The sequence below is a fragment of the Falco cherrug genome, chromosome 6 (genome assembly GCF_023634085.1).
Source record: "Falco cherrug isolate bFalChe1 chromosome 6, bFalChe1.pri, whole genome shotgun sequence".
NCBI lineage: Eukaryota > Metazoa > Chordata > Aves > Falconiformes > Falconidae > Falco > Falco cherrug.
In genome coordinates this window covers 80,063,397-80,206,712 of record NC_073702.1, presented here as the reverse complement: position 1 = coordinate 80,206,712, position 143,316 = coordinate 80,063,397, and the positions used below count along the sequence as shown (strand labels likewise).

General features: G+C 42.6%; 5 protein-coding genes across 6 annotated transcripts; 1 reads left to right on the top strand and 4 right to left on the bottom strand.

The window, feature by feature from the left end:
* Positions 1-788: 788 nt before the first annotated feature.
* On the top strand, positions 789-18,165 carry RAB4A (RAB4A, member RAS oncogene family). The gene is made up of 8 exons (XM_055713886.1): positions 789-938; positions 9,016-9,096; positions 10,254-10,368; positions 11,871-11,933; positions 13,143-13,297; positions 14,226-14,321; positions 16,295-16,455; positions 17,782-18,165. Exons 1-7 carry the CDS (start codon positions 908-910, stop codon positions 16,408-16,410), a joined length of 657 nt encoding a protein of 218 aa, XP_055569861.1. The 5' UTR covers positions 789-907; the 3' UTR covers positions 16,411-16,455; positions 17,782-18,165.
* A 4,027-nt stretch (positions 18,166-22,192) lies between these two features.
* On the bottom strand, positions 22,193-37,249 carry CCSAP (centriole, cilia and spindle associated protein). Its single transcript, XM_055713885.1, has 3 exons — positions 36,831-37,249; positions 28,101-28,384; positions 22,193-26,225 (listed from the first exon to the last, which is right to left on the bottom strand). Exons 1-3 carry the CDS (start codon positions 37,129-37,131, stop codon positions 26,052-26,054), a joined length of 759 nt encoding a protein of 252 aa, XP_055569860.1. The 5' UTR covers positions 37,132-37,249; the 3' UTR covers positions 22,193-26,051.
* Positions 37,250-58,453: 21,204 nt separating this feature from the next.
* On the bottom strand, positions 58,454-60,879 carry ACTA1 (actin alpha 1, skeletal muscle). Its single transcript, XM_055714984.1, has 7 exons — positions 60,735-60,879; positions 60,518-60,658; positions 60,044-60,368; positions 59,740-59,901; positions 59,324-59,515; positions 59,019-59,200; positions 58,454-58,869 (listed from the first exon to the last, which is right to left on the bottom strand). Exons 2-7 carry the CDS (start codon positions 60,644-60,646, stop codon positions 58,726-58,728), a joined length of 1,134 nt encoding a protein of 377 aa, XP_055570959.1. The 5' UTR covers positions 60,647-60,658; positions 60,735-60,879; the 3' UTR covers positions 58,454-58,725.
* A 3,904-nt stretch (positions 60,880-64,783) lies between these two features.
* Positions 64,784-102,500, bottom strand: NUP133 (nucleoporin 133). 2 transcript variants are annotated; one of them, XM_055714982.1, is made up of 27 exons: positions 102,257-102,383; positions 101,233-101,296; positions 99,395-99,513; positions 98,503-98,606; positions 97,081-97,188; positions 95,202-95,333; positions 92,752-92,922; positions 91,996-92,151; positions 91,833-91,903; positions 91,116-91,263; positions 90,102-90,249; positions 89,226-89,383; positions 87,987-88,078; positions 85,493-85,656; positions 82,512-82,606; positions 82,153-82,377; positions 81,078-81,200; positions 80,549-80,648; positions 79,331-79,573; positions 77,978-78,111; positions 76,219-76,377; positions 74,145-74,280; positions 72,200-72,318; positions 70,613-70,693; positions 68,637-68,701; positions 66,171-66,259; positions 64,784-65,141 (listed from the first exon to the last, which is right to left on the bottom strand). In XM_055714982.1, exons 2-27 carry the CDS (start codon positions 101,268-101,270, stop codon positions 65,005-65,007), a joined length of 3,315 nt encoding a protein of 1,104 aa, XP_055570957.1. In that variant the 5' UTR covers positions 101,271-101,296; positions 102,257-102,383; the 3' UTR covers positions 64,784-65,004. The 2 variants fall into 2 exon arrangements, with proteins under 2 accessions (XP_055570957.1, XP_055570956.1); XM_055714981.1 differs by lacking the exon at positions 101,233-101,296 and having other exon boundaries at positions 102,257-102,500.
* A 5,085-nt stretch (positions 102,501-107,585) lies between these two features.
* On the bottom strand, positions 107,586-135,392 carry ABCB10 (ATP binding cassette subfamily B member 10). The gene is made up of 13 exons (XM_055714983.1): positions 134,826-135,392; positions 124,312-124,512; positions 123,764-123,966; positions 122,101-122,235; positions 120,337-120,483; positions 119,457-119,592; positions 117,785-117,880; positions 112,594-112,803; positions 112,236-112,315; positions 110,734-110,914; positions 110,407-110,450; positions 108,823-108,857; positions 107,586-108,213 (listed from the first exon to the last, which is right to left on the bottom strand). Exons 1-13 carry the CDS (start codon positions 135,181-135,183, stop codon positions 107,922-107,924), a joined length of 2,118 nt encoding a protein of 705 aa, XP_055570958.1. The 5' UTR covers positions 135,184-135,392; the 3' UTR covers positions 107,586-107,921.
* Between the last annotated feature and the right edge of the window lie 7,924 nt (positions 135,393-143,316).

Here is a 143,316-nt window from a genome sequence, read left to right as displayed (position 1 = left end):
AAGAAAAGCAACGGTGAAGTCAGGAGCACTGCAAACAGACCCAGATCCCTGTCAGGTTATGTACACCATGTCCCTTAGAGATTGCAGCCTTTGGCTGAAATGCTGGCCCATCGGTGGGGCAGGGGGACAGGTGCTATTTCAAAGAACCTGGGGTAGACATTTTAGAACTAAAGCTGGACAGTGGGATGCAGATTTCAGGAGGAACTGCCCCAGGGACGTTCTACACCAAGGAAAGAATGTGCTCACTAGCAGTAAAGTCAACTGGAATGAGCTCAGATCCAAGACAATTATAACGTGCCAGACCCGAGGGCCCACTCCTCCCGAGGGCAGTCGGGCAGGAGGGCCCTGCTCCCCGCAGCGGCCCCCCAGCGGCTACGCTCCTCAGGCAGAGCTGAGGGGAACTTCTTAACCGCACACACACCATCAGCTGCCGAACGGCGCGGGGTGTTCGGTGAGGGAGGGCTTTGCCAACACCGACACGGCGGGCGCTGCCGCCTCACCTCACGGCCCGGGGTGAGGGGCGGGCGGTCACGTGGGCCGTGCCCGCGCCCCAACGGCTCTGCCCGCCCGCACGTGCGCCGTGCTGTGCCGACGGGCGCCAGCGGGAGGCAGGGGCCGGCCGCGCGCCCGCCGCGCCTGCGCGGAGAGGCGGGGCTCCCCCCGCGACACCCCCTCCCCCCCCCGTGACATCCCCCTCCCCGCGGCGGCGGGGGGCGCGGCGGCGGGGGGCGCGGCGGGCTGGGCGCGCGTGCGCAGCGGGGGCCGCTCTGGCGGGGCTGAGGCGGGCCGGGCCCGGCGGGCCGGTTGCTCGTCCGCTTCCCTGCCGGCCCGCCCGCTCGGCTCTGCCGGTCAGCGCCGTCCCCGGGCGGGGCGGGGCGGGGCAGGGGGGCGGGCTTACCGCTCCGGTATGTCGCAGACTGCCATGTCCGAGACCTACGGTAGGAACCGCGGGCGGGGCGGGCTGGGGGAATCCTCCTCTTCCTCCTCCCCGCCGGGGGAGCGGGTCTGGGCAGTCACCCCCTGAGGAGCGGGGGGGGGGAGGGGGGTGCGGGGGGGCCGGTGTGGCGGGAGGGGGGTGCGGCGGGGCCGGTGTGGCGAGAGGAGCGTGCTGGCAGGCGGCGGCTGCCGGGGGTTTCTCTGCCCCGGGGGGTGTGCTTGTCCTTTTCTTATATATATATATATTTATTGTTATTATTCTTTTGCCTGTGAGTTGCCTGTACTGCAGTGCCCTCCCCCGTGCCCGGAGCGAACGCTTAGTGAGCGTTCAGGATTATCTTCCGCGGTGCGGAGGTGCTGGCTCGAAATTTAAGTGAAATCTGGCCGAGGGAACTTGGGCGGTACTTGTTACAGTCGGGTGGATCCCGAAGGGAAGGCGCAGTGCGTGTCCTCCGGGAGAAGCCGCACGTTTCTTTCGTTGGAGGTGGCATTCCTTTGACGGTCAAGTTAGGATTTCGGGCCTCTTGCCTTAGGTCATCAAAAAAAACTGGTTGTGAGTTAGGCAGAAAGATCAGTGAGTATGTTCGTACGTCCCTGTGCTGGCCTGGATGTTTAACTACTGGTAGTAAAACACCCGAAGGAGTAAGTGGGTGCAGGCACACCCTGGCAGTGATTACACTGGAGCATCAAAGAGCAGTGAGCAGTCTGGAAAAGGTATTGCCGGCTAGGTGGAGGAGATGGGAAGTGACTGAATAGTATTAATTTCTCCTGTTGGTAACTTTGCTTGAAACAGCTCTGCTTGATTCAGTTTGGTTTTTCTCCCCTTTCCTGAACTTACAGTTCTGTAATATTTTGCAGTATAAAGATGTCATCATACGTGTAAATGTAGTCATAGTCCATGTGATAGGTTGTTGGAGAGTAAGATCAGAGCTGAATACTGTGACAAACCCCCGCTGTCATTTTCTAGCTTTGTCTGTTGCAGCATCTTCAGTAGCTATTCAGACTTTAGAGCTGGACTTGCATCCTGTTGCTTTTAGTTAGTCTTGAAAATGAGGAATAGTTTGGATAATTAAAGCAAAATAGGACACAACAACTCAGCTAATGGTGAGGGAGGCTGGGGCGCCCATCAGAAGCTCTTACTAGTAGGCTAACTGACCTGATTGTTTCTGCTGTGTAAGTCAGTTTATTTTCAATGCTCTTGTCATCCGTGCTTAAAGCACTGAACTAAGAGGCAAAATGAGGCAAGAGTGTGGTGCAGCCCTGGAAGTGCAAACGTTAGGGTATTAAGATCCAGCTTCTTTTTTCCGTACTTTCTTGAAACATATAACATTTATATGTAGAAACCAGAGGTGCACTTTGTAGATCTAGATTTGAGTTTAAAGTAATTCTTCATGCTCTGAACTCTTGTGAACAAGAACGGGGATCGGTTTGGCTGTGTTTATAGTAGGATTGGTGGTCTCTCTTAAGCAGAGGGGTTGGTAGACAACCAGAGATGATAGAATTTTCAGTGGTGTTCCTCTTTTGATGCTGTAACAGTAAGCAAGCTAAATAGATTATTATATCTTGAACAAGTACACTTCAACAATTTTTGCATCATTCCAGTGATGCAAAATAGTGATTGTAAGCCCACTGTAGCTGTTGATACTTTCTGATTGTTTTGGTATCCTAAGATAATTAAAATTGGAGAGTTTGCAGTTGTGGGTTGTTCCTTTTGTTTGTTTCATTCTGGTTTGGTGTATTTCTCTTTCGAGTTTCAATGTTTCTTCTGTTCTTACACAAGCTACAAAAATTCTGAGCTAGAATACTTGAGAGTTCCAAGTTTTAGAGTAGATAGAAGAATAAAAACTAAGTTATAATGTTTAACAATGGCTATACCATCACTGACTAACAGTAATCAATATCTAATTTTGCAGTGTCCTGTCCATATATGTAGCAGCCCAATTGACATTCAAAGTAAACAGTATGATGTGATAAAATCATGGATCTTCCGTGCTTGATGAACTCTCTGGGATTTAGAGTGCTCGCTGTCCTAACGGTGTTTCTGACCAGCTGTTACAGGGATCATCAAGGACGGTAGAAGTATTAGGGGAGTTTCCCACTGGTGGCTGAGGTCAGTTGTTGCTGTATCGCCTCAGTGCTGGAATCCCTGTATCTTCTGCCCTTGTAGATGCTTATTCATGAGTTGGATTTTTCATCTTATCACCTGGATTATGAGCCGTTCTGATTACGTAACCTCAAGCTTTTCATCCTGTATGGATAGGCTCAGGAAAGCGGTTGGTGGTTTGTCTGACTTTTATATGACTTTAATTTTGCTGTGATGTTTCACCTTCTTTTCCCTTTGAAAGGAGGGGATTTTTTTCTGATATTTTTCTCAATCCAAGAGAACCTTTCCTCTGGTCTGCCCTTTCTGCCTATCCACTTAATTATCCACCTCAGTTAATTTACATGTCTCTTCCTGTTGGGTCTTTTTTTCCTGCCTGAGTTCTTTTCTCTGTGTCAGATTGTCTGCTTTGATTGTCTGTTTTTCCCAAGTCTTTTTGTCCCTTACTGTGATTCTTGTCTCTTCCTGCTTCAAATCAGCTTCTGTAGCCTCTCACTAAATTCTTTGTTCGCAATCCATATTTTCTCTCCTGTGGATCTGTTTCATCAGTTGTATATCTTCTGCTCTTAACTTTCCGATCTGTTTATCGCTTTCCTATGTGATCAATTCATTTCACTTATAAAGTGCCAAAACAAACCGATCATGAATTAAAAAAAAAATCCGTGAATTAGAGACTGAGTTTAGAAAGACTGTTTTACTGCTGCTTTTGGGAGAGGAAGGTCATTCTTTAAAAAGTTACCTGGTAACATTGGAAACAAATCTCTTATTCATAGGAAAATCATTTTAACTCAAATTTTCTGATATGCAGTGGCCTCTCTATGGACAGGTGCTGTATAACAACACATGGATGCTTTCTGCTTCCAGTTGCAAAATGCTATCAGTTTTATGTTATGGGAAATACAGACTGACATAAAAGTAGCTTACCCTTATAGGTAAATGCAAAGCAACCTTTGGATTTTAAATGGTAGAAGGATAGAAGAAAGGTGGTAGTACCTTTAGGTAAACATGATAAGTAAGATTCCAGTCAAATCTCTTCAGTCCTTACTTCCCTCTATTTTTTCCACCAGTATCTACTACTCACAGTCTGGTCACATTGGTTTATTAATCTCTGTTGTTGTCAGAGAATGTGTAGTCTTTCTGTCCATTTAAAAGTACTCCTTTTTGGTCTGGACAACTTGATTCATCCTTTTCTCCCCGTCTCACCCCCCTTAACTGATGGTCTCTGCATTTATCACCCTGGCCTTTGGTTTATTTCAAATCTGATTTTATTGCTTAGAGGGCATAGCTCTTTTGCTTGTCAGATGTTCCCTCTTTCAAGCATTCATTATGCAAATTGGAATAGAGCCAGGCTTATCTGTTCTACCTGTTTATCTTGCTAACTCTTATTGCTAGAGAAAGGAGTAAGCTGGGGGAACAGGTCCTCTTGTCTCTTATTTAGAGGCAGCGTATGCCAGTAGGAATGTTTCAGAGCACTTTTCCCTTTTGCAGACTTGTGCAAAATAGAAAATGTGAAACTATTAGAAGACTTCTTCATGGCGTGAATTAGTTTCCAAAGGGTCAGCATTAATGAATGTAAGTTCTACTCATCAAGGAGTTAGAAGACAAAACAAACTGAGATTGAGGATATAATTCGGGGGTTTTTCCCCTTCTGTATTAGCAAGCATATAAGAAAAAATACAGTACAGAGTACATTTTAAAGACTAAGCTGTAGTAGCTCAGAAGCTGTTCTGTTATTCCTTCTGCTGGAATAAACTTCGGTCAAAGGAGGAGGTTGCATGTCCGGGGGTGGTTTCCACATCAGCCATCTGTTTTTGCTGGTACTTGAGTCAAAGCCCACGATTGTCTCCTCCTTTCCCCTCGGCTCCCCACCCCATCCCACCCACGTGTGGTTTAGCAGCTGATGCATCTTTGGGATGGAGCCACAGTTTTACTCCTTTTCACCTATGCTAGAAAACGAGTTTTGTTCCCTGTACCCCCTACCCAGTTTGGGATCAGGTGATGCATGTAGCTCACAGAGGGGAGTAAGTTGATTATTTACATTGTCTTATTTGCTTAAACAGCCATGCTATCCTATTTTTCATCTCTCTATGCTTTCTCTAGGACATGTCTTGTAACCCTTTTTCCTTTTGGCACAGAGTTCAGTTTTCATCCCAGGTCTTTCCTGTATAATGACGATCATCTTTACAGGCAAAGTACTTGAGCTTTTCTAGACCTTTTCAGTAGCCAGTGTGGTAGCAAGCATTTGTAACATCTGAATGATGTTGCTTTTCAGCTTTTCCGTGAAGAAGGATCAACAGGATTCAAAAGAAAAACTTCTCTAGGGTGACAGCCTTGGCAGCTAACTGGAATGTTGGAGCTCAGAGCTGCTTTGTCAATCACACAAAAAAAGGCCAAAGAAAAAAAAAAAAAACTATGAAATTAAGTGACTTGACTTCTATGGGAAGAGGAGAAGAGGACACCAAAAAGAAAAACTACAGCAATTAAGCAGTAGTGAAGCACTAGAATATGAGTTGCATTTGGTGAAATTGCAAAGAATGAATATATAAAAGTTTTTCCCAAGTGTGAGTGCACAGTGATGTTACAGCTGGGCTAAAAGAAGCTGCCCAATCTCAGCAGGTTTCTGCATTACCTAACTGTGCTAAACTTTTAGATACATCTGCAGAGTTCAAAGAGAAGATATTTCATGTCCTAAATAAAAAGTTATAAAAATGTAATTGATGTGCTTCCCTTTATCATACAGTATGACATTATAAGAAAGAAATTTCAGAATAACAAAATGAAGAATGTTCTCCCTGTTCTTACCTGGTATTACCTTACTTATTAATATGCTAGGCTGTGAACTTCAAAATTTGTTAAATATGGATATTTGTGACTTTTGGTATTGGCAAATCCCTTTGGTTTTTTGTCCTTCCTTGCAGTTGATTAAATGTGCAAGGTATTCCATATTTCCTGAAATGTGTTATCCAGTCCTTGTGGATAAACCGTTAACTTAAGTCCAGAAGCCTTTTGCTGTTTTGAACTATTAATATAAAATTGGAGTGTAAACTGATGGAAGCACTGTTACATTTGTGAATGTGACTTTTAAAGTGTCATTTAGTCTACCTGTGTTTGGAAACATTGCTGCCGCCTTTGGTGCAGAAAGATTTTTATTTTTGAATGATAAGATTTTGATATGAAAGTAAGAGAAATGTGTTTTAGTCTACCATACAGTAAACAAGTGAATTGTAACTGCAGCTTCAGGTTTCACCTTAGAACACCCGTTTGCTATTTTGCCAGAGGGAAATAATGGGGTTTTGTCTACTAAGTGTATTGAATGGGCATTTAAGTGATTTATTTGTAAGAAAGATTCCCTTTTAAAGTTGTCTGGCAAATAGAATCTTGATAGGAATTGAGAGTCTATTATAAAGTGCTGCTAGAATGTGCTCTCAGTTTAAAGACACGAATATAAAATCCCTAAATAGCACTCTTGCTTTCAGAGCGAAATATAAAGCAACTCCACTTAAAACACCTCAGGAAAACTACGTTGCTGTTGTGAAGCTGTTCTGGATCTGTCCCTGACAGTGACACCGTTGTCTCAGTTTCTCGCTGGCCTCCAGCCTGTCTGCACAGAACAGAGCAGTGTGTTAGATTTGCTGTTCATCATGGGTTTGGGGTTGCACAAGTACAGCGTCATGAACTGTGTTTAACAACCAGCACTCACAGTTACAGAGCACATTAGCACAGGAATACAGTTTTGGTTTTCTTCTTTTCCTGGTTTAGTTTGGAAGTAGCTGTTACACTACGGTCAATAACCTTCCTTTGAAAAAAGGAAGGTAGATGTCATTTTTGTAGTTGTTTTTAACAAGAAAGTCTAACAAACAGCATTCACTGGCTACAGAGGAGAACCAGTTTTAACTGGATTTTAGATTTACTTTTTGAAAAACTGCAGAGACCAAAACCAGATTATTTCCATTGTGACTATGTCTCAGAACATCTTGCTTTTTGAGGAACTCTCTGAAAGTGGTAAAAACAGTGAGATTACACCCACCCACAGAAGTTTAAATATGCAAAAAGGTACACAAGACAGCTAACTAGTGATACTGGGTCCATTAAAAGAGAAACTTGGCTTGCTTTCAGAGATGAATTCTTTCTTAACCTAACATTTTGGGGCTATTGGTGATATCTGCATTTCATACTAACAGTGAAGGTTTGGTAAACGAAGCATTCTCAGCTTCAGCACCTTTTGCAGTTGAGATGACATGAAGGGCCCTTCTTCACAGAAGATAACATACAAAATTTTCACAACCTGAAGCAAAATCCTTTTTGTAACTTATTTTTTCCGTCCAGAAAGCATGAGCAGCTGAGTGGGGGTGTGAAGAATGTGTTTGGAACAGAATGTCTTGAGCATCTAAATGGTCATATTTGTGAGCACGAAACAGCAGTCTCTTTCTGAGAAGGGTAGAATACAGAATCTATACCAAACCTGTTAAAACACTTGAGACAAGAAAAATCATGCAAAGGTAAAATGTAAAAAAGCAAAAATCCTTAGTAAAAACTACCTCACTTTAAATATGAATGAAATTTGGAAGACAGGTGAAGACAAAAAAGGATGGTGGACATTCCCAGGGCTCATAGGCCTCTGTTTTCCTCGTTGATTTCGTCAGTGGGAGTTTTGTTACCATATGAGAAACTTGCTTATTGATTTTACCATTGCTAGAGGGTGTTTATGAAGTACCGTAACAAATAACAATTCCTGCATGAAATGATATGAGCAGGTAGATTTGTGTGCATGTTAATTCAATTTGCAAAACTAGACTCAAACAAGCTTCCAATAGCGATGTATCAGTGCTTTGACTTGCTTAGCATAGTCTATTTTATATTTTTTTTCTGCCATCCCTGGGACAATATCTATGTAACCCATCTGACAGCTCTGAACACTGGTAATGAAATTCATGTTAAGTTTTTATTTTTGTTGATATTGCAAACCTAATCCTTTTCATCGCATGCTTACCTGATGTCTTCTGGAGACCTGCTATGTTTATAAGAAAAACTGTGCAATAAAGTTGTAAAGGTGACTGTAAAGAAAACTGCTGGTGGTAGAAAAATACATAGTGGATCCTGGGTGAACTGTAAAGGTTGCCTAGTTTGCTATATGTTAGGGGAAGGAATTGTAAACCTTCTAATCACAGTTTATCAGTGTATATGTTTGAGAGGGGTAAGACAAGGAAGCTTTCTTCAGTCTTTAGCCAAACTGAAAGCAGATCTGAGAAGGTAGTATTAAAGCATTATATGTAGCGGTTGAAATAATACAAATGGACCATAAATCTTGAATACATGTATTACTAATGCACGCTGATGTAAATGGCTCATAAATGGGTAAAGTACCAGAAGTATCTGTATCTTCATTTACCCTGCGGAGGAAATGTGAAAGCAGGCATTCCAGAATAAAAATTACTTCTTGCCTGTAAATTCTGTAGAAAAATATTGTAGGTGTTCTAGCTTTACAAGTATTAAACCAGAGTTTTAAGCAGTTAATATAGAGAAGTTCAAATCAATGTGAATAAAAATTTTTAAAAATATTTAGAAGTACCAAAACATACAGATTTAAAGAAACAACATCGTTATATAGGATGTTTGTACTGACTGTAGTTAATGCCTTACATACCTTTAAAACAGGTTACTGGAATACAAGTCAGCTATTACCTGTAATTCAGCGTATTTTAACTTAATTCAGATTCAGCCATTTCCATCTCTTCTTGTCATTCTTGTATCTCCATAAAGAGATAGCATTCTTAGCTCTTACTTTGTAACATCGCTATTGAATGCACTGGTTTATTCTTCAGTTTTATTGTTATTTTGTTGATTTTGTCATCTGTTCCCTTCTCTTTGAAATAACAGCTACTAGAGAATAGCTAGCTTGTGTACTTGGTCTTGTGGAAAAAAAATGTGAGTGCATACTAAAATTCAGCAGTTTCTTTTTTTTGTCTTTCAATCTTCAGATTTCCTGTTTAAGTTCTTGGTCATAGGAAATGCTGGCACTGGAAAATCCTGTTTACTGCACCAATTTATTGAAAAGAAATGTAAGTATATGTGAGCACAGTAGGAGTCTCCATTGCTTTGTACCACAGATGAAGGCTCTCCTTCATGGGTGTTTATTCTTTGTATGGAAGTTCCCCTAATTCTCTTACTTGTTTAGATGGGGATTTTGACTGAGAAATGTGTCCAGAACCATACTGTAAATCTTTGTTGCTCACTGTTTGCCCTCCAATCAAAAGCCTGATATTGAGCACTATTCTTTATTATTCTTAAATAAATATAACAGGATGTTGATGAAAATACAGACTTACTTTTAGTGAGAGTTGTGTCTTGCAACTGTAAGCTTTCCTAGGTATAGAGACTTGAATCTTTTAGAAAAAATACCGAACAGATGAAAGAGAAGTTGAATTGTTTGGTTCTGTTTAGAACCTGTAGTCTCTTTCTAAATAGACATTCAGTGTTCTTTGATAAGGACTGTGCTCTATGATAAGTACTGGCAGAGACTCAATTGTAAATTTAGAGATAAACAGATGATATAAAAGAAAATTTCATGCTGGGTAGTGCACTTAGCATCATGATTAAACAAAAATAATACGCGTTTAGAAGCCTTCTTACCTTGCTCAACCAAATGTTAATTCACCTTATCTCTCAAGGAATAATTTTATGTGTAAACACTAAGGAACATGGCATGTTTCTAGGATTGAGCTTGAACTGTGTCCTTGCTTCTAGTAAGGGCAGTTGTCTGTTGCTGATAATCTGTGATATCAACAGTGTACATAGAGCAAGTATCTTAACTTTGCGCTTTAAAGAAGTAGCTCTTGCTTATTCGTGTCTTTTTGTGCTCTGCTTTTCCATGAATTTAAATTTTAAATTGCACACAATTGGTAAAAAAGTGTACAAATGTTGTCTTGCTATTTATTAATGTGAACGGGGAATGAGTTGATTAAGGCAAGTGTTTCTAGTAGTAATTTTGAATTGAATAAGCTGTTCAAAAACTGTAAGTTTTCAAAATAAATAATTCAAAAATTTATTTCTGCATGGTGGCAGCAGACATGAGTGGCACTGAATATGATGATTCAGGAAACAGTTTGTAAGTTGAACACTGGGGAGTTTCAATTGCACTTAAATTGGACTATGTGAAAACTAGTTATTCACTCTATATAGTCTCCAAATAAGTCTTGTTTTTATTTCTTTTTTGTAGTCAAAGATGACTCAAATCATACTATAGGAGTGGAATTTGGTTCAAAGATCATAAATGTTGGTGGCAAGTATGTAAAATTGCAGATATGGGATACAGCCGGACAAGAGAGATTCAGGTACACTTTTCAGTCCTTGTATTAAGTGTTGTTAAATTGTTCCTGTGGGTGTTGGGTATTATCCCTGCGTTTAAGTAGGCATAGTTTCTTGGTCAGTGGAATTGTTAGTCTGCTTTCATATTACTAACTAGGTCAGGTCTTACAACTTGGACATAGTGACAGAGATCCACTGATTCCAGTAAAGCAGCGCTGCCTTGCAGGATTGCAGATTCTGCTCTTTCTTTCATTGGGTATTTTCTGTGATAGTTAAGGTGTACGCGTAGAATATATGGCTAAAAGTTTGTTCCCTAGCCAGACTCAGAATAGTTTTTTAACTAAATGTGTGTGCTTAACGCTGTTTAGAAGACCTTCTGTTGGTTGGAATAAATAAATGCGAGGAGGTTGTATGTAAACTGTTCAAAATCTGCATGAGAGCAATTTTGTAGTATAATACTATTTTATTAAAGGGGGGAAACAATCAGTTGTCAAGTTCACTTGGCTAAATACACTTCTAGAAAGACCAAGATCTCTTGATTTTCTTAAAGAAAAAGCAATGTATTTGTCAGCTTAGAACCACCTATGTATTTTTAGTGCTGTATTTTAACTGTGTCATACATCTGAGGCATAGATCAAACTCAGTAAATATCTAATGTATTCCTGAGTATATTCACCATCAAATAGCACATAATTTTTAAAATATTTTTAGGGGGTGGGGTGTGGAGGGGAGGTTTCTTTGGTTTGGGGTGGGGAGGCAGCGGTTAACAAAGGTGAGTATGGTGGTAGAAGTCTGAGTAATAGGCAGCAAGCCAAGTAAATCTTCTATTAGGCAAGCGCTTTGGAGAATCCATGACCACGTAAAGCTGGGCGGTAGTCTCCGTTAATGAGACCTCTTCAGTGTGTTGGCCAGATACCCTGAGGTTCTGAGGAGCTTGGAGGCTGTGTACTTTCAGAGGCTTGTGCAAATTCTGCTCATTCAAGTTCAAATTGTTCACAGATGTGCAAGTCTTTTTTTCTGTTGCTTTTTATAATTTGCCTAATTCTTTTCTTTTCAAGGCTGATCACACCTCTATGTACTTAGCAGGTGGTTTTTTTTCTGCGTCCTCTGCCTTTTGAAGGATGCTTTGCTTTGGTTTGCTTGCCTCCTTTTCAACTTAAGGAGTCTTAAATTGTTCCATTACAGCTAATTTGCTCATTCTTTTCTCACTGTTGAGATTTCAAACATAAATTACTTATGTGGGTTTCATGCCACAGAAACCACCATCAGCTCCCAGTTCTGTATCAGGCCATACAGTATGATACGAACTTTGAGAATCCCTGTACAGCTGTATTTAGTGAAAGTGCTTTGTCAGAAGTCTAGTTGTAAATAATCTGCTGCTGCACAGCTGATAATGTTGTCTTAAAAACACATTTTATTTTAATTATGTAAATGATAATTCTGGTTCATAATATAGATTGCATTATATTAATACAGATTTGAAACAATGAAAATGTTATAGAAATGTATATTTGTAATTCCATTTCAGGTCTGTAACAAGGAGTTACTATAGAGGAGCTGCAGGTGCTTTGCTTGTCTACGATATAACCAGGTGAGAAAGCTAGCAACTCTTTTGCTTATAGACTACCAGATACAGTTAATGCATAGTGATTCCTCCCCAAGTACATAATTCTCTAAAGGAGAATGGGCAGGAAGAAAAGAAAATAAGTACAAAAAGTACTTCTGGTTTAGTGCATATTTAAATTGTAGAACTTGCTTATATGAGATATTGTGAATGTCGTAAACGTAAATGGTCTCAAAGGGTTAGACAAATGCATGGGAGTTGGCCCACCAGCAGCTGGTCTAATCGTGGTGGACTCCATACAACCACTTGCAACAGAAACTAAGAGCAGACTTTAGCCACTTCTAACGAAGGTGGTACACCCCTATTTGTGGAAACAGCTTATTAGTATGCTGATATAACAGGTCATCCTCTGGAAAAGCTAGCCCTACCTATGCATTCCTTAACCGTAGCCCAAAATTCTGTTCATCTCTGCATCTTTTTAGTATTTTAATATTATAGGCAGCCAATAGACTACCTTACCATTACACATTTCTGCTTTTTTTCCTGGCCACCATTGACTGATACTTGCCAATCAGTTTTGTGTTGGTCAATGGTGATTTGCTAGTTCTGTTGCTTTTTGTCTCATGAGCGGACTGTTCTCCTCTGAGCAGTCTCTGAAATCTGTGTTTTGTGCTTAAGGTCAGTTGGACTCACCTGGCAGTCTTGCTGCTTGCAGGCTTTATCTGTGACCACCAGTGCAATGGCTAATGGTGTGTGCTGGGTATCTGCCTGTGATATTACTGGTCTTGACACAAATGTGAACATTCAGAAATACAATTCTACACAAGCATAGTAAATTCTTACAATCCCACCTGAAACTTAAGTATCAGTTGCATTTCACATTAAACAATAACTCATTCTGTTATCCCAAAATTTCCTGCACAAAAGGCTGAAGCTAGATTAGTGCTTAAAATTTTAGTTTTTTACATTAACAGGTTATGTTATAATTGTGTGTATTTATTTATCGTTGTTGATTTAATTTTGCTTTTTAAAAACTTTAAGTTTTTAAATAGTTTCATGAAGGAACTTGATACTCTTCCCAGTTCATAGCTGGCATAATGAGATCGTAGGTGACTTGCCTGACTAGCAGCAGTTTGTTGTTTGCCACAAATACAAATTTGCCTTTTGAGTTTTAGTACAGTGATCTGTTCACAAGAAACAAATGTGTTCTAATAAAGGATGTAATTTTCTACATAGCCGGGAAACCTACAATGCGCTTACAAATTGGTTGACGGATGCAAGAATGTTAGCAAGTCAAAATATTGTGATAATACTGTGTGGAAACAAAAAGGATCTTGATGCAGATCGTGAAGTTACCTTTTTAGAAGCATCCCGGTTTGCACAAGAAAATGGTAAGTAGTACAAAATCCTCATGTAGCATTCAAAGGTGCTTAATACTTAAAATAATTTAAATTTTTGTGCAGTTTGGGAGTACTTTGCCCACAGTACTTTGTCAAGTATCTATAGAAAGGAGAATTCTGTCAGTATGTGAGGCACAGAGAGAGGATAGTGCCTGCAGTGAAAACTACATGTACTGTTTTAAGTCTCATTGTTAGTGATTCTTACAGTCGCAGCTGCTACTGAAAGAATACCTTCTGTGTGGAGATCTGTTCCCTAGGAAATGTTAATACAACTTCAGGTGTTGCCTTGCCTCCAAAGGGCTGAGCACAATTTCCTAGTTTTCAGCATCTTACAGATTCTATGGATCATAGACAAGGTTGGATGGGCTGTGCTGCAGTTGGAACCAATGAGTTTTACTTATGGGGAACTGAGTTCAGTGCATGGCGTGAGTCCAGAGGACCATTACCTGTTCTATTTATTAATAGTATTCAGAATTTTCAGTCTGAGGACACATTTCTGTGGGAGCTAAAACCAATCTCAGTCTGAGCTTCTGTGCTGCAGTCCTGCCGTCAGTAAAACCTGATTTTTACTTTTATAAATCAACTACAGATAAAATTTTCTACCAACTGTGGCTACTGGCTGTCCTTTTGCATATAACTTTCTATTAGTGGGAAACTATGATGTTCTTTGTCTTCATGTGCTATTTTGCAGTGCAGCCCTGGTTATTATCTTTGGATTCCAACCTTCTAGGATTAATATATAAATTTCAGAGGAAGTTTTTTGTGGTTTTGCTATCAAAAGCAGATTTTTCTGGACCATACTATTTGACAATAGTTCTCCTTAAGAAAATTTTGACTGTTCCTAGCTTTCTTGCTTTGAATTACTATGTCAGATACTCCAGACTTGTTTTGAGATTGTTTTTTCTGGTGTCAAATGCAGAGCTGATGTTCTTGGAAACAAGTGCATTAACAGGGGAAAATGTTGAAGAGGCCTTTGTACAGTGTGCAAGAAAAATACTCAATAAAATTGAATCAGGTAAATTGAGATTTATATTCTTTTTTTTTTTTTCCCTGAAAACTAAAAGTACATGTGGAAAGATCGCCATTCAAAGTTCTCGAATAGAATTAACCCTAAGAACCAAAATGTCATTGCAGTAAAATAACCCATCTGCTTTATAGCTGCTTCCTGTATGTTTTAATAGGAATGGATGTCTAAGTCAGATCTGTATACCTAAAAAGGGGAGAGAGTGAATTACAGATATTTTTACAGTGTTTACCTTAACAGTCAGTTCTGAGTGTAGGCTGTGCATTTTGTGGGTTGCTATGTCCCTACAAATATCAAGCCTGACGTGAGACAGTTTTAGCAATGCGGAATAAAAACCTCTTATCAGGGCAGACTTTTAATTCTGCTTCTCATATATAGCAGGAAATAGACTGAAGGGAACTTCAACAGTAATACTGAAAATTTCAGGGATGTTTCCTAGCAACTGTGTTTCTCTGAAGTGACCTTCCTACCTCTGAGTTGAAACCATTTTGACTTTTGCAGATCAAGAAATATACGAAACCTTCTCAGCACAAGTGGGCAGGTTTCTACTGGAGACAGGCTCCTAAGCGTTAGGTGTCATTACAGCTAATTTGCATTCCAGTTTTCCTCTCTTAGCTTCTAGCTGTTTGATATCTTCAAAGTTTTAAGTATTGGCCATGTTGGAAAGTCTGTCTCAGAGTAATTGTTTATTTTGAATGCCAAACACAAATTTTTCGATTATAAGAATATGGTATTTTCGTATGAATTTCCTGATCAATGCACCAAATCAATGCCAAACAGCAGCTTTCATTTTAAACAAACAAACAAAAAAAACCAAACCAAAAAGCAAAGTATAGCTCGTTTTTCATGATACTGATGTAAAGAGGCATTACCGCAACAGAAGTAAGTCCTGTTTTCTGTGAGCTGCTCCTGTTGTCTTTGTGCCAGCACACATACATTGACTCATGGAAAAAGTGGGACTGGAAAGAACCTATGGAGGTCTCTGGTGTAGCCTCCTCTTTAAAGCATGTTCAGGTTCAAAGTGAGAGCAAGTTGCCAGGGTCTTATCAGGGCACATTTTGAGATGTTGGAGGAACAGAGATTCCACAGCCCATCTGAGCAACATGTTCCGGCACTAAGCGGTTGCTGCTATCTACCTAGTCAGTCCCCAGCCTGTACCAGTGCTTGGGCTTGTTCCATCACAGTTGCAGAGCTCTGCATTTGTAGCTGCTGAATTTCATGATATTCCTGCTGGCCTCTGGCTCAGCCAAGGCCTTTTCTTAATGGCAGCCCAACCCTTGACCTATCAGCTGGTCCCCTTAACATGGTGTCATTTGCTAACTTACAGAGGGCTCACATGTGCACAGTGAACCTGAGTAAGTGATCTGAATTATTCAGAGGGATTCTTTGTTTTGGTTGTTTGGGTTTTTTTTGTGGGGGCTTTTTTTCCAGCCTAAATGTTTCTAATCTTGGCCAGTAAAACCTACAGCCGTAAGAACACTTCTGAAGACACGGGGTATGGCAGAAATGGGTACCAGAAGCAGGGAATCATTTCCTCTGGGGGAGTGCTTTATGGAATCCTGCTGTCAGATTGATCCATTTTTGTTTGGCTCAGTATCTACAATATTACTATCTTTGCATATTAGTCTCTGAAAGCAGGTGTATTTTAACAGCATTCACAGAAAACATTTTGGACATTTCCTTTGTTAGAAGTAGTTAGTGCAAATACATTTCTTGTTGCAGCCTAACTCAGAGACAAATTGCTTTGTCATTATGACTAAGGGCACACGGTTGAAATTACAGAATAAAATGGTACAGGTTTGGAATTGCCTGAAAGTAAACAGAATTGTGGTAGATCTCTCCATAACTAGAGCAGAATATTTACTCCATTTAAAACTGCATTTTTTATCTAATGTTGTCAGTTACATCAAAATGTATTGTTTGCACATGATCCATCCTCTTGTGACCATTTTGTTTCTCATCAGGAGAACTGGATCCAGAAAGAATGGGCTCAGGTATTCAGTATGGAGATGCTGCCTTGAGACAGCTGAGGTCACCACGTAGAGCACAAGCACAAAGTGCTCAAGAATGTGGGTGTTAAAGAAACAAAACACAAAAGCCCAAATACTTCCTTTAGATATGGAAGGTAAGGTTACAAAAATCTCAGGGTGTTGGATAAATTACTGTATTTCATAAATGTGCTGTATTGAGAGCTTGGCTTTTTCACAGTTAGCCTGTAAAGGAACATAGAATCTAGTGAAATAATGCACAGTAGAATGGATGGGGTTTTTTATACTTTTTTTTCTTCTACCGTCTGCCCACTAAAGCAAGACTACTGCTCTTAATGAAGTATTTCTAGATCTTTGCTTCCTCTGAGTAATGCTGTGGAAAACATCTTAAAATTCTGCATTCCTGAAATGCGTTATAGCCCTAATAGTTCCCTAATGCACTGTAGGGAAGGTGAATCATTTGTGTTGTATCGTGGACAAATATTACTAGAAATGAGAATTCACAAAATGTATGGTGCAGTGTCTTGTCCAAAGCTATTATATAGTCTTTTCTGAAAATACGAAGTTTAAAAGCTAAGACTTGAGAACTACAAATAATACTGGATTTAAAACCTCTACTGACTTTTTTTTCCTACCTAAAAGAAGTCTGAGGTAGTTTTGATTCCTTTCTGCTATGAGCAGAATTGTGAACAAGAGAATAGTAGTATTTGCTGCTTAGGCAGTGTTGTCATCTTAACAAAGCTCTTCTAGGGCTGTTGCATCCTGTGGAAAGGGTGTGCAGTCTTCTAAAAGTCTTCCAAAGACATTCTTCAGAGAAAGTGAGGAACAGATTTTTCCCTTTAGCAGTGGTAGGGGAAGAGATGTAAGTCATGTAACCTACTTCTAAATACAGCTTGGTGGTTAGTCTTTCTTATAAACAGTTGTCCTTAAGACACTTCTCTGTTCATGGATTTTACTACTTGCAGTATGTAAGTGGCTCCTGGGGCAGTCCTTTCTCCCTGTGTAGTTAATTATTCTGATATAATTAATCCTTATTCCTCTAATACAAGAACTGTGATACCAAATTAAACAAGTACCACAGACACAGTTATTGCATCATTTTTACTGTATTAAATTTTCTTATCAGTTTGAGCAGTGCACACCAGCAGAAGCTTTACAGAATGTTAAATAAGGCGGCATACAATTCTACATTCTCATATTTTGTTCTGTATTTCAGGAGCTTGGCTCCCAATTAAAGCTCAGAATTTTAAATAATGGATAGGAATCCTTAAACTGCTTTCCTCCTTTATTTTCCTCTTATAAAATATCATCCTTCAACTAAGAGACTGCTGGAAAAGCACATTAATTTAGTTCAGCTTTGGTCTGGCTCCACAGGAGTGAATATTTACTGATCTTACTTCAGGAGCTGAGTTTCCAGATTGATCTGATGTAGATAATTGATGGTGGTCTTGTGTGTTTTACAGCTGTCCTTGCAAATGGTGTTTGAAGAAACAGAAAAGCTTGAAGGCTATGCAGTTCTTAAAAACACTTTTCCGCTATCTACAAACAGAACAGACCACTGCTGACAGAAAGGTGTTCCATGTGGTGTGGGGCAGGAATGTTCACATGACACAAAAGTCTGCAAAGTGAACTTGATAATTTGGTGGACAATATTAAGACATACCTGTATGTAAACATTTTCCATTACCTATTTTTGTTCTTTCACCTCTAGTTTAAAGCATTGCTATATACTGTAAATAATGTAACAGTAAATTTACAAAGCATGGTATACTTACGTATGCTGATAGTGTTGCACTACAAGCAGTTTAATATTTTATTTTTTTATCATATAAACAAATTTAACTGAGGTAGGCTTTGCCATGTTTGTTTGCCGCACAATAGTTTATATTTATGACCTGAATTATAAAACCACTGGCACTGTTGGTGAGGGGTGGTGGTTATATTTTTTTCTTATTTAGCTTGCCACATTATAACAAGATGTTGGCATGACTGATTTTCAACATGTGGTTAGGACCCACAGTTACATTTACTAATATGACAACTTGGAAAAGTAATTTTTGTTGACATTCACATATCCTGTTTTATCACAGTTCTTAAATAATTTCTGAAGCTCTTTTATCAAAGTTCAAAAGTTTTGAAAAAATACGTTTGAAGTCTCTCAAATGGCTGTTGACTGACTTGGATTTTTTTTCTCGGTCCTGATGTTTTGTATAGCACTGGCATCATGAAGGTGGAATGTGTATGTGAACAGAAAATGTGCATCATCTGTGTGTGTTGTAATTCTAGGGCAGGGCCATGGGCTTGTGGAGAGTTACCACAGCAGGAGTTCTCCTAATCTTTCATCACGGAACGATCAGCTGTGAATATATATGATCTCTGTTGAAGCACACCTGGTGAAGTAGTGCTGCACCCCGGTGGGTGGTTCTAAAATAGCCTGAGAGTATGAAATCTAAAATACTAATTTCTTAAAAATTCATTAAGTTCAAAAACTTTAATTTTAGAATTAGGCTTTAAAATTAGGAATTTGCAGTCTGTCTTGCTGGAGCTTTGCCTTTGAACTTCATGTGAGTCCATTATACATATTGCCCCCAGGAGACTTGTGGAAAGGGAAAGGGAAAACCCAGGCATACTACTTAAGGAGTTCTTTCTTCCTGTGAAACTCAACGGGAATTTCAGCCTTGGTACTGATTCCTGCCCCCCGCCCCTCCCCATGCTAAAACACAATTCAGACTTTCTTTCCTGCCCTCTCTTTATTGTGGGGAACAGGCATGGGGCAAGAGACTAGGAATCTTGTCTTCATTCCTCAGCTGGAGACAGAAGAGACTTGCAACGTGTCTAAATATTGTGTATTGTTTTCACAGTGCTGTGACAACTGATCAGGTAAGAAACCCGGGGCTATTGCTTTGCCAGACAAGCAGCTGCAGAACTAAGCTCGTGTTTCTGGAGGTAGCTGAATTCTCCCAGTTCAGAGGGACAATTTCACTTGTACTGATGAGAATCACTAGTGACATCTTTACTTAGTTATACACCTAATTGAATGTCTCCTTGGAAAACACAAAATAATTCATTTGGTCAGAACTCAGTACTAAAATTACAAGGTCAAACATGCTTTATTATTTTCTATATATGAGTATTTTCTATTTAAGGGTTACTTGTCAAGTGCATGTTTAAAAACTAAACCAGAAAACTGAACTTAACAGTGTAATTCAGAGGGCAGTTAAAGCACGAGAGCAAAACAAGAATGCTACCCAGAGGTATGCCATCATTTATGCAATTAGAGTTGTGTTTAAAACTATTCCCTTTCTCCTGGTATTTTTGGTTCAAATGAATGCTTATATGAAAACTATATACCTTAGGTCATCTCTGAATTAAAAGGAGATGAGTTTGGTCTGTACTTGAAAAGCCTATGGACCCAACAGCCTAAGTTGTTTGTATCTCTCCAAGGTTATATTTAAGATTTGATTTGCTGCCTAACTAACAGCAGTTATTTCCAAGGAGTATCTTCTGCCTGGTGAGAGTGTAAAGTATTTTTGAAGCAGCTTAACTGCATTTACAAGAGCATCAAAGAACTACAAAGAAACTTACCTGTCTTAATCCTCACTGAGTTTATTTTGGCTTCCAGTACACAGAACTGGAAGTAACTACCCAAAGCAAGTCTCTTGAAGGAGATGGTGTTGGTTCCAAATCCCCAAACCAGTTCTGGAAAAAGACAAAGTACTGGGGAGTCTGTTCCCCTCTTTACCACTATCTAATCAGGTTTCTTGGTACACTGACAAAGGTGAAAGCAGAGTACTTGCTTATCAGCTGGGACATGGCACCAGTAAAGCTAAAGGTCTCCTGTCACTCTTACAGTGGTTGAAGGGGTAGTCTTGGCTGTGGATCAAAGTTCCTTTCCATCATTACAGTAGCAGTTGAAAGGAGCAGGGGAGTGCTGTTAATTAACTCTACTGCTTTTCAGTAGAAATTTTAGGGAGTTGGCACAGATTTTCTTAGACTACTTCCTGTCCTTTTCCCTTTGCATACAGGACTGGGCTCTTTTGTATACTTAGTTCTTATGATCATTTTGGTCAAGTGTCTGTAGTTAATAAGCAGTAAGCACAGTTTTAACCTTTCTGTAACCAACAGTCTCAAGCTGTCCCCTTCCTACCTGGAAGGAAAGAATGGTGTCATTATAATGAGGTTTGCCAGTTTTATTATTCTTTTAATGTATATTCTTTCTGTACACACATTAACCAGGTTAATGTGCATGTTTTGTAGTATTGCAACCTTTTATGCTGCATATCTTGCTAACATTTTAAAAAAAACACTTTCTAAACTGGCAACTCCGGAGGGAAATACTGTTGGAAGCAATAGCTCTTACCCATACAAGCTATAGTTCACTATTTCTTCTCTGAGGGTTTTTATTTCTAGGAATAAACCTCATGCCAATAATAGCCCTGGAACAGATTTTAGCCTTTAGCATTACAGTTGACACAGCAAACCAAACCTAGCTCACCTCATCGGTAAGTTATAGGTAGGTTACATTATGTATTATTTTAGTGTAAAATTCTTACTTTACCAAAGCAAGATGGCTTGGGAGTTTTACATGAACCAGTACTGGGTACCTATATCCTAGGATTTATTGGATGTGGAGCTTTAGCTGTTCAGACCGTTGAAAGATTTAAATGTCTTATTAAAGCCTGTCTTGCCTTTTAATGAGTCTGTTGGCCTACACTATTTAATGCTTGTATCCAGCACCAAATAAAAAAAAATCTTTCTTGATTTTCTAGGTACTTTCTATTTACTTCAGCAAGCAGAACTTGTAAAGTGAAGTCTAAAACGTAAGAAACCTAGATGGTCTTGAAAACAACACTTTTTCTAAATTCATTGTGTAGTCAGTACATGGCAGGGAAAGCAGCAGCTAAAGGAGGTGGAGGGCTTCAGGGTATTTCCCAGGAGCAGGGCCCAGGGCCCTCATTGCCCTCTGTGGGGGCAGCTTTGCCCGTGACATGGGCCAGCCCCAGCCCTGCTGTGACCCCCTGTTCAAGAGGAGTGGTAGGGAGCTTTCCCTCTGTGTCTCCTATGGCTGCAGAGCTGCACCTGCTTCCTTGTGTCTTTCTGTGCTGCTGACTAGGGATGAGATGGATCCGTCTAGGTGTCTTGGAGAATGTGGCCTCAGAAGTCTGTGCTTTAAAAAAGCTAAAGCAAAAAAGGTGATTTTCCTGACTATTAGGCAATACAGATTGAATTTACAGTTGACCCATTTCATCTGGTCTTTGTATTCAGTTAGGCACCTTATGGCTCAAAAATACATAGCTCCCATAAATCCTTAAAAACACACACTATAAAAACTGATTACTTGCTGAACAATTAATGCTATAAAATTCTCAAGAAATACATTGTAAATCCACAGGAGTAAAAACACAGGTCTCATTTACTGTAGCACTTCAGTTTAACCATCCTTTAGTAGAACAAGTACAATGGTACAAATAGCTTAACCTTTGCTAAGTGATGCAGCTTCCTTTCCCCTCCTCCCCATGTTACCTTTTTTTTTTTCCAAAGCTCTGAATTTAGATTCCCAAAGGCTTCACCATGCATAGCAGTTCAGGCAGCTATTTTAGATTCAGTTTTTTTCCCCACCCTCAGTGACAGAAAAAGCCAGTCAGACTAGGAAAGGGTATTGAGAATCTGTGGCAGAGTTACAGGAGGAACATAGACAAGCTCAGCTCTCAGATAGACCTGTAACTGTAATCTAAGCCTTTAGCCAACACCCATCATTACAGAAGCCTGTCACTTACTTTCCAGGAGAGAATACATGGGACAAGCAGAAGCCACAGTTGGCATGCAGAGACTAAAGCATCTGGTAATGGAAAAAACCCAGTACAAGCAGTCAAGGCACTTTGTGTCACTTATTTTATTCACATATACAAGTTGACACTACACTAGTAAATATAGACAATATAGAAGCATTAAAAACAAATGCTGTTTAAAAACTTTAAAAAACACATATTGCTTCAAGCTTAGATGATATTTCCCTATTGTTTTTAAAGTGAATTCAGTGCTAACAGTAGCCGAGGCAGCTTTCCATTCACCTGTACCCCTGATTTTACAGGGGCTACTGCCAAGGTGTTGAGTCAGGTTCCACATATGGCTTTGCTGCTGAGTGCACTAAGTGAGCTGGAAAATAAACTGGAACATCCAGGTTACCACACACAAGGCCCTTGTTGCTAGCTTTTGGTCCCTATCACAGTAAAAAAAAAAAACAATAATAAGAGAGGCCTTTATAGTTCAGTGGCACTGCATTAAGCCATTAAAAAAAAAGATCAGATATACTTCCCTAGAAGTTAAAAAAATTTATTAAAACGTGCATTTGCTACCTGGATAAAATTCTTACCAAAAATTCAGGTCTGCCCCTCAGTTTTGTTAAGTTTGGCTTTTAAGTTTAGCTATCGCTTTGACTATCTCAGCTTCCAGTGGAAAATTCTGTAATTTATAGTTGCAGAGATTTGACAGCAGTGACTGAACAGGCATGCTACTGTATTTTACAGAAACATTCTTACGCATTTCTACATTGTAAACACTAGTCTTCACAACACTATAAATTGCAGCATTACACATTGTAGAAGTCTTGTTTCACTTACCTAAGTACTTTGAGAAACAAAAAGGAATAAACAACTATTTTAATGAAGACTTTGGACAACTGAGTATTTACTGTGTTCTTACAAAGTTTTACTTCTAAAACAGGAGTGAGAAGTGTTCATCACTTAGCTGAATTCAAGAGTCCATGCAAGACAAATTTCAGAACTTCCTTAATTGATAGGGTGACATTCACTACGTTTTCTGGTTTTTAGTGAGTCCAGTTTGATGCAAAACAGCCACCTCCTGTAAGAATCTATGAAATATAGTTAAAGCTTTTACACTTGAAAAGTTCTGCTTTCCAAGTAATTTGGCTTTTTGTTTGTTAACATCAAAACACTAAAATAACATTTTTCCAGACTTCAGCCTGCAGATGCCAAATATTTTGCATATACAACTTGCAGTGACCAGAACTATACTGTTTCACAGTCTAAGCAAACCTACTAGCCTTTTATTTTTCGTCATTGCCCAAATGCAGGAAGGCTACCTGATTCACAGAATAATTTACCCCTCACTTCAGGCATTATATTACTTAAAGCAAGATGGTACCAACATAGCACCCAGCATTATTTTTAGCTACAGACTCTTTGAAAAAGCATGACAGTGACTCACATGACCCGATTGGTGTCACTGCTGTCTTGGTGGGGAACAGCTCTTGACCAGACACGGATAAGAACTGGATCATTTCCTCAGTACACAGCAGCCCTGATGCTGTCAAAGATTCTCCTGCTCAGCAGAACACCTGAACAAGCCTGTTTGAGACATTTTAAGTTTGGTACCCTGTATCCAAGGCAGGAGACATTTAAGCCTTCTATAATTATTGGAAAGTCCAACATCTAACAGGAGATCCATCTTACCCAAAAATGGGTGCTTAAGGCAGGCATATAGTCATCTTGGCTTTTCCCTTCTCAGTGGGAAGAGAACTGTAGGAGCTGTCTTTGAAAGCATGGCAAGATGAGCCCTGCCCTATACAATCAAGGAAACTGACAAAAATGTACTGAGAGCACCGTCCATCTGCTGTATTTACATGAAGCCTACGAAGCTTGTGGGCAACAGGGACAGGCAGAATTCTTGGTGGATAAGGCTGTTAAACGCTACTGAATTAGTGCTTTGATAGTGTTGCTCAAAGCTAGTTTAGATTTCTGAATCGAGACAGCATCAGATGCAACTTAAGCATATTTACAGCAGCTATTTAAAGAGGAAAACACAAAAGGAAATTAAGAGAATCTCATACGGAATTAAAGGCATCCTTTGGAATAGTTTGCCTCAGTTTTGGGCACTGTTCTGAAGTTTTAGGAAGTTCTAGCCTGTGGGTTGTCTTAAGTTGGACTACATTAATTTTGCTGTGCATAAAACAAATGCTATTTTGCATTCCCAGACTTAAGAGCTCTAAGATCCCTAGTAGGTAGCCTCAGCAGGAGTTGCCTGTATTTTTATAGCCTTATGCTTAAGACAACAGGTAAAAAACATTATAATTTCACAGATTCCAGGAGATCTTAGCAAGACTAGAACTGAGAGTAATGAAACCTTTACCGATGTAATGAACACTAGGAGGCAGCAGGGCTTGGTCCCTATGCACAATTACTTTCCTTCAATAACACAAACCAAACTTTCCACTAAGCACATAGCTGTGTTGCTGTAGTAATTCTAGAGTCCTGCTAACACACTGGAATTGTGGAATGAAGCTAAGACTGGTGCAGGTTTCTGCTGCAGAAGTGCAAGTGTGCTTCCTGTGAGAAGGTGTCCAGTCTGTAAAACACAAGCTTCGAAACAATTAAAATGAGATAACCAACATATGTCACTAACACACAACATCTGAACAAAACTTTGAAGCTCACAACTACAGCAATAATCTGCCTAAAGCTTAGTTATCAAACTGAAAAAAAAAAATTTACAGCAGCTTAAGGGAAAAAGACAACCAAACACTGAGGGTATCACAATGCCTTACTATATAGAAGTAGGACCTACAAAGCAAGAGTGCTCAAACTCCATTATATGTTCTTATTTACTAAAAGGTACAACTCTCCTTCCCCTAGCCCTCACCCCTCTATAGTGAGGGGTTCTGCATGAATTTTGAGAGGCAGAAAGCTTCTCAGAACTTCTCTACAAGTTTCATCAACGCGATTTAAGTTTAAAACCTTTTAACAGTATACTTGTACAGTACCACCAAATGGAATGCTTATTGCACTCTGACCCCCACTGAGCAGAGCAGATAATTCTTGTGTTAAAAATAGGCTTCACTAGATAGGAGCCAGCCCTCTCCTTCAATAAATGCGTCTACGTGATTAAGTGTGGAGTAAGTGTGACCACAAGCTTAATACAGTGGTACAACTTGATACTGGTAGAACAAGCAACTGCTTATTGAGCAGCAGCTATCAGCTAATGATTGTCTACATCAGTTATTTGGTACAACAGGCACAGCAACAACAAAACAATCCTGTAGCTGCTCCTTGCCCTGAAAATTAGTAGTTTACTCTAACGACCTTAGAAATAACAATAAAAGTTAGCATTGGCAGATTCACTAATTGAACAAAGGGGTTTTTTTGAAAATTTCTATATACAGACAATACTTGGTATTTGCCTGCCTAAAGCATCTACATTTATTAGTGCTGCTTACCAGAGCCACTGGCTTTCCTGCTGCCTGACTTAATACTTCTACCAAAAAAGTATATTAAGTCAGATAGTACTATAAATGCAAAGGCACCTCCATCACACCTTTAAAGTCTTTCCCCAAGACCACCTCCCTGTGACTTGGACTTTTAAAATAAGGGACAACAGATTAGTTGTAACCAAGATTTTAAAAGGTGTTTGCTTTGACTCCCCGTATGCTAAGGTCTCCCCCCTCCCACCCCCACAACAAGTCAACTGAAGTATTAGAAAAATTCCCAAAAGGGGAATTGTTTTAAAAGTTTGGGTAGCTATATCTGAAAGCCTCTTCAAATGTTATGGCTCCAACGATACACCCCACTGTGAGGTAGGTAGCCAAGATAAAAACATTGTAACAAATATTTTAACAGCTGGAAACTCCCTATAAAAACCTTGCATAAGTAGTTTGGTTCCTTGCACCAGTGTCCTGATATGCGTAACTTCTTTTGAAGATGCCCAAGGGAATGCAAATTCACAGAGCTCTCGCTGAGTAGCATCTCATATATTCTGTCATCCACGGGTTATCTGGTGGGGAGGGCTTTATTCGCCAGGCTGTCTCTGCTTCTGCTGATCGTACTCGCCTCTGAGAAAGCTTCCTTTTCTCCACTTGTCTCCTGTTCTTTGCTCGTAGAGCAGATTCATGAATCTAAAAGACCAGAGTTAGTATTACAGCAGCAAAACAGCCTAGGGACACACACACCCCCCTTCAGGAAAACTAAGGATCACTTTGTATTTGTCCCAGTCCCCATCCTGAAGAAGTGGGGTTTGCTGGCAAGATTATATTTTCTTCTTTAACTTGTACCACTAACAAGAAAAGCACAGGGGTTTTTTTATATATAAAAATGCCTCAATTTCTATTCTGCATTATCATTCCCACTTCACACTATTAAACAACTGCAAAAATCTGGAATGTTTCTCAATCCTACTGTGACATATTCTAAAAGTCTCAATTCTCTTATTTCTACCATTTTTAAATTCTTAAACATCCTCAGTATGCCCAAGCATACCTTAAAAAACAGCGCCATAATAGTAAGGCAAATCCCTAGAGACTGAAGAACTTCATCTTGACAATATGCTGCAGGCACACCCGCATTTTTATGTTAATAAATTATCATATTTTCCCCAAACTTAGTCTTAAGAGCCAGCTTCTATGTTTGCTTGCTTCTGTCTCCAGATTTAAAACTGTCTCCCATCTCAATTAGGGGAAAGTAACACTTTTCAAACATTTAAGAAAAGTGACCTAGCCGGGCATTAAGTAGTCAGTTCCCAATTAAAGAGACATCCTTGGTGACAAACCACCACGTAATTGGAAGGGTTTCAGAAGCATCCTGGCCATTCACTCCAGCTCAAGACCTGATCTTAGGGGTTCTGTAACTGTTTCTAGAATAAGAAACGTAGAAGTCTTAGAAAGCATAAATATCTCTGCTCAAGACAGGCATCAGCCTCTGTTAAGCTTCAACATAAGGCACCAGTCAACTATTTCCTCTGCTGACCAAAGCTTATCAACCCATTAACAGTGTCCACTATCAGGAAGGGCAGCTTCTTTCAAGAGCTGCAAGGCCCAAGTTCCACGTTTCCCTCAAAGGTTGACCTGTCAGGAAGTAAAAGACTGTGCTTCAAACTCCTTCCAAAGCAGCCCACTGGAAGTCAGCTCTACCTTATACATCAAGACCACCACCCACCTTAGTCCTCCGGTATCTTGGGTCATAAATTCAGACTCTAAATTCGTAGCAAGATAAAGACAAGACACTAGCAGGGATAGAATTAATGATTACATTTTACCAGGCCATGAGCATTACAGAAAAAGAAACTGATCTACTATAAGACTCCAACCTTAGTGTTTCTTGCTAAGCCAGAAAACAGACCCCGCTACAGCGGAATCCTAGTGCTGTCCATGACCGTATAAATTTTATTTGTGCTATTTTGCTGGTATTTACATCAACCCTGCAATCAATCAGCTATCTGACAGCCCATTCCACTCTCAGCAAAAAGTTCCCTGCTGGCAGCCCACTGGAACAGGCTGCCCGACAGACATTCTAGCAGTAGAGCATTTGTACCTTCTCAGTAAGGCTCCTATTCCTCAGAAGCACCCCAGCAAAAGTCACTCTTCCACAGCACAAGTGCTACCCCAGTGTTTATATACATGTCTGCTGTGGGGTGCCTGGTGCTAACTGCCTGCTGCTTTTCTCTTGTTTTCGTGAGGTTCAGAATGCAAAAATACATTTATAACAGCCAGAAACAAGATAGCCAAGTTTTAATCAGAACTTGCAAGGATTAGTCAAACATGGGACGTTTCAAAACCAATTAACAGTTAAGAGCTATTTGATTTGGACATATCAAACCTCTTCAGGTTTATTACTACATATTTTATTTTTTTAAAAAATTTATTGCTGGAATCTTCATGCACTCAAAAGCATCCCTGAGAAGTTTTACCTAGGTATGAGATATATGTCTTACCCAAGCACTAAGTAGTCGCCACCCTTTAACAAAACAACTTTTTGTTGTTGAAACTTTTACTTACATCATTTGCTGAAGCAGAAGCACAGACATTGTGAGTTTTCTGGCTACCAGTATCTGTCTGTCTTTCACCCCACCCATACAGGGCAAATGGATGTTTATTCTGCTTTGGTGCATCTGTCTTTTGAGGACTTTTGGCTGATCTTCGATCATTACGACTGGACAAGGCACTTTGGCTTGGACGGCGTCCTGTACGGCTGGTTTTGTCTGCTTCCTTTACAGAAGTGTGTTCTACAGTTTTTTCTTGCTCTTCCTTCTGCTGCTTTTCTTGATCTTCTCTTCCTTTCTCTAAAGAAAGGAAATAATCAAGTTATGCTTTAAGCTCCCAATGATAACATATTAACATCTGATTTGCACGGCTTCTCTTAATACATCACTGAAGCTGTGCCTTTTTTAGAAATGGAAGAAGTCATTATTCCTTAGCAACAGATATATACCCTGCTTAAATGCCTTCATTCTTTCTCTAGTGACTACAATATTTCAAGCCCATCCCTCTGTACATCAGCTTTCACATACTTAAACATGCCTTTTGCTAGTGAGGCTACAGAAAACAAATGGCTTCAGGCAGCATTTTAAAGACTGTTCCCAGCGATCTTCCATCTTCACTATTTCATCCTTCCATCTTTCAGACAGCAAACAGATGGACTGCCGAATGCCTTGGAAATGCTGCCAGCCAGCCAGTGATGAAGCCTGATAAGACTATGTGCAATATTAAATCACTCATGTTATAAGCTTCCACTGAAAAAAAAAGGTGATTCATTTTCAAGCTCCCTGATTACACATACATCTCGACTATGGTTTTCTGTTTATGGAGGAGCGGGGAGCATGAAGCAAAGACATACAAAGCGACAGACATCGCCCTTGCTGTCTGTTCTGTAAAGTACCACACTCTACAGGCAGTGCTCTCTGAGCCTTATTTCCTCCACACGCGCTTTTTAAACCTTCCATAACAAGGGTCCAGCATTTGTCCCCTAGGCATTGGGTTTGTAAAATAAGGTTTGGGAGGAAGAATTTAAAGCCTGTATCATTGTTAATTTGCAGATGTAGATCAACACTGATGGCTGAATCAGCAGTATGAGACATTAAGTAATAAAAACACAAACAACTGTTTCTTAAGATCTAATCTTCTTGCATTACAGAGGTATGGAGAAACTAGTTTTCCTCTGTGGTGCCTCACAGTCAGCAGTTCTTGAGGTTCCCTGAAGCATATACTGCTACTTATACACAAAAATTTGGGTGTTAGACTTGAGATGAGGAAAGCCAGTATCTGGTATAGCACTGCAATACTTCATTAATCTAAAAGGCTGGTAAGAAAGTCATGCCTTACCATAAGGATATAAGTGGTTTTGAACAAGTCTGTTTTATAACATCATTAAATATGATTCTGTGATTAAATATAGTCAAGTAAATGCCCATGGATAACAATTACTGACTGGAAAAGAACAGCCAAAGATTTTTTTTTTCCACCCTTGAGACCTGTAAAGTATTACTAACTGGTAACAAGAGGTCTTGAACTGTTAATACTAAACTAATATATTTATCAATGATCTGGACAGGGAGATCAAGTGCACCCTCAGTAAGTTTGCAGACAACACCAAGTTGGGGGGGGGGGGGCGGAGCTGGTCTGCTTGAAGGCAGGAAAGCTCTGCAGAGGGATCTGGCCAGGCTGGAGCAGTGGGCCAAGGCCAACTGTATGAGGTTCAACAAGAAGTGCCAGGTCCTGCACTTGGGTCACAACAGCCCCATGCAACCCTACAGGCTTGGGGAAGAGTGGCTGGAAAGCTGCCTGGTGGGAAAGGACCTGGGGGTGCTGGTCAACAGCCAGATGAATATGAGCCAGCGTGCTAGCCAAGAAGGCCAACAGCATCCTGGCTTGTATCAGAAACAGTGTGGCCAGCAGGACCAGGGCAGTGATTGTCCCCCTGTGCTGGGCACTGGTGAGGCTGCACCTCAAATCCCATGTTCAGATTTGAACCCCTCACCACAAGAGGATAGAGATACTGGAGTGTGTCCAGAGACAGGCAACAGAGCTGGGGAAGGGTCTAGAGAACAAGTCCTAGGAGGAGCAACTGAGGGAACCGGAGGTGTTTAGTCTGGAGAGGAAAAAGACTCAGGGGGAACCTTATGGTTCTCTACAACTATGTGAAAGGAGGTTGTAGGCAGGTGGGAGTCAGTCTCTTCTCCCAAGAAGTGATAGAACAAGAGAAAATGGCCTCAAGTTGCACCAGGGGAGGTTTAGATTGGATATTGGAAAAAATTTCTTCACCAAGAAGGTTATCAAGCATTGGAACAGGCTGCACAGGGAAGTGGTCGAGTCCCCAGCCCTGAAAGTATTTGAAAAACAGACATGGTACTTACGGTCATGGTTTCGTGGTGGACTTGGCAGTGCTAGGTTAACGATTGGACTTCATGATCTTAAAGGTCCTTTCTAACCTAAATGATTCTATGACAGTAATCAAATACATTGCTTTCAGTACATTAGTGAAATATTACTTTGGGAAAAAGTAAATACTCAGAACCCTGGTTTAGTTCTCCATCCTGCAAATCTTCTACAGTAGTCTGCACAAGTTGAGGTTAGACATTGAACATGGCCCCCAAGCATTGTGGGCACAAGCAGACATCGTGATCCGAATCCTCTTTAAGGCCAGCCGTGCCTTTTATGTAAAGGCAACTAAAGCCTTTCATTAAGCTAACAGCGTAACAGTCCACTAATAAGCGATTCCCTTCAAGTGTCCACCTTTGAACATTAGGTGCTGCTTTCTGCTAGACAAACAGTGATACAGTTCAAACTCTGCGACAAACACACCGAACTTGCAAGTTTTCTGCCACACCATCTATTTCTGATTGTGGTAGGGACCACCTGCAAGCTACCTCTGTTCCGAGTCTCGGCACTTCCAGCCACCACCAGCATACCTGGCACATACAGAGGGAATTCCTCCGCCGGTGCAGTTCACCTAGTTTAAGGCTTGCTTACATATTGAGAGGTTGACCACAGACAACTAGCACAAATTTTGCCTAAGTGGCTTCATTAAAAGCAGAAGGGCTTGCAAACCCTGTGACAAAATAGCAATCATTCTCGCTAATTGCTATGATTTAACTAGTCAAGCAAGTACATGCCCAATCTGACACTGCTTTAATTTCGCTTCTGCATCCATCCAGCTCTGATGAAATGGAAGTTACCTGCCTGGCACACTGGTTAAGGACCCATTTACTCTTACACTCACTTTGTGCTTGTAAAGACACGAAGGCTTGCCACATGCCCCAGCATTCCCATAAGGCGAGCCTCATGCGCTCTCCTGCTAGCCATTAGTCTTGCCAGCACATCTTCTGCTTGCTGCCAACCAGCACAGTGGCCCTGGTTCAAGCTAACCTATACACACTTCCAAGCTGTGCAGGTGCAGCATTCATCTACAGATGAAAACGCAGTACAGCTGAGTATTTGGTTAAGACTAGCCAGCAGTGTTAAAAGGATTTGAAGCTGTATTTGTTAAGAATTCAGCTGAGTGTCTGCCCCCACAAAACAACCAAGAAAAGCAGTCAAGGCCAAAGGAGTGACAGAGTGAGAAAAAATGGCCCAAAGAATTTCACATATCTAAATATTGGGTGCACATAGTTTCAGTCATTACAGCCAAGGCTGGATAAAAAGCAAGCAGCAGTGATGTCAACATGGTAAAAGACCTGCTTTGCATAGCGTCCTGGGCTCTGGGACACACAGCTTCACCTCTAACAAAGCAGCTCATTCATCACAGTTGCAACAGGCAGCACAGAGCTATTCTCTTACGAAATATTATCCACACATCTCTCTACACAGCCCGCTCCTCAAAAGGGACAGGGCTAGGTCCATTATCAGAAGGATGCACTGTTTTGAGAAAATAAAACACTGAAGTAGGACATACTGCTGTCAGTTCTGAAACAGGAGTGCTTTTATTTTAGGAAGCTGTTCCATCCTCCATTCAAGGGAAAATGTCCTCTTCCTTCTCTACAACAGAACGGAGCACCACAGAGTTCATGAGCAGCAGAGGAGACATTTAGAGACTTAAAAATACAGTAAAGTAGGGACTCTGCAATTGCATGGATACTCTAGCTTCAAGATAATACTACTTCAAGGCAACAGCCGTGCCTGGGGATGCTGTTCACTAGGATTAGTTCCAGCTGGTGTAGAAATGATTGAGCCAGCTTGTCCCAAAATAGCAATAAAAGCATATGGGTAAATGGCACACAGAGTCCTGCGCACAGTCTTGCGGTGAATGCTGTATGCCAGAGCATACTATAGCACCTACTATTAGAGCAGGTATTTCAGTGAATTCACTCCTACAAGGCATTTATACAGAACTCTGTTGGTGAAAGCACAAAGCAGGTATCTTTAGCAGTTATTTAAGACTTTTGTTTAAAACTAGAGTTTATATCCAAGCCTTTTTGTTAAGCATCCCTTTCCACAGGAAGGTAGAAAAGCAGCAGTTGATAGCAGGGAAGGAGGTAGACCCAAGGGCTCAGGGAGCCCAACCACCCGCAACACCTTCCAGCTCCAGCGGACACAGGAAACTCAGAACTGACTGGCCGCAGCATTACAGGGATTAGACAGGAGAGGGGAAAAGCTAGGAATATTTAAAACTGCATCATGGATGCTAAGCAGAGCACACTGGACAGGAGGGGATTAAGTGCTTAGCAGGCAGAACAAGGCTGCCAGGCCCACCCAGTATGGCTGTTGAAAGCTCCTGCCCAGAAGCAAGTCACTTAAACCCTGCTGCATTGCCCAGCTTGCGTAACACCTCCCCTCCTGGGCTCAAGCAGGAAAAGCTCAAGTGGAGCTTCTCACCCTCCCACGGGACTTCATGCTCGATGGGGCAGCTAGGACTCCCATTTCAAAGACTTACTCCAAGTACCAAAAACCTTCTGATTAGGCCCCACAGGTACCAGGGGTCGAGCATTCTCTCTCTATAGAGATGTTTGCTTCTTACAGCATCGCCTCAGGGTCAGGAGAAGCACTTCGTGCTTGAACTGCCACGGGCAGAACTCAGTTTCCTGCTTTAGTACAAACACCTCTGCAAACAGGGCAGGTCTCCAAGGCCTCTTGAAGGCAGCATATGCTCACTTGTGGGTATGAACAGGCTACGGCTGGGTAGAAAATAGTTACTATAGCTGCAATAGACTGCAACGTCATTGCTTTGAGACAGATCTTGTATGAGGCAGTATCAGAGCTACCAGCAACACAGCAGCTCAGTTGATTAGATTCACAGAAGCTTCATCTGCAGCAGAGTTCAGAAAGAATGAAAGAAATTCAGGCTTAATAGCAAAGCTCATTTCCAACCAAAAAAAAGTAATTGACCTATCTTTGAATCACAGTACCATCACCCCCTAAACCAACACTGTTGCCTTCCCCCATCACAAGCTACTCCTTCCCAGCAAATACGCCTGCAACAGGATGGCTGACAAGATCAGGGAACAAGTTTGAAATTGGATCTTCTGCTGAGTTGCACTAATCCAGATCAGTCACTTTCCAACTACTGTGTGGCAACTGCTTTGATAGAAGCTTGTCACTGCCATCACTTAAGACCTCTGCACAAAAATGCTGAAGGCAAAATGGCAGTAAGGATTGAAAGATGGCTTTATTCCCCGTGTGTGTGCAGCAGTATCATTTCACAAGCAACAGGTCTGACAGCAGTGCTGCTGCCAAGAGCTCCTGTCTTTCACTTACCAGCCCACTGGGTTCTGTTGACAGTTTTGAGGATGTGTCAACTCAACCAGTTGATTTAGGTCAAGATGTTGTTGGATTATGCTTAAAGCACATCTGTGCCTGGGCATGGTCTACAGAACAGTCCCACAAACAGCTGCTGCAAGTGAAGGGCCAGAAGGAATTAACCCAAAGTTGCACCAAGCACACCTTGGTATCGCTCAGCTATAGCCTGGGCATGAGATACAGTGACAAAACACGTTTGTCCTATGTGCTCTCTCAGGTATTCATGTTGGTAGTGCCTTAGATCAATACCACTAAGCCTTAAAGTCAAGCTGCATACATCAGCTTTCTGTACACACACCAGAAGCATTTACAAACTGCTTTACAAACACACAGAGGCTCGTCTTACTGAGGGAAAGCAGCAACTGTGGCCACACACACCGTCACAAATGGTCTTTACCTCAGATACTAGGCAACACTAGTGCTTGGCCAAACACACTTGGCCACAAGCACTGTCAATACCACTCAGCCAGAAAACAGGCTCCCCACAGAACAGAGGGAAGCAGCAGTAGCCAGGTAACAACCAGGATGCTGCAGCATGTGGGTGGATGTCAAGATTCAGAAGACAAAAGATATCATCAACATGAACACACACAGCTACCCACAGAGCGCTTCAGTGTAATTAAGTTCTTCCAGAGGAAAAAAAAGCAGCCAAATAATGGAAGATTCAGAGCAACAGTTTCTATGTTATCTCCTCCACATGTTTTAATCAGCCAGAAAAAAGAAAAATACATCTTCAAAATTGTCCAGTACTGAATGAGTCACTTGCTTATGTATTAGCATGTACACTAATACAACACACTTCTCCACTAAATCCAGCTGCCTAAGCAGAATTGTTCTCAGTCCTTTTGCTAAGGGCTTAGCAAAGCTCTTAAACACTTGCAGAACTTCAAACATTCATCCTAAGCCACTTGGCAAAGAAACAGTTAGGTACCATTTTTTTCCCATTCTAAGTGTAAAATAGCAAGGACCCAACAGAACATTAGGCATTCCCTTACAGCAGCCATGGCAAAGTTGCATCAGCTACAGGGGCACAATTGCCCAAAACCCTATGGCTTGGCAGGCTGCTGTTGCTCCACAGTCCCTTTGCCACTGATAGAGTAATGAGGACACAACTACGCACGCACCGCAGAGTCACACACACCATCACTGACCACAGAGTGCCCACATAAGCGGCACATCCACAGCTACCCAGCTTTCACCCACTGCCAAAGCTAACACAACCAGAATCAGGCTACCAAGCAACTCCAGCCAGATCTCTTCCCCGAAAGGAGTCAGAAGGAGCAGCAGGGAGCAGGTGAAGGACCGAGCAGAGTGCCCTGGCCAGCAGTCTCTAGCCTTGGCAACTGCCAGTCCCATCTAGATCATAGGAGAATACCTGCTCTATCCACTGGCTCAATGAGCAGAAGAATGAAATTCTGGTCCCTACCGCAACTGCCCAAGACTGGCATGTGTTCAAACTGCATCAGAAAAGGTGGGAATGCAAAGTCCCCAGAGCAGCTTCAACAGCTTCCACCCTCCCCTCACTAGAAGCCAAGCCTTTAGACTTGCCTATCAGAACAAATCACCTTTTCCCACGCAATCATTCCCTGCTCTTTTGCAAACCCTTAGGGCTTCTGAGATGCTACATACTTACTTCTTCCACACATACTCCGCAGTTTAACTTCCTCAAGGCCTGCGGGAGGAAAGCAAGATTAGACCCACTAATACTTTGTTACATACTGGCTAACTGGAGTGCTTCCATCACTGCACAGCTTTGGAGAAGTGGAGTACATTACCCTGGCAGCTAGCAGCTGTGTATCCCCCCATATGGGGGCTGGGTACCACAGGCCCACCCAGCCATGAGGGCTACAGCTCACCGCAAAGCCCTGCATCACCAGCATGCTCTGAAACACCAGGGCTCTGAGATAACAGTGTAGCTAAAGCTTTTGTATAACTGGTATTCTTAAGGACAGTGAATGCAGTTTAGCCTTGAATATCAGAATACAGATCATTCTGGTAAGCTCAGGCCCCAAGGGACATAGAATCATATTAGTCTCCCCACTCCAAACAGGCACATCTAGCTGAAAAAAATACCACACAACAAAAAACCCAACAGGCAGCACAAGGCTTAGCTGAACAATTGCCGAGGATTTTCCCTGCTACTGTACAACATTTACAGCTGATCCAAAATACTTTGCAAAACACCTATCAATGGCTGCCAGATGACGTCTTCTTGCATTATAGGTAAGAAACTGTATCCTATGGGATAAAAAGATACTAACTTGGGAAGCTGGACAGTGGTCTACTTGCTCTGCATAGTCAATTTTTGAGACATCAAAGGGCAAGACAAGCTAGAAAAGAGCAAAATACCATCAGCTCTGCACCTCCTTAGGCCTACAGCTGCCTGCACTCAGCTGCAACCCCAAGACCAAACCTCAGGTCTGGGTTAAGAACCAAGCGTTCGGCAGAGACAGATTACATGCGCAGATGCAGGAAAGCCACCGCACCAAGCGCCAGTCGCTGGCACAGCGTCCAACTTGCCACTGCTTTTGCGGGAGAACCTGCTTATATAACCGCAGAGATGCTCCGCTCCCATGGCAACAGTTTACATAAGTGGCTGTGACTCAGGATGAGAGTTCCCACCACTTGGCTCTTCAAGAGACGCCTCCGATGCGGCAGCTGCGGCTCCGCCGGCCGAGCGGGGAGCGGTGTCACCGCCGAGCCGGCACACCCCGCTGGGCGGCTGCGGGACGGGGGGAGCCCGGCACCCTGCCCTCGGTGAGGCCCTTTCCTCAGCGCCACCCGCTCCCTGAGGTACCGCCCGGGCTGGGCCGCGTCGGGCCCCCGCGCCCCGAGAGCAGGCGAGCCGGGCGCCCCCGCACCGCCACCCCGCAGGCCCCGGGCGGAGCCATCTTTGACAGCCCGGCAGCGGAGGGGCAGGGCCCGCACGGCCCCCGCCGCAGCGGCGCCCCCGAGCTCATCCACCCCCACACCGCCGCCGCCACCCCCGCTCCCTACCGGGGCTCGCCCGGCCCGCCTCGCTCGGCGCTGGCGTCGCCGCCGCCTCCTCCTCTTCCTCCTGCGCGGCCGCGGGGCTGCCGGCGCCCGGCGGCGAGGGGGACCCGGCGGTGCTGCCGCCGCCGCTGCCGCTGTCCTGCTCCCAGCCGTCCCACAGCCAGGGCCGGTGCGCCTGCTCCAGGAGGCGGCGGCTGAGGCGGTAGCGGAGCAGCTCCAGGTAGCAGGCGCCGCACGACTCCCACTTGGGCTCCTTGAAGCGCTTCATGTACTCCGTCTTCACCCGCCGCGCCGGCACCACCATGGCGGGGCCGGGAGGCGGCAGCCGGGTGAAGCCGCGGCCGGGAACCGGGAGCCGGGAGCCGCCGGCCGAGCCCGCTCCCTCCCGCTGCAACGTTTAAATCCAAACAGCGGCGCCCGGCCCCGCCCCCTCCCCAACCGCCACCCCCCGGCCGGCGTCACGGCGGGTGCCGGAGCGGGGGGGGGGTCCGCCGCCCCCAGCGGCCACAGCGCCGCCCAGCGGCGGGGGGTGACGGCAGCGGAGCGGGGGCACCTCGGCAACCCCTGAGGCGGGGTCCCGCCCGGGGGCGGCCGCGGGTGCTGGGGGCTGCGGCCGCCCGCGGCGCGTCAGAGCGGCTGCGTGTGCGGCGGCTGTGGCCTTGCTGCGCAGCGCCGGGCAGGCCTGAGCTAAACGCTGTTTCTGCAGGGCACAAGGGACGGGCAGCCGCGGGGGGCCTGCGGGAGGGAGGCAAAGGTGCCTGCGACAATGCGACAACAAGGACATCTCTCTGTTTTGCATTAATCTGCTTTGAAAACCCGTCTCCGGTGAACGCCGGAACAGGATTCGCCTAATCCAGCCCCGCGTTAGGCGGTCACTCGGGAAATCAAGCGCTTGGGAGGTAAATGCGGAAAGCAGCGGCCTCCGCAGCCTCGCCCGGCCTCCCGCCTGCCCGCGCCGGGCCACGGCCACGCCAGCCGGCCACCCCCCGGGCCCCCACCGGACGGCTGCGCCCCTCGGCCCGGGAGCGGTGCCCGGGCATCGCCCTCCCTCTGGCACTTGCTGCCTAAGGCCTCGCACCCGCATCCCGGCCCTGGGGCTGTGGGGGGCTGGGGGCTGCCGCACTGCCGTCGCCACCCAGCACACGGGGCAGCCCCGCCGTGAGGAGGTGGCCAGGGCCCCCCGTCCAGCCCCAGCCCCTGGCCGGCCCGGTGCACACGTTTTGGGTGGCTGCACAGGGCCCTGCACAGCGGCTCTCCAGCTGCCGCTCCAACGCACGGGGGCACTGATGGATTTTGAGAAGCAGTTCTAGGGAAATACTTTTTTTTTTTTCACCAGTAAGCAAGCAAACCCCGCTTTTTCCTTGCTTTCCGCAGTGCCCCCCCCTAACCGGCACAAATGAAAACATGCAAGCTGACATCGATACCCAGGGTGGAAAACACTGGCCCAGACTGTTCAGTGTCTGCCTGTGCAGCAGATTGATGCAGTGCCGGGTACGGCCAACGTAACCAAACTGACTTAGTTTAATCGATGCTCAGACCGAGCAGAATGTAGCTTTCAGTTTTTACGTGGACTGGTTGAGGCTTTGCAACCCTGTGGTGCCCCGGCGTGAGTGAGAGGGGTAGAGGTGTGACCTGACCTTTGCAGAAGTGCTGGGATATGCCCCTCCAGCCCTCACAGCACCCCTCCCCCCACCCCCCACCCCTCCCAGTCCTTAGAGTTACAGAAACAGCCCCACGACAGCAGGATAGCAGGCAAATCCAGGGTCTCCCTCTGTGATTCAGGAAAATGCAGTCAGGAGAGGCCAATTGCACTGGCACCCAGGGCCTGGTGCTGCAGGCAGGCACATTGTACAGCTGCATTCATAAACCTATTAAGCTCCATTTAAAAACCAATTAGAGCTTCTCCAGCTTCCTTCAGCTCTGCTGGCTGCTCTCAGGGGTAGGCGGTGATGGAACTACAAGGGAGCGGAGCCTAAGCAGTGTGTCTGCTGGGAACACAGGCACAGAAATAGCACGCCTGACATGCCTACCATCACACGACAGCTTCAAACATGAGTGAGGAGCTCCCTTCTGAGCACACCTCCTCTCCATGCTGTGCCACGCATGGTGCCTTGCTGGAGGAAAACCAGGTAGATGCAGCAGTTTTCCCCCTCTCAGTGCTATCCTGAAGATTACATTGGGGAGCTGCCTTGCTCATTCATTATCCCCACCGAGGGCTCAGGTGACAGCTGGGTTGTACCTGCTGCCTTCTTCCATTGCCCTCAGCGGTACCTCTGTGATCCCAGTGCCGTCCAGCTGTGCCCTCAGCACCACCTGCTGTAACAGAGGGTGTTTCCTGGAAAACAATGGGACAATTGGTATAAAACCACCTGTAACTGAAGACAGGCACTAGGGAAGATGGCTGTAGTAGTGCTAGCTAGAGAGAATAGCAGATTACTCCCCGATTAACCAGGAATCTGGCTTCTTACTCTGATACGCTGCTCAATCTATACAAGCAGATGGTATTAGTGGATTTCATATAAATGGTCAAGGTCTAGGGTTTGCAGCATTTGTTTTCCTTCTAGAAAATGTTATTTTGAACAAATTTCATTTTGAGCAAACTTGCACAGTTTTAGCTTGGCAGCTGTGGTTATGAAAAGGCTGCTGTTGTTCCCAGGTATCTTTAGAGCAATAATTGTTTATGGCTTTTCCTTCCCAAAGAACTTCTGTCCTCAGTTTAGCAAGACACAGCTATATCAGAGGTACATGGATACTCTCTGACGGCTTCCCTTCCTGATAGAGAAGGCGGTGTTCACCTTTTGCAGGACCAAACTTCTCCTGGGGTGCCCATAAACCTACCACCCAGTCACTGACCCCTGTTTCATCCATTACACGTGAAATGCCAGAATGAGAAACGCCAGTTCCTGGCACACAGTCTGCCTGTTCCCATTTTCTGCATTTTCTCCCCTGAACTCCTCAGAGCAGGCATCTACTCTTCACGTCCCTGCAAGATGTCAGAGCTTTGTGAATAACATAGTATTGTTAGTAGCTGCTTCTACCCATCCTCTCCATTGCACCGTACTGGTTTTAGGGCATGTATCCCTTGCTGGCATGAAAATGAGCATCCAGCCCTTACCACGCTATGAGTAAGCTGCACCTTCACACTCCCGCTCCAGTTTGTCCTTTGCAGCGCAACCCTCCTGACCAACGCTTTGCACACACATCCTGCAGTGCCTGGCAGACTGGCAGCAGCTAGGCTTGGAAAATAACTGTAAAATAATACTTTATGTTAAAAGACCCGTAACAGAAGCATGCAAAGGCACCCAGCAATGCTGATATTGAAAATCACACATTACCTAAGGGTGATGCAAGCAGCAGCAGTGGCTGTCGGGCATGTTCCCCACAGCCTGCCACGACCAGTCTTCAGGCTTACAGTGCAGCAACCAGCAGGCAACAGGGCCCAGTGTCCCTCTGGGCCAGCTGCCACCCCAGACCAGCTCCAGAGACATGTGGCAGCTCTGGGGGAGGATGCTGAGACTGTTCTGGGCAAAGGACAACTCCTCCCGCACCGCTCCAGCTAGAGCCAAGCAGCTCCGTATGTGCCAGACAAGAACCATTCCCTATCCTCAACACAGCAGCTCTGGATGTTCTCAGCATAGCTGTATAAATATTATTATTTTTTTAATCCTAATGAGTTTTGGCTTTGATACCTCATGGCGGAGACTTCCACGGGCTGAGAGTAGCCGGTTATTAAACAAATCCTGAATGAGGAACTACAATATTTACAAGGCTGATACTAGCAGTAGAATTTCCTCCCTTGCATATTTTGCTGGGATTTTCCCTCCATTATTAAAAAAAACAAAACAAAGATGCCATTCAAACCATAACACTGACATTCTAAACATGCTTTTTCCTTTTAAAGCACTTTTCCCCTGAGGAACTTACTTATGCCTCTTAATCCTTACTATTGCTTTCCTACAGGTAGCAAACAAAGTGGCCACGTAGGTCGAGAGTTTCAAACCAGATCCATGCCAGAAGACTGATCAATGCCAAATGCCAGGAGTTCTGATTTCCTCTGCCACCTCTGTTCAGATGGGAGCACCAGAGCTTCTCGCTAGGGAGGAGAGCAGCCTGGCCCGAGAAACAGTCTTATTTCTGTCTGAAATAACCACAGCAAAGTCAACATGAGAGAGAGAACCTGATTTTAATGCAAAAAGTAGCAGGTAATGAAAAACGAGCACAGATGTTATTTTGCAGAGCGTGGTCACAGAAAGACCCAGGGTAATTGCATGGATAGTTTACACACAGCTTTGACAGTTTTTTGCCATTGCACTTCTCTGTGGCTCTGGGCAATAAGGGGGGATAGCATACAGTTTGTAAGTAGCAGGCATGGAAAAATTACATGTCAACACATCTTTCAGATCAGCAGACTGGCTTCCAGCTGAAGCAGGAGCTGTCATGATCTGAAATTGGGCTGCTCGGCTATTGCTTGGGTAAAGTCTGGAGGAGAGAGAAAAGAGGGAAAAGACATAAGCTGTTTCTCATAGAGAACCATATTTTTAAAGTATTTAACAGCATAAAACACAAACCAGCAAAAATATTTTACCAGGCAGGGAAAAAACACAGGCTTCCTAGATCTGTGAACTCTGCCTTCACCTAGGTCAGTGAAACTCTGCCAAATACTAGGGGTGCCTGTCCCAACCACTTCACAAAACAAGCCACCGCGCTGTTAATAGAAGCCTGGTTAATCCCATAGGTGCGGGCTCTTTGGTTTCACGGGCTATTATCCCTTTTAGGTCTGCACCAGCTGCCCACAGGGTAACACTGTCATGAAAGAAGGATCAGAAGAGCCAGTTCAAATGCTCTGTGGGGCAGGTTAGCCAGCGGTAGTGTGCTTGGCTGCAGAAGTCCTCCAGAACTGCCTGATACTATTATCCAGAGCTCTGGGAAATTTGGTTGTGGCCAGCACGGGCTGTAACCTGCCAAGGAAGCCCCGTAACCCCTCTGCGAGCAGCTCTGAGCACAAATCCTGTTACTTGTGCAAACCAAACATTTTTCTTGGAGCAACTTGAAGCTTTTTAGTATTACAGCTCTGAGTGGCTGTGCCTCCAAGCACCCACCGCAGCATAGTCTACAGCAACATCAGCAGCTCCTCTGAGCCTTATCGAAGGTCCACCCTTGCCATCCACCTTTCTAAAAGATGGAAAGAGAGATGTAGCTCCTCGGGCTGTGTGCTGCAGGTTTGGGCCCAGGAGCAGGGAGAGACACCTGCTGCTGAGTGCCTTCTGGCTGCTGCAGCTCTGAGTCCTGCACTGGGCACCCAGCAAGGCTGGTGCTTCACCACGTGGTGCAAACACAGCTCAGCTCCCAGCTTAAAAACTGTTACCATAGGCAAAGAACAAGGTCCTTACTGGTGTCTGTCCTTTACTCCCCTTTCTTTTCTTCCTGGCTTCCACTCCTTAAGGTTGCGCAGCATTGCTGACAGGTCAAGGGGGTCCTAAGCAAGGGAACAGATCTTAAACCCAGCACTAGCAGGGTGCTTGTCAAGGCATTGCTCACTGCAGCACATTTGCAAGCTGTCTACTCAGTCTAAGAAAAATCCGAGTTTACATGCCAGCCAAGACAGAGGCAGGAGAATTGGAAGAGATTCCCTGCCTGCTTTCTTTTTATCTCCGGCTTGAGCAGCTCTAGCGACCAGCAGCCGGCTGACAAGCCTGGGTTGCTGCCTGGCTGCCACCCATCCCATAGCTGAGGTGAGGAACCAGCTCTCAGCTGTGCAGCAATCCATGGGCAGTGCAGGGGACTCCGCTCTCTGCTGCACACTTGAGCGTTTTCCATGATGGAGGTGAGCATGGCCCCTTATGAGCAGCAAAGCATGGGCACTGGTGGAGGTGGCTGTGTGCTGGCAGCAGTGCTCACCCCGCACTGCCCCACCACAACCCTTCTTCCCAAGTGGCCAGTGAGTGGGGTGTAAATCGAGATTTCAGCTGCTCCCTGAAAATCCACATGTATTTGCTTGCCATCTCCAACCTAGGGCTCTTCTAAAGGCTTGGGGCCACCGCAGGAGCCTGCAGCCACCTCTCCTTCTCCATGCTCAAAGGGGATAGTTCAAAGAAACCCAGTCTGGAAATGTCTGGGCTCTGAATGTCTGTCAGAACTAACTTGTGTTATTTCTGAAGTTCCCCTGAAAGAAAGGATAAGCAGGGATCAAGGCAGTTCTGCATGCGGAGGGATCTCACTTCGATAAAAATAGTCATCGAGGCAGAACTGGATCATGCTCCAAGTGGCAGATCCCAACATGTTCACTTGCAACGTGCAAGACATTAAGTTTGTGGTCTCATCCACCTGTAGGATGCCACCTCCATGAGCCAAGGCAGGAGGCAGTCTGTGTGCACCCATCTGGGGAGAGGCAGACAGTGGAGAAGCATCTGAGCCCACATACTTTCCTCCAACCTTACCTCAAGCTCATAATGCTGCACAAAGCTGTTCTCCCCTTACACTCCCTTCCCTCTGGAGCTCCGGGACAGCAATCCAGCCACTGGTCAGGTTTACTTTTGCTGTTGTTCCTGTTCATATTCCTTTTTCAATCCCAGGCACATCTTCCTCTCTTCTTGCCCCTGGACCACAGCACAGCACCCACAAGAGGCTGGTACAGCATTTGCCACAGGCACGGGGTTATAAATCTCCTGCATGGGCTGGCCACCGCCGAGTGCCAGTATGACACTGGGAGAACACAATTCTTTTTCTGAGAAATGGAGGTGCCTGTGCTGTAACCTGCTCCCCATCTCACAGCAGTAAGGGAGCGCTGCTGAAATGATGAGCTCCGAAAGATCAGTGCTTCAGACGATCGCAGCGTCAACCTCTAGATGATGGGGACAGAATCTGTTCCTACAGCTTCGGGCTGTTTTTTTTCAGCAAGCCTCACTGTCCCCCACGTACAAACCTGGCACCTGCCTGTCATGTGGCCCAGTGCTGGTCCTGAATCTAACACCAGCCCATACAGTGGCAGGTCTCAGTTTCCTGAGCAGTAAACTGATGGGCAATAATAAATGCATTGGGGAAATTAATTTAATGCTTGAAAAAACTTCACAGAATTTGCAATGAGAGGGCTAAGGAACAAGCGCAGCTCATATGCATATTCCTGAATCTGATTTTAAACGCCAGAAATTAGTGACAGCTCAGTGTTGACTCCTGGCTGATTTCACTGTTAGTCTGTGAAATCTTTGTAGCCTCATCTCTTTGTTCCTTTCCCCAGAAACAGGGGGTCTTCAACACAGAATAAACATCATCCCAATGTAAGCTCCATTTACAGACCTCAGTGGCATGGCTGTGTGCTTTGAGATCATCCGCTGAAGATTGCCACAGCCATCTACCTTTTCTCCAAAGTAGCTCCAGCACCAGTTCAGAAAAGCCTGGGTATTAAAAGCTCTTCCCCCGCACACCTAGAAAAGCATCCCCAAAGGACTTCCCGGCTCCAGCTGAGGATGAGATGTAGAGGAGGAGGATGCAATGGGGGGGGGGAGGGGTGCAGGAGGAAGGCTCTGCAGGGAGCTCCCCAAGAGGGGTTTCCTTGCCCTCAGTGGTACCCAGCAGTGTGCAAGAGTCCCGGCCTCTCGACGGGGCAGTGCCGTGCCCTGCCAAGGTTCAGTCCCAAATAAAGCCAGTTGCATCAGGAGCTTGGCTCTGAACAGGGACAGGTTCAGCTGCTGAGCCGAGCTTCTAAATTGCTTCCAAAATTGCACACAGGCAGCAGAAAGAAACTGGGAAACGGTGTTTGGGAAGGGGAAGGCAGGCTTAGGAACCACCAGCAGTAGGCTGCGGTTGCTTCCCTCTCTGCTGGCACCTTGGCTTGTCCTCACTTTTACCGGTCCAGGAAGAGCACTGGCTTGGAGGATGAGCAGCCGGGCCCCATCCTCCCTGCCTCTCACCCAGAAGCCACAGCCTTCACTGCCTCTTTAAGTCAGGGTAGGGGGGACCTCGTGGGGAGCCTTCCTATGGGGAATGTGATGGGAGCATGCAGTCCAGACTCAGGGAACAGCATCCCTAATATGGTCTCAGCTGCGCTGACTGGCTGGGGGCTCCCAGGGGAGGAATAGAGCCCCCTATAAAAGCACCCAGGTCCTCCCACAAAGGCAAACCTCCCCGGGCTTTAGGAGAGCTAGAGAGAGGCTTGCTTGATATGGGAATTCTGTCTGCCTTTTGGAGATTATCCAAGCTTTCTTGGGTTTCACACAGTGCAAGGTGGTGGCCTGGGCTGTGCGTGACCCGGTGGATGCCAACAGAGAAAGCCCCTTTTCAAGTAGCACGTGGCTCCTGCCAGCATCACTCTGCAGAAGAAACCTGCTGGCACTCCCCTGCCATGGGTACCTCCCTGCCATGGGCACCCTGCCTTGCTCCCTGCTCCTGGCCACTGCAGCGGCAGCACACACCTCCAAGGGTGCAGACCAGTGCCACCACAGCAGCCCCCACCTTGTTGCTCCCCTCCGTGGCAGGACCCGCAGCAGCTCTGCTTTGGTTTTCCTTCTTCTATATCTGCCCAAGTGCCCATTCGTCTGCTACACCGATCACCTCATGCCATCCGCATCCTAAACAGCCTCCTTGGCTCCCAGAGCTGCATGTGGGAACCCCCACCCTGCAGTGCCAGCTACGGCTGGACCCTGCCCGTGCCAGTGCCGCAGTGCGCCCAGCACACACCGTTTCTCCCCTGCCTTACCGGTGGCAGGGAGGTAGCAGCCCCGGGGAACCAACCCTGGCAGCTCTGATGAGTCTGGGGAAGGCACCAGGCCCAGGATGGATCACCTGTGGGCTGGGGTGACTGGTGCACCCAGGTTCAGCCCCAGCTTTTCCCTATAGCGTGCACATGGCAGACGCTTGGAGGAATGCATGTGCTAGGTACCTGCTGGGATGTCGATCCCAAAAGTAGCACCAGTACCCCCCACATGGCCAACATGAACAAGTGGCAGAAAGGATGGTGCTCTTCTAACAAGTCTTCCCTGCCCCGGCTCATTAAAAAAAAAAAAAAAGGAAGAAAAAAGAAAGAAGAAAAACACTACTCCTTCAGAGAGCACCACAAACGTGTGGGCAGTCATGCTGTGGTGCCCGCTTAGAACAGGGCGGTGGGGGCTGAATGCAGCCCCGTGGAAACAGCGCCCGGGAGGGGGGCTAGCGCAGGCAGCCACCGCTGTGACAAACACAGAAAAGGGCCTTGAACAGAATGTCACTGTCATGAAGGCATTCTCTCAGGTCTCACAGAAGAGCTAGGATGGAAATGCATTAAAAGCATCTGCGGCAGGGGGGTGGGGTGGGAGGAGAGAGAGGTCTATTTTTAACCCCTTGGAAGTCTGCAGATGTGCGAAGCCCATGTGTGTGGGTCTCTGCAGCTAGCGAGAGGCGTGCGCTCAGCCGTTCTGCTATCCGACTGGGAAAGCCAGTGTAGTCAGGGTTCATTTAGCCCCCCGTGAGGAGGAAGATTAAAGTCTTACCGTGCCCCTTCGGCTCGGTAGCAACCCCAGCCAGCAGCCTGCGCACACGCCTACATGCTGAGCACAACCAAGTGGAAACCAGCTTCGCAGTTTTCTTTTTGGAAAAAGCCACATGGGGTCTGGGTTTGTAACCTCGGCATCACCAGGCTCTGCCGGTGGGAGGGATGTGGCAGCAGTGCTGCTGCAAGGCCAGGCATCCTGGGGAGGGTGAGACACGTGCCAGTGACCCACCGGTAGCCGTGACCAGCAGGACAGCACTGTGGCAGAGGCTCAGCCCATCTGCCAGCACCACTGCGAAGCTGGCGGGCTGGACACCAGCCATCCTGGACTGTGATCTGCCATTGCCCTGCGCCCCACCGCCCCTTCTGCATGGGCGGCAGGCAACATGCACCTGCCAACCCAGGCCTCCTCCGTTTCTGTAATTAAACCACCAGCCTACCTTGGTGGTGGGGTAGGGGGTTTCCGCAGCCCCTCATGCTGTCCAGCACTTTGTAGAATCTCCCATCATGTCTTAAGGGCTTCCTCGTTGCTTCCTGGGAGAAAAGCTAGCTGTTCATCAAAACACAGTACTGATTTACAGTGCAGAACAGCAAACACTGCGGCCATTTCCCCAGGTCTCTCCGGATTAAAATTTTAATACATTTGTCTCCAGGCACCTCTTTGTCTGCTCTAGTGCTCTCCATCCTAAAATACCCCAGCAAAGCAAGCCTCCTCACAAGGACAGTCACCAAAATGGCCAGCCGCTCTCCAACAGCAGCTACAGACCTTGTGCTGTCCTTAGAAAAAGGATACCTCAAATCTGCCGTCACATGGCTTGGCCCTGGGATTTTGGTTCTCAGAGGACAGGGAGCAAAGCGCAACCCATGCCCAGCAGAAGAAGCCCCAACTTGAAACACTGCATCTCCCCCAGGCACCAGAATTTATCACGAGAATGGTTTTGACAAATGGATACCCTTGAAAAAAACCTGTGCACCACTTGTGACAGCTTCCCTAGAGAGTGCTGACATCTGTGTATATTGTTTATAATGAATTATCTACTCGGCACAGGAAACCTGCTGGCTCTGGAGAGCGGTGTTAGGTGACTTTCATCTCCCCAGCTTGCTCGTGTGAATCCAGCCTGAGCCGCCAGTGAACCAGACCTCTCCCTGCACAGCCCACCGTGGTGCCCTGAGCCCTCAGTGGCACCAAGGCAGCTGGGGCTGGGACCCCCTTCTCCCCGCCACCCCACGCAAAATGAGCCATTGGTCTCCAGAAACACTGCTGTACGTGTCAGCTAGGCTGCAGGTGGAGCGTTGCGTGCCGGTTTCCCCTCTGAGGGGGCCAAGGGCGCTGTGGGGTGCTGGTTTCAGGACAGCAAAGGAGCTGGCTGTGCAGCTTGCAGACTCCTGCCCCAGCACTGACACTCACTCGCTGCCCCGACAAGAAAGAAATGATTCCTGCTGCACCCGCTGCTCACCCTGGATCAGGGGTGATGGACAACGTGAGGGAATTTGAGGGATACGGAACTAAAAAAGCTGTGCTGAGCCGAGCTCATCAGAAAAGCTCAGTACCAGTTCGTGCCTGCTGAGAGGCAACACAAGAGTTATCGACGAGCAAACCTGAGCTCTGCATTTTGGTAGCAGTGACTGATGAGGCAGATGGCTTTACTCCTGAGGGAGAGGAGACTGGGAGGTTGGGATGCTGGGTTGTGCTCCTGGCACTCCCACAACGTTGTGGGCATCCCTGCTGTCCCCACGCTCCGGCTTGCCCACCCGTGCAAAGGCAGAGCAGCATCTTCCTGTGGCTGTGAAATGCCAACTAATTTATTGCTGTACCACTGTCCGAACAGCCCTGCGTGACAGCTTTGGTACACTGTCCCCATGCTGCTCAGGCTGACCGCCTGCCCCGAGACCTCTGCGGAGGGAGGGGCTCAGCAAAGTCAAATAAATGCTATGGCATCCCAGCCTTGCGGAGCTGGGCAGGAAAGAAATTGCTTGCCTATGCCGTCCTTCAGAGTCAGACAATTTCCACCAGAAAGCGGTTAGGAGGCACACAGAAAGAGGCAAGCAGGAGCAAAACCAGTACCTTCAGTCACTGAAGTCTCAGAAATGGGCACCTCTGCAACCCCACCGATTAGCTTTCCAAGGAATATTATGAACGTGCTGGACATGCCTACCTCGATATTCATAATTTTACAGCTATCCCCTAAGGCTCCAAGGAAGACAGAGAAGTAGATCTCCTGTAGAAATAGCCCTCCATCCCTCCTCTATCAAACTTCATCGAGAGGAGCAAGGCCACATGAACCGGAGATTCTCCCTGGACGTTGCTCAGGGGACAAGCCTGGCCAAGAGATACAAGTAGAAAGAGGCTTCATTAAATACAGTAAATAATGAGCAATCTAACTTCCCAAGATACAGCAGCTGTGCCGGCACAGGGCTCCATGGCCAGCAGAGGCAGAAGGACACCGTGCCTGGCTACTTCAGCGTCACCAGACAGTGAAATAGAAAGGCCTCAGCCGATCTGGTTTCTTGAAGCGGACTTCTGATTACCTGGGGGTTTGCACAGTCATTCTAGACACCTTTGCCTGTCCCATTGAGCCTGAATACTGATTTACATGTAAGGAACTTTGTGTATGTCTGTGTATGCCACCAAACTGTGTTTTATGAAAGATCTTTGGGGCTACGGGCTGCTCCTGAAGCACCACCGACTGCACCACCCCGCCTTTGGTGAAGGCAGACATGACCCTTCGGCCCCAAGGTAGCTCCAAAGATGAGGATGAACGCGTGTCCCAGTCATTTGCAGACGACCACCACAGAAAAACGGCTGACAGGGAAAAAGATGATCATGCATTCACCCAAACCACCCTTTAAAACCACTTTACATGTCTTTGTCCCTCTTTGCCTGTTGTCTGTGGGGAGGAGATGGGCAAAACAGGTCAGGACTCTTCCTTCTGCCTTTGGTGGCACTGCTGCTGGGCTCCCCAGTACAATTTCCACCGTGTACCCCATGTCCCTTTGCCTCCTCACCCCTGCCCTCCGCCTGCTCGATGGGGAGCTGTGCACCGCTCTGCACGAGTCACAGATCTGGGCATTTGAAGGAAACACCAAGCAGGACTCCCTGCGTGACCCAGCAGCTGTGCACGAGGGGTCTGGCTGGGTCCTTGTTGAGGTGGGGGGGGCCCATCTCTGCCCCACTCAAGGCAGTAGCAGCGGGGGCACAAGGAGCTTTTTCCTCCTTGTTGCAGGGAGCAACACAAGGGCAGAGACCATGTGCCGGAGGTGGAAACCGATGCAGTGTCCGGGAGGGCTTCGGCAGCCCAGCATCTGGTAACACCCCCTTTTCCCTGGCTTCAGCTGGAGCCCGGGGAAGGAGGACGCAGCTCTAGAGATGTGTCTGCTTGCCCTCCTGCGTGTCTAATCCCTGTCAGCACCGAGGCACCCCATGGCGGGCAGCCGGTCGGTGGGCAGCGACCCGGAAAGAGCTCTCGTGTGTGGCGTGGCCCTGGGCAGATGCCAGCGGGGACCCCCACTGAGACTCTGCTCCTCACCACCAGCAGGGGTATGGACCGGCTCCAGCAGCTCCACGGCCTCCCTCCAGGCACTGTGCGTGGGGAGCGAACCGCCAGCGTGACTGCAGGTGGGTTGGTGGGCATGCTTCCCTGGGGAAACCTCACCCTGCTCCTCCACGCGGCCCAAAACACAGCTCGGCTCAGGCAAGCCCTCGCTCTGCTCACCGTTCCCCACCCTGTGCCCAGCAGACTGAAGTTGACCGCTGCCTCCCGGACTTTTTCACGGTGAAAAAGCCAAATGGCACATTAGCTCTGCTCTTCAGAAGGCGGCAGGCACGCGGAGATTTGCTGTGCCCTTTCTGACTTCCCTTACTCTTCTAAATTATTCCCTGCGTCCCATAATACGCCATCAGAATCCCCTCCGCAATTTGGAAGGCTTATTTAGCAAGTCAGATATAGCAAGGCATGACTTTATAAATAGAGTGGGGCATGGTTGGGGACTGTGCAACGTGACTCACAAGTCAAACTGGCAGTGAAGAACTTATCAGACATTTGCTTTAAATATTCATTTAGCAATACCAAACCCTGCTCACAGTTACACTTACCATATAAAAATATTGTTCCCATATGCAGTTAGTATATTTATGGTAATTTCTCCAAAATGACTCAGAAGCCACTTACCGCCTTGCTGGTCAGAGATAAACCAGGGTTGGAAAGGAAAATACCTCCTCGGAGCTTAAGCCTGCCCTCACTTCCAGCTCTGCAGCTCAGCACTCTTTCCCAGCACAAAGCTGATGGGAAGACGGTTATATCATAAAACATTTTCTCCGTAAATGCTTCTTTTTCCACCCATGTATCTTATTTGTCAAAGCCACTACTCCTACAGAATACCCGTGGTCTAGACTTGGGACTTACTGCTTTTCAGTTTTCTTCTAAACCCTCATTTTCTCAACTGGTCCTTAGTTCAGACTGATTCTTCCATAGAAAATGGAGAAAAATAGATAGGAATTATGAAATCAGCAGTAAAATCTGTACAGAACAGGCAATAAAGGCATACATCTTACGCGTTTCAGGAAAATAATTTTTTTTTTTAATCTTTTTCTTCCAGCTGATCATTTCATGGCCTTAAGCCATGCCAGGTTCTGGATGTACAACAATAAAATTAATGATTTCCTCTTCCTACCTTCGGCTTCCTCATCTGATTGCTTTTATTGCTGTGGCTTTGTTTCTTAATCTGGGACCTGATCATGCAAGCACTTAAACACTAACCAAATCCGTTGTCCTCTCAGCGGCAAGAGGATTACTCGCATGAATCAAGTCCAGCACGTTTGCAAATCATTAAATCAAGGGTTGGTCTAACCCAGCAGAGGGCATCTGAGACTGGTTAAATGGGCTGAAACTTTGCTGCAGTGCTGAAACAGGCCAAATCTGACCTGCAGAAATAATAGAAATTAATACTCAGTGTAATGTCAGTACAAGACCCCTGGGAGCCTCCTCCACCATTCCTGCGCTGCAGATCATCCCAGATGCCTTCTCCTTACGTGGTCGCAGCTCCACGTCCACAGCTCCCATCCTGTCCTTGCCCAGACCCCCCTGCCCAGGCATGAGCCCTCCCCATGCCGTCTGCTGACCTTGCAATATTTTCCGTGTTATTCTTTGCTCTCCCCTTTTTATTTTTAAACAATGATGCACGTGCAGCAGGTGTGCTCCCCGGGCTGCCCGGAGTCCTGCTGCAGCCTTTGCCACGGGAAGCTGCAGCTGATGGAGACACCAAGCACCTCCAGTCCGGGCAGAGCTACACCTGGTTTCTGGATCCCAGTCAAGATGTGACAGGAGTTACGTCAGTTAATTCTCCACACAGGAACATAGGCAGCAGACACTAAGAAAAAATAAAGCAAAGTGTCAGCAGAGGTTAAGCACCTCAAGCATTAAATGACACCCTTTTTAACTTGGACTGTGGATTTTAGCACCAAGTTCCACTTAATGCCATATTTTCCTGCCTAAGCAGGTCAATCTTTATCAACCTGTTCGGCATTTAACCCCTCACACGTGAACGAGGGCGTTGTAACTCCTTGACCACGCAGCCCGGGGCGGGCTGGCTTCAGCGGGCTAACAAAAATAAAGGGAAGAGGGAGTAAATCTCAGAGTAGTAGGTCTGAAATCAATTGCCATGTTTTTTCCTAAAACATTTATCCCAAGAGAGATTTCTCATATTCTCTCCAAGTTGACCCGATTGAATACTGCAGTCGTCCTAAATTTGCCACTTTTGTTAGGTCTGAAGAACAATCTCATCCCACAGGGCTCTTGCAGGCCAAGCACGGAGGCATCACACCTAAAGCAGGGACAGAAGCTGCTGGTGTTTTGGGTTCTGGTGTGGACAGTTTGGGGGGAAAGCTGCAGGTCCGGGCTGCCAGCAAGTCAATGGACTCTCCAGAGGCACCACCGGAGATCTCTGGCATCGCTGGCAGCTACTGCAGCCTCCGGCTTGTGGCCACAGCTGGAAAAGGTTCAGATTTCAAGACTTTCTCTGGTATTTGTACCAGGAAACTGGGCTGCATGACTTTCAGAGCTAATTTTAGGATTGCAAGTATTTCACATTCCCCAAACACCTTCTATGACAACATCTCAAACCCCTTCATGAACATTAGCTATTCCTCCTTATCTTCCTTCGAGACAGAAAACAGAAAAGCTGCTTTGCTGGCAACAAACAGAACCACAAGTGTTGACTTGCTCATGATCGCAGAGGAAAGCCATGATGAGGTTGGTATGGGAAAGGAGAAAAGGGAAAGAAAACCAGCCTCCCAATGTAAACTGCTCAGTTCCTGCAGTCACAGAGACACGGCATACCACCTGCAGCAGTGCTGCTGGGATCATGTAGGAGCACCACCATCACTGCTTCAAAATGGTTGTGGTTAGGGAGCTTTGGTAGCTCTCTGTTGGGTTTTTTTGGGGGGGGGGATAAAGGTTTCCAGGACAAAAAAAAAAAAACTTTTGGAGGAAATATCCTGTTCTACAGCCTTTTGAAAATTGCCTCAATCCTCACACAACCACTCTGAATAACTCATGGCAAGAAAGCGGATGGCCTCAGCACCTGGACCACACTTCATTTTCAGCATGGGATGCTGTGCAGAGCACGCAGAGCTCCCTGCTGCACCCTTTGGCTGCACCCCACAAGCGATAGCCCAGTGACAGCGTTGTCCATCACCAGCACACTCAAACCGGTTTAGACCCTCATGTCTCTGTTATTGTAACCATTCTTTGTGATTATGGTTGCTAAAGGGAGTAAAAAAAAATTTCTTACAGAAGCAGGTACAGCTGCTCTGGGAAATCTTGTTGCCTTCTTTTGGGTTGATCTGCTTCAGACCTCCCCCGACTTGTGTGGCCTCCCACCCCATCCCTCCCCTCCCTCTGCAGACAGGCATCTCCCTGCAGCCACAGGGAGGTTTGGGAAGGGCAGGACTGTCCTGTCATTGCCTGCTCCCCCAGCACGGCTGGCAGCGCTGTGGGTCCTGCACCGTGCCAGTGACCAGCCCTTCCTGCGCTCTCTGGGCATCCCCTTCCCAGTGCTGACCTGGCCAACGCAACACCAGCAGCCTCAGCTCAGCACCGGCCACCGCTACTGGCAATGTAAACTCATTTTAGTTCGCACTCAGATAGATCAGGTCTGTGTCTGAGGGACCAGTAGGTGTGAGATGGAAGGGCCACTGTCTCCCGTAACCAGAGCAGAGGTGCCTGTGGGAGCACCCTTGTCCCTGCCTGCGTGTGCCAGGCACCGGGGCAGCTCTTCCCCTGGGAAAAGGAAAGACCTGCATCCATAGGGAGGTCCATTACACCCCTGGACCTGAACCCCTACTCACAGCGCTCCTGCTTTGGTGAAAGAGGACAACCTAACGAGCAGAGCTATGAGGCACAACCTCCTTGGCAAACAAGGCAGGTCCACACACCTGGGTGAGCTGGGGTCAAGGCCTGATGCCTGTAGCCAGTGGCTTGAGGCTGCTCATCTCTGAGCACATTTGGGAGCCCCTCTATAAGGTAGTCCTCCCCCTTTTCCCTCCAGCAGTGAGGTTTCTCAGCTTTAAAGCCTTGTTTTCCCTGGAAGGGAGAGAAGCTGCTGGAAGCCAAGTAGCGAGGGCACGGAGGGGCAGGGAGAGCATGTTTAGAGGGTATTGCGGATGGGAGGGATGTGCCAAGGAAGAGCGCTGCTTCCAGGGATCTATATATATGCAGGTCCCCGAGGTGGGGTTACCGAGAGGCTCATTCCCAGGCTGCCTGCGGCACTCCCTGAACAGCGGCGGCCAGAGCTGCCTCTGCACCACACGCTTTATTTTCAGAGCATGGCCTTGGGCGGCTGATTCCAGATGGGGTTCGGCTGTGGTCCCTGCAGGCACAAGAGGACAAGTTGCCCAGGGTGGCTGCAGCGCTGGAGGTTTGCACGCTGCTGGCCCCAGTTCTGCACTGGGCACTGTAGCTTCAAGGCTGACAGGATGCCCTGGGGGAGGGGGAAGAGGAGACCCCCTGGGCAGTAAAAGGTTTCTCCATCATCTGCTCATCTCCGTAACACACAGCGCATGTCCCCAGCGGGAGCCAGCAGCGCTCCCGGCTTTCCTGGCTGCACAGCAATCATCAGAAGCTGCTTTATTTTTCAGGCCCTAAGCAACTGAAAAACAGAGCCTTTGCCAGCTGCAATTGCAATCGGTTCCCCAGGCTTCAAGCTGGACCCTTTTGGTCCCCTCAAAGGCTGTTCTCCCCCTGAGGGACTGAAGAGGATCCCCAAAGCTGCCAGCAGTTCCCAGGAAAGAGCGTGAGGCCGGGGGATGCTCCGAAGGGCCCTGTCGCTAAAGCTGGCCACCTTGCCCGGCGTCTGTCCACGTGGGAGCCCTCCACACCAGCACTGCCTGCAGTTACCCATCGGCTGATCAACAGGCTACAGTCACCCTCATGTGCTCCTTTCTCCAGCCCCCAAAGGTGCACCATGGAAATCTATACATCTGAGCAGCTCTTTTAACCATTTTTTAAGGAAAAATACCTGTTCGGTTCAAAAAGAAAGAAAGAAACCCTAACAGGTAATGTCCCACTTGATTAATTTTTTTCTGTGGATTAATGAAAGAGAAACAGCAAAATTTATTTCTATAAAATAAAAGCACTGAAGTTTTGAAGGGCTGTGCTTTGAATGGCTTTGTTTTCCTGATTCACTTCCAAAAATAAAGGTTGCCACAGAATTTGTTGTTTAGGAGTTTCCTGTGAAAACTAATGGTAATTGTCAAGTGGCCTCTATTTTGTCATTTTACTAAATCACATTGAACAAATATTACTGGCCAAATGTCCATGGGAGATTCCCAGTCAGCCAGGTACACAGTGGTGCTGCACTGGTGTCGGCACGGGGGGGGTGTTCGGGGCCTCTCAGCAAAGCCAAACCCAGTCAAAGTGCTTTTTGTTTCTGTGGTTTTGGAGCCCAAGGGGAGAAATGTGTCAGGGTGCCAGCTCCCTTTCCCAAACGGGGAGCAGAGCCATGACATTCTGTGGGAGGTAGCCCATGCTGGACCACATTCTGCTCCCTGTGCAATGCAGATTATCACGTTAGCAAAATCTCTATTGAAATGAAATTATGAAGTACCTTTGGTGCCCTCATCTGTAGTAGCATAGGGATGTGGCGATGCAGAAGATCACGTGTTGTGACGGAAACGTAGGAACTAAGTAGAAAACCACCCACGAAGGGCTGGCTCTGCTACTAGCATCTAAGTGCCTGTGTCTTTCAATAAACTGCCATTTTGCCTTCCTCTCCATGAGAACCTGAGTGCTGATGGTCCCTCAGGTGCTGCGCTGAGGTTTGGACACGTCGTAAGCTGCTACACTCATCTTCTCCAGGATTCCCTTTGCTCTGCTCAGAGGCTCCCTCAAACCCATCCCTCAGAATACAGGTTTTCCCTGTTACTTGGCTTCTTCAATAGTTTTGCTGACGGCACCTGCAGACCCTGAAGAAGCTGACACCAAAATCCAGTCATGACTGTGCCTCCCGAGCTCATTTAAGCAGCCCCACATATTTTTTGTCCCCTCGAGGATGCTTTCTTTCTCCATTTTTTCTATCCCTTGGTGATATTTGCATCCAGGGCAGCTCCTTGAGTTGCCTACTGGGTGTAGCTGTGGAGCCAGGCTTCGGTGGGCTGTCCTGCGCTGGTCCAGCCCCAGAGGATGCAGGCTGCGGAGCAAGCAGTGAGCTACAGCCCCAAAGGATGCTGCGGTGCAAGCCGGAGCCATTCTGCCATCGCTCTCCCTGCCACAGCACATGGGTGTCCTGCATCCCTATGTCTATTCCCTTTACTCCTCTGTGGTCATATTTATTCCTTTGCCTCTCTCAAAACAAAGGATGCTGGTCCTGGCAGTCCTTGCCTGCCACCAACAGCGCTGTTACAGGCACAGGGAGGATAATTACATTGTACAATGAAGACCAAACCCAGACTGCTATGCACAAGTGAAATATCCTGGAACAGCTTCCCAATGCTGGAGCTTGTGAGCCATGTGGAAATCCAGCTCGCCTGTTTCTAAAAAATATGCGTCTTCGATTGCTGAAAATCCTAAACTCAAATAAAAGGCTGGTTTCAGATTAAAAAACAGTTTTTGGTTTAAAATTAAACCCTGAATAGGTTTGATTTCGTAGGCTTAAAAATTTGTTGCACCTCAGTTCATCGCACAACAAAACCAACAAAGCAGTCATTTTTTTCAGCTGTAAAAATGCACTTTTTCACACTTAACAGGATGAAATCGGCACTAAGACTACCGAGAATACCTGATGCTGTAGAGCAGGACGAGACAAAATGCTGCTGTTAGCAGACAACGAGATGCCAGTGGCAGCACCAGCCTCCTTGTGCGAGGCAGTGTCCATGTAACGCCCGGGCTGCTGGAGGACTGCCCTCTGCCCACAGCTGCACTCAGGAGCGGTCCGGAACCCAAGTCTGGCACTGCAAAACCTAGGTCTTCATTCAGAGGGAGCAAGCATCCCCTGCTCCCACTGATTTTGATCAGGCTGGAGAGTCGGGGTGTCTGGCTTAACATCACTTTCCCCAAAAATCAGCCCCTTCTGTTGTGGGTTCAGACCCTAACTTTAATCACGCAGGTGGAAAAGCTGAATCTGTGCTGGTACCCACAGTGAGTGTTGTCTGATCCACGAGGCTGCTTTTCTATCTTTACTTTTATCTGTGCTTTTTAATTAAATAACAGAAGCAGGTCCTAAAATCCATCTCATAACACCACTTAAGCCACAATTGAACCTGAGATCAGGGGTCAAGTACTGAGGGCTTAACGTTATGAAGCCGCATTCAGATGAAACACGTGCCACTACCCAACAACTTGCACAAACAGCAAGTAAAAGCTCGTGTTTTGTTTTTAAGAAGCAACAGTGTTCCTGCTTTCTGGTCCAACCCCAGTCACTCAAAGAGGGATCTTGGCTCAGGAGCTCCTTCCTAGGGCTGCCTCAAGGCCTCCCTGCCCCCCAGATACCAGGGAAGGATCAGGCCAGCTCTTCCCGCAGGCTCTTCCTTTGGGATGGGGCTAAAAAAAATTGTACTCACTTACAGGTCTCGCTTTAATGCAGGTAAACCCAGCCAAAATGTGAAGCAAGTGCACCCTCAGCATAGTCACAGCAGAGCAAAAAAGCTTCCTGGGCTGGAAGTTTAGCTGAAAATCGTCATCTTTTTTACCCAGCACTGCTCCCACAGCAAAGGGACACCCCAAAACTCAAGCGCTGCTTTCCTGCCAGCACCCTTTGCTCCAGGAGTCCTCCTCCAAAGGCTGCCGGCTCCTGCATGTGTGCCCTCCCCCAGGGAGATGTGCCAAGGCTAGCAAGGCTTTAGGGTGGCTCCTCAAGGGACCTAAGTACCTGGTGGGGGTGGGGGGACAGTAGAAGCAAAGGGGGGGCCCCAGAGCCCCCTGCCCCAGTAAGAGACAAATGAGACAGGCAGGCAGGGGCAGCTTCCCCACTGCCCGCCCTGCTCTGCCTCCTCTAGGCAACCGTGCAGGGGGAAGCCCCTGGGGTTTTCCTTCGGGTTCCCAGGGAGTCCCTGTGTGAAGGATCTGGCCCTGGGAGGGTGGAGGAGAGGGTTGTCCCTTTGCAGGCAGCCCCTCGTGTGTGACCACTGCAAAGGGCAAACGTGTCAGGCAGGGTGAGGAAGTGGCCCCGGCTGCCCTCGGCACACCAGGGACAGCATGGTGGCAGGAGGGTTTCCCATAAGCGGAGTGGAAAGCTCTTTATTTAACCTGCACATGCCACCTGCCCTCAGCCCCAGCCATGCCTCCATCCATCATGCCTTGGAGCTGCACAAGCATGCCAGGGCTACTTTTTTGGCAAGTGGAACCAAATAAAATCTTTTGCAAGCCAAGACTCCAGGTAACCCTTTCCCACCCTGGGTCTAGGGGGAAGCACGTTGCAGAGCAGCGGGCACCCACCTTGTAGCGGCATGATGCAAGGCACAGCCACCACCAGGCTGCTCTCAGCCCCGCTGGGCTCTCTGCAACCCAAGCAAGTCCCACAGAGCTGGCTCCTGTAGCTGGGGTCCCCTCCCCTCCACAGCCCTCCTCCCGCCTGGGGAGGTCCAGCCCCACCACCCCCTGCCCTCACCATTAGACGACACGCTACGTCAGCGAGTGATGGAAGAACCCCCACAAATGAAGACATGAACCACATGAGGGGTGTGACAGAATGACTGATGATTTAATGCTTCTTGAAGTTTTTTGTTTCCTTCCACAGGGCGTTGGTTTTAAAAACAAACAAAACGAGGTAAAATAAATTAATTTATGTACACTTTACATACACTGTGTCACGTGGAGCTTTGCAGCAACAGTAACCAGAAATCGTTACAAAATAGAAAGTTACATGGCTGTTGCAGGTCCTCGGCAACCTGCAACCTAGAAGGTTGTCATCCTGAGCGTGGCTGGCAAAGTGATCATGTAAACATGTTTAGAAGCATTTACGGTGGACAATGGATGGGCCAGCCTCATCGTATTCCTGCTTTGTGATCCACATCTGCTGGAAGGTGGACAGGGAGGCCAGGATAGAGCCACCGATCCAGACAGAGTACTTACGCTCAGGTGGGGCGATGATCTAGAAAAAGCCAAGAATACAGAGATCAGGAAACAAGCAACCGCTGTGGGTGGCCCACATGGGGGCACGCACAGGTAACCCGCATGCTGTTTGCGGGAGGGCAAGAGAAGGCTGCTCCTGCGCCTGGGTCCTTCGTGGTCCAGCCTTACCTTGATCTTCATTGTGCTGGGGGCCAGGGCCGTGATCTCCTTTTGCATGCGGTCAGCAATACCTGGGTACATGGTGGTACCCCCAGACATGACATTGTTGGCGTACAGGTCCTTCCTGATGTCAATGTCGCACTTCATGATGCTGTTGTAGGTGGTCTCATGGATCCCTGCAGACTCCATACCTGGGGGCAGAGAAGGAGAGAAACGCAGGCACAAGTTCAGCGCAAAGCGAGAGCTCTACAGGAGGACTCTGGAGAAAAGGGAGAGCTGGTAGGGGAGGAGAGAGGGAGAGGGGGCACACGCACCAATGAAGGAAGGCTGGAAGAGTGTTTCTGGGCAGCGGAAACGTTCATTGCCGATGGTGATGACCTGCCCATCAGGCAGCTCGTAGCTCTTTTCAAGGGAGGAGGAAGAGGCAGCGGTGGCCATCTCGTTCTCAAAGTCCAGCGCCACGTAGCACAGCTTCTCCTTGATGTCACGGACAATCTCACGCTCAGCTGTTGGGGGGAAGCAAAGGCATCAGTGCTTGCAAAGGAGGAACAGTGAACGCTTGCATCTCCTCCACAGGTCCGCCAGGACTCTGTACCCCCAAGCACAGACAAGCTCCCGACAGGGAGGGAGCGCTCACAGGACTTGCAACGGGACATGAGGCTATGGCATCCCTGGAGCTGCAAGGGCTAGAAGCAACGGGGGATGTTTTACAGGAGGGAATAGTGCTTACCTGTGGTGACGAAGGAATAGCCACGCTCAGTCAAGATCTTCATCAGGTAGTCGGTGAGGTCCCGGCCGGCCAGATCCAAGCGCATGATGGCATGGGGCAGGGCGTACCCTTCATAGATGGGGACATTGTGTGTCACACCATCACCGGAGTCCAGCACGATACCTGAGGGAACAAAAAGCAGCCACCTGAGATGTAGCCCACAGAGGGTCCTGCCCTGGGGGGGCTGAGCACTTGCCAGCTGTAGGGGACCAGTGCCGGGCACCCTCGCTCGGGGAAGGGGGGCCGGCGGGACACTCGCACTCACCAGTGGTACGGCCAGAGGCGTACAGGGACAGCACAGCCTGGATGGCCACATACATGGCAGGGACGTTGAAGGTCTCGAACATGATCTGGGTCATCTTTTCACGGTTGGCTTTGGGGTTAAGGGGGGCCTCAGTGAGCAGGGTGGGGTGCTCCTCAGGGGCGACGCGCAGCTCGTTGTAGAAGGTGTGGTGCCAGATCTTCTCCATGTCGTCCCAGTTTGTGATGATGCCGTGTTCAATGGGGTACTTCAGGGTCAGGATGCCTCTCTTGCTCTGGGCTTCATCTCCTACGTAGGAGTCTTTCTGACCCATACCCACCATGACGCCCTGTGGGGGAGGAAAGGGGGGGGCTCGGCGACCTGTCCACGGGCGGCAGCGTGGGGCTCCCTGGCGGGCCGGGCGTCCTCCCTGCAGGCCGAGGGCTGGGAGGCGGTGGCGGGGCCCGGTGGGGGGCTCGGAGGGGGACGTCGCCATACCTGGTGGCGGGGGCGGCCCACGATGGAGGGGAACACGGCCCTGGGGGCATCATCCCCGGCGAAGCCGGCCTTCACCAGGCCGGAGCCGTTGTCGCACACGAGCGCGGTGGTCTCGTCCTCGTCGCACATGGCGTCGGCTGTCTGCGGGGCACAGGGTGCGGGCTGAGCCTGGCGGCCGGCGGCGGCCGCACACGGGGGCGGCGGGGCCGGGGCTTACCTGGGCTGGCTGCGGGCTCCGCGCGTCGGGCCGCTGGCAGAGAGGCCTCCCGCTCCTCGCCGGGCAGCTCGTGGGCCGCGCCGGCCGCCGGCCTTTTATCGCGGCGGGCGGCGGCCCCGGCCGGCCCCCAGGAATGCGGCCCCGGCCGTCGCCATATTTGGGCGTCGGGCCCGGCGCGGCCCCGGCCCGGCGCTGCCCAAAGAAGGCGCTGCTGGCGGCGGCCCAGGTGAGCCGGGCCCGGCCGTATAAGGCGCGTCTGCCGGGCCCCCCCGCCGCGGCCGAAATAATCCCGCGGCACCGCCGGGCCCGCTAAGGGCAGAGCAGGTGGGGGCCGGCGCGGCGGCGCCGCCGGGGCAGGGCGGGGGAGCGGGCCCGGGCCCGCCGGGGCGTGAGGGCGGAGCGGGCCGCGGCCCTGCCCGCGGCGGCGGGGGCCGGGGGAGGCCGGGGCAGGCCGGGCCTTCGGGGGCCGCGGAGGGGCCTTCCCCGCCGGTGAGGTGGGGACGGGGAGCTGCGGGGGCCGGCGAAGCGACGAGGCAGAGCCGGGTCTGCACATCGTGCCACGGTGGGTGCAAAAGCCACGGCGTTACGCGCCGAGCTAAGCCGCGCCATTCTTCCTTTGCGGTGGTTTACAAATGGAAAATAAATGCGTGGGGTAGCATCTGTCAGACAAACGCCTGCAGCGAAGCCTGGCGAAGCGTTAATCCTGGTGACCAGCTGATCCCAGAGCTCTGCCTGACGCGGCTGCGAGGCAGGAGCCCACCAGCCATCGCTGCGGCTCACCCTCTCCGACCAGAGTGTGGGCTCATGGGCAAGGCATCTCTGACGAGCTGAGGGTGCTATGCAAGGAGGAGGAACAGCTCGTCTCCTTCAGCTATGGATACCAAAGCAGAGGGTCCACCTGGGACGCTTGGAAGACGTTAGACATTCTGGTTACCGATAAAAAGAAGACGCAGTCACACGAGCAGCCCTGCCAATGAGCCGACGCAAATCAACCTTCAAGACCTGTGAGGGCACAACTGGCCCAAGGGTAAATCCTTTTAAAACTTAGGGAGTCGGGAGAGGAGGAAGAAGAAACAGTAAGCCAGAAATACTCAAGCTGCAAGGAGTCTCCCGCAAGTGAAGGCATTTCTGCAGCTGATTTCCTCTGCTGCAAGGCAGAGCAGACGGGTCAACAGAGAAGCAGGCTTTTCTCCTCCTTCATTTGATTTCTGCATCTTCCAGCTTGGCAGCATTTCTCTTTACCTCTGGCAGCGCTCTATTTCATTCTCCTATAGATTTTCAGTTCTTGTCAAGTTATTGTATTGAAGTACGCGAGGGATAAAACATGCTATTCTCTCATACTGCTCTGCAACTTGTCATGTTATTCTTCAGTTCTGTCATCGACAACTGGTAGTACAAAAATCGGAAGCCTGAAAGCACTTAAAGGCATCACGGCCATTGAATCTATTTACAGAACTGTAATGCTCCATCACAGTTTCCAAAATACAGTCAGTTGTGTTGAATCAGAAATCAAGTAACGGAAAGCCCAACGTCACTGAAAGATAAACATTCTTAATCCTACAATGAAACCCGATGCAAGCATAAACCCCACTTCATCCCTTCTGTTTCCCTTAATTTTCTCTCCACCCCAATCTAGTTTACAACAAAATGCCCAATGGCAGTGTTAACATTCTTACAGTTCTGCATAAAAGATCATTTTCCATGGGTAGGTCAGATACTTAACTGGACTCTAAGTAAATTTGGCTTTGGTGCCAAGTCAGAAAACGTTTGAAGTTAGTTTCCAGAACAGAGCTGGGCACAAAGAAGATCACTATCCACAATGTGTAGCTTCTGAAATTGATCACAAATGACAACAGACAAGCTTTCCTGCTGCTCTGGTGACAACAGAAGATAGAAGCGTGGACATTCTGTACCGTGTATTTTCTGTTTCTGAGAAAACTATTTAAGAAGCAACATATACTTCCTTACTCAAAAGGAGTTACCCATACTCCTTAAGCCATTTTAACCAAAACAGGAATCTCTCTGTCCCAAGTTTGTATTTATTATGCTTGGAAACAACCTAGAGCTCTGGCATGACCTTTGATGTGCAGTGGTAAACGAAGGCATCTTCCCCATACAGTAATCTGAGACAGGAGTTCTGCACCAGAACAGCTTATTACATAATGAAATGGAGGGCAGAGAAGAGAAAGAGCCCCAGATCCCAGCCTCTTGAAGCTTTCCAACAGAATAGCGAACCAGCTCAACGTTCCTTATACAAGACCATTAAACTTCAGTTTAGACGTGGAAGTTATTTTAACGAGGCTTTATTTAACTGATCTCCTTGCCCATAGCCTTCTGTTTTGGCAATAGTCAAATGGAAAGCTGTTGCACAAATGCCAAACACCTCTCAACCCAGCAGCGGAATAAACATTAGTTGTGAAGCCTACATGGCTAATAAGTTTCCCGAGACCCTGGAGAACGCTTTTGCACCAACTGGACTAAACCCATCCCAGTGGGGAAGCCAGGCACCTTGGAACAGATGGATAGCGAAAGATGAACAGGAACGCCTGCTTCTGGAGCAAGCTTTCTGGGGCTCACCCTGCTGCTCCTGACAGAATACAGTAGACAGTCTGGGAAGATATGAGATATCCCTGCAGTGTTTTATGGTGGATGACAGTCAATTAAAAGAGATTTCAAGCAAGATTTAACAGTCCAGTAAAAGTTCAGGTAGAACACATTTCAGCAGGGGGTGGCAATCATTTGTTTGATTATTCCCTTCCTCCTAAAACACCGAGTTTATCAATGATGTGAAATCACCTTTAAAGTGACATTTAAGCAAGCACGGGGAATTCTTCTAAGGCATTAAATGACCCACTCCTTTGAAGCTGCAGCTGGGAGTCATACCCGCTCCTTTGTCTCTCAGCCATGCAAGGCTGCAGAAGAGCAAAGTTCGCTTCTTCAAACAATCTTAGAAGATGACTGCTAGTGCATTTCTTTTCCATATTAGTTAGAACCTCTCTAGATAAATCTATTCTTCCAAACATGTTCAGACTCTCAGCCCAGCTTACTGTATTAGTACAGAGAGGAGGGGAAGCCACGGAAGGGGAGTTGTGCTTTTAAAACTAGAAACTGGATTCTCTTCAACCAATTTAACTTCTGACCTTCTCAGCTGTTGGATCAAGTTGTAGCAGCAGGCATGGAGCCAGACAAGTAAAACATAAGGGCATGCAAGTTGCTCTGCATTCACTCTGGCTGCCGAGCTACTTGCAAAAGAAAGGTGAAACACATCAGATTGAAGTAACTTTTATTTAAAGATGAAAATCTGCTGCCAGTCAGAATAATTAAAATTGAAAAGTTAAATGGATTTTTTTTATTCCTGTGTCAGAGGCAACTAACTGGGGCAGTTTTTTTTTTAAAAAAAAAAGAAGAAAATTTAGCATCAACCAGTAGAGAACAAGTCAACGCATAAGGAAGATCATGCTGGACCTCCCACACTTTCATAACTGCTTTCTAGGTTTCTTCTGAGCCTAGGTTCAAGCAGTTGCTGTGAATGACGGCATGGTGAGCTGTTAATCTCATTTTTACATGTATTCTAGAAATCAGGATATAGCTTAAATGAAAGTTAGATAAAATATTAACACATTTTTAAAAAGTTTAATCTTACAGACATAAACTGAAAGAATGGTATATTTACTGGACCAGAAGACTCTGAGAACTGTGCTTTATTCCTTTCTGTCACAGAAATGCTAAGTGACGACTGAGAAGCCAGTTTGTGCCAGTAATCTTTAAAGCAAAAATTGAAATTACCTAGTTTCTACAGCAAAAAGTGTTGTACAAAGAGAGAGTAGGGTTATCTTACAGAATAATTATTTGTTTCTTGGGTAAGCTACATAGTCTCCCAGCATTAATGTTTTCACTATGTTTCTGAATTGAAGTCACATCCCCAACAAAGTGAGAACAAAAGTTTCCCCACCTTCTGCAGTGGGTCCCACATTTCACCCTGTGTGTCTGTGTATCTTTGAGCCTCAGGCAGGACTCATACTGATGAAGATATAAAATGAAACCACAAGTTTATGAAAGGCACAGAAAATGAAAACTTTATTCTTCTTTTGCCCGAAAACACAACTCTGCCTCTCCTGACTAAAGCGCCAATGTCTATAAATTTAAAACCAAGTATATTACTCATATTGATTTTATTACAAAGTTTTAGCAAAAAAACAAACAGAACATAAAAAAGTATCCATTAATTTAACAGGTCTTTAGAAAAAATATTTTAAAAAAATAGAGAGAATCATACTTGTCCCTGAACGTAGAGTTCATAGTTTGCCTTTAACACAAATTCGAAGTAAGCACTAGTTCTCAAGTTGCCAAGTTCATCTGCTTGCAGCAAGTCCTTCACCTCTGGTAAATATTCACTTAACTGAACTCCTGCAACACAAAACCTTTTATTACAGCACTGATAAAAGTACTTTGCATTAGCAGTTAAGATAATTTTTAAGTAAACATCTGTACCTGCCTCAGAGTTAAATTACTCTTTTGAATTGAGAAGATCTAATATTACTATATACATCAAGACATGCAATAACGCTTAAGTAGCCTGTAAAACTGAGTTAAAAAAAATAGTCCTACCCAAACAGGGCTGCTTCTTGAATTCATGATTAAACGTAAAATCCTTAAGCCTAAAATTCAAGTATTTACTTTTTCTTTTTTCTTGGTGAAATGTTAAAAGTAAGATCAGTCATCTGATAAATACTTCTATGATCAGTCACAACATTTCAGTCTCCGGTGTGAGAGTCTTACAAAAGGAAAGAAATTGACAGGACTGAACACAGAAAACCAGAACTGTTCTGAAGAACATAACTTCTGTATTTTTGACATGGAGCCTTCTCTGTTCTGGAGAACGTGCAGATGCAGTAATATTTAAAATGGACTTTGACTCTAAATTGTTTCCCTCCTCTCCCTCCCCCCTCCAGCTGTAACTTCGATGGCCATAACTTCCCATGGTCAGTTTTAACCCTGTGTGTGTGTGATTGTATTTTTGCTTTTGGAGTGGGAAGACAAAAGCAAAAAACAGTTTAAGCTAAAATAGATTAAGCTCCTCTGAGTGACAGTCAATTAGTTATTAATCCTGAATCTTACAGAAGATGTAAGTATTTAACTCCACAAGACATACTTTACAGTAAGAAACTGCTAAAAATCTGATGGCTGCCCTACTGAGCAAGTAATCTGAGGGTACTAAGATTATAACCAAGAAATCTGCTCATCTCACCCCCCCTACATTTTACAGAGATAGAATTAGCTCCATATGATTGTAATTATCTAGTGGAATGCATATGGAAGTTTTTATTACTCTGAGAATTTATGAACACTACTTCTTACATGTTAGTGTTCATCTTAAGCAAGTTTTGAAACAACTAAACATTTCAAGAAGTTCAATAATATTTAAGTTCACTTTACCTTCTTTCAATAGTTTTTGTAGTATTTTCACAAATATACTGTCTTTAGATGCTTCAATTGGATCATCTTTACCCTCTGAACCGGACCATCTGCAAACGAAAGAATAGTTTGTGGAAAGAATTGCACAGATGAAATGAAAATTAACAAGAAACAATAAGCAGAATAATTTCATAAGTTATCAGAAGTGGCTAATACATGTTCACACAGAAGTGTTATCTGATCGGCTATAGCTCAAAGCAAACGGATTTTTTTCTATCTTCTGTTAGTTATTATTTATGCCGAGTAAAACTGTAATAAATTACACTACTGTAACGTAGTCTACTTAGAAGGACAACAGAAATGCTTCCTGTCTTCTAAACTGTAAAAGAAAAATTATGTCTTTGATAAAAAATATTATTTATCAAGACAAGACCTACCTATTCTCAGTAATTATATTTTACAATTGAGATGATGAAACTATAGATTTATTTTTTGGTAGAATGAAGCAAGAGCAGTGATTTTCTAACATATGAAAAAAATGAAACAAAACAAAAAAGCAAACACCAAGAAACAGAAGAAGGAGGAAGAAACTGTAGAATTTAAGTTGCTGGCCTGTAACAGCACACACAGGTACAAAACAAATACACGTTTCATCACAAATGAGACAACCTGAAGGCGAAGACTCGTGAATGCAAGTCTCATCTGCGATAAAAAAAATCCAAACAGGTTTTTCTTAGAGAAAGATTATTTAAAATGACAATTTATCATCTTTGCAGGGCTTTATATGTAGCAGTTTTAAGTCAACACCAACCTAATTTGTTTTGCTGTGGTTCTAACCTTTCAGTTGTTAAAATTTCCTGTTCTGTATGTTAAATGGCCAGACAAAAACCAGTTCTCCTACCACTCCCTAAACTAACGTGCACCTCCTCGGGCCAATGCAACAGATCTGGACCAGGCTCCCAGAAGATAGTACTGACAAATCCTCTGTACTTCACTGAAGCCCTGGATGTCACACAAACGCCCAAACGTCTAGGATTTCATCTTTAATTCTACTGGGAAGAATGTGAAGGAAGGGGGTAGAGGGATTTCCTCCTCTTGAGCACAGAGGAAGACAGTGAGAACCCTACCAGAACATCAGGAGCACGCCCAGCAAGGCTCTCCATTCTACCCGAAAACCTTTCCACCATCTGTAGCTATTGAGCCAGAAAACAGTCACCTTCCTTAAAAGTAGGTACTGTAACACATCAAATGCATATTTTTGCACACAGATGAAAGTTAACACTACCTCTTTTTGAAATAGTAATCAACCTCTTTGTGAGCCTTGCTGGACTGGAAACTCAACAGGGACATCAGGTTTTCTAAACGCACTATTCAGTAAAGTGATCTCAAATGGCATCTGGTTAGCTAGCAGGAGTGGGCAAAATCTTGTCAGCATTACATACGAATTGAATGGTTTAAGTATTATGTCCAGAACTCTGTTCTTGGCCCAGGGTAGGCAGGTCATAAACCAATCACTGGACTAGTCCTATGTAGGAATTGTGGATTCTTCCGTCTTGAAAATAATAGGCAGGGAAGAAAACACTTGGAATAGTGTGAACCTGTTTCTGCATATTATTTGCATCATATGTGACAATAACTTATTAGTCATGCAACTAGGAATTTATTTTCTGCAGACCACTGCCCTTTGGAATCTATCCTATGCATAAGCATGAATCCAAACGCTGCCTACTTCCTTTTTAAATCACAAACGGCACAGTGCATTTGGAATGTATTCTTTCCTCTTTTCTTCCTTAGGTCCTCTTGGAACATACATGGGAGCTAGAAAAGCTGGATAACTTCTGAAAATTAGAAAGGAAAAGGAGTATATGCCATTTGAGTTATGTGACCTGGGAGAGAAAAGTAGTACTGTTTAATGAGAAGATTCTTCAGATCAACTGGATTCAGATTGTATTTGGTGTTGCAATTCTGTAAAAGTGGCTCTCTTAAGCAGTATTTAAGGATTTGATCTCTTGCAGTCAAGAATGCAGCTTTAACTCAAAAAGGTCATGAACTTGTCAATGTGGTTCAGTGGCCAAAAATAAGTGAAATAAAAGTTGGCTGGAGTGACCTCTGCATGCATTGCTCTTAAAAAGCTTCTATTTGAAACGCTTCAAAGGAAAGAAAAAAAAAGTTTTGGCATCAGTCATTTCTTTTACCTTAGCAAAGAGTTCAAGAATGAGAGCCGCATGGGTACATTTCTGTCTCAGGTGCTGAGAATGCACAGTAGGTGGCCAGTGAGCTAAGCCAACAAAGTAATACCGATTTTTTTGGCTGGAGTTTCACTTTATAAATAAAAAGGCATATTCTGGACAGATACTTTATACTTTACTAACCTTATACTGCGAAATTCAACCTTTTCAGTGAGCTAGAGAATAGTATACTAAAATGTAATACTGGAAAAGCTATGTCACAAATACTCTCAGTAATTTATATTCATATTGGACTTACCCATCTCTCTGGAGAGCCTTACAGAGAATTTTAAGTTTAAGATCATTTACATCCACTTCCTCTTCCTTCAATTCACATAAGGAGAAAAGACAGGTAGGTTAAAATTTTAATTTATTTTTTTAAATTAAAAAAATAACACCTGCTGAAACACCAAAGACTATTAATTTCCATTTGAAAACATGGCTCAGACTTTCTACATCACCACACGACTGCTGAAGACCAACTACATCAATTTGAAAAAGGGTGTTTTAAAGGAAATTGAACAAATACGAATTTATAAAACACTGTATTCTAAGCAAGTTTTATTTTAACACACTAAATGGTGACTAAAGTCAAGGCTCTTTTTTCAGCGTGGCCAAGCTAACTAGCATGCATTAGGGTCCACATCAGGCTGTATGTTTTATGAATATATTAGTAAATCTCTTCAAAGAAACACATTTGCCTTGGAAAGGGCAATCTCTTCGCTGCACAGAAACGCTGAGGTAATTGGTGTCAGAGCCCCTTTTAAAATATAATGTCAGAAAAAAGACCATATATTTTTTTCCACCTCTCAATATCCTGAAACGTCACACCTACTTTAAATTCCCCTCGTATGAGATAACAGAAACCATGAATACTTGAATTTAGAAGCCTGAAAGCAAGATGATGTGTCTTGACTTTACACTGCTTCTGCAAGAGAAAATCAGGGAAAACTAGGCAACAGCTAGTTTTTAAACTCTGGTCTTGACCACCATCTCTAATTTGTGCTGAATGTTCTACGTAAGTTGTTAGAGACTCAAATATCTGAGAAAAAAATAATTTTGAAATCTCATGGGTTTAGTGTGGTATTTATTTTATTTAGATGTAAAGGAATAATAAAGTTGTCTCAGTGTTCATGAATTGTCTTGACAAAATTTAAGAGGAAAACTAACTTGAGAGAACCAAATGAGTTTGCTCATTTATTTTACTGCAAAATATTGTAATTTGGACTATGTTGTAAAAACGAAGGGGGCGAGTTAGAAAAAAAGGCACTGAATTTTCTTTTTAAGCTACAGAGAAATAACTCAGAGTAACATGCTACTCTTAGTAGTAACACTCTCCCCTCAGTACACAAAATGTAATACAGTACTAAACACAGGACAAGCAAACATATTCATATATAAAGCAAAAAAATACTAGTTAACAACAGTAAAGTTACTCAAAAGAAAAATTGATACAAGAAATTCAATTAAAACCAATTTAAAATAAATTTTAAGAACAATTTAAATGTATTTATAATTATCAAACAAAAGTTATTGAAGACCAACAAAATGGCACAATGGTGTTTACAAAGCACTACTACAGAAAAGATTTTAACTTGGAGCCCTACCCAGACTACAGGGACTAGGATAATCAGAAAAGAGCTCTCATTTTCAATTGGTAAGGAATACTTTTGCTAAAAATAATACAACTTCAGGTTTTTAGGAAAGACTGTTGTTAATTCAGGTTTGATGCTCCTCAAAAGTTGATCTGTTTGTGGTTCCTGGAAAATTACTCTGACAAGATACTTGATCATGCAAGATGCAGTGAGAAAGCAGATAGCAAATCTGTGGTTCAATGCTCTTTACATGTTAAAAAGCTGGCACCTATCCCACATTATCTCATAACAACCAGAGAAACTGCCAATAGGGAAGATGTAAGAACTAAACTACTGAAAACAGATGATCTTTGTCCTGTTTGGAGAAAGCCTGTAAGGAAGGCAAGGCTCTAAAAAAGAAACTATAGACTATAAATGGGAAGTGAAGATGAGGAGTGTCATTTTTTTAAAATGATCTAAACCATATTTGACATGAAGTCTCCAGTGAATTAAAAACAAACTGAAGAAAACACATCAGGGTTTTTTTTAATTACCATACACTAAGCTAATATGTTAACCCACATGCACCATCCTAGCTTAAATAATAATAGATAAAAAAAATAAGACTCTGGGTTAGAAATCCTTAAAAAACTTTTCCTACCTCATCAATATATTCCAGAAGATCAAGTGCTTTCTTGAAGTCATACTCATTGGCCCTTCTGTTCTCATCACATATGTACATCTACGATATGAGAGAATAACGTAGAGAATTATTTTTAGCCTACAAACTAATGTAACTGATATCAAGGACAACTCATTGTGGGAAGACCACCATGTATTTTCCACTTACATGACCTTCTCACGAAAATATGTCTTGATTCAACTGCAAGTATTTTTATAGTAATGAATATACTTAAGGTTTTAAAGCAGCATTCCACCTACATGACAATGGTCCGTGGACAAATGATACTGGATATAAGGCTGCTAGGTTTCAAATTTAAATGCCATTTAAGGCTGTAACATTCCTGGACTATTGTAGCCAGAGCTCAGCTCCACAAATAAGCTCTAGGAATTATTTCGGTAATTAAGCTCAAAGCAGTAGTTAAGCACACGTTGGTTTTAAAAGGTAAAAGGCAGTACAAGTTTGCTATCGCTCTTTCATCCCCCCTCTGCAACAAAATTCTAAATTAGTACTTCAAAGGAAAATCAACATTAATGCTCCTTTTATTGACGCTTTTCAAATTTCATTCTCACATCACGAGCAGCAAATACGAACATTGGTTTGACGATAGAGAGAACTCAGAAGGAAAACTGTCACGATACCAGCACTTGCCAAGTCATGAGTGACACTTCTTACCCTTCTCTATCACACACATAGAGTCACTTAAAAGATACAGGTAATAACTTCAGAATCTGCTATTAGCATTGTTCTAAGAAAATGAGAAGAATGTAAACAAGCATGCTATCAGCTTTTGGTTTTCCACAGGATTACAGAAAAGTAAGGAGTTCCAAAACTGACACCCAGAAAGGGCCCCATTCGTTTTACAAGGTGGTGTTGTTACTAATGGTGTATTTTTTGTGTGTGTCACTGGATGGTAAAAATATGCTGACAACAGGCAGAAACCATAAGGCTACTGGTTCCTGGCTACCACCAGAAATGGGTGTGGGAAAAGGAGTCAGCGTTAGTAGCAATCCCAGTACTGGAGCAGTTCATGGTTTTGTTTCTCTATGGGTTGGGGTTTTGTTTGGTTTTGAAAAAGAAAAAAAGAAAGTAGAAAGACTTTGGGTGCCTCTTTGCAACAGGTGAACAAAAACCTTTTCCTGCAGAAGCCCCTTCCTTCTATACATTGCAGCATCTTTCTCCACTAAGGTGGATTTCTTTGTTCCTTCTGCCTTTTAAGTTCTGCCCCACTGAGAATGTAACAGAAGGTAAAAATTGTCTCATATCCAAAAACTGGCTTAGACCAGTAAATCAACTTCTGAAACTGATTTGATTTGTTTTTTCTTCTAGCAGCACTCTAAAGCACACATTCAACAAGAAGAAATTTGAACTAAAACCAGCATTCTGAAGTTTGGTGCTGGCGTAAACTAAGCAAAGATAAACCAAATCATGTATCCGATCTTTGGGTGCTTAGCACACCATATAAGGGATAAAGACTGCTGGGATCTTCTCCTTTATTTGATCACACAGAGGCAGAAAACATACTGGAACTTTACCTGTGTAACCAAGTAAACATGAAATACTTACATCAATGAGCTGAGATACAGACAACACTGGCATATCATTGAGGTTCAACTGTTTCTCTGCCAGTAACTGTTCAGGAAGGGTCTCCTGATGCAACAGAAAGCGTTCCTGTTCTGCTATTTCTGTATTTAAGGAAATGAATATGTCACGTTACTAAAATGTAATAATAAATTCTATGGCACAGTAATAACTGGCAAGTCACAATATTACTCAGGTCTACAAGTATTTGTTACGAAGCATTTATTTGGACACTCATCTCTATGTTCCTGAAGCACAGAAATACGTCCACTTCAATGTTGTCATCCTGGTGACCTAGTTCTTACTTTCCACTCAGGTTCCCAGCATAATGCAGACCGGTAACTCTTCTTTATTTCCTCAAACCCACAAAATGAATACATAGGATTGGAGGGAAGCTTTTGCACTGTGCAGGACAGTAAGCTGTCTGCAATTTTTAGGAGCTACCTTTTGGCTGAAGACCTGTGCCATGGATGTGCTCCACCTCATGAATTACTCATTTTTTGATTGTTTTATTTTCCAGTATGATCTGCCTCAGGGTCAGAAACTTATTAGGCTGAAACAATCAAAATGGAATAGTTTCAGCCGTACTGTGAACCCTGCCCTTCCTGCCCAGTTCCATCGCATGGTAGAAAAAGGAAACTAATTTTAAGGAGCATTTTATCAGTTTAAATGAATAAGCAAAATGTGGCAAAAATAATTATTTTCTTTATCAATAGGAAACTGATACACGAAGAGTGTAAATTTTAAAAGCTGTATCATATAAAAATGTGTAGCAGAGTAAAGTCCAGACCAAATTTTAAGAGTCCATTAGTCTACTGAAATACAGCTTTGGTTTCCTCAGTTTTCTACGGTTTTCCTATTTAAAGATGAGAGTCTTCACATCAACATAGGTTTGTTGGTTTTTTTCCAGAGCAGTAAGAAAAACAAATTTAAAATTTAAGATTTCATTAAAAGGTCTATAATTTAAAAGGCAGATAATGTAGTATTATTACAAGCTAAAACGAATTTGTAAAGGCTACTTAGTTATCATAATTATCCCCGGGCCTTCAGGATTCTTTTTTTAAGAACTGTACGTCATATACATGGATAAAGATGCAGATAAACAGAAGCAAGCTTGAGTAGTAACCTCAAGTAGTGTTTCCACACTTCCCCTGGCGGCCAGTATCAGCTTAACGATAACTCACAGCACCGTGTGCTGCACAAACAGCATCGGGAACAGGGTATTTTCCAAAGTGAAAGGAATGGCAGAGCAGTGGAATCTTTGCATTTGATAATGAAGCAGAACAGGTATTCCTGGTTTTCCTGTTAGCATCCTTTCAGTTACGAGTATAATGAAACACTGTCACTGTAACCTTTCCAGATACAGAAAGAGTAAGGTGCTGAGAAAGCGCTGCTTGATCACAAATGTATGTATTTCCAGGTACATTATTACAATACAACACAGTCACTGGATTGCCTTGTATAGCCTAAGAGTCTCAGGATTTGAGAAGAATTCCAAATTGAGAGCCATTCAATGAACAGGCTTTAAGAAATTAAATAATTTTTACCTTGCATCTGGAAATACAAAATGGAGCGTCATGAAAACACATTCACTGTGAATGGTTCACAAGTTTCAGCCACTTCAGAACTAATGACTTCTCAAGATACTGTGCAGCTTGTTATTTACACCAGTATTTTGTGTGTTATTAGAACAAGTGAAACGGTACACATTTCCCATGCTCATAGGCCTAACTCGGAGGTGAAACCGAATACTGAGGTTACTGCCTCATTCTGTCTTACTTATCCTTCCTGCAATGAGCATGATCACCAGTCCATTCATCCTTACCACACTGAGTTAGAGCCCTCGATTATCAATCTGCAAAATTAACGTGATTCTAATCCAATAACTTCATTAGTCTACTCTTCACTTTGCTCTGGTTTTATTTCTAACCTTCTATTTTTTCTTGAAGTATGTCTTCCGAGAAGTCAGACGCCAGTGCAGCTAATTTGCTCAAGCCAAGAAGTGTTTTCTTCTTTGCAAAATACCGTGTCTCCATATTTGCTAAAGTCTGCAATGTTCTGTGAGCCTGAAATTAATGAAGACGTTAGAAATCAGTTTTATAAGTTAGCACCAGAAGGTTAGCTGATAAGGATTTGCTCTTAAGTCTCATAGCTGTTTATCATTTGTAATACTATAATCCTTATTTTAAGAAGTCATACAACTTGCACATTAAAACTCTGCACTACACCCTTCAGAAAGGGACACAGGTCTCTACTGCAATTATATCAAAAAATCTTTTCAGTACTAACCAGGGAAAAACTATCTTATGATTAAAGGACAAATTGCGACTTCACATATTATACCTCTAGGATCTTCTTCAAGGCTGTGGCAGAAAAGCCAGACAAATATGATTTGACAGAACAATTTTGCATGTAGATTGATTTACTTGTTCATTCAGGAATTTGAAAAAACAAAATTACAAACTGCTAAAGTAACCAAATATATAGGCAAGATTTTGTCTATCCAACAATGGAACAGCACGTTTCTGAGCACTTACTCAGAAATAAACCGAACTACTTGTCCATTTTAGAATCCTTGCCCCCTCTTCATAGCGTTATCCCAAACCTGTGTTCTTCGCTTGGTGTGCAAGAGCCGAGTCCAGATACTTGTTTAATGCATGTCTGCACAGAGGTGGGTGCTAGGTAGTTATCCACAAAGCTAGCGTACACCTTAACACGTGGTAAAACACTTTATACACTTTGAAGAATTGTTTACAATTAAGTTTAGTCACACTTCATTCTCACCGGTTCCTACAGCCTCGTCTCCATTTAAAGGTACAGCATCCTTTTTTTTTCACATGCATATCCAGTGGGAAGACGGCTTTGTTAGCATGGAGCTTTCTTTAATCGAGAGTGGATTGTGATTTTCTGTTTAGTCTCGTTAACCATTTGGTTCTCCTTGAGCTTATTTTATGCCCCAGCCTGACATATTTATGGTGTCTATTCCTTCTCCCAAGGCCATGTTTAGTTAACTGTAAGGATTAACTAACATCCTCCGTTTTTCAAGTTCTTGTTTTTCACTATTCACATTTTTTCCCTCTTTTTATTTTTTTAAAGTAAATAATTCTTGTATCAATAGTGCTTTGCTATAACAGGAAAAATCTCAGCTGACACCAATGGAATATTACAATATTCTCAGGGTGAGTTTTTTTGTTTTATTTTGTTTGGGATTTTGTTTTTGGTTTGGTTTTGGGTGGGTTGGTTTGTTTGGGGTTTTTTTAAGGGCATATAGTATTATCAGCCTATAATTTGCAGTAGGATAAACATTGCCATGCTCTGCACACAGTTAAATAATGTGCACGTGGATTGAAAGAAGCTATTTTTGTTTAGAAACAGTTTATTTCTAATGTGAAATACATTCACAAGTCTAGCAGAAGGAAGGAAAGACTGACCAGCAGGAAGCAGGGAGAGAATAACTGGGCAGCCTACAAGGCAACAATGGATCAAGTTTAAAAACAATGTCACATAAATCTATCCACATGCACATTTGCTACTTTAAAAAAAGGTGTTGATTACTTTAATCTCTTACATGCATAGTTTAAAAGTTCTGTGGGTTTTTTTTTTTCTTTTGTGATACCTCCAAATTTCTTTGCTTCAAAGTCTTGAAAGACAAGCTTCAGTTTTTCCTTTGCTGGATAATCTGATAATGCTACTGATATTCACTGTAAGCCCCCAATTCCATCAAAGTAGTGATCACACAGCCAAACAAAACTTCCTTGATAAAACGTATCAGTCACCAACCAGGGATGAAAAGCAGCCCTAACTTCCATTACATGGTGCAGATGCTGCCTGGAGGGAAGATTCTGGTACTCCATTAATAATCTGTGTCATCTCTCCCCTAACTCATTTAGATAACTGGTCTTTTGATGATGAAGAGTCATAACTAGATAATTTGCCTACCTGAATATATACTTGACCTTTTTAATATGTGCTATTTCAGCTTGGTTGTATTTAAGAAATCCTACCTTTTGCAGATCCTGACTGTTGATTTCATGTAACCAGCTCAGATGCTCATGAGCTTGCAAGAAACTGGCCAGCTGTCCGTGCTGAGCAATAGGCTGAGATAACAGCTTCCCTCGCTTTCCTTTTTCTAGATACCACCGAAACAGGAAGTCTGAGAAATTCTGAAGATAACAGGAATACAAACACATTTTAAAAGTCACATTTAAATATCTTTTTTCTTCTAAGGCAAAATGCTTCATAGAACACAGTTGGTAAGAACATGGTAAGAACCTGCTTAACAAAACAAGAACACACACACACAAAAATACGATGTTGATGAAAAAGAGTCCTGATAGAAACAGCGTTTAAAGAATTTATGAGCTACTCTGCAACAGATGTTGATACACAGGGCACCCTTCAATGGGAGTGAACCTTCAATGGCAGTGAAGGAAGCGCCAGATACAAATTCTTCATGTTAACACATAAGAATGGAAACAGATTATCACATAAATCACAATTCTACTTCAGTTTTTTACCTGTTCCTTTGCCCCTCTCAGAACTCTGTGCTTACTGTTTCCTTTCACATGTAAGTTTACTTCTGCTGCCACTATTTTTGAAACATTCCCTCCTATCTCCAAGTGAACCTACAACTTCTCTCAGTCATCGTTAAAAAGTGGCCTTTTTTTAAAAAAAAAAAACCCACACTATTTTATCCTCAGAAACTTCAATGTGAAATAACTAATCAGGATTTATGTTTGAGAAAGTCTTTTCAGAGTAATTTTAGAACTATGCTAAATCTTAATTACATTAACAATTTAAAAAAATTAAATTTGAAGAGGCCATCAGTCTGATACTCTATCCATTACACTTGATCTATTCAGCTCTACATTTGCCACAGTGACTTCTCTTCAGAAAGTCTTTTTTTCCTTTAAAACAAAGGACTCCAAGAGAAAAGAAATAGAGAATGCATCCCCTTCTTTGGAAGTGTGAGTATTTAAGCCTCAATATTAAAAATGTTCACTATAATTTCTGTCCATTACTGATATTTTTGCTTTTTCTTACTGTAACAACCTTTCTGTACCCTCTTTATAGTGTAGACTGCAGGATTTCTCTTTCTATGGTTCATGTGGAAAGCTAAACAAATTGATCTCACCAACTCTCCAATTAGGAAAATTTTGTCCCAGTCTCCCTCACTTCAAGTAGTCTCTACTGCCTTTTCCTTAAACTTCCCAGTTTTTCAGCGCACCTTGAAGTTTTTACACCAGATCTTAACAAACACTGGAAAAAATGTCCAACAAGTACTCAGCAGGACAATAAAATAAGACTACAGCAACACCCATACATTCCTACTGTTAACTACTTCTCTACTTACATGTTTAACAATGGCACCTTCTCTTTTGGAAATTATGATTATATTTATTATTACATTAGTTTAATAAAACAATAGTACACTGACCACAGCACCTCAGTGAATAAGTCACAAAATGCTGAAAGACCTTAAGAGTGAGACAAAACCCAAAGTTCCATGAAAAGCCGCTGCCCATACAGTTAGCACCCATATTTCTGCTGACTTGCTTTACAGCCTCAGGGTAAAATACTCCACCGAGTTCTGCACAGTGAACATTGACTTCAATTTTCCACATTTCCCCTGTATGTATATGTAAATACAGATACATAAAACCCCAAAACAAAACAAAATCCCAAAGTAATAATAGCTTCCACAACATCTCAGGTGCAAACTTATTATAAAACACTATCTAAAGGAAATAAAGAAAGAGTTACCTGATCTGCAAACTGGCTCATGTAACGTTGCAATCTGGCCTGGTTGTCTGTTTGCTCACACATCTGCACCAGGATATCAAAGTCACAGTACCTCTCTGCTAAAGCAGCTGCCATCTGATACTGCCCCAGGGAAACTAAGTAACCAAGAAAAAGAAGTTACATCAAACAAGCTCATCTTTGACCGTAAGAAGGTGACCAAGGACGGAGATCAGAAAAAATAAAACATTTCAAATGTTCGGGTCATGGAGATTACTTATATACAGCAAGAGAGACATTAACCGACTGCGCACACACCCTGTGCACGTACAAGCTCACATACCTACTATCTCTGTCCCCCACTACAAGAGGGAAGAAGAGAAGTTTAGAATACTAAATGGCCTGTAAATATCCTATTTTCACTGAAAGTTAGCATCATCTGCTATTTGTGCTGGAGGGCAGGGGGGAAAATTCAACCCCTGACTTAGTATCTGTACTAAAAGCCACTTAATGACACAAAGTGAAAAAGCAGAAGGCAAATGCTTTTGATATAAAACAAAACATGTAAAGAGAATGGGTTTTTACTAAAAATATATTAAACTCTTTCTTTTTGGTTCAGTTAATCCGTGACAGTTAGAATACTCAATTTTGTTTGTAAGGAAATATGAGCTTTAGATTTAACATAATGATATAAAATGTATTTACAAACTAGCAGAGCCCACAAACGTCAGTAAAACTGAGAATGACAGTTTAAAGAGATTTTTCTTAATGGTTAAGAATGTTAGGAGGCAGTGATTAGATTATTCTATCTATACTAGTTATTTTCAGTCTAAAAAATTTAAATTTTATTAAGTAACTAAAACGTATTTACTCCAAGTTACTTCCACTTAAGGGGACTTTACTGTCAATTACTCATTGAAGACTGGACCACATGTGACATGTTAAACAACAGGTTTGATTATTAAACAGTCCAGATTCAAAAAGTAACTTTTTCCTGATACACACTAAGAAAGCTTTCAGGCATATAAGTTTGTCAACTTGCAACAATATAAACGTTCAGGAATCCATTTATAGACTATTTTCAGCCAAGTAGCACAAGATAAATTCCTGCCAGAAAAATGTAACAAGCAGAAGAAAAACATTGAAGCAGCAATGTGTCTTCTTAGCGGCATGGAAGCAGTCATGAATGCGATTCTCTATCTGTTTTTACTTTGAAAGTATCTCATTAAATCATAAAACCAATCATTTATACTCTGAAGGCAAACATGTAGAACAAATAGAATTCACACACAGATGCCATTTACTCGATCAGATACGTGTAATTTCCTCATCAAATGGAACATCTAGCCCTTGCATTAAGGAAAACAGACTACTTACGGAGAGGAGACAAGAGTTCTGATCTTTTCTGCACATACTCCATTTCCAGACTGCTGTATCGCTCTTGATCAGCAGGACGGTCCACAGATTTCAGCTGAGAAACATAGCCATCTAGAAAACAATCCAGCAGTGCCACCAACTGTTCAGCCACAATGCTGCGGAGGTTGCTGTCCACCTGGGGATACACCATCTTCAGAATGATTCCATGCTGACGTATTACCGTTGCACGAAGGACACTAGATGCTTGGGAAAACAATACAGTGAACATTAAAACAATAATCCTATCGTGACAGGAACCTATGCTGATGTATAACGTTACTACATATAATTAAAAAAATTAGAAGAAAGCAAGTAAATATTTTAATTTTAAAAATCAAAGCAATACTATTAAAAAACAAGCAAACAAAAACCCCAAAACCCAAACACATACTCCCATCCACCTTTACATATTTAATTTGGCCAAAATGTAGTTAACTGAAAGGACCAGAAACAAAACCATCCCCCGAACTACACAGATGTACACAGTCAACTATCAATATCAGCTGTTTTTCAGAAGAAAAGAATCACTTGCACAATCTGTAAGCAAAGTAGAGAATATACAAAAGGAAAAGGCAACTTATGTTAACCTGATTGAAATACTTGGATGTAGTCATCAAGATGATTTAAGACACCAAAACAGCTTGCATGGGTCCTGCTTTTCAAAAGATTTTTATCTTGGGAGTACGAAACAAGTGTGGCCTTTGTGGCCATAAAGGCCACAAGAAGCTTAAACACCAACTGGAAAGTGCTTGCTTCTGCAAACGTTTGTTCTGATAGTTTTTCATGTTATTAAATCATCAAAGCAGAACACACTTAAAGAAGCAGAGAATCATCAGTCCTTTTAAAACATTCATAGATCGATCATATTTTATGATTCATTTTAATGTTATGTACCCAATAGGTCTGCTAACCAGAACCAGTGCATACAAAAAAAAATAATCTGCAATGCCAGTTGTAAAGATTTATCATCAATACTGGACAAAATCAGTGTTCATTGATTAATTCCATTTCACTCCCCAAATGAAGCTTTTAGCTTCTCCTATTCCTACTGACAAACCTTGTAGCAGCTTTTAACAGGAATTTTAACATTCAGATGGAAATTCACGTGTTCTGAAACTCATGAAAAGTACTTTTTGTTTAGGACAGATAATTAATAAAGTAGTAATGATAAGTTCTCACCTGTCCATGGAATATATTCAGGTTCTCTTTCTGGAAGCTCTCCTGTTTTATATAAAGAGGCTCTAGACTGACGATACTGACAGGCAGCTTGCAGCACGTCCTATTTAAAGGCAAGGATGTAAGTATTTTAAAGTCCACTTGCATACACACAGACCGTAAAAGATGTTGTCTTTCCTAATTCTGAAATGTTCTTTTAATATCCCCCCTTCTTTCTACACCACTTTCCCTGTTGTATAGAAGAGCATACACTGACTGAGCAAGAAACCTCAGTGGTCAAGAACAGGTTTTTCACAACTGCCAACAATGCAGCAACTTCTCAAACTCTCTTCAGCAGTGGCTCAGGAAGAAAAGGAACATCCCTAATTCTGCACAAGACCACCTCTTCCTTCCTAATGTGTTTGGACATGTGAAAATTGCATTCACTTTTCTTCTCATGTCAGTAACTCAGATCTGCTGCATTCAACATGTTCAGTGCTCTTTGGTATTTACCTTCCCCTCCACAAACATCTTAGTTAATGCAGTTCTCTACCTTAATGATGTTGTTCACATTGACAACTATCTGGGCCCACTCAATTGATTCGATAGGCGTATCTTTCAGGATTTGTTCCTCTTCTTCTAGTAAGCATTCAAAGATGGAATCTATCTGGGACACCTTCAAGATACAAAGAAAAACTGCACTGAACACAAACATATCCACTACCAGCTGATACCTGAAAACCAAGTTATGAGCTGTACAGAAAAACAAATATTAGTATAAACCCACATCAACAGCCAAAAATATTAAAAGATATCGACTCAAACGGATAATGAAATCACCAGCTTGTATTTCATACAATACTCAGAATACTATTGCTTTCTTTCTGGATGGGAAAAAAAAAAAAAAAAAAAAAAAAAAAGAATCCTCTTTTCTTGAAGGCAACTCCGTAAAGTTTCATTAAGGATATTCCTCCATCTTCTGAAACAATTGGTCAGTAGAATCTTCATTAGAAAAAGTATAGTGGATAACATATTTGCTTTAAAATAGCTGACAATTGTTTATTTTTCTCCATTAGCAACTACTGTCCTCTACAGGAAAAAACTTCCTAAGAATATGTTTTGTGTACAGCTCTTCTCAAAAAGGAAGAAAGAAAGACTGGGTGCTTGACTGGAAAGCGGCACAAACTGAGAACTAGCTTAGATTTACTAATGTTCGAAAAACCAAAAAATTATGAGACTGAATTGATAAAATTCCATCCAGGACAGCTCAAAGCAGTTCCCCTATCTGGAAAGTTTCATACTCTTCAGTTCACCCCTTAAAAGTGCCAATTTAGCACACATCTTCTGACGGGCCAGAGAATTTCACTTGTCTTTTTCATTGCTTATCCATGTTGGTTAGTTGGAAACCGTAACAGCTTTACTTCTGCTACATGAGATTTCTCAGAATTCACGTTCCAGCTGCAGACATAAAGAAATACGTACACTAAAGAGTGGAAAATACTACCATACCACCCCTATTTAAAGGGAAATTCTGTAAAGTCAAATTATTTTCAAAGAATATATTAAAGCATTGCAACTTTTACTATATGTGAGGCTACACAATAATTCAGAAATAACGGGTTTCTTACCTCTCGAAAGAACACATCTGCAGGGGTAAGACTCGGTGGAATATCACACTCCCTTTTGTTTAACGCGATGAGTATAGCAGCATTCACCAGATCAGGCAGCCTGGAGTGGTGATTCTTGAGCACAATAGCTGCTGCTAGTTTCTCTGCGTGCTCACAGAGCAACAATCGAGTTGCCATCGGCACCCCTCGGACTGGAAAACTGCCCAGGCGTTCAAATACACCAACCTTTTACAAAAAAACAAAACAAAAAACAAAACAGAACATCACCACATGCACTGTAAACACTGTTCTAGAAGAATTACTTGAAGGCAATATAATCTACGGTGTATGCTGATACCAAAGGAACAGTAGAATTTTACCTGATGAAGAAACTCAATGAAGAAGGAATGTGCTTTTGTCTTATCCTCTAGCTGATGAAGAAGAATGAGAGATGTGTTGCTGAAACCTGCTGCTTCTAAAAACAGAAATATCTTAGATCAGAGCCCTTGATAACTTTATTTCTGGGTAACCAATTTTTTGCCGCCGAGGTAAACATATTTCTATAAATTTCTGCAGTGTTCCTGCACTGGTACTTTTGTAAAATATATGTACACACATTTATATATTGCTTACCAACTATTTTTAATGTGGGTTTTGAACTCTTCCATATCTGAAGTAAAGCATTTAGAAGAAATCGAGTATCTTTAGTTCAGTACAACTATTCTGAAGTGGTCAATTATTTTGCTGCTAAAATAGCAGCTCACCAGCTTATTCAAGTCGTAGTAAGATTCAGATTCAAATTTTTATCTTCATTGTGGACCAGCTATTGCTAAATCTATTATACTCTAGACCACAGCTACTACAGAATAAGGCGTTAACACACATTCAGACCTAATTGATTCTGCGCTGTCTGCACAAAACTGGTTGCCCAGCATGGCCCTATTTTTCGTCTTTCTCAAACGAGCTTGCATTTGAAAAACCAGCCAACATTTCTGTCCAGGCAACCGGGACCTTAAAGGTGTCAGTAAGGATGGTGGAAGCTTCCTCATGAAGCACACGATTGGGAAAAACCGGCATGGATTCGCCAAGGGCAAATCATGCTTGACAAACTTGACTGCCTTCTGTGACAAAGTAACCTGCTCAGTTGATGTGGGGCAAGCAACGGACATTGTCTACCTGGATTTCTCCAAGGCTTTTGATATGGTTTCTCACAGCCTCCTCCTAGAGAAACTGATGCTTTGTGATCTAAAAAGTGGCCCGAGTGGGGAGCTGGCCGACAGGCTGCACTCAGAGGGTGGTGGCAAATAGCTTCTTTTCAAACTGGCAACCTGACAGAAGTGCGGTCCCCCAGGGATCAGTATTGGGCCCAACACTTCAATATCTTCATAAGTGATCTGGATGATGGGATCAAGTGTGCCCTGATGAAGTTTGCCAATAATGCCAAACTGAGTGGGGAAGTGGATGCTTCGGAAGGGAGAGCTACCCTGCAGGAAGACCTGGATGGCCTGGAAGAACAGGCTAATAAAAACCTCATGAAGTTCAACAAGGACAAGGGTAAGGTCTTGCACCTGGGAAAACATAATCCAGGAGCGCAGCACAGCCTGGGATCCACCTGTCTGGGGAGCAGCTCTGTGGACAGGGACCTGGGGGTCCTGGTGGACAGCAAGCTCAATATGAGCAAGCAGTGCGCTGCTGCGGCAAAGCAAGCCGTCAGGACGCTGGGCTGCAGCACCAAGGGCATCACCAGCAGAGAGAAAGAAGCCATTATCCCACTCTACTCGGCACTCATCAGCCACACCTGGAATACTGTGTTCAGTTTTGGTCCCCGCTATACAAAACAGATGTGGACAGGCTGCACCGAGTCCAGAGAAGAGCCACAAAGATGGCCAAAGGCCTGGGAAGCCTGCCGTGAGAGGAAAGGCTGACAGAACGGGGTTCGTTCAGCCTTGAGAAAAGGCGGCTCAGGGGAGCCCTTATCCCCGTGTTCCAGTATTTAAAGGGTGGCTACAAAGAAGATGGAGACCCCCTTTTCACAAGGAGTCCCATGGAAAAGACGAGGGGTAATGGGTACAAGTCTTCCTGGGGAGATTCCAATTGGACACAAGAGGAAAACTTTTCACAATGAGAGCAATCAGCCTTTGGAATGAATCTCCCCAGGGAAGCGGTGGATTCCCCAACATTGGACACTTCTAAGATCTGGCTGGACGGGGTGCTGGGCCATCTTGTCTAGACCGTGCTTTTGCCAAGAAAGGTTGGACCAGGTGATCCTTGAGGTCCCTTCCAACCTGGTATTCTATGATTTCATGAGTATTCTCAAAAGTATTTCACCTCAGCAGAGTTCTCCAGAGCCCAAGTTATCTTCCTATTCCAGAATTTTTGTATATTCTGTGCACTTTAAACCAAAAGACTACCAAGACACAAAAACTCAGAACTATCACTATGAGCAAAATTAGCAAGACTATTTCCAAGAAGCTATCAATTTTCACTTCTTGCTTTCGCCAAGAACAAATGCAGATAAGCTGCTGAATTAAAAATAAAGTTGATTCAGAAAATACTAAGGATCTGAATTTTCACTTCTTGCTTTAGCCAAGAACAAATGCAGATAAGCTGCCAAATTAAAAATAAAGTTGATTCAGAAAATACTAAGGATCTGATGCCTGACAGTTTCTAACTGTCTGCCACGCAGAAACAGCAGCAGAAAGCATCATCCAACTATTTATTACGTGAACTTTCAAATTAAGTCTCTGTTCAGTAACTAGCAACTGCTGCCTAGAGGTCCTGGATACAGTTTCAAATTAACACTGCTCGTAAGAGACAGGGAAGCATGGACAAAAGTTTCTTGCTGAAAACATGTCTGCTTTAATCCTTTACATACAAGTACTCCAAAATAAATGTCTCTAGTCCTTTTTTAGGCAGACATAAATAACAATGCCCCACCAGGATCCAAGTCTACCAAGAAGCTGTGCAGCTGCTGACAAAGAGCTAAGCATGAGCAAATAAATTCTTTCTCTTAACATATCTATTTGTGGAAAATAATTGAGAACTATGCAAGGAATCATGGAAACACCAAAGTGACACCATCTGTTCCTTGCACAATGTACCCTTCTCAGAAGTATGTTTTCCTTGCTGTTAGTGTTCACTATATGAAGTCAAGAATAACTGCAGTAGACTGCAAGTTTATCTGGTAGTCTCGTAAGATGCTCCTTTTAGCCTTTCTCAAAATGTATCTAGTGGTGGTGAAGGACGGGGACACCTATGCCTTCCTTGCAAGCTTAAATTATAATTTTATCTAGAGTAATACAGACAGTTTTTCACAAAAAAAACCCAAAACAAAACTTTACAAACAACACGTTATGTTTACCTTCAGGTACAGATTCAGCCCATCTTGGATCAGAGGCAGGGTAATCATCCATTAAGTCCACACTGATCTGAGTCACTGCCCTATCCAGTTCAGCATCAGGATCTAGATCTGCATTACTTGGGAAGAGCTCAACTACCATGCTTTGTGCATTGACTATATCTTTCCTGTATAAAAGAAACACAAAGTTTACGAAATAAAAACAATAGATAGGATTATAGGAAGAAGAACCACTCAATTAATAGGATTTTCTGATATGCTTTTTGTGAAGTGCTTCAGATTATAAACATCAAGCATTGTTTGGACTCTCTTTAAACTAATTATGGATAAAAGGTATCCCAATTCATTTAAAGCAAGAAGACTGCACAATTTATAAAACAAAAAAAAGCACAAGCCAGGAAGTGTTTCAAGTCACTATTTATTTTATTACCCCTATCATCATTATTATTATTATTCAAAAGAAAAGATCCATCATATAGAACTAAGTCTGGATGCCTCTGCCAAGTCACCAAATTTCTATTGCTTGCTTTAAAATCCTCTCAAGAAATGTAATCGCTCCCATAAATGGTAACAAAGTGAAAATTTTCAGGAAAATGCTTCAGCAAATATAATGTATTATTCTTATTTGCTATAACTTCAAAGAATCCTGTTCTATTCAGGTCAGTAAGTAAATGAGCAAGAAGCATCCAAATACTCAAAGCTCCAAGGTATGAAGTTATACTAAAGAATTCTATTTAAGAAGCATGCAATATTCACAAAAAGCACTGATTTGACTTTGTGACTAAAAAGTTACAGTATTCTGACTGAGAATGGATACTGTGATTCCAATATATTATCTGATTTTGGAAATGCTTGTATTTTTCATGAAGCTTTCAGTCTGAATATTTACATGACCAAGATGTCTTGAAATAAAAACCAACAGTGCACCCAGAAATTGCACAAAGGTTTACTAATGCAAAGAATACTTTTAAAAACTGGAATATACTGAATCTCGTATTAAACAAGAAAGTCTTCATCTTTACTACTCTGCAGGACATGTGTTTCTAAGGGATTTATATAGGACTTTCTTACCTCCTTCAACCCATTAGTCACTACATCAAAAAGGGTCCACTCTATCTTTCCCCAGAACACCCCATCCCCTGTACAGATCACCAGGTCTGTAAAGCTGACTGTGCTCACTGCACAGCCGGTGGACTTTGGATTTCCACTGGCTACGCAACCTTCCATTATTTGCTCTGCATCAACTGCTTGTCCATCTGGACAGGCCATTGCTGCATCTGTTCTGTGGAAGACTGCTCCAGTCATTTTAGCATACCATTTCCTGGAAAAAATCTGAATCAATACTAAACACACCAAATTATTAGTTTCTTCTAGTTTCATAAATATAACCCAACTTTTAATGAAAATAACATTAAGCTTCCATACTTTTTCACATTTTTTCCTTACTACCTCCTACTTTCATCTGACCCTGTTTCCAACCCCCTTGTCCACATCCTCTGTGATACCAACTTCCATACGTTATTTGCGCTGTCAGGCCTTAGCTATTCCAGTCACCTCGGGAGTACAGCCATCTTCAGCAGCAGTTCTGTTTACTGACCTGTCCGCTTCTGAATACATACAGATTTTCTTTCTAAATCCTGTGCATGTTTACAGATCTTCTCTTGATATCCTTTACTGTATGTGCCTAATACCCTTTACAATCTTCTGTCTCACACGCAGCTCTATGTCAAAAGCACTCCTGCTTCCTGCTACCTTAAATCTGTTCTTTCCAAGCTTTAACTCATTAAGGAGATTAGTCCTAAGAGGGTTTGTGGCTTGATTTTTTAATAAATATACATGAAAAACAACCCCCTCTAAATATAATTAATGTAGGCTTAGATTATCTCCTCTTCCTCCTTTGTTTACATCATCCATCTCAACATCAAACCTTCCAGAGGCATTGCATGCCTCCTAAAGTCAAGTTACTTGAATCAGGAGTTTGATGAACAATGTATTTTTCCACTCCCATTCCCCCATATCAGTCAATCTAAAAAAGAAAGCATCCTTCCACAAAATCTGCCACGCTAGTTATCTTCATGGCCGCATAAACAGTAATTAAACATATTTGAAAGTATTACTGAAAACAGCTATGCAAATAAAAATGAGGAAAAGAATGCTTCTTAACAACAAAACACTACTTACTAAAGAATAAAGACAAAATAACAAAGTTCAAATTTGTTCCACTGGCAGTAATGTAACCATATTTACAGAATTTAAACAGAATTTACACAGAATAAGCGAAGAGTCATTGAGATTATAGAAGTCCACTCCTTTCTAGCACTTCTTCACTAGCCCAAGACATATCTAATGCTCTCCTAATATTTGCATATGTCATTAAAATAGCTTTAATTAAAACAGCACAAGAGTATCTTTACCAAGACAACCTCTTCCTCAAATATCAGTGTGCCTTCAAGAAGGGCAAACAAACAAATCCTCAAAAATAAAGTGCAATTTCTACCTGCAGAACTGCAGAAAAGCAGCTTTCAGTAATTTAGTCTTATCTTCTTGAGCTATAATTTCCAGCTTGCTGGTTGCGTCAAACACAGGACTCTGAAAATGCGAAGTAAAAAGTTCAGCTGACAAATACCAGCTTTCATTATGAAATGAGAACCATTTTCCTAAGTAGCAAGAACATAGATTTAAAACAAAAATACCACCTGGAAGCTGTTGTGTTTATTAAGTCAAACATAAGCCCATAAGATTCATTACAGTGAAAGTCTCACAGTCGTTTGACCCCAAGCATTTTAATAAAACTGACACAATCTGCAAAGGAACTTATGCCAACTTATTTCACTAAAGTTTTTATGATAATTATTTTAACATTCAAACCCGACATTTTTGACAGAATTTAAAAGGTATTCGTGAGGACTACCACAAAAACAATCAGAGTGCAGACAAATCTAACTAGATAGTAGTTTAATGAGAAAAATACAGTTCCACCTGAGTATCACCAGAAAGGTCTTCCACTAGAATGCCAGTTAATAATAACTGATTTTAAAGGTGATTTAATTGGAATAAGGATTGAAACTCACTATTACCCCATTGAAATATTGTCTAATTTATATTGTAACAACTTTTCTATTCTTTCCTTCTACTCCAGGGACATCTTAGCAATAAATTCCACATACTTTTTAAACAAAATATGTTTGGTGTAAGTAAGAGCTTAATAAACGCACACCGTACAAAGTATTAACAAAAATACTTTCACATACTTCTAATGAGATTATATTAAAATATATAATAGGGCAGAAACAATATTCAGCCACTATATAGCCCTTCTCAGCCTAGCCTCCAAGCTTTTCACAGCTGATTAAAAAGTGTCTCATATACATAGGAACAGACACAAAAGACTGAAAAAACCATCCTGATCAAAAACAAAGTCTGGGTGTCTGCAGTAGTGTTACATCAGGCCTAGTGATACATAGTAATACACCTATGTGGAAAAAAAAAATTCATAGAAATCTCAACTTCAAAAAAAAGAAAACCAAAAAAGTTACTCAAACTAGCAGATGCTGCAAGATTTTTTAGATTTTGAAACCTGCCTTCATTACAAGTCTTTGAGTCGCTATTTAAAAAAATAAACAACCACTTTTAAAATTCAAACAAGCCAGGATTTCCACAGTGAAAATTCAAAACTGCCAGAAAAACATTTTACTTCTACTGTCAGTTTTCAACCAGTAAAGCAAACAACGATTACCTCACTTCTTGGTCCAGCAACAGAAGAGGACAGGGAATCTTCAAGGTCTTCAGGAAGCACAGAAATGTTTTCCCTGGACAAGATGGTGATAAGTCCACTTTTTTTGGCAAAGAAGATGGGAAGGCTAGTACAGGAACCTGCTCCTAAAATGCTGTCTCCTAAGATGAGGAGAAAAAAGCAAAAAGCACATAAATGCCACTTTAAGAACAAACGTGAACAGTTTTGGACAATTATTGAATTGTCATGAACCTATGAACAGTAACTGACAACTGCACCTGACTTACAGAAACTGTGGATACTATTTTACTATTTGCTACTCAAGATGCAGATTTCCAGTTTAAAAAGAAAAGAAAAGAAAAAAATGGGGGTGTGTGTGGAATCAAGGTTCCAGTGGTTCAAATTCTACCTAATGACCAATGTGCGCATCCTCCTTGAGAACACCTCTGAAGGTCAAGGATGACATACTTGAGAGATATCTGACACAGGCACCTAGTATGAATTTTAGGCTGAGCCTCAACACAAAGTTAACTTCAAGAAAAAAGAAAAGTCCACAGTGAATGCTGGAGTGGGGGGGAAAAAAAAAAAAAAAAAAAAAAAAAAAAAAGGCAACATCTCCTTCAAAACACCACCCCCATGCTTTCATACATCAAGAGCAGGGATCTACTCCATCTTCATTTGAAACATTGTAGAGTAAGTAAAAATACTGGACGTCACATCAGTGGTTTCTCTATACATTCATGAGAAACTCCCAATTTGAAAGACTTAAAGAGAAAAAGGAGCGTAAATACGATTATCTCTGAGAACTCTAAATACTGTAAAAACATTCAATTAGAAGTATCAACAAAATGTGATTTATTTTTATTTCCTGCCTGTTACCTTGTATGCCAAATACGATTTTCTCCTGTGGTAAAGAAATTCTTCCAGTTCCAGTGGAACAAGCAAATACTTCATCTTCCTTATAAAGGTAAGCAGCATGGCTAAAGTAATCTGGGACTACCAGACAGCACAACACCTCCTCTTCTGACTGAAAGCGTTACACATGAACATTATCACATATATAATCAAAACTTGAAACAAACATTTCAAAGGCTGATTTGAGTTGCTTGAATTTGTTTTAATTTTTAACAAGAAAACATGGATATAACTTCATAAGCATTTTTAATTTGCCCTGAAACTTAAGATCCTGGGTTTTTTTTCTTCCATATATATTAAATTCTTTCTAATTTCACATGGAGAGGTAAGTAAACAGATCGATTATTCTACAGTTTTCACACTCTCCTTCCATCTTAAGATTCAATTTTAAGATACTATTACAGGCAGCAGGGAAAGAGAGAAGAGTCAAAGAAGTTTACCAAAGAAAGTTAATGCCCAAATTTCTGCTTCCAGAAGAGATAGCACGAACAAGGTACACCAAGGACAACCAATGTGTCCTCCCCTCCCAGCGAGCCAGTTGTCCAGCAAGGACCAAAATACACGTCTTATAATTCCTTGTCCTGCTACAAGAGTCTCAACAGAGTCTGATATCTGTTCTAAATGGGTTGCATAAGTTAAGAGTTACACCATAGAATTACACTGTAGAAACTTTCACAGACAGGACAAAAACTAAAAGGTATCAGTAATAATTAGATATTTAGAGTTCTATTCATGAGTCTTTTTTACCTTACACTTTAAAACGTAAAGCATGATCTTTACATACAGTTACTATTAAAAGATGTTAGTATGCACTTTCTTCAGAATACTACGAACACATATTCCAAGAACAACCTTAAGACAGAGAACCTGATTTTCCTTTAGACAAGAATCTGACAGCTGATTTGTGTCCAGAATATTCAGGATTATTCTGAAACATGGTGCTTCCTTCACTCTGTTTCAGACCCTTCATTTGCATACCTGAAAAGACGGATTATACTGTGTGACTTCCACAACAACGTCATCAGACATGTGGTAGCCTTTATCTTCTACTGTTATCAGGGTATAGTAGACAAGACATGGACGATCTCCAGGATGCCATGCTGCAGCAAGTATCACCAGTCCATCACTATCAGATATTTGAGATTATTGAGATACGATTATTACATATTTTACTTGCTCAAAATCTACCACTCACAAAAACACATACCTAAGTACAATCACAAATAAATATTTTCCAATATTAGTTATTTTTGTTTGTTTTTTTTAAAGAAAGGCTATACTATTTCTTCTTTCAAGCTGTTTTATTAACAGTATTCGTACTGCAGTACAAAACTGAACCCAGACAGTTGTGATTTTATATAAATTGAATACAGAGATACTGAATTCTCTGCATTTACTGGAGCAAGTTACAATTGCTTACTTGCTGTCTTTGTAATATAAAGACAAATAACCAAACCTGATAAAATGACACTAAAAAAGTGAAAGGAATTATTCTTAAAGAATTTGTAATGCTACAGATAATGATAGCATGAAGAATAGGATAACCCAGTTGTCTAATACAACATGCTTATTTTATCAACAGTGGCACTCAAGTAAAATTAAATTACTATTACTTACATAAAGTATTTGCAAGAAAACAGAACACATTTACCTCATTGACGTTAAGTCTTACCAGATTCAAGTGTACTTCCTTACCAATTCTGCTGCAAATCCATGTATTGTATATTTACTCCTCCTTTAATATCTTCATAGTTACTCTCAGAACCCTGAAACAGAATACAACTGACTTATAACTGTATACAAATAGGCCATTAAACAAACAAACACACAAAGCCTTTCCAGGCGAGCTCGCTCTTACCCAAATCGCATCTGTAATATGTTCTTTCAGGATCCTGTTGATATCCCAGCTGAGAATATAACGTTCTGATGAATCATCAACCTCCCATTTGTTTAGATTTGAACTTGTTAGCATGTAAAAGCTTGATCTTTCTTTATCCCAAAGAACACTAGAAATCTGCATTAAAAAAAAAAAAAAGTAGAAAGGTTAAAGCACAGCCTTAATATTTGAATACAACAATCTACAACACACTCAGTCCACAAAAAAATCATTCCCTTGGGCAACCTACACAAGTTACATTACAAGAAGAGAGTTTTATAATAATTTCCAAGAGAAGTCTCACTTTATAGATATAACATCTACAATAAATGATTCTCATACTTTCTTCCAGTTTCTGTGGAGTTCAATGACAAAGCTCAAGCCAATCCCCAACCCTTGACAACCCTAATTTAGGAAAGTAAAAGTAGAGGTTACTGTTAGTTTCTTCAAGCAGTAATGAGGCCATCACTAGAATGAGGCAGGACTTTGAATCACTGCATATTTTCCTTTTATTTGGATCTAAAGAGCAAGTCAGCATTCTCCTTTACAAAGCATACAGATTTATTTGGTTTCTTTCTCTCACATTTCAAAGAAATATAAGTAACATAAATGAGTTGAGTCTTGCCTTTTTTTGTCATTATATATCAGCACAGTCTTTTCTTTTTCCTTAAACACTGAAGCTAGAAATAACAGAAAGAAACTAAAGCAGATTACTATATGAATATTTTTCAAGCTTACCACAGCATCATTTCCAGGAGACAATATACCCAGAAGAGAAGAAACCTTTCTACCAATTCCAGAAAACATGCCCTGACCCTGTGGCAGGGCATGCTGATGAATCTTGCCAGAACTATCTGGTATCAATCGAACTAGCTGGCCTCTGGAAGATGATAAAATGAAGCTTCCTCCCTAACAAAAAGAAAAAGCAGCTATGTTAAAAAAATAAAAATCACATCGCTGAAGCAAGTCTATTGTCAGATAAAATTCTTTATGTCATTTCATAGAAGTAAATGTTAAACCAGAACAAGACACAAGGCAGCCATAGTACCTGAGCACTAGCAAAAATAAAAAAGAAAGCATTTATCACATAAAAGGATTGCTCATAAACAAATTTTCCACATTATTATCTATGCTTGAATCAGTGCAGCATACAGCTATCAGTATACTTTTTCTAATTTAAAACCATATTTTTGAAAAATATGAAAATATATTGTATCAATTTCTACAGGCACTACTACATTTAACATTCTTATGTTGAATTAAAAATTAAGTAACATTCAGCTTCCATGTGTGCATTTAAAACTTGATGTGCTATTAAACACACTAACTCATTTTTCCTTCAAGTAGCACCCTATCCTACAGGACACTAATCTAAACAAACTGCATAATAAATCTTCCATCCAGTTACGTCAAAAAAAAAGTCAAAATCTGACTGGTACTTAGCACTGACAGACTCATTTTCTTGGCATTGCATGACATTTTTATCCATGAAACTCCGTTTCAGTTTAACAAGAGAACTAACATATGATGTAATGCTTGGAATCTGATGAAAAACAACATTACATTTGCACTAGGAAAATGTGAAGAGTCTTGTGCATTATGTACAATGTGCACTCTGTTGTAGGTGCTTATATACCTCTTTTAGGAAGCAGAGACTGAAAGTGCATCTTTTGCCTGTCCTAACAGCTGCATCCACATCAGCACTTCAATTAGCATCAGGAGTCTAAGTGACCTTTTTTGAGTCCCCGCATACTACATGCTGGATCATATCGCAGAGCACTCTCAGTGTACCAGCTGTACACCCTTTGAAAGAAACTAAATTGAAAGATAGGCTCTGACCGTAGCAGATGTTCATGTCATGCAGCTAGGCTGAACTAGTTTAAAATAACAACCCTCACTCCAAAATAACCTGTGTAGATCGTGGTAATCTTTTTACTTTACAGATTCTCAACTATTGCCTTTCACTACTTGCTAACTTAGAAACAGCCTTCATTCCCCTACCACCAAGGCATAAAAGGAAAAAGGTGCCTTCAATTCAAAACCGACCAAAGTTTGTATGTTACAGGGAACGAACAAAGCCTGTAGATGTACAACAATTTTCCAGAAAATTAATGTTAAGGGCCTGGAGGTTGCTGAATGAATGAACTGTTTACCTGTACAAGCAGTGTTCACAGAACAACATTAAAAAGAAAATTTAAAAAATCTTGGCATAAATTTTCATCATCATACCATACAAAAATTATGTTAAAGGTGAGATCTGCCCAGTGACAGGATGACTCATTAAGTACAGTTGTCATATACATAATAACACAGCTTTAGAACACTAATAAGAGGATGCTGCTCAAAAAAAAAAAAAGTTCCTCTATCTCTAAACTCACATGGACACCAGTGTTTCAACTACAGGTGTGATAAGACCTTGCTTCCCTCATCTTGATGTCTGAAACTTGGGCACAATTCAGTTCTAGGAGGGTAGATACATATTAGTGTTTCTTAACACTCTTGAGAAATCCATCATTAAGATTGCTGTCTTCTGATGAGGTTTACAAATGTTCATGACATGCTGATGTCCTAAAATAGTATTTATAATACAGGACATGAACAGTAGATGTTGAAGAAGTCATGAGAAAAGATGTAATTTAATTTATAATAACTGGTTTTGAAGATAACACATACCGTAACACATTAGATTTTTGGATATATTCCATTTTGAGAGTTTTCCCCCTATAGGCACATCAACAGCAGAAAATGGAATTTCTAAGAATAATTCATAATATACTTGTTCATTACCCTCACGCAGAAGTTTCTCCAATTCAGTCGCTAGTGAGCTATACCACAAGACATTGAGTGTGTGGTTTGCAGATTCAGATGAAGTAGTTCTCTGTGATAGCAGGTTTTCTACTACTGGAAGTAATCACAGTAGTAATACTGACATGCCTGAAGTACCAAACCAGTCCTGTTAACCTTGTGGTTGAATTCTACATGCTTCCCCGACTTTAATGTTACTATTTATGGCTATTTTGTTGATCATCACAGTCATCAATAATCTCTGAAATTACTCCCCAAGAATGTTTGGCAGTTTGCTTTGCAATATTTATTGGAGATTTAGGACTGATAGTGTGGAGCATTCTTTTTTATTTTTAAATTAGGAATTAAAGCAGTATTTTAATATAAATCATACTGTACTGTACCTTTACTGATGTTAGGAAACTGCACAGAGAGCCTCCAAAGTCTGTAAAAGTCTCCACATAGGAACCTTCATGTGCAAGATTGGGCCAGTAGCGCACAGTTCCTTCACTGGTAGCAACCATTATTGCCAGAGACTTGAAATGAGAAAAAAATTAACAGATGAGAAAATAATTAACAGAGCATGAAACATCATAATAATTAGACTGCAGCTTTAACTGAAATGTGTTGTTTTACGTACCAAGATTGTGCATGACAAATGCACAAATAAATAGTAAATAAATATGGATGCACACTGACAAATCTGGAACTGAATTGCAAAATTATTCTGTAGCATAACACAGTATGTGCAGGGAATATTATACTCTCTTATTTTGCTAACCATAGTATTTTCTACTGGATCTTGATTCCGATAATTCAGGGTCTGCTATTGAAATGAAACAAAACTTACAGTGGAAACACAGAGAAAAGCCTGTAGAGAACTCCAGATCCCGAGTTATAAGCTACTATGGAAGACTTAAAATGTAGACTATAATTAAACAAAAACTGCTCTAGTGTCATTAAGTATCAAGTCACACAGTGGTTCTTCTCTTCACAGAGACATAAGCCCACAGTGTGCTGGCATTAAGGGCTTCTGACTCGGGAAACCACCCAAATACCAAATCCAAAGCATGTAGCAAGAGACTGTGTTCGAGTAGAGATTCAGACAGAAAGCATTATACCCAATATACTGGTTGTTGAAAAAAAGTATCAGAATAATAGAACTGTATCTGAAAATTATTATTGAGCTCCTTAGAGTTTTCTGATTTTTGACTAGACAGACCTTCACAAAGGAAAGCAGTTGGCTAATGAACATTGTAACAATTTAAATGCCCCCCCAGAATCTGTTGTCCTTTGGGATTCCTGCCCACTATTTAATAATTTTCATTTTAGTGAAATATTTTCTATGACTAATATTTCTATATCACTCTATAAAATCATAGTACACATATGTAACTCACAAGCTGAAGAACGATGAAATGAAATAATTAACAATCATGGTTTAGGTGTATTACTTCCTCTTAAACTTCTTTGTGTATGATTGTCATAAAGCATTTAAAGTTTTATGAGCCAATCACAAGATATTAAGATTGCTTTCCATCATCTGGAAGCGTAACAACAAGTCAAAAGAAAAGATCCTATTACATATTCTGTGCTGCTTCTTCCTTCCAAAGACAATTTCTTATCCAGTTTTGTTAGAGCACCACATACATTAACTGAAAACTACACCCAAGCTGAAAATAAGAACCCTTTTTCTCACGAATGACAGTAACAGACACATTAACACACTTTCAAAAAACTTAACTGATCTTCAACCCTCATCCTCTAGCACAGTATGTTACAAGAAGGCACTTAGGAAAGTAATCAGTCAAGACAGATTAAATCACCTGTCCTCCCAGTGCCAGCTTCCTCATAAAGACCAGCCAAGGGAGGGTGCTGGTGTTTGCTTCTCATCCCTGTGCGCTCAAAATTAAATTACTGCTGAGCAACTTTTTCAGCCAGAATGCATTTAAATTGCACTTGCTTAGACTGAATATTTGATTGCCCTAGTGTTTGCTGACACAGTACTTCTTAATTTACTGTATGCTTGTTTGGTTATGAAAACATGCCAAATAATTCATATGAAAACTATTATTTAATCTGATTCTATAACATGTAAACAGTGTAATCTGAAAAGACAGCAGAATTTTTTTTATTTCAAACATACTTATTGCGAACTATCAGTCCTGACCTTTTGAATACATAGTACACCACCAAATGCAGTTTTCAAAGAAGTACTTGATAAAATAGGATGTATTCAGTTACTCAAAGTATTTTAAACACTAAAATTTAAATGTTTATCACCTGCAGAGAAGATGCTTCACCCGAAGAACTGAGACAAGATATAGCTGCTAAATTAGAACTCCACTGGAAGTCACTGGGTGGCAGCTGTAGTTCCTTGCACAGAGATAACTGTAAGAAAGAATGAGATGCCATAATAAATATAAGACTGGAAGAACATACTCCTCTGTGACAAAGTCTATAGACTTTCTGACTCTGCTAAAAATTAATTTTCAACTAGTCCAGACACTGTGTAAGAGAACCAAAAGAATGTCAACAAGACATTTTCAGCAAAGTTGTTACAACCAGCAAACAGCTAAAAAACACCTACTTGTTAATTTTCAAACATCACTGTTATTTCTGAGTGTTTCTCACAACATTGCAATCTTGAATTATTTCTTTCAGAGGTGCAATTATCTGACCATTCCTTAATTCAATATACTAACAAGGCAGCAAAATAAAACTAATCTTTAAGTGTTTGAGAAAGCTCACTATGTACTAAAGAGAGGGGACACGCTCCCTCCCTCCCTCCCTCCTCCACGTGCCACCAAAGTTAAACAATCAGAAAAATGACAATCTCTTGAAAAATCTCTGCGAGTACTAGAACACATATACCTGACACTCCACTGTTAAGTGCAGAATCTGTATAATTAACATATATTGCACTGAAGATACTGATTTTGTAACTACAGGTTTCCTCCAACCATACTTGCTATTCACTGAAATGATGCTGAAAGAAATGCTGCCCAGAGCTAAAAAAAAAAATAAAATATTGACATAAGAAACCTAGATGAAATATATTCAGCATAGCTGAAACTAACCCTTTTTTTCTGACAAGTTGAAAATCAGTCCCAGAATAATCTAAACCAATCTGTAACAAAACAACTAGTTTTTAACTATCAAAATAAGCTTTATGAAGACTAACTAACATAACAAACACACCTGTTAAAATGCTGTGGAAAAATTACTTTGGCAGGGAATTAGAAAAAACTGGGACCTAATAGAAGCACAGTATTAGAGGAAGCTTTTTAGGGTAAAATACAGTTATCATTTTCAGGATGGCTGTTGACATGCGCGAAATCTACTTTACCATGGCTCCTTAAACGATGCCCCCTACCATCTTAGCATACGCTGACAGAAGTAATGGAGGATGGAGCCAAGAAACTGAAGCCAGGCTGTGTTGTACTCCCTGCAGTAATGGGAACTTGATGGTGCCACACAGCTGATAAAATGAGATGTCCACTGCCGAGCCAACAATTGTGGCAAAATTGCTTTCCTCAGATGAGATGATCTCATTGTAATACTAATGCACACCTCCATCCCAAAGCTACCCACCCCCAAGGTACTACCACACCTCACTGGGCATGTGATAACAACCAGTAACAAAAATAGATGCGGCTAGAGTCACTCAAGCTCCACCTTTCTGCATCTTGAGCTTTCAGTTACCTTAGCTACTGGAGACTGACCAATCTTCCAAATAATCAGCCTCTCTTTATGGACTAGCCAGGCCCATCCACTGTCATCCACTTGAACGCTTAGCTGGTCATCAGCTACATAAAAAGTAATTTTTTTAAAGCATTCAGATTTTTAAACACTGCAGAATAATCTTACATAAACTTTCATTCTCATAATTTTCTACTAAATTAAATTTCATGTTAGAATTTCCATGTATTTGAGCAAGATACCAAATTACTAGTTTACAAATTCATTTGATAAACGCTCAACTTTTGAGAGAGAAAAGCAAGACAATCCTAGAAGCTATTTCCATCAATTTACAGCAGATTACAATAGCTTCATAAATTGCTCAGCAATTTTTAAGATTATTTTTAAGATACACATTTTTTTGTTTCGTTTATATCTACTATAAAAAGAAAAGTTATGCACAGGGAAAAATTGCTTAGGACACCTATTTCTTGAACTTAGGAAAAGGTTTGTATCGCTGGCACTTTTAGAAATTACCACAAACGGGGATTAAAAATAAAGTAAAAAATAAAAGAGAGCATCCACTCTAGGACACAACAGAATCAAAACAAATGAAAAAGGTGAGGGAGGACCAATAAGGAAGTTACTAAAAAAATATTATTGGCTTTCTTTATAACCTTGGATTTTACAATATATTGGTTAGGCCAGCACCTGAAGGATATTTACATGCATCCATACCCACACAGGTGTTACTACAATTATAGCTACATAGTTAACCAAGCTGGACTAAAACCAAGGTACATATATTTCAGCTTCCACTGTAAAAGGCAGTATTCAAATGGCATCAACAATGTGTTAACACTTCTCTCACCTTTCAATCATCATCAGAAAAATAACAGATAAAATCAATTCTTACCATCAGCCTTCTTCAGGGCTTCCATAACCTTAACAGGCAGAGAGGATCCAAACCCCTTAACATCATAGTTAATAGTCTCACTTGCTGACGGATGCTGGATAACTCTGGTAGGAGTTGCACTTAAACAAGACAAAAAGTTATAGTTCAGTTTTTTATTGTTTCCTCATCAGTTTCAACAGACATTTACTTCATCAGTATCTGTTTAGAAATAGATGTGATGAAACACTTTATGCAAAATACACATGCTCCCTCTTGGAGTACCATCTAAAGCAGTAATTTGGTGGCCTGCTTGCAAGCTGTTAGCTGTCATCAAATTCCTCTATTTTTTTTAAGAACTGATTTTGAATATGCATTCCTTCACCAGCAAGAAAATCACCATTCAGCTTCTCTACATTCCGGTTATCTATAGAATAAAGCTCTTCACAATGCCAGGAGAAGCTCACCAGAAGTTATTCCCTGACTGCAGGGTCTATTTTCATCCCTAGTTCCGACACTGCTGGGCTGTACATGCTGTGCAACACTGAACACCTGTGGCAGCTTGTATCTGCTAGCACTTCTACTGCTCTTGTTTTACTGTGGAGGCTGCAGCTCTTACCCGTTTCAGTCTTGATTTGTTTCACAATATATAATTTGTAAAAGCTGCCTTGCATCTTTCCCAGCCTTCTCTCTCTGGAACAGCATAGGTCTGTCTTGTCTTTTGAACATGATTAAATGGGTAAATTTCTCTGCTTTTGGGAACTTCCCAGTGTGAAATGCCAGAAGTTGATGGTAACACTGCTATTAGACAGCCTGACACTGGGTTGGAAAAATGCCATATTAAACAGACCTGAAGTAGAAGTTCTCCAAAACTGAACCAAGGCAATCTTGTTTATCTCAACAACAAACAGCTCCTCCTGAGAAAAGAGATTCTAAATCCCTGAAACTGATCTGGGGCTCTTGTTAAATCTCAGTTTTGATTCATATGGAAGGGAGAAGGGGGAAAGGTGGCAGGGGGAGGAGGAGAATGCCTAAACTTTGACTATTTTATCTTGTTTTTAAATACAGAGGTTCTTACTATTTTCGTATTTTTCCTATACCAGGGATACACCTGAGGAGCCCTCAAATTCAAATGCTAATAAGAGATATTTATAATACTGAACGTGCAGTATTGTATATTTAAAGTTTTAATGTAAAATGCTACTTTTAAAGAACCTTAGAACTATTCAGCTATAAACGTTTTCAGTCAGAATTTGTTATCGTGAGAAGAGTATATCAAATATCCTACAAAGAATCTGAGAACACCTGAGAAACCACACACTAATGAAGTCTTGCTACTTCTGTAGGCAACTAAATGAGCAAAAAACAAGTAAACATGGACTAGTAACTCTCATACTTTTTTTTTTTTCTTTCTTTCCTCTTCATACAGAAAAGTCATGCCCAACAGTTCTATCAGAATTTTCGGGAAAAAATGTCAGAGAATACAATCTAGGCAATATTAAGTACTTAAGATTTCCTAAAGTCTTTCAAAAAGATCCCTTATCAAAGATTCCTAAAGAAATCAAGCTAGGAGATACGGGGGAAAGTCTCACTGTAGACCAGACTCTGTATAAATGAAAGCAATAAGCAAAAATAATAGATGAATGAAGGGCTAATTTATACACTGCAGGGAAGTTTCCATTCTATCAATCTGTACAGGTGTTGAAAAGCTTCAGCACAGCTGTAAAATAAACCAACTACCGGAGTGACAATGTCTTGACAGTACAGTACCATTTAAGACAGTCAAACAGCAAAAAGAATATCTGAGTGACCAGATACAGAATAAAAGGCACAACAGGAAACATCATGACAACTCCACATACAGCTTCTTCAGTACTAGGATGACCTGGCATGCACACATCTCGAAGGGATACCGCAGAAAAGTTACTGAAAAGCGATTTAAGGATGATCAGGGATATCGCGTATCTTACAATTCCATCAGAACATCAAATGGTAAAACGGCACGTGTGAAACAGCCATGTTGTAACCTACAATGTTAGCTTATGTAAACCTAACATTTTAGAGCATGTAACAATGAGGCAGGGTTTGCAAAGAGAGATGAAATATTTTGTTGAACCTTCTTGTATAGACAGTTGAAAGCAAGAGCTTTCCGGCTGAGCCCTGCCATTAGGCTCATTTAGAAGTATGCCTCCATCCACTTACTGATGCACAGGACCAATATAATCTAATTGCCAACTATTACACATGGCCAAACGACACCATTTCCCCTTCTTTTACACTGTAAGGTCGTATGATTTTACCTAATGAAAAGCCTCTGTGTCTGCATTTGGGTTTGGGGTTTGTTTGTAAGGATCAAGGAAGGGATTCAGATGGCAAGCACTTGGATTACTTGGCTTTTTTTCTTTAATTATGATACTTTTCATTTTTTTAATCAACAGCCCAACTTCCTATTAGCGCTCTCAACAGTTACTGCTACTTTAGCCAGCAGAGCGCAGGTCTGTTCGGCCCTCAGCCATCGTAACCCGCCTGCGTCCCCCCCGGGCTCCCTCCTCACAGCACAGCCCCGAGCCCCCCGAACCGGGAGGCCGGTGACAGAACCGCAGCCCACCCCCGCCACGCTCCTGCGGCCAGAGGTAGCGCCGGCTCCGCCGCGGCGGGGGGGCGGCAGCGGGAGGCCCCGGCGGCGGGAGCTGCCGCCCCTTCCCCTCAGCGGGCCGGGAGGCGGCGGCGCTGCGGGCAGCGGAAGGCGCGGGGTTTATTCCAGACACGGAAAGGAGGCGAGAGGGGAAGACCGAGGCAGCCGGGAGCCGGCCGGAGGCGGCAGCCCGGCGGGAAAAGGCGGGTGGCGCCCCCTCGCCTCGCCCCGCCCCCAGCGGAGGCACTCACCGGGCCGAGAGGGAGCCGCTCCTCCACGCCACCGGGGAAAACAGCACCGGGGAGCTGGCTGCCGCCGCGATAGCCAAGTTCTTCCTGCCGCCCGGGCGGGAGAGGGGGCTGGGGACGGCGCTGCCGAGGTTCCTGCGGGCAGAGCCGCCGGGGGTCCGCGGGGAGGCGGGAGCCGAAGGGAACATGGCTGGGGCGAGCGGCGCAGCCCCTAGCTTGCGTTCCCGCCGGGCGCCGGCTGACTACGTCACGGCGGGGCGGGGTGCGGCAGCCCCTGCGGGGGGGCGGGGGCGGCCCCGCGGTGGCTGGGGGCTCAGGTGCGGCCGGGCGGCGGGAAAGCGGCCTGCCGGGGCGCCCGGCTTCTCACAGGCCCAGCGCTAACGCGGAGGCGTCCCCGCCGGTACCTTGGCGGCCCCCGGCTCTCGCTGCGCCTCAGAAGTGGGTTGTGCTTCCCCGGAGGGGGAGAACAGAGCGGCTTTGGGCCCGCCGTGCCCGTCGGAGGGTGGCCGAGCTGCCGTGGGCTCGGAGCCCCAGCGGCCGCTGCCCTCCCTCGGCACCTGAGGCTGCCAGCTGCATTGGGCCGCCTCGGCCCCTCGTTCTTGCTGAACAAGGCGGAATATGCTCGGTCCATCAGGACGCTCCCGGAGGGATTCACAAGGCTGGGTTTGGGCTCGATTTGGGAACCATTTTTCACTGAATTCAGTACAGGTCTAGGACTAACCAGCTCAAGCAGAGAAAGGTGGCTGGATGTGCCAGAAAAACCTGCTGTTGAAAGATGCCTGCAAACCGCTGTCTGGCATCTTTGGAAAGGCATGTTTTCCACTAATAGTTGCCTGATCTTTAACATGGTGCTGTAACTTCTGTTTGTCTCCACATTTCTAATAGAAACTAAAAAAAAAAAAACCCACAAAAAAAATATTCCATGCAAATCTTGGTATGTTTCACATCTCTGGTAGATAACAATCATGAACTACAGCTATTCAATGATAGAGAATCAGACTTCAGTCTTACGGGGGAACTAAATTTTCTTACTGAAAGAAAACACTCTATTGGTTTGTACTAAAAAGCTTTCAGAAGGTACCATCCACTTGTGGAAGAAGTTAAATTGTATATTATCAATGAAGCTAATAAGATAAAATTAACTAAGAATAAAGTATTCAAAATTTTCCCATCATTTTCCAAAAATACCTTCTTTGATTAAAAAGAGCTATGGCTGTCAAGCTTTCTATGTGCAACGCAGATGAGAAACTTGAGACGGTTCATCTGGCAGTACTGAAGTACGAGGCACCTGTCTGTTTCAGTGCTTTGCCTTTTAACTTCACTCCATCTGCTTTTGCTTTCATTTTATGGGAAAAGCAAAATATGAACATTTAGTGGAACTTCACTATACTGCTACATTAAGGTAATGCCCTTCTATATAGTCACCTCTATTAGACTCCATGCAGCGATGCTGGATCATGTTAGTGTTGTTTCATCAAGAAAAACAAAACAAACCGGAAAATACACACACAAAGAAGCAAATGGGGAAAACCTGAGTAAAATTCAAGCTGCCATCTCCGTTTCCCAATATCCATGAACAGTGACATTCAAATTAATTTAAAAACTGAAAGGTCCTCTTAACATCTCATTCTACAATATTTAAGCTGATGCAGTGCAAACAGTCAATTTTTGCCAAATTAATACTGTATACACTTTGCTACACTTCCTCAGGGAATTACTTCGCTTCCTTTTGCTCTCCCAGCCTTGTGCTAAGAGATCCATCTTAAGAAGAGAGGACACAACTCAACCTTTACATTTCATTTTCAATACAGAAATAGCTTATGCTGACACCAGTTAGAGACTTCACCAGTTCTTGAGCTGGGACTCACGTAGTGTTTGTTTTTCACATAAAAAGCTGAATGTCCAGCAAGCAATTCTGACAATAGTGACCTAGTGGGGGCTTGAACTAGGAGAATGGAAATAGTGGACTTATACTAGAGCCACAACTTCAAAATACATGGAATTGCTAATCTCTTTACTTCTTGTGTTTGTTTTTTTTTATTTATTGATTGATGGATTGAAAAACAGTGCAGAAAATACTGCTTGGGTAGACTAGCTGCAGATAGCTGCCTACCTACTTAGGAAGAAAATTAGTTTGAAAGGATAGCAGCAAACCCCATCATCTGCAGAGCAAACAAATTTCTCATGAATTGGTTAACTGAATATGCCTTATGGGACTATGTGGATGTTTAAACAAAGATGTATATAGAAGTTCAGGGCCATTTTCTTCTTCATAAGATACCTAATGCCTTGCTCATCAGAATACAGTCTCCTCACAGGTCAGAGTATTAATGTCTTGGATCACTGCATCATGAGTTTAAGACCCCTTAAGCAACTGGAAACAATCCTCCCCATTCAAGAGAGCTGAAAATGTCAAGCAGTGGAAATGTGGAGACAGAATTGGTGGAGATCACAAAGGCAGGATATTCTCCTCTGTTACCCCCCTAACTGAAATCCACTCCCTTTTTCAAAGGTTAAAGTACTGACAGAAAAGAGGCTCTCTGTATCAGAAGATCAGAGCAAAAAGTTGCATTAACTACTTGAAACCCAAGCTGAAAGAACTTGAACTCTTTCAGAGATACCATTCACTTGCAGCGATGATGCTGTGATCAGTACTCTTATTTAAACATTAAATAGTTTAGTAAGTAGTTGAAGTAATAAAATTACTCAAGACCCTTTATTTTCAGTGTCTGACCTCTCAGGAAAACATTCATGCTGTCAAGAATCAGAAAACTAATTGGGAATATGGTAAAAGGATTAAGTGTACATTGAGAGGTGACCCTTCATTATCTTTCCAAATACTCAGTCCTAACTCATACATTCAGTTTAGCAAGGTAGTCTTGAAAGCAATTACATACAGTATTTTAAGCCCCAAAAGGCATGACTGAGTAGCAAGAGTTAAGGAAAGAAATAGTTCTGGCCTCTGAGGCAAGGGTGAAAAAGACAGTATTAATAAAAGACTTCAAAATAATATCCACAGATACCAACCAAAATATGGCAACTAGTCATAGAAACTGCAAAATGTTTATATTATGTATTTGATATACATGTCTGCATGTCAAATTAATTGGATTTATTTTTGAGTGTCTGGGAAATCATCTTTACTACTTTTCTACACAGAGAAGATATGTTTAGGCCAAAGCTGAACACTGTGTGCAGCACAGAAGAGAGATGGTCTTATATAATGTGCTGCACCAGGGCTAAAGGGACACTTTGAAACTTCTACCAATTCTGAGTAGGGTCTGGACTTTCCTTCATGAAACATTGGGTAAGTTTAATTTAACTTAAATTTTATTTGCCTGCAATTAAAAGCATTTCCAAGTACCTTTTGGCCTTTGGAATACACTAGGAGTAGCACAGCTGTGTTTTGAGCTGTTAATACCATCCCTCATGGAACCGAACCTCCTCCTGCTAACAGCAGCTTAAATAAAACAAACAGGAGATGTACAGTATTACTAAAAAACCGAAGGGGCAATGATGGAAAATACAGTCAGTGAGCATAATAACGTGTGGTTTGCACTCACAGTCAGTCACTCTCGCGTTAAGTTTTTTCTACATTGTGTGGCCCCTTTCTGTCCTATGGGCCATGCTACACGAGGCAGCAGCACAAAACAGTGATCCTTAGTGGGAGATGCCTGTCATGATTGTTAGAAATACACCAACAGTTTCCACCTTAGGCAGGAAGGTCTTCAACACTTGTAACAAAAAGAATGCAATACTTCAATATTTCTCTTTCTCACACCTTTTTCCTCATTAAGCTCCTAGGGCTCCTGCAATTCAAAATGCAGCCATATCCAGCGCTGACCTGTGGAAGTATGCAGCATGCCACATGCACACATCACACACGCAGGTGTGTAAACCACAAATCTGAAGCTGTCCAGCAAAACTTTCTACTTGCAGATTACTACGAAACTTTGTTTTCTCACCTCGCTGAGGTCTGTGGTTTGTTCCAAGGAGTGTTTTGAGTGGTTCTAACCTGAATAAAGTCTGTTACCCAAGGCACCTGTTAGGACAGACATTCACCGTTCCGTGGACTAGAACTTTTCTGTGGCTTTTCATGCTTTTCTGTAGACTGCAATACCTGCCAGAACAACTAATGAACAAAAGACATAAAACATTCATTAAGTTCAGCTGTAACCTGTGTAAATACATGAATAAAGGGGTTCATTGCATATCACCTAAGCAGAGATTACATGAGTAAAGATTAAAGTTCAAACCTCTCTACATTATAAAGAGAATAACTGATAGTCAACATTGAAATTAAATATTGGGTCAGTGGTATTTTTGGCATATCTTTAGTACAATGTCTTCTTCTAGTCAAATGATATCAAAAGATAAAATTATATCTGGAGGTAATTTTATTTTCATTCCCTGGCACAGGGATCTCTTTAGTGTTTTCACTATGTTCTACAATAATGGCACATTAGATAAACATTTTAAGCTTGCCCAGCACTAGGTATCTCATGCCTATTACCAATAATGTTTTCCAGCAACAATTTTTCCTAGCATAGATGAATTTTAATGTGACCTGAAAAGTTTCTAGATTTTTAAAAAAATAAACCCTTGTGGGGTTTTGCATCTTCAGAAAGTCTAAAGAGATTCTATTGAAAGAGATTCTTAAACCAGAAACATGTAGCTTACTCTTTACTGCTGAATGTACCTGCCTGCATTTATTCAAATTAATGTAATGCTATTACTTTACTAGTTGTCCTTGAGAAGGTAGTTTACTAGTTGCCCCTAGTAAGGTAACTAGGCAAACCTCAGGATTTCTATGAATGAAATTTTAAGTAACAATAAAAAACTTATATATGCCTTTAAAAAGGACAAAAAGCTTAAAATATGCATCAGTGTGCTCTTCTGGACACCACCTTAGAAAGAACCTAAACTAAAGAACTGGGAAAACAGAGAAGAAAATACATGCAAATTTCAGATTTTCCTAATCTTAATATATACTAACTTAATATATACTTCCTTTGTCCTTATGTCAAGTCATTTAGGTTGTTTCATTTAGTTTCACATTTTTGGGGGTTTTTTGTTTGTTTTAGAGAACTTTTCTCCAACTTCCATACTTTCTAAAATGTGTTCTCATATGTAATTCTCTATAGTAACTGTAGATGGTGATCATAATCAACTTTCACATTTCAGAACAAATGGTAACTGGAAGGACAGTGCAGTGGAAGTCAGACAGAACTTTCAGAGTATGTTAGTGTCATGCATTTTTGAATTTCAGCATTTTAAGACTGCTGACAAGCATAGAAAGCAGAAGTTCCTTAAAATGGAAGAGACAATAATATGAAAATTATAATCTTATTTAATTATCCTTAAAATACTGAAGTTACTTGAGAATGCAACACATCATCATACAGTGCATTACAGCAAACAAGGTTTACATGGTCTCAATTAACGTAACACAAAGCAGAAGAATCTATACACTGAAAATATCTCAATGTGATAGATATTTTTTAAAGTTGCAATAATTATTAAAAAGCTTTCAATAAAAAGTTTAAACACATTTAAGTTTCAAAAGAATATTTTGTACATTTTGGAAAAATATAACATCTACTTTACATAACTGAAACATAAGTTATATTCTTTGTAGTTTGTAAGCTTCCATTATTCATACATTCTCTCATACATTTTTTTTTAATACCTCCTGTTCTCTGGTTTGTAAATCTAATGCAAAAGTATCACTATTCTGAGGAAAAGCTTGTTTCTGCATTAGTTTCCTGAAAAGTCCATTTGGATTTGCAAGTAGTTCCTCATGTTTTCCACATTCAAGAATTTTACCCTGGCCAAGGACTGCAACCAAATCAGCATTCTGAATAGTAGACAGACGATGGGCAATAATTAGGACTGTCCTCCCTTCCATCAGCCGGTCCAGAGCTTCTTGTACTAGGTATTCATTTTCAGCATCCAAAGCACTAGTAAGAAATGGGAAGCGGGGAGAGAGAGGAGAGTATTTGTTACTTTAAGACAGGTTACTTTTGTATGCATTAGGCTTATTTTGCTAAAACTGCAAATAAAAAAAATGAAAACTATTGTTGGTGAAGATGAACCAATGGAACTGCAGCAAAGTTTCATGAATATGCTCAGTACGCACATCCAAGTTATAGGCATTACATATTCTTGTATGCAAAAATATGCATGGAGAAATTACACTAATTCAGTGAAAAAAAATTGTTACATTGCAGTATAATCATCTCTCTTTTACACCAAAACCTTCATTTAAACTAAAGATACAAAAAGCTTTAAGTAGATGTTTCAAAATCAAGTTACATATTAGAAATTAAACTCCATGAAAAATTACAACACAGTACACCACCTATCCTTCCTACTTTGCATGAACAGCTTTTATCACAGGTCTAACCAACTCACACATTCTAGAAACCATATTCTTTTTGTGGGTAGAGAAAAATAAAGGGCTAGATAATTTGTGCAAGAGCATGCTAAGAAAAAGAAGAGAAAATACTTCCCAAACCTGAGTTTTACAGATAGATAGTTTCTAAGTTTCTATTTATTTTCTTTCTTACCTTGTTGCTTCATCTAACAGAAGAATTTTAGGATTCTGAGGAAGAAAGTAAAATTGGTTATAATAACAATTAGGTAAGTTCCAAATATTTGTATCAATAGAGAGCAGGATTCATGCAGCTTAAAACTCCAAGTAAGTGTAATTACTTCATCAAAAGAACTGAGAGTTGTTCAAAACACTACTTCTAAGAAGTCTAAATGCTAAGAGGACAAAACAGAAACAACACTCTCCCATCTTCAAAGTTTCCACACCAAAGTAACAATAGTATTATCTGATAACTATTTGAAAGATACAAACTAAATGTGGGAGACTATTTTTAATGCATACTTGTCAGCACTGTGGTCAGATGTTTAATTTCTTATTTACTGCTCTTACATGGACCTTTTACAGAGGCTCAGCTACCCACTGCCTGTAGTCAGTCCACTATATAGAACTTAGTTACAAAAAATAACAAAAACCTACCAACAAGTAGTATTTCACCCACAGATGAAATATGTAGTACATAAGAACTAGCATTTAAGAACTTCGCAAGTAAATAATAAAAAAGATTGCCCGCACTCAAATCCCTAAGCAGCTTCTTCTGAATTACAGTACCTAAACTGCCTTTATAAAGTTCAGAGTAAAAGATTTAGACTTTATCTGGAAAAGAAGGGTCTCCGCTACACCCCCAATCACCAATACATCAACTACTCATTTATTTTTTACTACTCCCCCCTCCTTCCCCCCCCAGTAAAGTCTCTACTCCCATGAACTGTACTTGACATGAAATGCAATCAGCTTTTCAGCATTTGTGGTAAAAGAGAATTGGTAATATGAAAATTTCCCTGTAATCTAGAAGAACTGGGCATGCCAGGATGCTATAGGGACCTGCACAGCTTAACCTGACTGTAACCTAGTTTCAGCAAGGGTCAAAACTTTCAGCTGAGCATCAGCACCAAACTGCCTCCCCATGAAGCCCCGTGTCTGTCCTTCAACCAAACTCTCTGTGCTTCTGATCCTCAGAAGCCCCCTCAAATTTGGGCAGCACAGAGCATACCCTAAAGCTAGATCCATGACAACTCTTGAAGAAAAAAAACCACACAAAATTGTGCCTGAAATAGTATCTTGTCCCAAATCCAGACCAGCTCCCCTCAAAGCCAAGACAGGGCAACTATCATACTAGTAAACTGCAACTTAGAAAAATCAACCCATGAATGACAGAGTTCTGAACAGAGACAGAAGTGTCATATATGAAGTTTACTAGCACCACATTCTTAAAGTCCTCCTTCATCCTTGGCCTGGTCTTATGAAAGTGAGCCATTATACAATGATTTACCATCAGTCTTGGCAAGAACTGTCAGAAAACATGACTGAAAGATGGGAAGAAGCACTTACATAAGTAATCTGTCTTTAGTTAAACCTCTCATTCCTTTCAAACTTCTTCATTAATGTAAAAGATAGCATTTTCTTTCTAAAAATATTTTTCCACCTCTCCCATTGAAAGACCTCCTCCTTTTTAACCCTTTCTGCCTCTCAAAAAAAAACCAACACCCACAACCAAAAAAACCCTAAAAAAATCAAAATAGCTATTTGGGTGCTGGCTTACCTTGAGCAGAGCTCGAGCAATTGCAATTCGTTGCTTCTGTCCACCTGGGGGAACAAGCTCAGTAAATTGAAATAGGAAAACAGATGTGAAGTAATTTTAACTGAATGCCTGAGCTGGGCTGAATTAGGTACATGTACTTTGGCAGGCGGGGGGTGGTGGTGGTGTGTGAATGGAGATGATGCTGGGATTTTTTTAATGTATTTATTTTTTTTTTTAGTACCTATGGCAGGCTGTGACTTGGAGAAAAAACTGGTAACAAAAAATAATAGAATGTTTACTTCACTCTATAGCATCAAGTTTTTTAAAATAAGCAATATAAAGATGTACCTGAAAGCAAAATGCCTTTTTCTCCAACTACAGTGTCAAACCCTTTTGGAAAGTCTCTGATAAAACTAGCGGCATTAGCTATTTCAGCAACCTTCTGAATCTCCTCTGCCGTCACAGTAGAAGGATCCTCTGCGCCATAGGCAATATTTTCAGCAATAGAACAGGAGAACAGAATTGGTTCCTGATAAATCAAAAAACGTAACTAATATGGTAATCTGTAATTACATGCATGTATTGTCTATGTCTCAAATAAACTAAATCCCATGCACAAGATCCAGCATTAATTCTTTTAATATCTATACAAAAGAATATATAAGCTAGAATTAATTAAAAACAAAAAAACCCCACCTCTCCTAACAACAAAATGGGCACTGAAAACCAAATTAAAAATAACTGGCTTTTTTAACTAACAATACATAACATAACCCTCAATTCCTAATATTTGAGGAAGAGTTCAGAAAGAGCTATTCATCCAAACATCAGAAAACCTCCCTTTGTACTTTACTACATATCATAATCTGCAACAATGATGATTCTTCTCTTAATCTCTACACAGATTTCATGGCATTTTGTGCATTTAATTTATGTGAAAGGTTAAAACAAAGAAGAGGGCTGGCAGATAGGACAAGTGATGCACAATAGGATAATGTCTGAAACAAGGTAAATCTGCTCTGTATATAAAATAGACATGCTATAGTATGAATACCGGTATCTCCTACTGGTAACTCAAGTGGAATACATACATTCAAAAAGAAAAATGCTAATGTGCCCACATGAAAATAATCTTTGCACAAAGGCTTTTGGTGGTATTATTACATAAAGGATATGTTTTGAAATGCAATATATACCCAGTTATCCTTATGCTTTTAATCAGAAAAGTTAACCTAACAGTTAACGGCACTGTGAAGCATCTGGGGAGATGAGGGAAGGAACATACATATTTTATTTGGTCAAACAAGTTTATTTTTAAGAGATCATTGAACATCTCCCTGTACTTCCAGAGTTTGGGGGTTGCTAGGGAGAGGGCACTACAAGAGTAAGTGCCAACAGTGCTGTATTTTCATGCTTTGCTAGTGGAATTGTGTTTGCCTGGAAACAACACAGAGCACAGGTCAGTTTTCAAATGGTTGTGTAAAACATGATTGTGTAACTTCCATTAATACAAAATGTCATTAAATGTTAAGCTTTCTTCAACAAATCATAGCAAACATCAAGATGGTCATGCCTATACAATTTGCAACAATGTACTTTCCAGTCTCCACATGCATACTTTTCTTCTAAGCTAACGCTTTGGATCTCTACCACTATGTAAAAACAGGCTATAGAATAATGGGACTAGCTCTCAGTCTTATTTTTAGAACAAAGCACGCACAACAGCAGTTATGGTGAGATGGAGGGATTTCACTGAGAAGCAAGATCATGTAGTTTTAAAAAGAAGTGAGGCACAGCTAGTTAATAACACAAAATTATTCACTTAGAATTTTTTTTTTTTTCTTCCTTACCTGGCTCACTGTTCCAATCTTTGTCCTGAACCACAATGGATTTAACTGACGGATATCAAAGCCGTCAATGGTGATAGTACCTTAAATGAGGAAACAGTCAAGTGTGTTGGACAAGTACTAAAAGAGGCAGAAAAAAAGAGCTGAGAACAACCCCCGAGGAATCACATACTGGTGCGATCAGAAATGCAAACCTCTTCAGGCACCACCATAAGGTAACCATACAGCCCAGAGTGAAGCACAGTGTATAAATGGAATAGTCACATCAGGACCTCAAGAACAGGAACCCTAACTGTTTATAAGGTGTATCTGAAATGTGAAGTATCAATTGTCATGAATGAGCGCAACACACAAAACATACCTGAGATAGGATCATACAGCCTCAGCAGAAGGGATACAATAGTTGATTTCCCTGCACCACTTGGGCCAACCAGAGCCATAACAGAGCCAGCTGGAATGGAAAGGCTAAAATCTTTGAAAATTGATGTTTCTGGACGTGTCGGATATGCAAATTCAACATCCTTGAATTCCAAAGCACCTCTGAATGTGTCTCTGCCTAATGTGATTCCCTCTATGTGACAAAGAACAAAATACAGAAACGTGAACAGAAACAAATATCAGCTCAGCCCTCCTAGAACTTGCTTTACAGACACCCAATGGAAATAGCTATCTCCATGTAAAATCTAGGGATAGCCACAATTCCAGACCACAGGGATTATATTTCAGCCATGACTGAGGCTGTGTGGTACTTGTTCCTGAATGCAATTTCAGGTTGCTCTACAGCAAGAGGCAGAATTTGCATCTTGCTAATACCTAACAACAAATAATGTTCATTTCTAATAGATATTCTAATAGAATTATCTGAACTTTTAAACATATTATAAACAATTTAAGCTTTGTCGATTAGGAGTAATGAAATAAAATGGCATTGTTGAAGGCCAAAGTCCTGTTGCCATAGAACACATGCAAAAAGATAAACACTGCAAATCACTTACTGCCCTTTCACCAAGGCACAAGTCACCTAAAACACCCTCCTCTTTGAACAAGAGCAGCTCCCTCTCCACTACCTATTAACTGGGTCGCTTTTAAGCAAAAGCTGTCACCAGAATAAAGTTACTGCTAGGTTTGTTGTATTAATGGCATTTTTTTTTAAATTGAAAGTATATTTATTAAATTCAGGACAACAGTGCATTCAAAGACCAATCAGAGGCATAACTCTTATGCAACCGTTCACTGAAACTAAAATTTCATTTGTGAAATACCACAACAAACCATCATGAATGAATGATTGCCAAAGTTAAATAAAACCAGCTTATTTCTGGAAGGCAACATTTGATTTAAATGATTATGTTAAAAGAACAGCAGTACTAGAAAAATAAGTAAGACAAAGGAAACCAATTTTTTCAAGCCCTGTTAAGTCCCAGTGACACATATCCATACAAAGCAAACTAATTGGACAGTGGTGCTGCACTCCCAAAGGTCTCACTGACAAAGTTCCTACCCATTTTGTGAAAACTGGCAGCAGCAAAGCAACATCCAAGTAGCATTTATTCCTGCTAAAAACATGCAGCTCAAAATCCTTTCAGACACAGCACATGGTAACTAGCCACAGCACACGGTAGCACATGCCCCTGTTTCGTTAAACAGTAACTGCGGGTAGGAAACAGACACCCATCAGCAGCAATCAAGATTTTACTAGTCCTGCTGTTGCTACAGCAAATTATTTATTTTGCTTTCTTTTTCCTAGATCCCCGCCTCTTCTCCAAGCTTTCTATTTAATGGTAGAAGCATAGAAATGGCAAAGGCAAAAGCATACAATTTCAGCTCCCTTCCTTGCCTTTAATCCACAGACATAAACACTGTAACTCGCTTGTTACATAAAAGCACCTCAGTCTGTAAACCTCCCTTTAGGAAAATAAATTTATTTGATAAATCCTGTCCTAGAAGCCTAATCCTTACTATTACCAAAGTAATAGCTTATCTTTATTCTCAGTTCCAGTTATTGCACAGTCCATTCCCTGGCCTGAAACACTGAGATCTGCTGCAATACAGGAAGTCTGGTACCACAAGTCCTTCCTTTATATATTACTGTAAAAATATCTAAAAGCTATATACAGGATTGTGCTTGTTTCTTGTTTGGATTCTATATAGAGGAAAAGATGATATTGTAATTTGTTCCCAAGATATCATCACTAACAACAGCTGGAGATTTGTGAAAATAAAACCTGTGTAGCCAAGAACAGATGTTTCAGGTAGGTTTGGACAGTAGAGAAACAGTCTCTTGGCTTTATTGCCTGAAGAGCCAGAAATCAATTTTAATTGGGTTTTGAGACAAAGGTTTATATCCTCTCCTAATGTATTCAGTTTACACTGAAAGGAAACCTAAAAGAAGCTTTCTGTAAGCCTATGCTACATGGACTTCTGAAATTTTGCCTGATTTATGTTCCATCTATAAAATAAAGATTGTTTTCTACATGTCACTATAGGTATAATTAAGCGATCCATTAGCTGCAGTCGGAAAGACAACTTCTGCCCCAATACTACTGCTTACTTTGCACTGGTACCACTGTAAAGATGACCACTAAAATAATCCAGATTAAAAAAAAAACAAAACACATCGAAATGATGATGAAATCAGCAGTTGTACTAGGTCTCTGAAGGGCACAGCAAATCACAGTGTGGCACTGGATGTCACGGCAGGAAGGTTAAGATGGCTTCATTGCTAAAGAGTGTGCAGCTATCCCTTCATCAGCCAGCTGGTGGTCACCTTTTGGACAAGTATCTGCTATTCTGCTTCCATCCACTGGAGACAATAGTACCTTTCACTGCCTAAGTTAAAGCCTATGCAGATTGATAAGTATCCTACAGACAGACCTGCAGCTGAGAAGACAAATGAGACAGAGGCCAGACTGTGACTTGGTGTCCATCAGATTAAGAACTCGAGGAATTCCAGTGCAGGGAGACAGAAGCAGAACAGAAATTTGAAGAACAGCATTTCTAAAGAACTCCTCTATAATAACCAATGCAAAAGATAAAATTCCATTCATTCTGTGTGCTGCGGCAAAGCAAGCCGTCAGGACGCTGGGCTGCAGCACCAAGGGCATCACCAGCAGAGAGAAAGAAGCCATTATCCCACTCTACTCGGCACTCGTCAGCCACACCTGGAATACTGTGTTCAGTTTTGGTCCCCGCTATACAAAACAGATGTGGACAGGCTGCACCGAGTCCAGAGAAGAGCCACAAAGATGGCCAAAGGCCTGGGAAGCCTGCCGTGAGAGGAAAGGCTGACAGAACGGGGTTCGTTCAGCCTTGAGAAAAGGCGGCTCAGGGGAGCCCTTATCCCCGTGTTCCAGTATTTAAAGGGTGGCTACAAAGAAGATGGAGACCCCCTTCTCACAAGGAGTCCCATGGAAAAGACGAGGGGTAATGGGTACAAGTCTTCCTGGGGAGATTCCAATTGGACACAAGAGGAAAACTTTTCACAATGAGAGCAATCAGCCTTTGGAATGAATCTCCCCAGGGAAGCGGTGGATTCCCCAACATTGGACACTTCTAAGATCTGGCTGGACGGGGTGCTGGGCCATCTTGTCTAGACCGTGCTTTTGCCAAGAAAGGTTGGACCAGGTGATCCTTGAGGTCCCTTCCAACCTGGTATTCTACGATTTCATGATTCCCTAAAGTTAGAGCTTACTCAAAAGATCTCTTAGGTCTGTTGGATGTTCCTTTCTGACTCTTCCCCTTAGAATAACCCTTACAATGTTTCCAAATTACAAGACCATATAAAACTCAAGAGGCAAACTAGTGTTGACAGCTCACCTGGACTCTGCTATATTGCCTTTCTTAACAACATAGAGAGCTGGTGAACACTCATGTATGACTTTTGCTTAGTGGGATGCAGCTGATTAAATAAAACAGCAATTCACACTAGAAGTATCTTCTACAAGCAGCTCACTGAACAACTTTGATGGATACAGGCAAATGTTCTTTATACAAAATATACTGGAGGGCATTGTCTAGCTTCTGAAGAATAAAGCTGTAAATAAAAATATATTGCCTGAAGTAATTTATTTACTATATTAAAATTAAAAAATTAAATTAAAATTTACTATATTAAAATATATAAAATATATTAAAGTATTCAATATTCTAAAAGTTTAATTATACTATTTAAATAATTAAATATTATTTAAATTGTTACTACTTTTTTTTTTCTTTAAATGTTATTATATTTAAATTTTTATTTAAAAGGCAGATTTACAGATGAAGTTTCTGTTTTGGATTTGACTCCTGCATCATAAAAATATGCATTAAAAAAATGCAGCTTCCATAAAAATCTAACACCTCTTGAAGGTGAGCATATTTTTCTATAAACATACTAATAAAAACAGATGTGACTTCAGACTCACAAACCTATCTTTAGGCCTAAAGCAGCCCATGGAAAGAATTTACATGTGAATGACTGATCCGCCACAAAATTTGCTCGTCTCTCCTCACATTTCCATTGATTAATATGGACACTACCTCCCCTTCAAAACTTCCTTGTTCCCTTAGAACACTGCAGCTGTATGAAAAATATTATGCCCATGTTACCAGGTCAAACGCTACAAGCACCTAACTAAGAGACTGCCTAGTACAGCAGGCTGGTCACACAGCAAAAGGCCCGTCACTCCATTACCCGTAGGTGAATTAGGTTAAGCCATGTGCTATAGTGGCTCCTTGCCCCTCTAAAAGGAGGAAGAAATGTGGGCGGTGCTGCTGTGAGGAGAGGTGCAAATCGTTCCAAATGCAACACCTGCTGTACCTGCACATCCACACTCTCCCAAGAAGCAGGACTCCCCACCCCTTCCTTCCTTTCATTTCCCAGTCATGCCTCAGTCCCCCACTCCCACTGCAGAGCTCCTCAAAAATTCCATTTGGCACGTGCTGCTGAAAAGCCTCAAATGGTCTGTGCTTGCAAGTTAGGTTTCAAATCAACATGTCTTGCTAAGGAACTGTTTTCATGGATCAGTATGAACTATTTAAACTGGAGAAACTCTTAATGAAAAACACCTGGTTTCAAAAGCTTCTCTTTTCAGATTGTTACTTTCTTAAGCCATTAGAGATGAGCATGCTAAACATCCTAGTGGAAATATGAGATACAGCTGTCTCAGAGCTTCTTCCCCCCCTTCTTTTAATTACTTCCATTCTTTTCACTCTAAAGCTGATCCAAGAGAAAGTGGTGATGACATCAAAGAAATATTCCAAGAAGCTAGAAATGAGCGTGTCCTCAGCCACATAACTTTTAAAGTAATATATTTAAAAGCATATTCTCAATTAATTCAAGAAGAAAGAAAAAACCCACCAGATTTTCAGCTTCTAAAATTTCTGATTAAAGGAAATTCTCATCATCTGTTTCATAGTTAGGAAAAGTCAGAAGAATTACCACTGTATCTAGTTTCTTTCAAAAGAATGTAAGTCAGTACTACCTTCAAATATCACACACATTCTTCTGAAGTACTGGTGACCAGTAAGAGAAAAATCAACTTATGAGCAGTAACAAACCAGGGACCCACCATTAAATGTAAGCTGGGGCTTCCTTTCAGTGAGTTCCCACAAGCGTCCACCAGCACCCAGTCCTTTCATTAGCTCAGAATAAAAGGAACTCAGACCTAAACAAAAAGCAGAAAAGTATTATGCATCCATAAGGAATGGAAGACATAGGAGACATAACATTTGCATTATACTTTTCATCACCAGCACTGAAGCATGAGATGTGTAGGGGATTTTTTACTCCAACACACTATCAGACTTGTTGATTTAAATCCTATCTGCTTTCACTTGAGAGCTACCAATAATCCCTATTCACCATTCTCATTTATCTCTGTGAAACAAATCATTCTGAAGAAAAAAGAAGAAAATGGTAACGCACTTCAGCTTGCATATACTCAAAAGCAAAGCAACTCATCTTCATTCATCTGTCGGGAAGAACAGCATCCAACTTCAGAGAAACAGCCTTGCATACAACCAGCTATATTTTCAAAACTGTTCAGTAGAATGAAGCACTCTGAATGCCCTTCTTTGTCAGACAGGGTTGTACTACTACAGGGGAGCCTGGCTGAGTCCGCCACGTGGGAGGGAGGGCACAAAACCTAAGACTAAACTGATGCTTGTGGAGAATGTCAAGGAAGGCAGGCTTCTTGTGACAAGACACCTTTACTTCAGAGTCCCCATGAGAATGAGCTCTGTGCAGAACTATATTCTTCAATAATCTTAAGTACAATTAAAAAAGTTTTATAATTCAATGACATTTTATCAGTTTCTAACCTTATTTTTCATTTATTTAACATTAATTTATCCCACATTTTCAAAGTGCCAGGTATCAGTCTGCTGACCAAACTCGGATGATTTAAGCACAGAAGAAATGGTTTTGGTAGTTGGAATGGGTGCCACTGGAATTTTGATATTCAAGGAAGCAGGTTTTGTGAATTTTGCCTTCAGGTGCATCTTTGTGCTTCCCACGATATCAGGCTTCATCTTAGAAGAGTACAGATGAACTGCACTGTCCTGTGGGTCTATCAAAAGTAGCAGACTCATTTTAAAGAGAAACCCTTCCAATCAGCTGTCAAACTTCAAGTACCTTATCTTCATTTTTGCCTGTATGCAGTAGTGAAGACTGCTCTGTCAAGAAGATGAACAGTTTGTTTCTGGGCCAGTAGATTACAGAGTCTGAGCTTCAAGGAGGAGTCAGTCAGTAAGGAAAAAACAAAAGGTTAGCACCAGAGTGTAGTGCTCTGCTGGCACTTTGTTTACTCTTCCAGCTCAAGACACCCTATATTGAAGTACAACTAAAATCTACACACTTTTCTAAACAAAGTATGTTTAACACAGACCCACGTATTTTGTAAAAAATATAATACCAGTATTACTTCTTTACACATTATACCAAGTATCTTAATTTAGACCCAAAGAAAATGAAAAGTAATATGTATCTGTCACACACAACATTGAAAAAAAAACCCCAAAAATAACCTCTGTATTCCTTTGTGAAAATGGAAGGTTTATATAAAGTTATATATTATTAATTTCCTTAACTCCTCAGGAAAAAGAATTAGGCATGATTTCTTGAGAAGATCATTTGGAAAAGACTTTTTAAGAAAGCCAGGTCTTTTAAGAGCTTCTTCCCTCCCGCCCCCATACTGACTGAAATGCTTTGAAGTGAAGAAAATCTAATTTCTCATTCCATACCTCCAATGCTTATTCCAACCCAGAAAGCATACATTAGGAAAGATGAGAGTTCACCAACTGTCATGTAGGCATTGCCCATTAGTAATCCACCTTTGTACAAGACTGAGAGGACAATTAAATTTCCAGAAAGGCCAGTCTAAGGAAAAAGAGGGAAAGGCAGATTTTGTCATGTACACCTTAAATTTCACCCTCTAAAATATTGTTTCAGATTTTTCCTTCTAATAAAAGAATTCCCATACTATGGCTATCTAGATTTTTAGAGGACTGAGTTAAATTTGAACAAAACCAATTCTAAAGCAAAGCAATCCAAAAGCCAGACAGACATCCAGTGTCACTGCACTACACTATCCAACACACATTCAAAGAGCAAGCAACACATTTTTGTTTGTTTTTTTCTCCACAATGGAAAGGAACACCGAACATTCTTAACCATCACTAAAGGAGAAGAGCCTGCAGTTATTCTGCAGTTTTTGAATACTATTACACAAATTCATTGCAAGCTGTTATGAAAAAATAAAACCCCACCCTCCCTCCCCAGCTTCCTTTGCATCGATGCTCATCTCATCAGAAAGCCAAAGCTGTAAAACGCTAAGGGTGGGGAAGGTTTTCACTCCTTTATTTCCCTGAATAGGAGGTATGGGCTCAGGTATAGGGCACAGGGTAGAAATAGAGCTTAAACTGGTTTTATCATACCACTGTATCTTGAGGTGGAGTTTCACAGCAATTTAGACTGATTTAAGTTCAGTCTTCCCACAGTTTGATGTAGGTTCTGTTTGCACTCAATTCATCTACTTGCAGATTTATAAGTATTTTAATGAATTTTAAAATAATTGACACTTGGCATAACATGGTTGGTTTACTTTCATCCAAAAACACTTACTGCTCCAAAGAAGCCTGCCCGAGCTAGTGCCTCTTTTTTAGCCAGTTGTAGCACATAATCAACTTTATTTGCATATTTCTCCATTTCAGCTACTTCTTGCCCAAAAGCTCGAACTGTTCTTATGTTTCCAATACGCTCTTCAGCTAACTACATTAAAGCAAAGAAGAAAACAAATGCACACAGACACACAATTTAGAACGTTCATATTACAGAACATTTGAAAGTTAAACCAGTGTCACTAAGCTAATGTTCACATACATTCCTTTGGATACCAGTGGAAAATTTCTCATGCCCTCCTCTCCCCCCTCACTCCTTTTTTTTGTTTTAAATTCTACTATGTTAAAAGTAACCTGCATGCCCAGGCAATTTAAGAACTTTGAGATTGCCTTAAGTATTAGCAGAGAGAGAAAAATATAAAAGTAGGGTCAAAAAAACCCACCTTAATTTGATGTGAACAACACACATAAGAAAATTATTATTCACAATAACTTGCAATAACAATGTGGCAAGGGGAAAAATTAAAAATATTCTATTATATGCTAAATCATGCAAGAAAGACTGCAGTTATTTCCTGAAACAATTCCACTCACTTGATCAAAGCAACATTGGGAATTAATTTAACTCAACTACTAATGTCTCACTTCAACTCAGTATTTTATTTTTAACTGCTAAACAGCAAAGTATTGATTCTAAAATTAACTCAACTGTAATCAATTATTTCGTTACATAACCATATATATATATGGTTACCATAACACTGTAACGGTCTTACAAAAAAGAAGGCCCCCTTTTGTGAGTAAAAATACAATATAAAAATGCAATTGTCCTTCTTCCATCCCTCATTCAACATGAAGATTTGAATGGGACATTAAAATTGCTTGTTCATGTGAAGTCCCACACCTGGCTCACAAAGGCACGAGCCTCCCTTCAGCACAGGATGAGGAAGATAAACAGAAGACAGCTAATCTTCCTTTTGCAGAGTCAATTTGCAAAGTCCTAACAAAGGACATCTCAAGTTTAAAACAGCTGACAACTGTGGTTATTTTAACTACATGTTTCCTAATTATATTTCTGTGCTTTTTAATAATGTTTCCCCACCCTCAGCCTGTGAGGAGGTCACTATCACTACTATTCTCTGCTAGCACTTTGCTATGTGTCAGAGCAGTCAGCAACACAACAAAGGCCCCTCTACAACAGCCTCTTTAGCTACAACGGCTTCCTCTACTTTCCTCCCAAATACCTGGCTATGTGCTGAGGTGCCCAGTGAAGTTTAAGAAATATCAAGCCTCACAAACATTCAAGAGCTGGCGGTAAGGTCAAACATCAAAAATTAATTCCAGAGAAGGATTTGCTAGCAAAGTTTTCTTAAAAAATGGATCCATTAGGATGCTTCCGATGGTTTCAAACTCATAACCATGGTTCAGGTACCAAATTACACAGGACTTCATAGGTTTTTTGTTGTGTTTTTTAATGATCTCACAAAGCTAAAGCCTAATCCTTTCCTATATTTCCAAATTCTCAACATCTGGTACCTCCACATGATATTGTTCAGGACCACCAAAGCATGGTTGGTTTTGAGATCTATGAATAAGTGTTACTGATGTTTACCTTTCATACTATTCAGGTGCAAAACTACAGGCTCAGCATGGCTCAGGGCAATGAACAGTACAATTATCTTCAGAAGATCTGTAACTTCAGAGATATTAACCTAAATACACTAGAGCAACTTTGATGTTAACTAGAAAGCATCTGTTAAAACATTACCTGTGTTGCTTCTGCAAGAGAATCTTGGGTCATTTTAGTAAGTTTTCGCAAGTATCTTCCATAAATCACAGCCAGGACAGCCAAGGGTGGCACAATGCTCAGAACAAACGCAGCAAGGCTGGGAGACACAAAAAACTACAAGAAAAAGGTATGTGTTAGGGTTTAGTGTTCAGATTAAAAATAACCGCTGGAATACTGGAGTGCAACTTCCCTTGCTAGAGTTTTCTAAAGCTAGTAGGATTGTAATTTAGTGCTGCCATGCTTTCATTTATCATATTTTCTTTCTTCCAGGCAAAATATCCATTCTTCCACAGCACTAGGGATGTATCCTGTGGTTAGAACAAAGGATTATAAGCAAAGTGGTCTGGATTTCATTTCTAGCTTTCTCACTGGTTCACTGTGTGGTTTAGCTGAGTATTTTAACCTGCCAGTAAACAGGCCTACCAGGAAATCTCTTGGGGATGAAAGACATAAGCTATTACATAGTTGCTAAAGCACTTTCCCAACTTTTAAATAGATGGTGTAATACAGTAAGTTTGAGCGGAGAAATATCATACACTCCTTCTGGGTAACCAAGGAACAGATGGAGTCACCTGCGCTCCCTACACCCATAAATGTTCATAACCTGGAATAATGGATATATTTAATTTACTTTTTGTTTACTGTTGCAACACCTTATCACTTGTAACAACCATCAAAGCTCCTAAATAGGTTATTTTCATTAGGTTTATTGAAATTAGCTCTAATGTGTTTTCATTTCATCTTGAAATCATGAAAAGAAAAATCTCTAGAAAAATTCAAAATCAACTTAATTGACAGGTTTTATAATTATTTCATAATAATCTATTCACTCGGGGCAAGCTTTTATAGTCCACCTTTTAACACAGTATCATGGCAGTATTTCTGAGCAGAATGCCTTACATAAAGCTATTCCATTTAATTTATGGTAAGATAAAACCTCAGACTCTTATTTGCTTAGATAAATACAGAAAGCCATAACTCTTATCAGTGACCAAGTATTAAAGCTTTAAAGCTTCATAGTGGAAACTCTTCACAGTTTCTAATAACTGTCAATATTGGAAGCTTATTTTTATGAGGAGAATTTTTGCTGTTTTTATCTCCAAGTAGACAGCAGAAATGACCCGCTTTAAGATAACTGCCACCAACATATCTTTTCTCAGAATATTGTAACAAAATTAATGCCACAAAAAACATCAAGGCAAGTGAGATTTTTATGTAGATGAACTGACCACCAAGGAACATTAACTGATGCACTGCACTTCAACGGATTTTACAACAGTCCCTTCACACCCTATTTTACCTACAGCCATGGGAATGTTATCACTGATTTTAATATCTTCAGTAAGAATAGAGTTAAGCTATTTGCCTCCTGTGCTTTGCTTGACAAATTCAGGCAGCAACAGTAGTTCATTTCAAACCTTCATTCTCAATACTTTGGCTTGTGACTAAACATCAAGTGGCTACAGCCACATCATCCATTGCAATGCAGTACACAAAAGTTATTGTGGATAACCAGTGAAATACACTTCTATCCAAGAACACATAGCAGTTTCTGAACTGAATCATATTCATACATTACCTAACAGAACTGAAACAAACTCGGAACTACAGGAGGTGACAAGCAGGGAAGAAACGACCTTACCATCATTCCAACCCCCACAGATGCTTGTGCTCCTGCCCTGAGCCCATCTGAAAGGTTTTCAGTCACCGAACGGCCCAAAAGGGCTGTATCTGAAGATAAGCGGTTTATCAGCTCTCCTGTTCTGGTCTTGTCAAAGAAAGCAGTTTCTTGCTTCAGAATAGAGGAGAACATGGCTGTTCTCAAACGTTTCACAATTCTTTGTCCTGTCAGAAACAGAAGTCAGTCAAGCACGGCACACAAGACTTTACACAGACACTGACAATATAAAAATCAGAGGATTATGTAGCACTGAACAAGTCACATTACAGAGTTTTAATATATCAGAAGAGAGCAAACTTGAAGGTGTCATGTAACAGTAAATAAAAATGAACAATTATTCCAACGTACTTATCTTTGCACTATTAGTTTACCTTTGATCTGGTAAAAAAAAGCTACTGATTCTAAGAGGATCTCTCAGCCAGTGCCAAGAATTTATTTCAGATCATTAGATTAGATCCTCACTCTGTGAAAAGAGATGACTTGGTACCCCTTTTTGCCTCTGTTCTTACCTGCAGTCTGCATGAGGTAGACACGAACAGCATTAGCAGCAGCACCACATAAAAAGATTCCACTCAGCAAGGCACACAGGCTGGTCAGGCTGTCAGTGAAGTCTTCACTGGGATTTGTATAAATAACGTCAATAACTTTCCCCAGAAAGAAAGGGGCTGACATGGTAATGACACTGGAAACTGTCAGAAAGCCAACAGCAGCTGCAAATCAACATGGAAAAGGAAACGGAAATTACTCTGAATTTGCAAGGTTATTAATAGCACATATGAAATAATTTTTCAATTGAAATGTCTATTAAGCTTGTGAATGCCAGTATTAAATAATCAGCACTCTTAGGTCCAGTTCTGAATGGGATATTTTAAGTCACTGTATAAAGTAACTTAGGCAAGGCACATTTTCAGAACCTGAAAGCCTCTGTATACTATGACAGCCCTGCAATTGCCTCTCATGTATAACCTTCTACACCACCATCCAACAAGGTTAACTTTTCACAGATGTCATCCTTATGGAAAGTTTGGTAATTGTTATTGTTCTCTATCTCATGCATAACCCCTCAACTCCTGTTTGGTTTGGGTTTTGTTATTCATGCTTGTTACTTCCTTGTTAAAGCTTCCATTTTTTTCTGGAAGGTAACACTGGACTGAAATAAAGATCTGATTTGAGAATAGTCTAAAACATGCAATTTTATTGGGGAAGAAAACCCAACAAAAAAGCATTTGATTTACTCTTGACTGGCAAAATTTATATAATTTGTTTTGGTTTACGCTTTACTGTTGTTGGTCTAAAAGAAAACTAGCGTAAGTTTGAATTAGAAGTACATTTGCTGATGAGCTCTTGAATTCCAGTTGCAAGATCACCCATGGAATAACCTGTGTAACTGTTTGAAGCTGTTATCACAGAGTATGAAAATCGCACTGGACCAAGACTTAGCCTTTTAAACTTTAATCTACAAAGAAATTTCTTGAGCCAAGAACACAGCTTGATTCTGAAAAGGCAAGCCAAACTTGGAAGGCTGAGAGCTAGAAAAAAAAAAAACATCTTAACTGAAAACTGAACAAACTTGATATGAAAACCACTGAACCACAACAAACAATGCCATTTATACAGCATAGTTTTCCAACAACCAACCCCACACTTAAAGTAACATTCACAGGATTGCTAAAGGAAAACTACTAGCAGGTAATGCCTTTAAAGGGAAAAAGACACTGTACTGAAAATCCTGAAGTTGCCCGAGTTTTAGTTCCATTCTGCTGAGCTTCTTGTCTCCCTTCTACGACGGACAGCAGAGAGCTCCGCAGCAGCACACTGCTGTAAGCAATACTTCTAACATCTCTCACAGATGGTTTGATGCCTCTTACCACCTCCACACGCAGTGGAAATCTTTGTTTCAGTTTTCACTTGAAGTGTAAATACAGGTGTGCATTTATCATGAAAAATTCAGGGTACAAAACCCGTGTACCTGCCACCACCTGAAGCAAACGCTTCTCTGCACCTTCACTGCAGTGCCCCAGAGCGGTCCTGAGAGAGCTCCACACACTGCCCAAACAAGCTTTAGCCTTGCCCTTGCACCCAACCTGCAGCCTGTGGTTCTTACTCAAGATTGGTTTGTGATCTTTGCGTTGTATTACATTCAGGCCAGTACGCATGTGAAAGATAAAGGACTCTTTTAACTTGAAGATACAGAAACAATAAGAAGCCAGAGCAGAAAAGGAAAGGCTTCCTGCTGCAAACTTACGTGATCCATGCCATAGCCACATCTCGTAAGCATATTATTTAGGAGCTAAAACTTGGTAAAGAATGAGTGACCTCATTAACAGGCTGGCTGCATTGGTGTATTCAAGATGTGAAACATCAGGAAAAAATCCAACAAAAGCCAGGTCATCTCCTGTCAGAAAAAGCTGGTCTGTGAGGAAGCTGGAAATGGTCAAAAGCATTGCTTACAAGCACGGTGCTGCATGGCAGCTCAGTCTCCACTGATCTAAACAATCTCTCAGTTATGGATGGAACTGGACATAAGAACTGTATATATAAATATTCACTGAAGGAAGAGGACCATATGGCTAAAAATCTCATATGTCTCTGTCTAGCGGTACAGCCTTCCTGGCTTGGATTTACATTTGGCTCTTCTTCGTTGAAGCTAGCATGGGTTTCACTTCCAACAGCCTTAACTGAACTAAAAGCAACACGAATTCACAAAACAAACTGAAGGCTACTAAACTACTCAAACATTAGACAAAGTGTCAATAATATATCAGAGTAACACAATCCTGAAGATGCTTATATAATCCAGATGTCACTTTTAATCTTCCCCTTAAGCAATATATCTGTCATTCTCAATTTAACCACAAATCACATGTGAAGTAAGGTTCCCTAAATGAAACTCTCACTTAGATTATACCAGCAGAACAACTAGAAAATAGTACAGATGCCAAGCTGTTGCTCTATTCCTTTGGTTTTAAACTGTTGACTAACTGAAGAAACAGGAATCAGCAGTCATTCTATCACCTCATTCAAAGAAGAGCTGTCATTGTGATAACTGGCTAAAGGGAGGAGCACGAGGTGTTCAGCAACCAGATACGAAGACATTTCAGCAATGATGAAGGTTGTTACTGACAGAAAAAAGGGCAGAGTAAACTTTATAGTAATAGTTTCACATAATTCTCTGGGTAACAGAGTAAGCTACGTCTAACAAAGTAGTGTATTTTGGAAGCTTTGTTTTTTAAGAGTAAATCTGTTTTGTAGGCTATGAGATGAAAATAAAGAAAACATGAGGCAGATCAGTGGAGCTTATAAAACTAGGGCTACATTGAAGTGGCAACAGAAGCAAAGGCAAGGCAAGCTGACTCCAGCAGCAGCTGAGCAATCCTCTTGGAAACATTAGGCAAACATTTTGCTTGTCTTCTTGCACAGAAATACAGATTGCTGCACAGACAAGGTGATGCCTTTATCACTTTTAAGATCAACATGCTCTCTGTTAAAGCTAATGTGGACTTGCTTCTTGACAGCAGATCCACAACTTCATTTCATGGTAGATGTATTTGGGGGCAATGAACTGGTCACCAACTGATAAACCAGCACATTTACAAGCAATAACTCGGCAGAGCTATCAGAAACCTCTCTTCGGAACCTGGACTAAGTGCCTCCAAAGAGTTGTAAACCAGATTTCTACATACAAGACCACCACCAAGAGAGTGAAAATTTCTAATTTTGCTGGTTCTTACCAGAGCATCATTCTCAGCCAGTACAGTATGTGGAAGTGTATAAAAGCCAAAAAACTGCTTGCAAGCCTGTTAGAGAAAGAGCTGTTTTAAATGGAAATCCATAAGGATTTGATCTCAGATGAATCAAGATCCCTCAAGCCGATCAGGGATGAACGACAGAAAAATGAGGTGATGATGTCTGGCAGTGCATGGTAACACAGCCAACAGGGCAAAGCAGCTAGCTTTCACTATTCAGTAAGATTATGAATGTCATCTCCCAGAAACTTTTAAGTATTTTACTAGTTTCACTTGAAGATCAGGGCTGGCAGGTCAGACAGCAAGCTCTGTGAGAAGTACCCTCCTACCAATAACTGCGAATGTCTGTCCTCTACCAGTTGTCTGTGCAGTTTTATTCTAATGTATAATGACTTCTTTAGCTTAACCCTGAATTTCCACAAGGGTATTTGAAGTGACAAAGTCTACTGTATTCTATCATATGCATGCACAGAGATTGGGCTCTTCAGCCATTATTTTGTGGGAGAAAGATGCACTGATTAATTTTATATTTATTGGTTAGGTAAAGTCCATTTCCGTTTGGTGAACCCTGGCCCACAAGAAATTTGTTTTGCATCAGTATAGGGAGGTCGAAAGGCTAATATCAACCCTGTGATGAGTCAGTTCTGCAAATACTTATTTCAAGCTAGAATCACCTTCCAGAATACACTGTGAATATTTAAGGATGCTCTGTATAGTTTTAGGTATGAGTGGTGTGGTTTTCTTTCTGTGTTAAAATTCATACATGATATCTGGACTGCACTATTATTATGCAAGAAGAATCTTTTAGAATCGTCCTCCTTACATTATTAAGAACAACCGTAATACCGTCTTCAGAAAAAAATACAGTTTGTGTCTGATGGCACAGCTGTATACTGGATTCCCAGTGCACTTTGGAAAGCTGCTAGCTTTTTCAGTGGAGTTGTCTTAATTTGCAGGTATTGTCAATATATTAAATCTTGCAAGTTACTGTTTCCAGTGATGATCACAGTTTATAGAAAATCATTACAGAGGTTTTCTGTAGACAGTTTGATGCAGTTATTGAATCTGTGGTGGTTTTTGTTATTTTTTTAAGCACAAAAGAGCAGTTTAGGTTTTCAAATGACAAAGACTGTTTTCTTTGGTACAATACAGTTGCACAATTTACTGAAAATATCTTCAAGACAGCTCATGCAAAGGCTGGTATACTGTGGGTCATCTGACTGACCAGGACTATCCAAGTTTGGAGAAATTAGCAGTTGCAGAAATTACTGTGGGACAGAATCAAACAAGAGAGACAGACAATGCCTTTGTGATGATATCTCAAGAAGACGACCAGTGTCCAGGGTTTGCGGGACACAGCAAAATACCAGCACAGGAGCAAGCCCCAGAGTATCAGCTTGTGGAATTCCTCATGCTCAGAACACGATGCAAGTTATGGAAAAAGTCTATCACCTCAAAAGCCTGCTCTTTTGAGTCATGAGGTGTTCACAATTGACATAGATCCTTGATAGCTCCACAGTGAGGCTCCTATGATCAAACAGGACAGACCTGCCAGGAGTCTTTTGCCATGGAACAAAACATCAAGAAGCCTTTGCAGAGTAGACTATAGAGGGTTTGTCAGAAGAGCTGTCAGAGAAGATATTTAATAACAGAAGTCCCCTTCCAGGCAGAGAAGAGACAGTGATCTGAGGAAGCCCAAGAAAGGGAAGAGCAAACAAGACTGACACTTTGCAGAGAAGAGGAGGAAGAAGGGGTAGCAAGGCACGCAGCCTGACAGAAGGCCTAGCAGAGCTGTGCAAAACCTCTGCTCGAAAGCAAAGTTGGAGGCTTGACTCTGTAAGCAAGTATCTTCACTTTCTCTTGAGAAAGATTGTATCTCTGCTTCACGAATTATTATCCATACATACAGTACCACAAACTAGTCTTTTTAAGACACCTAAAACCAGCTTGTTGCAAACAGGCCTGTTTAAAAACCCATTGAAATTTTATTTTTTCACACTTTTTTTGCCATTGTGGAAAATACTTGCAGATCTCATCACCCCCACCCCCCCCAAAAAAAATATAAAAGCATTTCAGGGTGGGGAGAAAGGAGAATGCTATCATGCTATCTATTTTTAAAAACTTACTGTCCTATCAAAACCCACAATAAAAGGATGGCTCATATAGCTGAGCTAGAATCCCCTGAATGTTTTCAGCAGCTTGCCTGGACTACTGTTTCAGGAGAAAGCACTAGTCTGTAGCCCAGATACAGCACAAATATAGAGCTCACTCAGAAAAGCAGGAAAATACTAATAATTTCTGTATTTTGTTACAACATGTTAAAATAGCATAAAACATTAATTATGCACTCTTAGAGTTCTGTTTGGAGGTACTTAAAAAACAGAATTCCTTTCAAAGTATTTTAAAATTTCTCTTGTATTTTCTCATGATAGTGATTTTCCTTAGCCATAAAAATCAGCCAAGTTTCTCATCACCAATTGTTGGAAAGTAATAAATTAACTGTAAGTTTGCAAGAGAGAGTATAGCTTCTTATGCTGAGACATTATTATAAGCACCTAACTGATCACAGTGGCCAGCAGCTCCTGTTTCTGCAACTTCTTGCTTAAGTAGCTTCATTAACAGCTCCCCACCAACTTAAGATAAGGAACTGTCACCAACTAGCCACAGAAAAGAAAACTTTTTGTGGTGAAGCTACAAGGCTGTTCGGACCTTCTGGGAGTTTCATGCCAAACATCGACAAAATCAGAAGAAAAAACTATGTGGAGAAACAACAAAAAAACCCATGTAGCCTATTTGATTTCTACAAAAGGCACACCGCACATGAGAAAACAATCAGTGTTACCTTTGTATATACCATACATATAGGAATTATGATTTTAAAACCACAAGAATTGCCTGCAGAAAATTCAAGTTAAGTGTGGTTGTTGAGCTGCTTTCAGATGAGCAGAACCACTTTACAGTAACTACGTACAGCAACAAAAACCAGCGGCCACGCACATGGACTTGAGAGGTGAACTCAAATTTTGGCCAGAGGTTTCCCAGCTACTGGGTGACAGAAACAGCAAGATTTACAAGACAGGGGTCCAATGCAGGTTCCAAAGAGAAGGATATTCTAGCGCTTGTAAGCCCTCCCTCAGCTCCCACTAGCTTCCTTCCCATTATGCACAGTACAGAACTAATGTGACTCGCTGTCAGGGTTGGAATGGGTGTATGAAAACTGGTTTTTCAGAGAGATACCACTTGCCTGACCTTTAATTAATTTTTAAATGGCAGGGGGAGCATAAGTGCATGGATTATCAGCGCGTGGATTGCCTGCTGATGTTCAAACTCACACTGCAATGCATTCAAGAGCAAAAGTTTCAAAACTAAACCATTTCAATGTTACTACAAACTAACTACTACATATTATCTGCCTGATTTAATTTCCTAAAATAACTGAAGTTTTCAAAGATACTCCTACTCAAGTAATTGTACAAGTATAAATAACCAAAAGCATGATGTTCTAGCAGCAACACTCACAGCTGTGTTCTACATTTCTATCTGCATCTTGCACAGAAGAATTCAAGTTGCTTACTACCTCAATCATTCCTAAGCAAACGAACTGTTAAAATAGTTTCTCAACTACATTACAAAGAACACACCTAAAAAGCTCAGGTAGTCTTAGGCACAACACTTCATTTTTATTTTTTTTCTATTGCCTTTCTTTAAGAATTGTTCTTACAGCCATTTATCCCCTATTAGAAACTATAAAAGATAAATCTACAGCAATCCAGTATTTCACATTCAAGGATGAGAAAGCGCATCACCTGGTATAACTTTAAAGAAAAATCGTATTATGAATAAGGCAGTGCTCATCTGATTTCATGGCAAATTTTAACCTACAGCAAAACAGCTATTACAAATTATGCCCAAGATTCTAAAATAAAACTTCAGAAAATAACATTCCTTGCACATCCCTAGAGATCTGTGTACAAAACAAACCTCGCTCAGTGTGCACAGTGTTATACAGGCAACAGGCACACTTTGCTGTCGGATTAAAAATTTCAGAGTTCCTTGTGCTTACTTTACAATTCAATAGAACTATTGTTCCTTCAAGTGTGGTTTGGATAAAGCGCAACAGACAGATTCTCACAGGGAGAAACAAGGAGGCAGGAGGAAATAAAAGGGGTTATTTTGAAAAAGCATTTTTGTGGCCTTACACAGAGAGCAATTTCAGCAATGGCCCTGTCCTCTTCCCCGGGAACTTAATTTAACTGAAGACACAGGTTTACCTGACCTGACTGCACAGAATCAGCCAAAGAATTCCTGAAATTACTTCCCTCCTTTGTTAAACCTGGGAGGTATTACAGAATTTACAAACGCCTAATTTCATTACACAAAACTGTAGCCACTAACAGAGTGAATTCCCATGGTAGTATTAGCCATCTTTTTACCACTGTAAATAACAACAAGAAAATTTAACACACATGTCCCGTTTATAATGTATTCCCGGCTCTACAAGTAACTGGTCATGAAACATGGAACATATTACACTGATATTTTTTTTTTTTGACAGTATGGTATTTGGTACATTTATTTTCATTCCCAAGAGCCTCCAGAGGGTCAGAACATCCTTCTGTGAGGAAAGCATTGCAAGAGGTGCTGCGTGCCAGCACTGCCAGCACTCTGGAACTCCTGGCCAGACCACACCACTTCGTCCTGAGCCAGCAGATGGTAAAGAGGCCCTGTGTACAAACAAGATGCGACCATCTCCTTTGGTGCAGTCACAACTAGAGCTGGTCACCTTCACCTCTGTACCTGCACCTCCTCAGCTGACACCATTTCTTTATGCACCAAGACGGGTGAACCTAGTCTTGGCCAACTTCCTCATAAATCAACCTCTGCTCCCCAGGCCTCCACTGCCATCACTGCAACTATTTCACCTTCTGCCACTGTGAATTTCAATGCCCAACTGCAAGAGCGGACCATCGCAACCTGTGCCACATGGAATCACAGAAGAGGTATGTATCACTTCACCCTACAGTGGTAATGCTCTACACCTATGTTACCAACTACTGGTTATATAAAAATGCAAAAGATGCGGAAAAGTTCAACTTTCTTGCAGAACAAAACAGCACCTGTAAGCCTCAGAAGAGATCCCACACCACTTGGTCACTGGTTAAGTGGACTTGAAGAGGAAATTACATGTTTTGCTCTTGGTTTATTGTTTCATACAGTGAAACCATTAACTTTCGTCTTTCTTTGAATGCAGGAGAACCAGAAACGCTGAGTTTTTAAGGACTAGTTTCTCAGTACAAAGATGCAAGAGGAACAAACCACAACATATTTTAACATATTTTAGACACAGTGGGCAGATGTGATTTCCCTACAAACACTTACAAGGCATTTTACCAGTATTTGTTATTCCTGCACTCTGTAATGACCCAAAGTATCTTCCTTGTTAGCTTTTCCATCCTCCCACTTAGTTACAACAACAAAAGTTTTCCTTTAAGTAGAGTGTCAATTAAGAAGAAGAATTTTACATAAATTCACTCCTCTCCCAGAACCAAGACCAAGAGGATGTTGAAAAGCAGTTATTATATTTGAATATTTTTTCCATCCTAATGATTGAGTATCATCAAATTGTACTGGTTTTTCGTTTGTTTTTGTTTTGTTTTTTTAACCTTCAATTTAGACCATTTTGTTATCTCAAAAGAAAAAACTGCATGTACCTAATCTTTAGTAACTGTGATGTTTTTTAACTTGGATAAAACCATCATCAGACAGCACACAATACTAACAAGTATACCATACCCTGCCTGTGATAAACAAGTTGACAGCAAATGCCAAGTAAAGGGAACTAAATTAAGTTCTCAGTTAGAAGCCAAAGACTCCTAAAAGCCATCCTTAAAATAACTGATTAATTTGTTTCTATTTCAATGGGAAAAACAAATAATTTTAAAATCAGCAGGTGATCTATCTGATCAGACACTCCACCAAAATCTGAACAGACTGATCAAAAGTTACTGGCAAAAGGCTTTTTACATTTTAGTTCATAAGCCAATGAAGAAAAATAATCCTGAGCAATACTGAAGCCTTACTGAACATAGTGCCTTTTCACCCTTCCATCCAGCCCTGTCCCACCAATTTTCCCCTGCTTTTATTCTGCATGCCCAAGACAAAGGTATTAGCTGCATAAAACAGCTGTTCACAGCACAGAAATCATCCTTTCTTATAAAAACTCATTTGGATCCAAATTATTTTGGCCATGTAATGCCAACGCGTAATGAAGCTCTGTAACTATTGACAGTGAATAAAATCTTGTGCAAAGTATTTTGTATTTCTTAAACCACCTCTTCATGCCTAACTCACCTCTTTTCTCTCCCACACCATTTACGCATTCCATAGGGACGAACCAAGTTTTTGCAAAGGCCTACAGGCCACACTACCATGACAGCACACATGCTATCCACCAATAAAGGTGTTTTTTTAAAAAAAAACAAACCACACAATAATTTGATTGTGTTTTCTTACTAACAACTATCGTCCTACAAGCATCCCATGAACAGCAATGTCAAGAAAAGTTTGTTTCTACTTTGCTGTTGATACTATCACTGTTAAGGGGGCAATTTATACAACCATGGTGTTTGACATGGAGACACTAAAAAGAAAGAAATCATTTCCAAAACATCTTACAAAGGTTTTAGGCAAGAAATTCTTGTGAGAAGGAACTCCAATTTATTTCTTAAAAAACCCCTTAGGATTCCCATTTTTACTTCATTGCATGTGGTCTCGGGCTAGAGTTCATTCATTGCAGCCACCTGCGGAGCCAGCGCTGAACACGTACAGAGGCACTAACCAACACCACCAGCAACACCGGAGTTCTGTAACTTCCAAAACTTTTGGCTTCCCTTCAGAACAACAACAAATTAAGAGATGGCAAGGCGAGGAGGTGGGGAGAACGCATGTTTTTAGCTTTTTACACGTATCAAACGCTCGCTCAGAGATTTCACGGTGCGCTCTGACACTGCCAGATGCGCCGGCTCGGCAGGGAAATGCGACCTTCCCCGCACCGCGGCCGCTCCGGCTGCGCCCCCGCGCCACAGGCCGGCACCGGAGCGGCGGGGCGAGACCCACCCCCCGGCTGCACCCCCGGCCCGCCGCACCGCTCGGCCCCAGGGACCCTCGGGCGGGGCGAGGGGAGCCCCGCGGCGCCCCGCCGCCCCCTCCCCGCCCGGACAAAGCCCCAGGGCGGCCCCCGGCGCGGCGGCGGGGCAGCCCCGGGCCGCGGCCGGTACCTGTCAGTCTCCAGCGCTCGGGGTGCGCCAGGGCCAGCAGCCTCCGAGCCTCGAAGCCCGGCGGGGCGCCCGCAGCCCCCCGCGGCGGCTCCGGCGGCTCCGCGCCCGCCGCGGCGCTCAGCGAGCGCGGGGCGCTGCCCGCCACGGGCGGGAGCAGGAGGAGGCGGCGGCGGCGGCATGACGGCGCGCCCGGCGGCCGCAGTGGCGGCGGCGGCGGGGAGGGCGTCCCGCACCTGCCGGCCGGGCGCGGCGGGGCGCGGAGGCCGGCGGCCCCGGCCACGGCCCGAGCCCAAGGGGGCGGCGCCGCCCGCCGCAACAGCGGCAGCAGCCAGGGCAGGCGCGGCGCGTAGCCCGCCATGCGTCCGGCGCGGCGGAGCCGAGGCGGCGGCGCTGCTGCTGCTGAAACCGGTCCCCGCCGCGCGGGTCTGCGGCAGGAGGAGGCGCTTCCGAACCGCCGCCGCCGCCGCCCATGGGCCGGCAGCCGGGGACCCGCGGCGGCCCGGGCCGAAGTCGGCCTGCGGTACGCTGATAAGGCTGCGGTTGTCGGCCTCCTCCCGGCCAGCGGGCCGCGCCTCGGCCCCCAGCCAGCGCCCTCTGCCGCCGCCCGGCCCTGGGAGGGGACGGGGACGGGGATGGGGCCTGTCGAAATGGCGCCCGAGTCAGCTCGGCAGAGTCCCACCGGGCCGGGGCCGCCGATCCCGGGAGAAGGCGCCAGGGGTTCGGCTCTGCCCCCCTTGCCCTGTGCCTCCTTCCCAGGCCTGCGTGGGCCAGGACAGCGGAGGCCATCAGGCCTTGTTGGCCTGTGCCTGCAGCACGGCCTGCCTCTGTCCTTGAATTTGGTCTTGGTCTTGAACAGAGAAAATCTCCAGCCAGAGGAGAGCTGTCTTTCAGAGGCACCATGTGCCCGAGCCTGTGCTCAGGCTGGTGCCTACAGGATCCATATGAACAGGCCTTAGGTGCCCACGCTCGGACTAGAGCCTGCAGGATCTGTATGAACAGCCCTTCATCGTCACCATTTTCTTCACATATTACTGTTCAGGGTACAAGCCATTTCCCAAAGAATCTGCTGCCCTGAACCTGGGTTTAAGAAAAGGAAACAGTCACCGGGGGACACAGCTTTCCTGAGACTGTGCAAGTACTGGAAGCCAGAGCAGGGCACTGACCATTTTCTTCACTGGGGAGCCCAGTACAGGGATACCTACGCTTTACTTCTAAAATTTTGAGTGAAGTTTCTCTGTGAATTAGTTTAACACCAGCTTGTGAAATTTGGTTCGCAAGAGCAGCATTTGAACAACCACACTTGAAAGTCTGCAAATGAGTAAAATGGCATTAAAAGATCAGGAGAAAACATCAATACAATTTTTTGCTACCACAAATGATATAGCCAAATTCCCAGCCTTTAGGGAAATTGAGGGGTTAGCACACCCAGCGAGTGTGCTGAGGGATGGAGCCACATCCTGGGAAAAACACCACCTTGCCAGAGCTGTTTCTCTTGATATTTGAGTAAATTACCATAAATCTTCCTTGCAGCCCTCAGGTGACGGCTGAAACATTTTGGGACCCACGCTGCAAGGGCAGCAGCACCGCAGCCTCACCCGAGATGTTTATTTTTCCTTCTTTTTCTCATACCCAGCCCCCCCCTGCCCTTTACAACGCCATTCTCTGAGGCTGCAAGGAGAAGCTGTATATTTATCATCCTGTGGCCATTTCCCAGCGCGTGATGTGCCTCACAGAACCAAAGCGAACAAAGCCCCTGGACAAAAGAGCACCAAGGCCAGCTTTTGGCTGCCGAGGCCATCGCCAAGGCGTGGGATGATGCACGCTGACCAGCATCAGGTGCAGGCGGGCCAGCAGGCGTGGAGGCCAGTGCTGACCCTGCTTCACACCAGGCCTCTGGGAGCGGTGCCCGTGTGGGAGCTCACCCCTACCCGCCCCAGGGCGCCAGGGGAGAGGCTTCACCGCCCGCCGGCGAAGGCTTTTAATGAACTCTTCGCCTGACAGGCGGCTGCGACCTCCCCTCAGCGCCCGTCCCGCCAGGGGGCAGGACACCGCGCGCTGCCCGAGCCAGGCGCAGCGTGAGGCGGTTTTTCACGCCGCTTGGCCGCGCAGAACACCTGGGGGACGTTTCTGGCGCTCGCCACTTCGCTGAGCTGCCCTCGAAACAGAGGCGCGACCAATCGATCCCCCCTCGGGCGAGGAGCGAGACTGGCGGGCCGGGGCGGAGCTGCTGCGGGCCGGCCCGGCGCGGCATTAGGGGAGCCGCCCGCCGCCCCGTGAGAGGGCGAGGGGGCGAATCCTGACTTGAAGTGCCGCCCCCTCGGCCTGTTTTAGGGCGGTTTCAGTGTTTCTGATTCATTCGCTCCCCGTTTGAAAGGGCAGAGCGGCGCGTTGCCGCCTCCCGCGGGTGAGGTCCCAGCCAGCGTCCCTACCTGGCCTTGGCCCGACCAAACCCGCGTTTCCTGAACAAAGGGGCTTTTTGGACCAAAACTGTGTGAGATCATCTGTAAAAGGTGGGAAGACCCAATCAAATGCACCTTTTTTAGTAAGAGGGACAGTTAGTTGGGCCTGCTGGGGCTGTGAGGCGGCACACACCGCTGCGTGCCGTGGCGCTGCCCGGGGCCCAGCGCCATTCCCCGTGGCTGCAGGGACATACTGCGTCCCCCCGCCAGCCCCAGGTGGACACCCCGCACCTCCAGGGGCTGGGGGATAACTGGGTCCTGGGACGAAGTACAGAAGGCAAACCGCCAGCCTGGGTGCCATAGCAAGGGCCGGGGCCCGGGCCCCTGCCCATCCTGCCACGGCCTGGGCCCCCTCCCCAGCAGGGTGCTGGGTGTGTGGAGGGGAAACACGGTGAATGTGGGAAGATACAGGTGAAAGGGAGGCAGGTGCAAGCACCGCAAGAAGGGCGTGCTCTATGCTCAGGACAGTTTGCAGAGATGCAAGTTTATGTCTTCCAGAAAAGCTTCAGGCGTTGCGTGCTATCTGGCCCAGCCTGTGCTGACGCCAGGTTACCTGACTGGGTGTATGAAAGCTGATGGGGTTACATGTTGTAGATTAAACTGCAAATGCTAAATTTATATTTAGTTATTGTGTAATATTGAAATAATTTTGTAGCCTGTTCTGCATCTGCAAGTAGAAACAGCTAGGCACCGCAGGACAAAAGCCCTTGCATCAAGCAAAGCAAGCAGTACAAAAGCAACACAGAGCATCAAAATTCCACAAGACATGTTCTTTAGCAGTGCTGTTTGAAGGCAAATGAAATATCTCCATCATGAAACCTGACTGAAGCATGCAGTTCCCACTGCCAGGTGCACAGTGCACCTGAGCCGGAGGAGCACATGCATGCAGCTCGAGTAATGAGGTGTGCAGGGTGGGGCCCTGGCATCCCTGCACACAGATGTCACCGATGGATGAGGTGATCTCTTGATGTAATTTTGCAGATAAGAAGTACCACATGCTCACAATAAAGCAATCCATAGATGCAAACAGTGCTTCAGGAAGGCAGGTTCTCTACACCTGTGTGTTTCCTGCAGTGGCTGCAGGATGAGGGCTGTTGGACAACACAGGACATTTTCTCTTGAGAGGCTTTGGAGATGTAATAAATCATTATGGATAAGTAACTAAAAATAAAAATAAAAAAAAAGGGAGAGAAGACAAAGCACCCTCTCCCTCCTCCAGGACAAGGGGATCTGACTGGCAAAGATGATGGGAAGATTCAATGCAGCAGAGCTTTATGTTCCAGTTTGGTTTAGCCTTTGCTTCTGGGGAAAAAAACCCTGTAAAACAACACAACAATCCCCAAACTTACACATGGTTATACATTCATCGTAAGTGGTCATGCAATTTTGCACTAGTGGACTGGAGTTGCCAGGAGTGAAGACAGTGCCTAAAATTCTGGCTATTCTCTTCCAGTTTGTTTACCACACGCAGATCGCTCCGCTAGTGCGCTAAGTCAAAACTGCAAAAACAACAGCAGTCCAGCACATTAAGTCTCCAGCTCAGCTGCTCACCAATACAAAAAAAAATGAACAAAATCTGGGCAAATGTGCCTTGTTTCAACTCCAGCAATGGGTTGAAGTTGTCATGTGTTAACATAAAATACTACAAAGTTGCATGTGTGCTCACAACTCCAGACCTTGGGATGCCTGAGCAAATGGTTTGGGCTTGGTCGATTTCTGGTGTTGAACTACAGGCAGCTCCAGAAGGATTTGTGCTAGTTCTAAAGGGCAAATTGTCATTACACAAGTTTTGCTGTGCTTTTCTGGGTGCCAGACAAATGGCCATCTTCCAGATGCAGTTGGCACTAATCTGGGGCTGTTTTACAGCATGACCCCAGTTTATCACTGCAGCAAGCACACAGCAGTTTCTGCTTTTATTTGCACTGTCCTTTCTGTCTCCATGAACTACGAAGCATCACAAGTTATTGCAAAGCCAGGTCCAGGGTTGGCCTAAGGCAGACATCAGAGTGGACAGGTACTATCACTGCTGTCCAGAGACCAAGAAACTCCTTCTGGCAAGAGTGGTTTGTTATCTAGTGGCCTCGTTCCCCTTAGTGTCCACCTACCCCTCCTCTATCCATTGCTTTTAGGAACTTCCCAAGACTCCTGTGTAACCCAGCCTTTGGATGCTTCAGCTGGAGCACTGATGTGCCACCGAACAGCAACTGTGGCACTCACTGCTGTCTAGGTAGCCTGCTTTACTTTCTCTTTCACACTCAGGTGAATCTGATCTGGCACCTTCCAAATTAGGGGCTGGTGGTTCAGGATATCCACCAAATATCCCCAAAAATATCCCAAGATCAAAGGCTTCTTTCAGATGGAATCAGGCAGTTCAGTATGCTACAGCCTACCTCTGTTACACAATTTCAAATTACAGGGGAAAAAGAGAAAAACTCAAAACTCAGATTTAAGGAAATTTTTACAGGCAATTTATAAGCAAGGAAGGCAGCTTGATTATTTCAACAAGCTGCCTGCCCTGCCCTGCCCCCCGTCCGAAGCTGCTGGAGTTGGTGGTGTTGCATGATGTGTAGCAGTGTGAACAGAAGCATCACTACGTGGGGGGGAAGAAGTGATAGCAAGTAAATAGAAGTGGACACCATCATGACCCCAGTGTCATGCCCTGGCACTCATAGCTTCTGCGCCACCTGCCATCCCGCTCTCCAGAGTTGGGGCAGCAATACCGGTACACCTCCTCCCTTCAACAGCAGGGTAGAAGGATTCAGAAGGAATTCCTTCCTCCTGTTCTCAGGCAGTGTCAGAGGAGCACTGCCCATGTGCTGATATGCTTGCACAGTACCAAACACCATTAAGTGCCCTGTTCTCAGCTCATCTGCTGGCTGTGTATGCCAAAACATTTTTACCATCAAGCTTGTCGGAGTACCTAAACAGAGGACCATGACTTCACTGAGGACCACAAACCTATGCAGAGAGAAGACAATTCTATCCAAAATGGAACTGCAAAGATCTGGACTAGGCAGGAAAGCAGAGCTACCAATAAAGCAGGCTTCTGAAGAAGTCTTATTCCTTGTCTGACCCTCACCTTAATGCAGCTGATTCCTTCTCCTGTTTGAAAACAGGATCATGTTTTAGTTGTAGAGTAACACCTATGATATCAAGTTATAGAAATAGCTTCCACAGCTGCCTCGTTCAAGGATTTCACTGTCGCAAATGTTTCTGCGGGATGACAGATGCAGTAAATAATGCCTTGTCTTAAACTTAGAATATACCACCTTCTCTGTACAACTGCTGCTCAGTGCTGTTGTAGAGCTGTGTCCAGGAAACAGAAAGCCAAACGCATGTTTAAAATTGTGAAAAAAACCCCAAAACAACAACAACAAAAAACCCCAACCCCCCCCACCACCCCCACCACCCCCCCCAGTCTGGAGACAAACTTTACCAGTATTTTGTACTTGAAATACATTGAGCATGGTGAGCATTGTTCAGTTATTTCAGTCGGTTTGGGCTCCTATCCAGTACTTTTTAAAAAACCCCATAGCTAACGTGCAGCATGATGGGATAGTCTTTGGCAAGGGACATCCAGGCAGTTAATTTAACTGTCACATTGGTGTCTTGTAATGTTACAGTTTTAGAGCCTGGCTCACCACAAGCAACTAGACACCACTCAGAAGGAAGGCCATTTCAGGACTTGGTTGAAGAACCTGCTGAGCCTGGAGGACTACAAAGTCAGCAACAGTTGAAACAAGGTTACCAAAATGGCCTGAAGTCCTTTTTATTTTTCTTGGCAAACCCGAAGGATCCGTTAACGGAAGTATCACTTCTGTAAAATGTTTTTAGACTTAAAAAACACTTGTGAGACAGCTTTTTCACAAGGGAACCAGAATGGGGAGGGATAGAATGAACTTCACCATTTGGGAAGTTAAGATGTTTAGACTGAACAGTGCGGCAGCACACTGCTCAGGAGATGCCAGTGCTCACAGTGGGAAGGGCAACTTTAAGGTAAGACTTGTCAATGGGTGTAGCAGTTTGTTTATTAAAGCAAGTAACACTTCCCTTTCGTGAGTATTCTGTGACCAAGCATGGACTTGTACCTCAGTTTTATCTGTGTTTACTGTGACCCGGACTACCTGAACACCTTTTGAAAAAGTTTTTTGCTGTTCATTGTCATTATGAATTCAAGAGGTTAAGGAATGGATGTCAAAACCAAGGAAGAACTTTCCCCCCCTTATAAAATCAAGGTGTAGAACTTCTTGCTGCAACAAACTGTGGAAGTTACAAGTATATAGCTGATTAAGAAAAGGGATGAGACAAAATTAATGGAACCTACATCCATCAGTGGCTACTGCAAATACATAGTATGCAGCTCTGGAGGTCTACTGAAAAAACAACACCCGAAACCCAACAAACAATAACTGTGGGAAGACAGGAGTTGTGTGAACCATGGAAAGACCACTGTCTATATACCCCTTCTCCAAGCATCTCCTGTTAGCCACTGCAGTGCACTGTGCGCTGTCCAGGAGGTGCATAAAGTGGGCAGAGCTCTGCAGGGGAAGATGTACCCAGTTACATGACTGAGAACTGTGTTACGCACACTCACAAGCAGCAACAGTCCCTGCTACGATGCTTATTAATATTTGAGTCCTTAACTATATCAACTTAAAATGCTTTTGTGTTTATGATAAGTTTAAAATAGAGTAAGGAAAGGGCCTGTGCAAATGCAGACTTAGTTCTGAACTACACAGATTATGGTCCAAATTTTGCTAGACTTAATGGTATTCCTTCCTCCCACTCATACTTTCCTCCCTGTTCTAGCTTGAAAATCAGCCTGTCAATCAACTGCACACATTTCTTACATAGTCTAGATTGTTTCCTGGCTTCCTGCCTTCAAACATTTACATTCCATGAGCACCAAAACCTGTCCACAGAGTATAGGTTCAAAGTGCATCATTAGTGGTACTGTTTTTCCAGCACCTCAGAAATCACTTTCACATCTTTTAGCCTATGTATAATAGGATTTGCTTCCCGAGTCTCTCTACTTGTCACTTTTGTTGTATGCAAAATACTTTAGAATAACCCAACCAATAAAAACCTCAATTCCACTGTAGAATTCAGATGTTAAAGGAAAACTTTGTTCCTTGTCCATCTCACCCCCCACCCTCCCTTTTGGTGGCTGTTTGCTCTACTTCAGCACTGAAGTCCAACTGCTCTAAATCTAAACACTGCTCAGGACATATGGGAACAAACAGCAAAATGAACTCCAGTGAGCACTAGTGAGCCATATCCTCCCTAGGTGTTCACACAGGTGTTCAGCCAAGCACTTCAGTACTTTGCTATGATATAACAGCAGTCATTTCACAATGAAATCTTTGGGCTAGAATCTACAGAATCAAGCAAAACCACTCAAAACTATCACAGAGATTACTACAGGTTGAACAATACAATGTGTTTAGTTTAGCGAGCAGTATCACCTCAATAGATCTGAAGGAGGTCTCTTTAGAATCCGCATAGCACAAAGCATCAGCAATACAACCATCTCCCATATTGGTGGTTTTGTTTTGTTTTTTTCAAATGCCTGATCCTGGTCTGAGATTGTTGAGCTGCTTCACACTTTTGATATCCAGCCATCAGATTAGCAATGGCATTCAACTCTAGGTGTACAGAGGGGCTTCTGGTACTCTCAGAACTGAACTGCAGCACGTGCTGTCACTGATCTCAGAACGGTCAAACACTTTTCTGATAAAAGGTTTTGGCCATTTACCGACATGTAAGCAGACATTAAAAAAAAAAAAAAAAAGAAGAGAAAAAAAGAGGCAATTGTGAGCCATTGTCTAAACTCTTACACTGGATGTTCTCAGAGAATTTGCTCATGAAAGTCCAGAAAGTCTGAGGTAAACTGAAGGGAATTACCATTTAATACTGACAGCCTGCCTAGAATATACTAGGATTGTGCCTTTGCTCGAAAGAACATCAAACCACAAAGTACAGGTCATGCAGCACCACAGAATGAGGCCTTTTGGTGTACAACAACACCTCAG

Excerpts from the sequence above, each read along its gene's own strand:
- NUP133 (XM_055714981.1), bottom strand. The coding sequence starts at position 102,441 with ATGTTCCCTTCGGCTCCCGCCTCCCCGCGGACCCCCGGCGGCTCTGCC. Across the intron at positions 82,607-85,492 it reads GGCTGAATCTGTACCTGAAG|AAGCAGCAGGTTTCAGCAAC; the intron begins GTAAACATAACG and ends TTCTGTTTTTAG. Across the intron at positions 81,201-82,152 it reads CAGATGTGTTCTTTCGAGAG|GTGTCCCAGATAGATTCCAT; the intron begins GTAAGAAACCCG and ends TGTATCTTGAAG.
- CCSAP (XM_055713885.1), bottom strand. The coding sequence starts at position 37,131 with ATGGTGGTGCCGGCGCGGCGGGTGAAGACGGAGTACATGAAGCGCTTC. Across the intron at positions 28,385-36,830 it reads GGCGGGCCGGGCGAGCCCCG|AGAAAGGAAGAGAAGATCAA; the intron begins GTAGGGAGCGGG and ends TCCTTTCTTTAG. Across the intron at positions 26,226-28,100 it reads CTTCTGCTTCAGCAAATGAT|ATTCATGAATCTGCTCTACG; the intron begins GTAAGTAAAAGT and ends CTGGTCTTTTAG.
- RAB4A (XM_055713886.1), top strand. The coding sequence starts at position 908 with ATGTCGCAGACTGCCATGTCCGAGACCTACG. Across the intron at positions 939-9,015 it reads TGCCATGTCCGAGACCTACG|ATTTCCTGTTTAAGTTCTTG; the intron begins GTAGGAACCGCG and ends TTCAATCTTCAG. Across the intron at positions 11,934-13,142 it reads CTTGTCTACGATATAACCAG|CCGGGAAACCTACAATGCGC; the intron begins GTGAGAAAGCTA and ends TTTTCTACATAG.
- ACTA1 (XM_055714984.1), bottom strand. The coding sequence starts at position 60,646 with ATGTGCGACGAGGACGAGACCACCGCGCTCGTGTGCGACAACGGCTCC. Across the intron at positions 59,902-60,043 it reads CGCCTCTGGCCGTACCACTG|GTATCGTGCTGGACTCCGGT; the intron begins GTGAGTGCGAGT and ends TTGTTCCCTCAG. Across the intron at positions 59,516-59,739 it reads CTATTCCTTCGTCACCACAG|CTGAGCGTGAGATTGTCCGT; the intron begins GTAAGCACTATT and ends TCCCCCCAACAG.
- ABCB10 (XM_055714983.1), bottom strand. The coding sequence starts at position 135,183 with ATGGCGGGCTACGCGCCGCGCCTGCCCTGGCTGCTGCCGCTGTTGCGG. Across the intron at positions 123,967-124,311 it reads CTACCTCATGCAGACTGCAG|GACAAAGAATTGTGAAACGT; the intron begins GTAAGAACAGAG and ends TGTTTCTGACAG. Across the intron at positions 110,915-112,235 it reads AGATTGGAACAGTGAGCCAG|GAACCAATTCTGTTCTCCTG; the intron begins GTAAGGAAGAAA and ends TTGATTTATCAG.